General features: G+C 44.4%; 8 protein-coding genes and 1 long non-coding RNA gene across 13 annotated transcripts in view; 3 read left to right on the forward strand and 6 right to left on the reverse strand.

The window, feature by feature from the left end:
• Positions 1-8,957: 8,957 nt before the first annotated feature.
• On the reverse strand, positions 8,958-11,983 carry LOC121270093 (gastrula zinc finger protein XlCGF26.1-like). Of its 3 annotated transcripts, none has more exons than XM_041175404.1 (2): positions 11,925-11,983; positions 8,958-11,227 (listed from the first exon to the last, which is right to left on the reverse strand). In XM_041175404.1, the coding sequence occupies exon 2, from the start codon at positions 10,878-10,880 to the stop codon at positions 9,786-9,788; it is 1,095 nt and encodes a 364-aa protein (XP_041031338.1). In that variant the 5' UTR covers positions 10,881-11,227; positions 11,925-11,983; the 3' UTR covers positions 8,958-9,785. The 3 variants fall into 3 exon arrangements, with proteins under 3 accessions (XP_041031338.1, XP_041031337.1, XP_041031336.1); XM_041175403.1 differs by lacking the exon at positions 11,925-11,983 and adding an exon at positions 11,786-11,918; XM_041175402.1 differs by lacking the exon at positions 11,925-11,983 and adding an exon at positions 11,757-11,918.
• Positions 11,984-18,926: 6,943 nt separating this feature from the next.
• Positions 18,927-22,787, forward strand: LOC121270096 (zinc finger protein 239-like). Its single transcript, XM_041175407.1, has 2 exons — positions 18,927-19,230; positions 20,502-22,787. Exon 2 carries the CDS (start codon positions 20,868-20,870, stop codon positions 21,774-21,776), a length of 909 nt encoding a protein of 302 aa, XP_041031341.1. The 5' UTR covers positions 18,927-19,230; positions 20,502-20,867; the 3' UTR covers positions 21,777-22,787.
• An 8,084-nt stretch (positions 22,788-30,871) lies between these two features.
• On the reverse strand, positions 30,872-37,901 carry LOC121270095 (zinc finger protein 774-like). Of its 2 annotated transcripts, XM_041175405.1 has the most exons (3): positions 37,836-37,901; positions 37,031-37,136; positions 30,872-32,322 (listed from the first exon to the last, which is right to left on the reverse strand). In XM_041175405.1, exon 3 carries the CDS (start codon positions 32,211-32,213, stop codon positions 31,170-31,172), a length of 1,044 nt encoding a protein of 347 aa, XP_041031339.1. In that variant the 5' UTR covers positions 32,214-32,322; positions 37,031-37,136; positions 37,836-37,901; the 3' UTR covers positions 30,872-31,169. The 2 variants fall into 2 exon arrangements, with proteins under 2 accessions (XP_041031339.1, XP_041031340.1); XM_041175406.1 differs by lacking the exons at positions 37,031-37,136; positions 37,836-37,901 and adding an exon at positions 37,317-37,370.
• Positions 37,902-42,630: 4,729 nt separating this feature from the next.
• Positions 42,631-44,634, forward strand: LOC121270097 (zinc finger protein 239-like; the record flags this gene model as incomplete). Its single annotated transcript, XM_041175408.1, has 1 exon — positions 42,631-44,634. A coding segment is annotated over one exon (1,089 nt), but the record flags the coding sequence as incomplete, so codon positions are not given.
• A 3,180-nt stretch (positions 44,635-47,814) lies between these two features.
• On the reverse strand, positions 47,815-48,792 carry LOC121270098 (zinc finger protein 239-like). The gene has a single exon (XM_041175410.1). The coding sequence runs from the start codon at positions 48,462-48,464 to the stop codon at positions 47,934-47,936; it is 531 nt and encodes a 176-aa protein (XP_041031344.1). The 5' UTR covers positions 48,465-48,792; the 3' UTR covers positions 47,815-47,933.
• Positions 48,793-57,435: 8,643 nt separating this feature from the next.
• On the reverse strand, positions 57,436-66,152 carry LOC121270092 (gastrula zinc finger protein XlCGF57.1-like). 2 transcript variants are annotated; one of them, XM_041175401.1, is made up of 2 exons: positions 65,975-66,152; positions 57,436-59,027 (listed from the first exon to the last, which is right to left on the reverse strand). In XM_041175401.1, the coding sequence occupies exon 2, from the start codon at positions 58,916-58,918 to the stop codon at positions 57,608-57,610; it is 1,311 nt and encodes a 436-aa protein (XP_041031335.1). In that variant the 5' UTR covers positions 58,919-59,027; positions 65,975-66,152; the 3' UTR covers positions 57,436-57,607. The 2 variants fall into 2 exon arrangements, with proteins under 2 accessions (XP_041031335.1, XP_041031334.1); XM_041175400.1 differs by lacking the exon at positions 65,975-66,152 and adding an exon at positions 61,715-61,766.
• A 17,990-nt stretch (positions 66,153-84,142) lies between these two features.
• On the reverse strand, positions 84,143-88,505 carry LOC121270550 (gastrula zinc finger protein XlCGF7.1-like). Its single transcript, XM_041175912.1, has 2 exons — positions 88,416-88,505; positions 84,143-87,300 (listed from the first exon to the last, which is right to left on the reverse strand). Exon 2 carries the CDS (start codon positions 87,062-87,064, stop codon positions 86,216-86,218), a length of 849 nt encoding a protein of 282 aa, XP_041031846.1. The 5' UTR covers positions 87,065-87,300; positions 88,416-88,505; the 3' UTR covers positions 84,143-86,215.
• Positions 88,506-117,654: 29,149 nt separating this feature from the next.
• LOC121270553 lies at positions 117,655-123,559 on the forward strand. Its single transcript, XR_005941568.1, has 3 exons — positions 117,655-117,713; positions 118,112-118,310; positions 123,227-123,559. It is a non-coding gene; the product is annotated as an uncharacterized LOC121270553 (long non-coding RNA).
• Positions 123,560-141,989: 18,430 nt separating this feature from the next.
• The window catches only part of LOC121270168 (oocyte zinc finger protein XlCOF6-like), an 18,062-nt gene continuing 16,263 nt past the window's right edge, over positions 141,990-143,788 (reverse strand). Inside the window, exon 5 of the mRNA XM_041175471.1 lies at positions 141,990-142,819. Within this exon, the coding sequence (XP_041031405.1) occupies positions 142,088-142,819 (732 nt within the window). The 3' untranslated portion in view covers positions 141,990-142,087. The remainder of the gene's footprint in view (positions 142,820-143,788) is intronic.

Consider the following 143,788-nt stretch of genomic DNA (forward strand, 5'->3'; position numbering starts at 1 on the left):
TATACACATCATCACCAAGACCGCTTATTCCCACCTTGGTAACATCTCTTGACTCCACCCTAGTCTCAATTCATCTGCTGCAGAAACTGTCATCCATTCCCTTGTTATTTCTAGACTTAACTCTGGCTGGAGGTTCTGGAGCCAGGGGAGAGAGTGTCAGAATAAAGGGCAGGCCATTTGGGACTGAGACAAGAAGGAATTTTTTCACTCAGATGGTGGTGAATCTTTGGAATTCACTGCCCCACAGGGCTGTGGAGGATCAGTTATTGAATATGTTCAAGACTGAGATCGATAGATTTCTACATGTTAGAAACATAAAGGGATCCGGGGATAGTGCAGGAAAATGGTATTGAAGTAGAAATGATCTCATTGAATGGAGGAACAGGCTCGAAGAGCTGAATGGCCGACTCCTGCTCCTATTTCTTATGTTCTTAGGCTCTCTCCTAACTTTCAACCTCCCTGTAATCTTGAGGTGATCCAAAATTCTGCTGCCTGTGTGCTTACTCACACCAAGACGTGTTCACCCATTACCCCTGTGCTCACTGACCTACAAAGGTTACTTTTAAAAAGCAATAAAACTTTTAATTTCTCATCCTTGTTTTTAAACCCCTCCATGGTCTTGCCTCTATCTCTCTAATCTCCTCCAGTCTCACAACCCTCCAAGATCTCTGCACTCCTTTGTCTGTATTGTAACCATTCAATGATAAAGAACCGACACTGGAGACCAGGGACCAGCCTCTGGAAGCAATGCCCAACCTGATACAAACGAGTAACATCCCCAAAGTTCAAGAGAGTCAGGGGGCAGAGGTGAATATGGTGGCCATTAGCAAGGAGAAGGTGCTAGAAAAACTGAAAGGTCTGAAGGTGGATAAATCACCTGGACCAGATGGATTACATCCCGGAGCTCTAAAGGAGATAGCTGAAGAGAAAATGGAGGCGTTAGTGGTGATCTTTCATAAATCACTAGAGTCAGGGAGGGTCCCAGAGGACTGAAAAATTGCTAATGTAACCCCCCTGTTTAAGAAGGGAGTGAGACAAAAGATGGGAAATTACAGGCCGATTAGCCTGACCTCGGTCGTTAGTAAGATTTTAGAGTCCATTATTAAGGATGAGATTTCAGAATACTTGGAAGTGCATGGTAAAATAGGGCAAATTCAGCATGGTTTCATCAAGGGGAGGTCATGCCTGACAAATCTGTTAGAATTCTTTGAGGAGTTAACGAGTAGGTTAGACAAAAGAGAGCCAATGGATGTTATCTACTTGGTCTTCCAGAAAGCCTTTGACAAGGTGCTGCACAGGAGGCTGCTCAGTAAGATAAGAGCCCATGGTGTTAGAGGCAAGGTGGAGGGACAGGCAGTATTGAGGAGGCGGTGAGGCTGCAGAAGGATTTAGACAGGTTAGGAGAATGGGCAAAGAAGTGGCAGATGGAATACAATGTGGGGAAGTGTGAGGTCATGCACTTTGGTAGGAAGAATAGAGGCATAGACTATTTTCTAAATGGGGAGAGAATTCAGAAATCTGGAGTGCAAAGGGACTTGGGAGTCCTAGTCCAGGATTCTCTTAAGGTTAACTTGCAGGTTGAGTCGGTAGTTGGGAAGGCAAATGCAATGTTGGCATTTATTTCGAGAGGACTAGAATATAAAAGCAGGGATGTGCTGCTGAGGCTTTAAAAGGCTCTGGTCAGACCACATTTGGAATGTTGTGAGCAATTTTGGGCCCCGTATCTCAGGAAGGATGTTCTGGCCCTGGAGAGGGTCCAGAGGAGGTTCACGAGAATGATCCCAGGAATGAAAGGCTTAACATATGAGGAACGTTTAAGGACTCTGGGTCTCTACTCGATGGAGTTTAGAAGGATGAGCGGGGGATCTGATTGAAACTTACAGAATACTGAACGGCCTGGATAGTGTGGACGTGGGGAAGATGTTTCCATTAGTAGAAGAGACTAGGACCCGAGGGCATAGCCTCAGAGTAAAGGGAAGACCTTTTAGAACAGAGATGAGGAGAAACTTCTTTAGCCAGAGAGTGGTGAATCTATGGAATTCATTGCCACAGAAGGCTGTGGAGGCCAGGTCATTGAGTGTATTTAAGACCGAGATAGATAGGTTCTTGATTGGTAAGGGGATCAAAGGTTACGGGGAGAAGGCGGGAGAATGGGGTTGAGAAACTTATCAGCCATGATTGAATGGCGGAGGGGACTCGATGGGCCGATTGGCCTAATTTCTGCTCCTATGTCTTATGGTCTAAACCGGCTCCTCATTGTTCTGGGAGCTGTGGCCCCTCTCGGTGCAAACAGGGGAGGGGGACCGGTCAGTTTATTTCCGGGGTTTGCGGTTTACACAACATGTTTCCGGAGCCTCTCCGTCCACCCGCCGGATCCATCGCTCGCACCGCCCCACCATCTCCCCCTTTGCCCATTGTGGACCCGTCTCTCCATCGCCATTACCCGCACTGCGCATGCTTCAGTCACAGCCTGGCCCCGCCTCCTCATTCACTCCGATTGGTTGGAGGACCAGTCCTGCCGGCTGGGTCCTCCAGACCCGCCCTCTCTTCCTATTGGCCCGTAGCTGCCGTCAATCACCCGGGCATTGTGATGCTGTCAAACGCTGACAGTGGCCACAGACCCAGCCTGACTTGCTGATTCTTTGCAGCATTTTCTGTTTGGGAATTAGATCTAGAGATGGATGGTAAGTTCCCCTCTGTCCGGGGAGGATTCACACTCATTTCCCCAGTGCAGTGATTATCATGTTTACTTTACATGAGAAATACCAGCTGGAAACCTTGAGTTTAACATTGTTACTGATTACGAATTAACGGTGAGTTTAGTTTCATGTCGAACAGGGTGACTGACAGTTACTGTTGTCTCATTCCAGAGAAAACTGATCCTCTCTGACCCAAACGGAAAATACTGTAACACTCTAGGTGGAAATCCAACCTAGAACTGGGGGCTGGGGGTGTCACTGTTGAAAAATAAGGGGTGGCCCATTTAAGACAGAATCGAAGAGAATATTTTTCTCTCAGAGGGTCATGAGTCTTTGGAATTGTCTTCCTCAAAAGGCGGTGGAAGCAGAGTCTTTAAATATTTTTAAGGCAGAGCTCGGTAGATTCTTGATAAGCAAGGAGGTGAAAGGTTATCAGGGGTGCACAGGAATGTGGAGTTAAGCTTACAATTAGATCAGCTCAATTAGATCAGGCTCAAGGGGCCGAGTGGCCTACTCCTCCTCCTAATTCGTATATTTGTTTGACCTCAAAACAGAAAATATTGGAAACTCTGAGCAGGTCAAACAATATCTACAGAGAGGGAAACAGAGTGAATGCTTCAGGTCAGGAACCTTTGATCCAAACTGGAAAAAAATTAGAGATCGAACAGTTTACCACTAAGTACAAAGTCAGAGAAAGGAGAGTGGGGGAGGATGGTGGGGTCGAAGGATTTTCTTATGATGAGAGACAACAGTGGATTTAAGGGTGTTTAAGGGTGAGAAGGACAGTATGAAAATAGAGAGAACAGTTAAGGATATTGTCTAAAATGTGGAAGTTGGATGGTCAGCAGTTTAATGAGAATAGTGTCAAGGAAGCCGAAGGCAGGTCTCAGAGACAAGATGAGCTGAGGTAGATAGAAGTTAGGTGAGAAACTGGAGAATGATGCAAGTGCAGAGCTTGGACAAGATACAGTTTGGCCTGGTGGGCTAGTGGAAGGGAGGGAAGCAGCAGAGGCAGCTGATCAGATTGTCTCAATCTTAGTGACAAAGAAGTTCCATGAGCTCCTCACACTTGTTGTTTGAGGTGAGGAGGAGGATACGGGGAAAGGGAGAGCACTTCAAAAGGAACTAACTCCTGTTAGAGATACTAGAAGTTTCACCACACTGTGCGTTTAGAACAAAGTTGATTTATTTGACTTTTATCCAAAATATTAGCCATTATAACTAGGCTGGAGTTTATTAACATCAGCAGAAACAGACCCCAATGAACATGGTTCAGTCCGAGACATGATTAACAGCAAAATCCAATCACTGTAATTATGTGTGAACTCGCTGGTGACTCATCAGTGTGGATGACCGAGTGAATCTCTTCCCACACTCGGAGCAGAGGAATGGTCTCTCCCCAGTGTGAATTCGCTGGTGTACAGTGAGTTCAGATGTTCGCCTGAACCCACTTCCACAGTGAGAGCACCTGAACGGTCTCTCATCGGTGTGAATATGCTGATGGGACATAAGTTTATCTAAAGTTTGATAGCACTTCCCACAGTCCAGGCATTTAAAATGTCTCTTGTCAGTGTGAACTCGCTGGTGTCTCATCAAGTTGGATGAACAAGTGAATCCCTTCCCACACACAGAGCAGGTGAACGGTCTCTCCCCAGTGTGAACTCTTCAGTGTGTCAGCAGGTCAGATGAATTAATGAATCCCTTCCCACACTTGGAGCAGGTGAATGGTCTCTCCCCTGAGTGAACTTGCTGATGTTTCAGCAGATGGTTTGACTTTGTGAATCCCTTCCCACACTCGGAGCAGGTGAATGGCCTCTCCTCAGTGTGAACTCACTGGTGTGTCAGCAGGTTGGTTGAATCAATGAATTCTTTCCCACAATCAGAGTGGGAAAATATCTTCTCCCCAGTGTGACAGCGCCGATGAATTTCTCCCTTAGATGGGTAATTGAATCCCTTCCCACAGTTCCCACATTTCCCTGGTTTCTCCTCAGTGTTAATGGTGCTCTTTACTTCCATGTTCAAAGACTGATAATATGCAGGTCCTGATGAATCGAGAGACTCTGTCAGATCCTGGTGTGATGTTTGATTTCAATTTCCTGACTGCAATCCCTCTCCTTCTAATATCCTATGAAACTCATTTAAAACAGAAAAGAGGGAGTGAGAGAAACCGCAAAAAGACAAACCTAGGTTGTGAAATTGAGCTGAATGAATCTGATAATTTGTGGAACTGAACCCAACTGCATCACGATTATCCTTCAGGGAAGGGAATCAGGCTCCAGGTCTATTTGACTTTTCTGTCTGTAAATCCACCTCTTCTAACCTTCAGTAAAAGGAGTTTCCAAAATCCATCCCTGTCAGTCCAGGATATGAATTCACACCATTCTCTCCTTCTGCTCCAGGATCAGTAAAGTGAGTTAAAGATGATTTCTCATTAACAAACCCATTGCTGCATTTCCTTCATTAACCCACATTTGTCCACTCGGGCCTGGCACCGGGAGAAAGCCCGCAGCTGCTGTTCTGTTCGGTGCAAAGGCGGGCCCGGTACTTTCTTACGGGGGTGTTGAAGCCTCCACTGGGTAGTTGTGAAGCCTCCCCTCCCACCCACTGCCCCTAACGCTGCCTCCATTTATCCGCCTCCTTCCCGTCTGAAGATGAGACAAACAAACGTCTGTCCATGGACATCACCCGCACTGCGCATGCTCCAGATCACCACGCCCGGGGAATGATTGACAGAGATTATTCGACCCATCATACCCATGCCAGCTTTCTGAAAGAGCTACTCAGCCAGCCCCACTCCCTGGCCATTTCCTCATAGCCCTACAGACTTTTTCTCTTCAGATAATTATCCAATTCTACTTGAACCTTCCTCCACCGCAATCTCAGTCAGTGCACTCCAGATTCTAACCACTCACTGCATAAACAGGGTTTTCCTCATGTCACCATTGCTTCTTTTTCAAATCTCTTTTAACCCATGTTCTCTTGGTTCTCAACCCTTCTGCCAATAGGAACAATTTCTCCCGATCTACTCTGTCCAGATCCCTCATGATTCTGAGCATTTCTATTAAATCTCCTCTTAATCTTCTCTTCTCGAAAGGGATCAGCCCCAGCTTTGCCAATCTATCCTCATAACTGAAGTTTCTCATCCCTGGAACCATTTTCAATAATCTTTTCTGCCTCTTCTTCAGTACCTTCACATCCTTTCTAAAGTGTGGTGTCCAGAATTGGACACAATACTCCGGTTGAGGTTGAACCAGTGTTTTATTCTGGTTTCTCATAACTTCCTTGTTATTCTCGGGGAGCTGAACACCAGCCTTTCTCCTGTCGAGAGCTGCCTTATAGGGTTGTGGCCACCTTTGAAAGAGCTGCCAATCAGCCCCACTCCCCTGCCCTTTCCCTAGAGCCCGGCAAACTTTACCTTTTAACTGGAGATCCAATTCACTTTGGAAAGTTATTATTGGAACTGTTTCAATCATCTTTCAGGCAGAAAATCCCAGATCATAACTTATTGAGTAAAAAGTGGTTCCTCATCTTCCTGATGGATTTTTGCCAGTTATTTGATGTGATGTGTTTAATTGTTGGTTTCCTGTTAAATACATTTCCTGAGTGCATTTAAGGGAACAAGGTCATGACATCTTAGAGAAGTCAAACACACGACACACTGTATGTTTGAAACAAAGCTGATTTATTTGATGTATTAAAATGTTAAACTCCAACCACATTACAGGACTTTGCTGAAAAAAGAGACGTTGTCTTGCATTCATCAGGACACTTTGAAAGAATACCAATAACAACAATTTATACTGCATGTGAAGAGTAGATGATTGGTTGGCAAGTGGCATTGCCTTGGAGAATGCATGACTGATGGTGACTGACAGTTAACTGCCAAGTAGTGTTTGAAATTTGAATCATGCAGTTTGACCCTGGTTGGTTAAGGCATTGCCCTGAGAAACGAGTCAGCAAATGGCTGTCAGTTATATTGTTTAGCTGAGAAAGGCGCAATGTATGTTCAGCTAAACAAAATAGCTGACAGCCATTGGCTGATTCATTCCTCAGATAATGCCTTGACCAATCAGGGACAAGCTGCCTGGTTTAAATTTCAAACAATGCTTGGCAGTTAACTGCCAGTCACCATCAATGGTGCATTCTCCATGGCAATGCCACTTACCAACCAATCCGCACTCTCTTCACACACAGTAAAAATTGTTGTTATTGGTATTCTTTGGACAGATTTTTAATCAGTAAGGAAATCAAGGGGTATGGGGACAAGGCAAGAAAGTGAAGTTGAGGATTATCAGATGAGCCATGATCTCATTGAATGGTGGAGCAGATTCGATGGGCCGAATGGCCTACTTCTGCTCCTATGTCTTATGGATTTATTCTTGTGAAGTGTCCTGATGAGTGTAAGATGAAAAGCATAGACCAGTCTCTTTTATCAGCAAAACTCATGTCCTGTGCGACCAAATGACTATTACAGGAGTTATTAACATCATCAAAAACCAGAATTAATATGGTTCAATGTTGAATGAGACTAACAGCAGCAATAACAGCAGAATACAGCTCCTTCAGTGACTTGTGGACCCACTGGCATCTCAGCAGGATGGATAACTGAGTAAATCCCATCCCACACTCAGAGCAGGTGAATGGCCTCCCCTAGTGTGAATTCGCTGATGTCTCAGCAGGGTCAATAACTGAGTGAATCCCCTCTTGCACTCAGAGCAGGTGAATAGCCTCTCCCCAGTGTGAACTGGCTGGTGTCTCAGAAGGTGGGATGATTCAGTGAATCCATCCCATTCCCAGTCACTTGCTAATTTGTTTAAATCTAAGTCCTCTGGTCATTGACATCTCTGTTAATGGAAGTAGGTCCTTACTATCCACTCTATCTGGCCCCTCATAATTTTATACACCTCAGCTAAATCTCTGCTCAGCCTTCTCTGTTCCAAAGAAAACAACCCCAGCCAATGCAATCTTTCCTCACAGTTAAAATTCTCCAGTCCTTTCAACATCCTCGTAAATCTCCTCTGTACCCTCTGTTGTGAACACATCCTTCCTGTAATGCAGTGACCAGAACTTTACTCAGTAATCTAGCTGTGGTCTAACTAGTGTTTTGTACAGCTTTAGTATAACCTCCCTGAGTTTGGAATAAAAACAGAAAATGCTAGGAATACTCAGCAGCTCTGGCAGCATCTGTGGAGAGAAAGGGGTTTCAGATCTTGATCTTTCATCAACAGAAAATGCTGGAAATATTTCCTGCTCTTGTATTCTATGTCTCAGTTAATAACAAAAAGTTTTTAATCACCTCATCTGCGTCTCCTGTCACCTTCAGGGATCTGTGGATATGCACTCCAATGTCTCTCTGTTCCTCTACACTTCTCACAATAATACCAGTAATATTCTTTCCCTTTGCCTTGGTTTTCCTCCCCAAATGTATTTATTACCTCACACTTCTCCAGGCTGATCTCCATTTGCTACTTTTTTGCCCACCTGATCAGTCCATTGATATCTTTCTGCAGCCTATAGCTTTCTTCCTCACTGTTAACCACAAGGCTGCCAATATCTTAATCATGCCCCCTATGTTAAAGTCTAATTCAGTGATTTATACCATAAAAGCATGGAATCCTGCAGTAAGCCATCCAGAGCTCCACTGGAAACAGCCTTCTTGTCCCAAAAACACCTCTCAACCATTCCCCTTCATGATCGTCCAGCACATAGGATGCATCCTGGTTTTCCCACATGCAAGAGGATGTGCAATTCACAGGACTTGTATGCCCTGCCATCCCTTTGTTTATCCAATCATTAATTCACTTAAGCAAAATAAACTAATGATTAAAATAAATAAAGATTCATCGGCTACTCTCCAATCAGCTTCTTCCATTGTGTTGAAGTCACCTTATTTTTATCGGAAATTAACAGAAATGTTTGAGTCAATTAGGATTATATTCACTGGAGTTCAGAAGAATGAGGGGGGATCTCATAGAAACCTATAAAATTTTAACAGGACGAGACAGGGTAGATGCAAGATAAATGTTCCCAATGGTGGGCGAGTCCAGAACCAGGGGTCACAGTCTGAGCATATTGGGTAGACCATTTAGGACTGAGTTGAGGAGAAACTTCTTCACCCAGAGAGTGGTGAGCCTGTGGAATTCATTACCACAGAAAGTAGTTGAGACCAAAACATTGTATGTTTTCAAGAAGGAGTTAGATATAGCTCTTGGGGTGAAAGGGATCAAAGGGTATGGGGAGAAAGCGGGATCAGGCTATTGAGTTGGATGATCAGCCGTGATTATCATAATGAATGGCAGAGCAGGCTCGAAGGGCTGAATGGTCTCCTCCTGCTCCTAGTTTCTATGTTTTTCTTAACTCCGAATACCTAAACACCTCAGAGTTTAATTTCATGAAAAATTCAGACTTCTTCACTGTTTCAATCCCTGGTTAGTTAGCTTTATCATTATCCCCTAGATTTGATTAATTACTGACTCTAATTATATGATAAATTATCAATTTGTCCTTAGTTTTAGGCTAAATATTTACTTTATAGTTGATTAATGCAGTGACCAGAGCTGTACTCAGTGCTCTAGCTGTGCTCTAACTAGTGTTTCGCACAATTCTAACATAATCTCCCTGCTCTTACATTCTAGTCCTCAGACAAGAGTGTGTCCCAGGTGCCCTTTTGACCACCTGCTCTACCCATCCAGCCACATTCAGGGACCTGTGGATCTGCACTCCAATGTCTCTTTGTTCCACAAAACGGGATGATGCTGAGAAGTATATTGATCATTCCTTGTCCTGTTTACCCTCCCAAATTCATTATCTCACACTGCTCCAGATTGAATTCCATTTGCCATTTTTCTGCCCATCTGACCAGTCCTTTGATATCTTCCTGCAGTCCACAGCTTTCTTCCTCATTGTCAGCCACACCAGCAACTACTGTATCATCTGCAAACTTATTAAATGTAGGAGCAATGAGTAAGTCTAAATCATTGATATAAACCACAAACTGTGGAACCCCATTGGAAACAGGCGCCTAGACATGATTCAGTCCTGGATGTGATTAACAGCAGCAATAACAACAGAACCCAACCCCCGCTGTCACATGTGAACTTGCTGGTGTCTCAGCAGGTTGTTTGACTGAGTGAACCCCTTCCCACACTTCGAGCAGGTGAACGGCCTCTCCCCAGTGTGAACTCGCCGGTGTGTCAGCAGATTCCTTTTACTTTTAAATCTCTTCTCACAGTCAGAACACTTAAAAGGTCTCTGATCAGTGTGAACAAGTTGGTGTGCAGTGAGATGAGATGACTGAGTGAATCTCTTGCCGCACACAAGGCAGGCGTATGGTCTCTCCCCAGAGTGAACTCGCTGGTGTATCAGAAGGTCGGATGAATCAATGAATTCCTGTCCACATTCACTGCAGGTGAATGGCCTCTCCCCAGTGTGAACTCGATGGTGTCTCACCAGGTGGGCTAACCGAGTGAATCCCTTCCCACAGATAGAGCAGGTGAATGGCCTCTCCCCAGTGTGAGTGTGTTGGTGTTTCAGAAGATCCTTTTTGCTTTTAAATGTCTTCTCACAGTCAGAACAATGAAAAGGTCTCTGATCAGTGTGAACAAATTGGTGTGTCAGAAGGTGGGATGAACAAGTGAATCTCTTACTACACACGGAGCAGGTGAATGGCCTCTCCCCAGTGTGAGTGCGTTCGTGGTTCAGTAAATCCTTTTTGCTTTTAAATCGCTTCTCACAGTCACAACATTCAAAAGGTCTATTGTCAGTGTGAACAAGTTGGTGTGTCAGGAGGTGGGATGACTGAGTGAATCCCTTCCCACATACTGTGCAGGTGAATGGCCTCTCCCCAGTGTGAGTGCGTTGGTGTGTCAGTAGATCCTTTCTGCTTTTAAAGCTCTTCTCACAGTCAGAACATTTAAATGGTCTCTCATCAGAGTGAGCACGATGGTGAGTCCGGAGGTTTGATAAAGCATTAAATCCCTTCCCACATTCAAGGCAGGTGAATGGCCTCTCACCAGTATGAACATGCTGGTGTGTGTAGAGGATGGATGACTGAGTGAATCCCTTCCCACACACGGAGCAGGTGAACGGTCTCTCCCCAGTGTGACTGCGTCGATGAGTTTCCACCTCAGATGGGGAATTGAATCCCTTCCCACAGTCCTCACATTTCCACGGTTTCCCCATGGTGCGGGTGTCCTTGTGCTTCTCCAGGTTGCGTGGTCAGTTGAACCCAGGCCGCACACATACAATATATGTACAGTCTCTCCCCACTGTGATGTTTTTTCAGGCTGTGTAACTGGTTAAAACTTTCCACAGTCAATTCACTGCAACACTGTCACTCGGGTGTGTGTCTGTCTTCGTGCTTTTCCAGTCACATCGATGTTTGAAATATTTTCTCACAGACAAACATTCCTCCTTCCACATTCAAAGGCTGATGATATTCAGGTCCTGGTGAAGCAATTGTCTCTGTCAGATCTTGATGTGATGTTTGGTTTGAATTTCCCATCTGCAAATCAATCCCTCCAAATGCCCTGTAAAAGGAGTTTAATTTGAAATACTTAAAATATGCAATAAACAAACAGGCCATTCTGTCCAATTATTCTGCTAGTTTTATGCTTCTCCCATTCCATGCAAGTTATCTCAGCCTTTCAGTTTATCTTTCTAATCCCTTTTCTCTCACGCACTCATCTAGTTTCCTGTTGAAATTATCAGTTTTCTTCCCTCAGTAGTTTCCTGTGAGTTCCACGTTGTAACCACTCTCTGAGGAAAGAAATTTCAAGTGGAAACATTGTCTCCATATCTACCCCGTCCAACCCATTGATCATTGTAAAGGCCTCTATCAGCTCACTGCGAACTCCTTTTTCGAAAGAAAAAATGTCCCAATCCAAACTTTCCCAACACCTGTAATTTTTATGTTTGTTTACAAACATATCAGTCTAGGATAGAAATTGAAAAGAGACAAATATTTCTCTTGGTTTGAGTTTGCTGTATGTAAATCCCCTTCCCCAACCCCCTCTCCCCGCCCCAAAACCCTCTCAGTCCAGGATAGAAATTCACAACATTCTCTGCTCCTGCTCCGGGTTTGTCACCAGGACATTTCTTCTCGGGTCCACTCGGTGCAAACGGGGGGTCGGTAGCATCTCATTCGGGGTTCACGGTTTATACAACATGTTTCCGGAGCCTCTCCGCCCACCCGCCGGATCCATCGCTCCCTCCGCCCCGCTTTACCAATTGTGGATCCGGGAAACAAACATCCGTCCCTGGTCATGACTGACACTGCGCATGCTCCCAACACCGGGCGGCACGGCGCCTGCGTACTGCTCTCCTATAGCGTTGATAGGGGACACTCTTCACCGCGGGGCTTGCTGGGTAAAGGCGCCGCCATAGAGAATCCCAATTGTAAACAGATTTTTTGCTTTCTCAGTGGGGTCGGACGGCCAATAAATAAGTTTGAATTCATGCTGGGTTTTCCTTAATTCACCCATATTTGTCGATGTAAATATTAATTTTATCCTGAATCATTGTTTCTAGGAGTTTCCCCATAACTGAAGTTAAACTGACTGGCCTGTAGTTACTGGGCTTATCTTTACAACTTTTCAACAAAATTGTAATGTTTGCAATTCTTCAGTTCTCTGGAACCACCTCTCAGTATGAATATGATTGGAAAATTATGGCCAGTGCCACCACAACTTCCACTCTCACTTCCCTCATTATCCCTGGATGCAACTCATCCAGCCTTGGTGCTTTATCAACTTTAAGCATAGACAGCCTACCTAATATCTCCTTCTTATCAATTTTAAATACTCCTAGTGTTTTAATTACCTCCTATTTCACCGTAGCCTGGTAGCTTCTTCCTTGGTAAAGACAGGTGCAAAGTATTCTTTCTATGTGAAATATTATTCTCTCATTTATTTTCTCCCCAGGAAGAATGAGTCCATTGCCCTTTGTTGTTTCATTGACTTTATTGCCTTTCATCGTCCTTATTTGGCCTTTAATGTGAGGGGATTGGAGTACAAGAATGAAGTTGTCTTGCTACAATTGTACAGGGCTTTGCTGAGACCACAGTTGCAATCCTGTGTGCAGTTTTGATTTCCAGATTTAAGAATACATTAGAGGTAGTACAGTGATGATTCACCACCTAGGTCCCTGTGATGAAATGGTTGTCCTATAATCAGTGGCTGAGTAAATTGGGTCTACAATCTCAGGAGTTTAAAAGATGAGAGGTGATCTCACTGAAACATTTAAGATTCTAAGGAGCTTGACAAGGCAGACATGGAGGCGTTGTCTCCCCAGATGAAGAATCAAAAACATGGGGCACAATCTCAGAATAAGGCGCAGATCATTTAGGACTGGGATGAGGAGAAATTTCTTCACTCATGCTGTTGTGAGGCTTTGGAATTCTGTACTCCAGAGGATTGTGGATGGTCCATTGTTGAATACATTAAAGGCTGAGATAGACACGTTTTTGGTCTCTCAGCGAATCTACAGAAATGGGGAACAGGTGGAAAAGTGGTGTTGAAGCCAAAGATCAGCCATGATCATATTCAATGATGGAGCAGGCTCGATGGGCCCTATGGCCTGTTCTGCTGCTATTTCTCATGAACTTATGTCCAGAAAATCCTTTTAACTTGTGAAACTGATTCGATTTCTGATTCCCAGCTGTTTGTGTTTTAATCTTGTCCTCTTGAGTGATGTTAACGTGACTGAATATGGTTTTACTGATCAATGGACATTTAGCTGTCAGTGACTGCACTGCAGAAACAATTCGTTTAACTGTTCTGCGTGGAAGTGAGAAACTGAGCAGAAAATGGTTAACGGGTAGACTTCTCTCAAATACTGAGACTAGAGAGGGGAAATGTGTTGTTGACAGCAAGCAGTCTCAGGCATTCCATTTCTGATTGATTGTTTTTATTAATTGTAAGAAAATAGGGAAGTGTAACTTAGAAATAAGAAGAGTTCATACACCAACCCTCACAGAGTTTACATCATTTTTTTGTTTAACACTCCAAGATTTAGTCTTTTAAATCCTATTTGTCTTCAATACTAGACTTTGCAAGAGCTTCTTTTAAACTCTTCAACACATCTGTGATGGTCACTCTCTGTGCCAAACCTGCCTTTTTAGGAAATAAATTGATCATTACTTCTCCCTGCCAGCCTAACTTTCTCTCTTTTTATGTATGTCTTTCTCACGCTGCATCATTCTCCTTCAATCCCACTCTCCACAGTATTTGGAAAATATACTGTTCTTCAATAGAAACAGGAGGAGGTCATTCAGCCATTGACGCTGCTCAGAATTCACTAAGAGATTTGGTGATCCGCCTATCAGCATCATTCCCTTACCTCCATATTCCTCGCTCAACAAAAACGGAAAAAACTCTGGCAAGCAAACCCCCAGGAGGAAGCTGGGCCAGGGTTGGGGGCGGGTGGCGTTGCGGGGGTGCTCAACTCCACCTGAGCATTTGTTTATTGAACCTAAATCCAACACCTTAAACACTCAACGACCCTGCTGCATTGGAACCATTTTCTGACCGCTCATTGATCCAGACAGGACACATTCCAATTGTCTTGATGAGTTTCTTTTTCTCAAATGTTTCTCAGTTCTATTTTCATTAGAATGATGAATATTATTTCCAGTTTGAAATGACTGACAATTTCCTCTCTGCATTATAACTGAGAATGTTTCTATTTGCTCAGCATTAACTGCACCTGGTAAGAGAGATACTTTGGGACTATTTTAACTTAGCTTCACCCCATGAACTCTATGGTTCATTGAGGGCTTGGTGATACACATGATACCGACATATTCACAGTGTGGGGAAGAGACTGTGAAGAGAATCTGTGCATCTATATATGTATCAATATTACATAGACAAGGAGATAGAAAGGAGGGAAACTGAAATGAATGGGTGTATGAAAGCAGACACAAAGACAGAAGAATGGATGTGCACGGTGTATAATGTACCTTTACTCTTCTGTGATTTCAGATATCCTGTAACATGATGGTTGTTAACTTGATGTTGTTTATCATATTTTGCTTCAAATTCAAACATCCACCTTCAAGTTTGACATGTGGAGAATCTTCTCCATTGTAGAGAACTAACTGCCTTTCCAGAGATTCATCAGAGGTTTCAATGATGATAATGGTGATGGCAATCATTACTATTATTTTATGTCTATATAACCAAGAAACAGTGGAAGGTGGAGGGGATCCTCTTGTGACATTTAATGCGGAAAATAATGCCACACTAACTTGCATCTTTAAATTAAGAAATCATAGACCTCATGTATGCCAACATAGCCAGAAGGTCAGTAAACCTACACAATGTCACAGAAGAAGGTCATTCCCCCTATAAGCAGACTGACTGTCGCCCAGCTCAAGGTGTTTCCATTCACTGACATAAGGAGGTGAGAACATCCCGAGACATGACAGCAGATTATTGAGGGAGGGATTTAGAATGGATATCTTCAAATATCCAACTCCCCTTTTACAGAGTGGACAGCGACAATGCGGCTACTCAGCATCTGGGTAGTGAGGGGAGCATTTCTGACAGGTAATTATGGATTAAACAAATTTAATCCTTTAATTAGTTTTATAAACATTATTTGAGCCAGGATTTTTAAAACCCACAGGACTGAACTTTTCCTGTTCGAACATTTTCTTCAGATCTGAGCCTTGGAGATTCTGTCACTCAACCCCTGTCCTCAGGAAGTTACATTAAAAGGAAAAGTGGTGACTTTGCACTGTCTCTATGAGAGGACACGGAGCATCAATTATTTATACTGGTCCCGGCATCCCCCAGACACACAGCCCGAGTTTATTCTGATGAAAAACAACAGCGGTTATGCAGATAAAGCAGATTTTACAACAACCCATTTCTCTTCAGAGCTCGAAATCGGGACTCAGTTCACCATGTTAACTATATGTGGGCTGCAACTGACAGACACTGCAGGGTATTGCTGCTCCCTGAGGCTCACAGTGACAGAAACCAGTGAAACTCTCAAACAGAAACTCCCCTCGCTCTGGATACCTGGACTCCAGCTGCTGACGCCTGATATAAGGGCGGTCAGATGCTGACATGGTGCTGAGTCACGCTGCTGTAAGCTGACACACACTGAGAAGGAGACAGGAAGCAGCTTCTTGTGTGAAGGGCTCACAACAGACTGATTCTGTGACACTGAGGAATGTTCTTGAGTGTCAGTAATTGTTGTCTCTGTGCTGATCTGAATATTGAGCCTTGATTTTAAGGAGATAAATATTTGATCAGAAGCGGGAAGGAAGGTTTAACCTGTACATTGATTCTCTGACTGGTCTGTCCATCTGATTGGATTCTTCAATTTGTTTTCTCGGCTGCTCCTGGAGACAGTTGTGTGATAGTTTGACCCGAGGTTAATTTGATTTCCTCTAGATCTGTGTCTGAGCGCCTGACAGCCGCATTATGGCTGTATCTGCCAAGATCCTATCTGACACACAACAGACAGGAGCACCCAGCCACAGTCCAAAGGTAGGTTTTGTACAGAGTTGAAACAGTTTTCCATCATTATGAGTCTGAGAGAGAGCGCAGCCCCGAAACAGTTAAACTGGTGAACTTAGTCGTGGCCTGGAGCTCAGATGAGAAACAAATTCCGAAGTCATCTCCTGTCTGTTGTTGTTCATCCCAAGACCATCTCCACACAACAAACTGGAGCTCCTTGTCTGGTTGTTGCCGGCACCAATATAAATAAGTTTTATGCAGTGCTATAGGTACATATTGAAGTGATTGTTCCACCTTCTCTCCCGCTCTCTGATGCCTGGGGCTGAGTAACTGAATCTCCAACACTCTGATCTGTAACATGTATTCAGGAAGAAGACAAGACCGAGTATTAAAAAGTGAAACAATATTAACACTTCAGGTTGAATACAGTTCTACTGGAGTCATCCTTATCGAAAATAAACATCCCAAGCAAAACCCAGATGCTCAATATCTCCCTGGCCGCTGCCAAGCCAGAACCTGTTGGTCCCTTTATGAGGTTAAACCCAGACCAGAACAGACTCCGTCAGAGGATGCTGTAGATTCATCATTACTTCCTACTCCCATTGTTCTCCTACAATGATGCAATGACCCCATATATTTAAATCAGATTGAAATGAGGGCCCTGGGTCACTTGCAGCCCTTTGGCGCACAGCATAAAGTCTCTGCTGATGGGGTCAGTCATTCAGTGAGTACAGTCTATGGTGTGAGGTTAACTGCAGCCTTACTGAGGTTTGGATATTTAGTTCCTGGGCTCGAATCGGTCAGATTGCTGATTGTTTAGTTCTGTCCGTGTATGATGACCTACAAAGAGCATAAACTTCATTGTCATGTCCATTCCATGTTTACACTCTGTGTGATAGATTTCCACTGATCACTTATATCACTGCCATGTGCCCGCTTTCCAGGTGACCTAGTGGTTAGAATTCAGTACTCTCTCCACTGTGACCTGTGTTCAATTCCCAGTTAATGCTGGGAATCTGAAGGAAAGAAAGAAAGTGCTGCAGATACTCAGCAAGCCTAGCATTTATGGAGAGAGAAAACGAGTTAACATTTCCAGTCATTACCTTATACAAAAAGAAATAAAACAAAATGGGAAATCAGAGATGACAGTCTGAAATTGTTGAGTCCAGGAGACAGTAAAGTGCTTAATGCAAAGATGAGGTGCTGTTGAGATTGTATTGAGCTTCATTGGAACATGACAGTAAACCATGGACAGAGATCTCAGCGTGAGAGGAAGGTGGAGAATTAAAATGGCAGGTTATCAGAAACTCGGGGTCATGATTGCAGACTGAGTAGAGATCTCTGCAAAGCAGTCACCCAACCAGTGTTTGGTTTCCTCAGTGTAGAGGAGGCAACATTGAGAACAGCAAATGTACTATATTAAACTGAAGGAAGTACTTATAAACTGCTGCTTCACCTGGGAGGAGAGTTTGGGGCCTTGAATGGTGAGGAGGGGATAAAAGGGTAGGTGATACATTGCCTTTGTTCACTTGGAAAGATGCTGTGAGCAGGGGATTGATTGTAGTGGGTGAGAGAGAAGTGGATCGTGGATCACAGAGGGAATGGTCCCTTTGAAATTTTGAAAGGAGAGGGGGAAGGGGAACATAAGTTTGCTGGCAGCATCACACTGGAAATGACCTGTTGAATATGGGGGCTGGTGGGGTGGAAAGTGAGGATAATGGGAACCCCATCAGGCTTCTGTAAGGGAGTGGAAGATGTGAGAGAATTGGTTTGAGCATGGTCGAAGGACATGTCAAACACAATATCTGGGGGTTGGGGGTGTGGATGGGAGATCTTCAGTTGAGGAAAAAGGAGGATATATCCGAGGTGCTGTTACAGAAGGTTGCAACATCAGAACAGATGTGATTTTAATGGCGAAGCTAAGGGAATGAAATTGAATCCTTACAGGGTCTATGGATTAAGGAACTGTAGTTGTGGTAGCTCTGGGAAACGCTGCCTTATGATGAATATTTGTTGATAGCCTGTCCCGAGTGAATCATTCATTCACTCGACTCGCTAAGACATGAGTGAGTTCACATGTAAATGCACGGGTTGGATTCTGCTGTTATTGTTGCTGTTTTAGGGACTGTTGATTGTTCATCAATTCCCAATTCTCTTCTTTCTCCTGGATAATGGAGAGTCCGTTCACTTCAGTTTCAGTCCAATTTATTTCCTAATTTTATCAATTTCCCCAAGTGTCCACTCCATTACAACAAAAAAACACTATGAACTAAATAGAACTTTCAATGGCGGATCAGTCACCCAACATTCCCCGCGGTGCAGAATACCCCCTATCCACACCACAGGAGACCATTGCGCAGACGCAGTATGGAACAGGGCTCGGCGCATGTCGACCGACACAGGTTTGTTTTTCACATCTGCAGCTGGGAAGCAGCGGCCACTCGGTGGGATCGATGAGCCCAGAGATGTGCGGGGAGGCTTCATAAAAATCAGGTGTAGGCCTGAAGGTCCGAACAAGGATCTATCGGTGCGTTTGCACCTAACGAGTCGACAGTTGTAGCGCTTCTGATTACAAGCATGTTAACTGCTATCTTTATTGGGGTCAATGTACAATAGGCCGCATGCGCAGCCTCCATCTTTATCGGGGGTCTATACACTCTAGGCCGCATGCGCCGTCGCGATCTTTATGACACTCTAGGCCGCATGCGCCGTCGCGATCTTTATGCAGGGAGCATTGTGTAGACGGCGCATGCGTGATCGTTCTGCGGCCTGGAGCTGGAGGAGAGATTTCTATCCTGGACTGGCAGTGATGGCTTTTGAAAATTCCTTTTAGAGGGGATTAGAAGCCGTGGGGCACGAGGTGGAATTATAGACAGCAAACTCTTTGTTACTTCTGAGTATTTATTCTGCACTGATATTGGTGGCCTTTGAAGCTGTTTTTCCAGGGTATTAGAAGAGAAAGGATTTACAGATGGGAAACTCAAAGTAAAGATCACAATAAGATCTGACAGAGTCAATCGATTCATCAGAACCTGAATATCGTCAGCATCTTAATGTGGAAGGTAAAAAGCTGCAAATGCAACTTGTCTTTTGCACTGACATGCTGGGCATCATCATTGAGGTTGGAGATGTTTGTGGAGCCTCCTCCTCCAGTGAGTTGTTTAATTGTCCACCACCATTCGCCACTGGATGTGGCAGGACAGCAAAGCTTAGATCTAACCTATTGGGATCACTTAGCTCTGTCTGTTGCATTCTGCTTCCGCTGTTTGACATGTCTGTAGTCCTGTGTCGTATCTTCACCAGGCGGAAGCCTCATTTCTCAATATGCCTGGCGCTGCCACACATTTTTTAAATTCATTCATGGGATGTGGGAATCACTGGCTAGGCCAACATTTATTGCCCATCCCTAATTGCCCTTGAGGAGATGGTGATGAGCTACCTTCATGAACCGCTGCAGTCCATCACTGCTTCTTGAACTGCTGCAGTCCGCTGCTCTCCTACACTCCCCGATGAGCCAGGGTTAATTCTTAAGCTTGATGGTAATGGCAGAAATGAGGGATAGGCCGGGCCATGAGGTTAGACTTTGTGGTTGAATACAATTCTGCTGCTGCTGATGGCCCACAGCGCCTCATGGATGTCCAATTTTGAGCTGCTGGATCCTCTCTGAATCTATTTCATTCAGCACAGCGGTAGTGCCACACAACATGATGGAGGGTATCCTTAGTGTGTGAAGACAGCACTTGGCCCACCTGACTAGTCCAGTGATATCTTTCTGCACTCTTACAGCTTTTATTTTTATTGTTAACCAGTACTGAGGCCTGCAGAACATCACTGGAAACAGCCTTCCATTCACAAAAACACACATTGACCAAGCAACACTGCTTCCTGCCATTAGTCAATTTTGCATCCAATTTGCCACTCCTTTTAGGGTGCCATGAGCTTTTACTTTCCTGCCCAGTCTGCCATGTGGGATCTTGGTCAATGTGGAGAAAATGTTTCCACGTATGAGAGAATCCAAAACTCGGGGCCAGAAATACAAGACAGTTACTAAGGAATCCAATAAGGAGAAATGTGTTCACTCTGAGATTGGTTAGAATGTGAAACTTGCTGCCACAGGAAGTGATTGAGGCAAAATGCTTAGATGTTTCAAAAGGAAACTAACTGATTACATGAGAGAAAAGGGAATAGAAAGATAAACTGAAAGGCTGAGTTGAGGCAGATGGAATAGATGGGGATGAGTTTGGAGCATAAATATGGGCACAAACTTGCTGGACTGAATGGTCTGTTTCTGTGCTCTATATTCTAAGTAATTCTGTGTGAACTCCTTTTACAGGGGATTAGAACGGGAGGATTTACAGACAGGAAACTCAAGTCAAATATCACATCAGGATCTGACAGAGTCACTCGATTCATCAGGACCTGAATATCATCGGTCTTTGATTGTGAAAGGAGAAATGTTTGTCTGTTTGGTCTGTGGGAAAAGATTTCAAACATCAGTGTGACTGGAAAAGCATTGAGACACACACACGCCTGAGTGAGAGTGTTCCAGTGAACTGACTGTGGAAAGATCTTTAACCAGTTACAGATCCTGAAAAAACATCACACCATTCACAGTGGGGAGAGACTGTACACGTGTTCTGTGTGTGGATGAGGCTTCAACTTATCATCCAACCTGGAGAGACACAAGGACACTCACACCATGGAGAAACCGTGGAAATGTGGGGACTGTGGGAAGGGATTCAATTACCCTTCTGAGCTGGACACTCATCAACGCAATCACACTGGAGAGAAACACTGTAAATGTGGGGACTGTGGGAAGAGATTCAATTACCCATCCCAGCTGGAGATTCATCAGCGCAGTCACACTGGGGAGAAACCATTCACCTGCTCCATGTGCAGGAAGGGATTCACAGAGTTATCCAAGCTGCACATGCACATGCGAGTTCACACCAGGGAGAGGCCATTTTCCTGCTTGGTGTGTGGGAAGGAATTTGCACAGTTATCCACCCTGCTGACAAACCGACGTGTTCACACTGATAAGACACCTTTTCAATGTTCAGAATGTGAGAAGAGTTTTAAAAGCAGAAGTGAGGTGGTGACACACCAATGCACTCACACTGGGGAGAGGCCATTCATCTGTTCTCTGTGTGGGAAGGGATTCACTCAGTCTTCCACATTGCAGAAGCATCAGAGAGTTCACACTGGGGAGAGGCCGTTCATTTGCTCCGTGTGTGAGAAGGGATTCACTCAGTCTTCCAGTCTCACGGAGCACCAGAGAGTTCACACTGGCGAGAGGCTATTCACCTGCTCTGAGTGCCGTAAGGGATTCACCCATTCATCCCACCCGCTGACACACCAGCGAGTTCATCCTGGAGAGAAGCCATTCACCTGTTCTGTGTGTGGGAAGGGATTCATTCAAAAATTCAGCCTGCTGGGACACCAGCGACTTCATACTGGGGAGAGACCATTCACCTGCTCTGAGTGTGGAAAGGGATTCACTTGGTCATCCAACCTGGTGACTCAAGCGAATTCACAAGTGACTGCAGAGGTTGGACTGCTGTTGTTGCTGCTGTTAATCACATCCAGGATTGAACAATGTTCATTCTGACAGCTGGTGTTTCTTTCTGCTGATGTTTATAATCCCTGTAACTGGGCTGGAGTTTAATATTCTGTGAAATAAATCAGGCCTCGCAGTATCTGTGGACAGAGAAACAGAGTTAATGTTTTGAGTCCATATAACTCTCGTCCTTCGAGGAAGAGTTACATTGGACTCAAAACATTCAATCTGTTTCTCTATCCATAGAAGTTGACAGACCTGCTGAGTTTTTCTGGCGTTTCCTGTTTATATTTCAGAATTCCAGCATCCGCAGTTTTAAAAACATTGTTAATTTTTGTACTGAGTGTTTAACATCAGCTGGCTGGAGCTCAGAAAGGACAATCTGTGGAAGGATCATACGGCAGGAACAGAACTTCAGCCTGGACACAGTCCTTCAAGGTCACACCGAGAGGGACAAATGGCACTTTGGTCTTTCTCATCTCTCTTCACTGACCAAAGTCCCCGTGTGGGTTAATCCTGAGGTGTGTAAGAAATATGTCCCAGCTGCTCATGGTTCAGGGCTCCTAGACACGGAATAGAAGGCTCCTTTACAACTGGGTTTAGAGTCAGGAAGAACAACAGTGAATGCTGGAAATGTGCTGTCAAATCGGAGATTGGTGTAAAACTGTGACCTGTTGCTGACAGAGAGTGAAACGGCAGGTTTAAGTTTCCAGTCTGGAAATAATTGTGGTAATTATTCTAGAATATTTAATGTGACTGTCCTGAATCTACCATTTTGAGGCAGGTGTTACTTTGTTTTCAAGAAACCTTTTGAAAGTAAATTGGTTAAAGTCTGCAATTAAATTAGGAGGAGTTCACATGAGCCTGTTAACTGTTGCTATAATTATACAACAGGCATTTGATCTTGATATAAAGAAGGGTACAGTAGCCTAATGGTTATCTTACTGGGTTAGTAACACAGAAGCTGACCTGATAATCTGGTAGGTGTCAGTTCAAATCCCACCACAGAAGTTGGGGAATTTAAATTCTATTAACTGAATAAAAAGCTGGTATCACATGAAACTACTGTGTGGTTGTAAAAGTCTAACTGGTTCACTGACATCCTTCAGGAAAGAAACCTGTACTCCTAACCTCACCTGGTGACTCCAGAATCAGAGTAACGTGACTGACTCTGAAATGCTCTCTGAGCCACTCAGTTATATCAAAAGCATGAGGAGAAACTACAATGCAAACAGACTGCAGTGGCTCTAAAAGGCATCTCAAGGACAATGATGGATGGGCAATAACTGATGGCCTTGCCAATGACATCTGCAAGAGCTTGTCCTTGTTGACTTGATCTAAACCCGTCATAACATCCCAGAAATAGCTGCAAATCAAGAAATGGAATGGAGGAAGTAACTCAAGAAAATTACAATCAGCCATGATCTCATTGAATGGCGGAGCGGAGCCGAGTGGCCTCCTCCTGCTCCTAATTTGTATTTTGGTATGTACATCAATCAATCTCCTCTCAACAAAAACAGAATTACCTGGAAAAACTCAGCAGGTCTGGCAGCATCGGCGGAGAAGAAAAGAGTTGACGTTTCAAGTCCTCATGACCCTTCGACAGAACTTGCGTTCGAGTCCAAGAAAGAGTTGAAATATAAGCTGGTTTAAGGTGTGTGTGTGGGGGGCGGAGAGATAGAGAGACAAAGAGGTGGAGGAGGGGGGGGTTGGGGGTGTGTGATTGTAGGGACAAACAAGCAGTGATAGAAGCAGATCATCAAAAGATGTCAACGACAATAGTACAATAGAACACATAGGTGTTAAAATTAAACTTGGTGATATTATCTAAACGAATGTGCTAATTAAGAATGGATGGTAGGGCACTCAAGGTATAGCTCTAGTGGGTTTTTTTATATATATAATGGAAATAGGTGGGAAAAGGAAAATCTTTATAATTTATTGGAAAAAAAAGGGGAAGGGGGAAACAGAAAGGGGGTGGGGATGGGGGAGGGAGCTTACGACCTAAAGTTGTTGAATTCAATATTCAGTCCAGAAGGCTGTAAAGTCCCTAGTCGGAAGATGAGGTGTTGTTCCTCCAGTTTGCGTTGGGCTTCACTGGAACAATGCAGCAAGCCAAGGACTGACATGTGGGCAAGAGAGCAGGGTGGAGTGTTGAAATGGCAAGCGACAGGGAGGTTTGGGTCATTCTTGCGGACAGACCGCAGGTGTTCTGCAAAGCGGTCGCCCAGTTTACGTTTGGTCTCTCCAATGTAGAGGAGACCACATTGGGAGCAACGAATGCAGTAGACTAAGTTGGGGGAAATATAAGTGAAATGCTGCTTCACTTGAAAGGAGTCTTTGGGTCCTTGGACGGTGAGGAGAGAGGAAGTGAAGGGGCAGGTATTGCATTTTTTGCGTGGGCATGGGGTGGTGCCATAGGAGGGGGTTGAGGAGTAGGGGGTGATGGAGGAGTGGACCAGGGTGTCCCGGAGGGAGCGATCCCTACGGAATGCCGATAAGGGGGGTGAAGGGAAGATGTGTTTGGTGGTGGCATCATGCTGGAGTTGGCGGAAATGGCGGAGGATGATCCTTTGAATGCGGTTATAAGTGGTGGGGTTATAAGTGAGGACAAGGGGGACCCTATCATGTTTCTGGGAGGGAGGAGAAGGCGTGAGGGCGGATGCGCGGGAGATGGGCCGGACACGGTTGAGGGCCCTGTCAACGACCGTGGGTGGAAAACCTCAGTTAAGGAAGAAGGAGGACATGTCAGAGGAACTGTTTTTGAATGTAGCATCATCGGAACAGATGCGACGGAGACCAGAGATTGAGAAATTTCTCGTTATCTTGACTCCCTTCTCTCTCCCCTTGTCCAGTCCCTTCCCACCTACATCCGTGATTCCTCTGACGCCTTACGTCACATCAACAATTTCCAGTTCCCTGGCCCCAACCGCTTACTCTTCACCATGGACGTCCAATCCCTCTACACCTCCATCCCCCACCAGGATGGTCTGAGGGCCCTTAGCTTCTTCCTCGAACAGAGGCCCGAACAATCCCCATCCACCACTACTCTCCTCCATCTGGCTGAACTTGTTCTCACACTGAACAATTTCTCCTTCAACTCCTCTCACTTCCTCCAAATAAAAGGTGTGGCTATGGGTACCCGCATGGGCCCCAGCTATGCCTGTCTCTTTATGGGGTATGTGGAACATTCCTTGTTGCAGTCCTACTCCGGCCCCCTTCCACAACTCTTTCTCCGGTACATCGATGATTACTTCGGTGCCGCTTCATGCTCTCGTCAGGACTTGGAAAAATTTATTAATTTTGCTTCCAATCTCCACCCCTCCATCATTTTCACGTGGTCCATCTCTGACACTTCCCTTCCCTTCCTTGACCTCTCTGTCTCAATCTCTGGTGATAGACTGTCCACCAATATCCATTACAAACCCACCGACTCCCACAGCTATCTCGACTACAGCTCCTCACACCCTGCTTCCTGTAAGGACTCCATCCCATTCTCTCAGTTCCTTCACCTCCGTCGCATCTGTTCCGATGATGCTACATTCAAAAACAGTTCCTCTGACATGTCCTCCTTCTTCCTTAACCGAGGTTTTCCACCCACGGTCGTTGACAGGGCCCTCAACCGTGTCCGGCCCATCTCCCGCGCATCCGCCCTCACGCCTTCTCCTCCCTCCCAGAAACATGATAGGGTCCCTCTTGTCCTCACTTATAACCCCACCACTTATAACCGCATTCAAAGGATCATCCTCCGCCATTTCCGCCAACTCCAGCATGATGCCACCACCAAACACATCTTCCCTTCACCCCCCTTATCGGCATTCCGTAGGGATCACTCCCTCCGGGACACCCTGGTCCACTCCTCCATCACCCCCTACTCCTCAACCCCCTCCTATGGCACCACCCCATGCCCACGCAAAAAATGCAATACCTGCCCCTTCACTTCCTCTCTCCTCACCGTCCAAGGACCCAAACACTCCTTTCAAGTGAAGCAGCATTTCACTTGCATTTCCCCCAAATTAGTCTACTGCATTCGTTGCTCCCAATGTGGTCTCCTCTACATTGGAGAGACCAAACGTAAACTGGGCGACCGCTTTGCAGAACACCTGTGATCTGTCCACAAGAATGACCCAAACCTCCCTGTCGCTTGCCATTTCAACACTCCACCCTGCTCTCTTGCCCACATGTCAGTCCTTGGCTTGCTGCATTGTTCCAGTGGAGCCCAACGCAAACTGGAGGAACAACACCTCATCTTCCGACTAGGGACTTTACAGCCTTCTGGACTGAATATTGAATTCAACAACTTTAGGTCGTAAGCTCCCGCCCCCATCCCCACCCCCTTTCTGTTTCCCCCTTCCCCTTTTTTTTTTCCAATAAATTATAAAGATTTTCCTTTTCCCACCTATTTCCATTATATAGAAAAAAACCACTAGAGCTATACCTTGAGTGCCCTACCATCCATTCTTAATTAGCACATTCGTTTAGATAATATCACCAACTTTAATTTTAACACCTATGTGTTCTATTGTACTATTGTCGTTGACATCTTTTGATGAACTGCTTCTATCACTGCTTGTTTGTCCCTACAATCATACCCCCCCAACCCCCCCCTCCACCTCTTTGTCTCTCTATCTCTCCGCCCCCCACACACACACCTTAAACCAGCTTATATTTCAACTCTTTCTTGGACTCGAACGCAAGTTCTGTCGAAGGGTCATGAGGACTCGAAACGTCAACTCTTCTCCGCCGATGCTGCCAGACCTGCTGAGTTTTTCTGTTTTTGTTTTGGATTTCCAGCATCCGCAGTTTTTTTGTTTTTAATCTCCTCTCAAACTCTTTTGCTCCAAGGAGAACAATCCCAGCCTTTTCAACCCAACTTTATAACTAAAACCCCAATTCCTGGAACCATTCTCATAAAACTCCTTTGCATCGTCTCAAGGACCTTGTCATCTTTCCTAAAGTGTGGTGACCAGAACTGGACCCTAATTGGGCCCGAACCAGATCTTTCCTGCTTTTGTGCTCAATATCTCTTATTGAAGTCCAGGCTCCCATCTGGTTTGCTAATCACTCTCTCAATATGAACTGCCTCCAAAGATCAGTGGACATGCACCCTCCCTTTGTCCCTCCACACTCTTTAGAATGGGCCATTAAGTCCATATTGCCTCTTCCAATCCCTTCGGCCAAAATGCATCACCTCACACTTCTCTGCATTCAACTCCATCTGCCACTTGCCTGCCCATTCTGCTAGCCTATCATGCCCTGTTGCAGGCAATTTGTATCATCGTCACTTTTTGCCACTCCTTCAAGTTTGGCATCATCGGCATATTTAGAAATTTTATTCTGCATTCCAAAATTCTAGTCATTTATATATAGTATACAAGGAGTGGTCCCAGCACTGACCCTTGGGGAATACCACTGTACCACCGTCAAATGAAAGAAGAATAGAGCAGGGATGGTGGTCATTTGACCCATTGTCCCTGTTCTGTCTCTGAAAATGTTACCATTCTATCCCACTCCCCTGCTCTACTGGTATTGACAAGGGGGATGTGGAAAGGATGTTTCCTCTTGTGGGTGAGTCCAGAACTAGGGGGCACTGTTTGAAAATTAGGTGTTGCCCTTTTAGGACAGGGATGAGGAGAAATGTTTTCTCTCAGAGGGTTGTGTGACTTTGGAACACTCCCTCTCCAAAGGAGGTAGAGGTGGGGTCACTGAATATTTTTAAGACAGAGGTAGATAGATTCTGGTTAGTTAAGGGAATCAAAGGCTATCGGGGATAGATGGGAAGGCGGAATTCAAATCACAAACAGATCAACCATGATCTTATTGAATGGCGGAGCAGGCTTTAGAGGCCGAGTAACCTACGTATGCTCCTATTTCATATGATCGTATAAATCTTTCCTTATTAAGTAAAAGCCGAAATCACTTTTGAAAGTTACTTTTGGATCTGCTTCCACCAGTCATTCAAACAATGTGTTCCAGATCATCAGAACTCACTGAGTAAAATGATCTCTCCTCATCTTCGCCCTGGATTTTTTGCCAATTATTTTATATCTGTGTTCTGCAGCTACCTACCATCCTGCCAATGAAAACAATTTCTCCTTTGTAGATGATAACTCCTCAAAATGTCCACACCTCTATTAAATCGCTTGGTAACCTCTGCTCTAAAGAGAACAATCTCAGGTTCTCCAGTCTCTCCTCAAAACTGAAACTGCTCATTCCCAGTTCCATTCTAGTAAATCTCCCATGCTACCTCTGCAAGGGCTTTACATCTTTCCTAAAGTGTGGTGCTCAGAACTGAACATCCGACTTAAAATTGAGGATGAATCAGTGACTTATAAAGATTCAGGATAAGTTCTTTTGTTTTCCATGTCTCCATTGATAAAGCCAAGGACCCCAAAGGGTTATCTGGAAAACAAAACAGCTGGATAAACCTTTCCTGCTCCCTTCAAAGATTTGTGTCTATACACTCCCAGGTCACTCTGTTCCTGCACTCTGTTTAAAATTGTACCATTTAGTTTATTCTGCCTCTCCTCATTCTTCCTCCCAAAATTCATCATTGACTGTGAATCACTTTGGGATGTTCTTGGGTGTGAAAGGTTCTAAAGGAGCACAAGAACTTTCTCTTTTACAGCTGATTAAAAATTGTAGATTTCGAATCAAAGATTAAATTTGAGATTGATATTCAAAGTTAACTATTTTACTGCAGAGACAAGTCCAACTGGGAATCAGTGAATTAAAAGGAAAGATCCCAGACAACGGCTCTTCAAGGTACACTGCAGGCCCAACAGCTCAATCAGTTCCACTCTCAGCTCAGGAGACCTCAACAACTCCACATACTGTCCACAGGGGAGTTCTCCTGGTGCAGTGGGACCAACATTTGTGTTTTAACTAACACCACCAAAAAAAACCTGGATTAATCGGCCACTGGTCTGATTGCTGCTTATAGAATCTAACTGTGCACAAACTGGCTGTTATGAAACAGTAACAACTTGTATTTATATAACACAATTAATGTGCTTCAGACAAGTTTCATAAAACAAAAATTGACACCGAGTCACAAAGGGGTTATTTTGCTAAATGGCCAGTTTGATTGGAGAGGCAGATTGTAACAAGAATCTTGAATAGGACAGAGGTTAAGAGGTTTAGGGAGGAAATTTCAGAGCTGCACACCTGGGCCTGGTGACCAATGGAGTAATTAAAATCAGGGGTGCTAAACAGGTCAGAATGTGAAGAGCGCAGATACTTCAGAGGGTGTGTGATTGGAGATTACAGAGATAGGGAGGGAAGAGGCCATGGAACAATTTGCAAACAAGGATGCAAATTTTAGAATCGAAGCATTGCTTCACCAGGAGCCAATCACACACTACATCAACATTATCATTGACCAGAAACTGAACTGAAACAGCCATATAAATACTGTGGCTACAAGAACAGGTCAGAAGCTAGGAATTATATGGCAAGAAACTCAGCTCCTGACATCCTAAAGCCTGTCCACCATCTACAAGGCACAAGTCAGGTGTGTGATGGAATACTGCCCACTTGCCTGAATGAGTTCAACTTCAACAACACTCAAGAATCTCGACACCATCCAGGCCAAAGCATCCTTTGGCACCTCACTTGCTTGGCACCCCATCCACTAGCTTAAACATTCACACCCTCCACCAATGATGCATAGTGACTGCAGTGTGTACCATCTACAAGATGCACTGTAGCAACTCACTAAGGTTCCTTCGACAGCACCTTCCAAACCTGCAACCTCTACCACCTAGAAGGTCAGCAGAAACATGGGACCACCACCACCTGCAAGTTCCTCTCCAAGAAACACTCCATCCTAACTTGGAACTTTGTGGTCATTCCTTCAATATCACTGGGTCAAAATCCTGGAACTCCCTTCCTAACAGCACTGTGGGTGTACCTACACCACATGGACTGCAGCAGTTCAAGAAGGCAGCTCACCACCACCTTCTCAAGGGCAACTAGGGATGGGCAACGGATGCTGGCCTACCCGGGATGTCCATATCCTGTCAAAGAATAAATCAAAAATGGTGAGGAATGGGTGAACGGGACTTGGTGTGAAAGAGCACAGGGGCAGAGTTTTGGATGATCACATGTTTCTGCGTGGGGGTGGGATGAATATGAGTCTGGCCTGGAATGTATTGGAATTGTCAAGTCTAAAGGTAACATGGGCATGGGTGAGGGTTTCAGCAGCAGATGAGCTGGGGTGGGGTGGAGACAGGCAAAGTTATGGAGGTTGAAATATCTGGTATTAGTGATGGTGTGGATATGTGGTCACAAACTCATCTTGGGGTTAAATCTGACACCATGATTGTGAAGAGTGTTGTTCAGCCTCAGACAGTTCCCAGGGAAAGGGATGGGCTCAGTAGTTAGGGAACGGAATTTGTTGTGATGACCGAAGACAATGGCTTTGGTCTTCCCAATTTTTAATTGGAGGAAATTTCTGCTCCAGCACTGGGTGTTGGATAAGCAGTTTGATAATTTAGTAACAGCGGAGGAATGGAGAGGGATAGTGGTGAGGTAGAGCTGGGCGTTGTCAGTGTACATGTGAAAACTAACACAGTGCTTTTGGATGATGTCACCTACTGGCAGCATGTAGATGAAAAGTAGGAGAGGCCAAGGACAGATCCTTGGGGGACACTAAGTTCAAGGGCTTTGGAGAGGAAAGGGAAATTGGAGATGGGGAGTAGGTTGCAACGACAGTGGAGTCAAGGGTTGTTTTAGGATGTGTGGTGATGGTGCGGTTAAAGATGAGAAGTACAATATCAAGAGGAGAGAAAACTGTTAACAATATCAGCTAACATGGGGAAGATGGATGGTCTGTAGTGTATTGAAAATAGGGTGAATGGAGCAGAAAGTGGGTCAGAGACAAGATGAGCACTGAGAGGGAGATAGAAGAGAAACTGGAGAAAGATGTGAGTTCAGGGCCCGGACAAACAGGAACTTTAGAGACAGTTTGGCCCAGTGGGCTAATGGAAGGGAGGGAAGCAGCAGAGTCAGCTGATCAGAGGGTCTGACACTTAGTGATAGAGAAGATCCATTAGGAGGTGAGGATGGAGGAGAGAGCACTTCAAAAGTAATAAACTTATGTTTGAGATATTAAAAAGATTCAATACCCTGTGTTTAGCACAAAACTGATTTATTTGCCTTTTATCCATAACCTTAACCCCTATAATTGGGCTGGAGTTTATTAACATCAGCAGAAACAGAATCCAATGAATATGGTTCAATCCTGAATGTGGTTAACAGCAAAATCCCATCACTGTGGAAACTTGTGAACTTGCTGGAGTTACAGCAGGGTGGATGACTGAGTAAACCTCTTCCCACACTGACAGGAGGTGAAAGGCCTCTCTTGTGTGGACTCACTCATGGACAGTGAGTTCAGATGATTGCATGAACCCAGTCCCATACTGAGAACACCTGAACGGTTTCTCATCCGTTTAAATGAACTTGTTGGTGTCTCAGCAGGTGGGATAACTGAGTGAATCCCTTCCCACACTTGGAGCAGGTGAACGGCCTCTCCCCTGTGTGGACTCGCTGGTGATTCAGCAGGTGGGATGTTTGAGTGAAGCTCTTCCCACACTCAGAGCAGGTGAACGGTCTCTCCCCAGTGTGAACTCGCTGGTGTACGGTGAGTTCAGATGATCGCCTGAACCCAGTCCCACAGTGAGAGCATCTGAATGGTCTCTCGTCAGTGTGAACACGTTGATGGGACATCAGTTCCCCAGAACTTTTATAGCACTTCCCACAGTCTGGGCATTTGAAAGGTCTCTCAGCAGTGTGAACTCGCTGGTGTGTAAGCAAGTGGGATGAATAAGCAAATCCCTTCCCACATTCAGAGCACATGAACTGTCTCTCCCCAGTGTGGATTCGCTGGTGTACAATGAGTTGCGATAATCGCCTGAACCCAGTCCCACAGTGGCAGCATTTAAATGGTCTCTCGTCAGTGTGAACACGTTGATGATGCATCAGGTCCAGGGAACTTTTATAGCACTTGCCGCAGTCTGAGCATTTAAAAAGTTTCTTGTCAATATGAACTCGCTGGTGTCTCATCAGGTTGGATGAATTAGTGAATCCTTTCCCACACTCAGAACAGGTGAGTGGTCTTTCCTTAGTGTGAACTCGCTGGTGTCTCAGCAGGTGGGATGACCAAGTGAATCCTTTCCCACACTTAGAGCACGTGAATGGCCTTTCCCCAGTGTGTATTTGCTGGTGAGTCAGCAGGTCAGATGACTGAGCGAATCCCTTCCCACACTCGGAGCAGGGGAATGGTTTCTCCCCAGTATGAACTCGCTGGTGTGTCAGCAGGTTGGATGACTTAGTGAATCCTTTACCACACTCGGAGCAGGTGAACGGCCTCTCCCCAGTATGAACTCGCTGATGAATTTCCAGCTCAGATGGGTAATTGAATCCCTTCCCACAGTCCCCACATTTCCATGGTTTCTCCTCGGAGTGAACAGTGCTTTTTGCTTCCATGTTCAAAGGCTGATAATATTCAGGTCAGGGTGAATTGAGTGACCCCGTGAGATCCAGATGAGATGTTTGGTTTCAGTTTTCTGACTGCAAATCCTCCCCTTCTAATAACCTGTGAAATTGATTTAAAACAGAAAAAAGGGAGTGAGAGAGAACCCACAAAAACACAAAGGCAGGTTGTGAGATTGAACTGAATGAATCTGGTAATCTGTGGGGCTGGCACTAGGGAAAAGTGACCATGAAAACTGCTGGATTGTCCTAAAAACGTGACTGGTTCACTAATGTCCTTCAGGGAAGGGAACCTGCTACCCAGTCTGGGTCTACACAAAACTCTGGTCTCTATGGGAAGAGAGGAGGAAGGCAGGGAGCAAAGGAGAGGGATTTTATATATATATATACAGCTTGACCATAACTCTGATAGAATCTCCAAAACCTTCAACCTACACACCACCTAGAACGACCAGCAGGTGTATGTGAACACCTTCACCTCCAAATTCCCCTCCAAGTCACACACCGTCCTGACTTGTCTGACATCCAGTACTGGATGAGCAGAAATTTCCTTCATTTAAATATTGTGAAGACTGAAGCCACTGTCTTCAGTCCCTGCGACAATGTCCACTCTCTAACCAATTCCATCGCTCTCCACAGCAACTGAACCAGACTGTTCACAATCAAAGTAAAATATTTCACCCCAAGATGAACTTCCAACCACATTTCTACATCATCACCAAAACCACCTATTTCCACCTCAATAACATTGGCTAACTCCGCCCAGTTTCAGTTCACCAGCTTCTGAAACCATCATCCATCCCTTTGTTACCTCTAGACTTAAAAACCCGAACGCATTCCCGGCCGGCCTCCCATATTCAACCTCTCTGTAATTTTGAGGTCATCCAAAACTCTGCTGCTTGTGTGCTACTCACACCAAGTGCAGAGTTTTGCCCTTGTCGGCTGGGCTCGGCAGGGGCGAGTGGGAGTGATTGGAAAGCTGACCACTACCCGTGATCGGGGCCCGAGCACAATTTCACGCTGGCAGGCCAATTAAGGCATGCCCAGCATGAATCGTGTGCTGCAGCACTGCCTGTGTGGAGAAGGGTGAATGGGCAAGTTCACTCATGCTTGCCTGTGCACGCAGAGCTGCCTGATGTCATCGTGCGTCATTTTCCGCTCATCCAGTCGGGCACACACCCACCTGACGAGCGGAAAATTCTGCCCAAGTCATTTTTTTAATCATTCACAGGATGTGGTCATCACTGGCTAGTCCAGCATTCATTGCCCATCCCTAATTGTCCTCGAGAAAGTGGTGCTGAGCTGCCTTCTTGAACCACTGCTGTCCATGTGGTGTAGGAACACCCACAGTGCTGTTAGGGAGGGAGATCCAGGATTTTGACCCACTGACAGTGAAGGAACAGTGATATATTTCCAAGTCAGGATGGTGAGTGACTTGGATGGGAGCTTACAGGTGGTGTATCTGCTGCCCTTGTCCTTCTAAATGGCAGAGTTCATGTGCTTGGAAGGTGCTCTTGAAGGAGGCTTGGTGAGTTGCTGCAGTGCATCTTGTAGGTGCTACACACTGCTGCCTACTGTGTGTCAGTGGTGGAGGGAGTGAATGATTAAGGTGATGGATGCGGTGTCAATCAAACAGGCTGCTTTGTCCTGGATGGTGTCGAGCTCCTTGAGTGTTGTTGGAGCTGAACTCATCCAGGCAGGTGGAGAGTATTCCATCACACTCCTGACCTGTGTCTTGTAGATGGTGGACAGGCTTTGGGGAGTCAGGAGGTGAGTTGTTCCTCACAGGATTCCTCACCTCTGACCTGCTCTTTTAGCCACAGTATTTTTTAGGCTAGTCCAGTTCAGTTTCCGGTCAATGAAAACCGTGTCTCCTCCCCCCAGGATGTTGACAGTGGGGGATTCAGCAATGGTAATGTCTTTGAGTGTCAAGTGGAGATGGTTAGATTCTCTCTTATTGGAGATGGTCATTGCTTGGCACTTGTGTGGTGCGAATGTTAACCGATCTTCCCTGTGCTCACTGGCCTACAAAAGCTCCAGGTATGAAATATCAAAAATTTAAAATTCTCACCCTTATTTTCAAATCCTTTTGCCCTCCCTATCGCTATAATCTCCTTCAGCCCAACCAACACCACCCTCGTCCATCCCCACACACAGATCTGCACTTCTCTCATTCCAACATCCTGAGCATTCCTGATTTTAATCGCTCTGTCTTTGGTGGCTGCACCTTCAGTTTCCAAGGCCATGAGCTGTGGAATTTCCTCCCTCACCCTCTCCATCTCTCTGCCTCACATTCCTTCTTTATGATATTTCTTCAAACTTGCCACTTTGACCAAACTATTGTCCATCTACCCTCAATCTCCTTATGTGGGTCAGTGTCAAATGTTATTTATAGCATTTCTGTGAAACACCTTGGAAATTTCTCTTCCATGAAAGGCGCTATATAAATGCAAATTGTTGTTGTTGATTTGGATATATATATCAGTTCCTTCATCATTGCTGGGTGAATAACCTGTAACTCCTTATCTAACAGCATTGTGGGAGCACCTTCACCACAGATTGCAGCAGTTCATGAAGGTCAAACATCATCTTCTCCACAGGTAACTGGGGATTGGTCATATCTGCTGCTGGTCTTGTGTTCGCGAAAGGGCAGGGGAGTGGGACTAGCTGATTTACTCTTGCAGACAGCCAGCACAGGCAGGACAGGTTGAATAGCCTCCGCCTGTATTGTAATCATTCAATGATTCTATGACGATGAAAAAGGACCCAGACTGGAGTCAAGGAATTAACATCTGCAACGAAAAGGGCACTGTCCTATAAACTGGCTCTTAACTGGTCTGTCGGTGATTCTAATCTCGGTTCTGTGAGCAACACCTGCAATAAAGTATGTCAGAAAGATATAATAATTCTCATTATATTGTTGGAATTTATTGTAAAATAGAGTATTAGTAGGATGTGTCTATATGTGGCTTTGTGTGTGTAGGACTTGATTGAATAAGAGGCAGCTAGTCTGGGTGCTTTGATGTAAGGAGGAGTTAGGTTTGAAATGTTAATTAGGTAAACATGGAGAAGTTTAGAAACATAGGTGTCAAGGGAACATTTGCATTTTTAAATAAACCAGGCTAGATTGTTTTCAAAAGAGGGAGTGAAATGTGTCACCTCCAGGTGTTTAGAAAGAGTGTTTATTTTTCCCAAAGATGCATAGTAAAACTTAGTGCTATGAGTGGTTTTTATTATCAGGGAGATAAAATCCAAAGACTTTGGGTATTTGCATTCAAAGTGGGAAATATGTATAAAGGAGAGAAGACTGTTTGTAAGGGAAGGCATTTTTAAGAGCTTACAAGTGTGAAAAAGCTTTCAGCATCTATGCCTCAAGTTGCTGTCTTCAAAGGACTGAAGTTAAGAAAATTCACTTTGAATTCGACTTGTTCAGGGTATTATTATTCTTTGCCTTGGTCTTTTAAAATCTATGTGTCTTACTGTTGCCTTAATGAGTTAGGTTGATTAGGGGATTTAGAAGTTACCATAGTAGTAATTTGCAGATCTATGTATGTATTTAAAATTATTTCTCTTATTAATAAATGTTTAATTTAGTTTTATAAAAACCTATAAGACTTGGTGGTCTTATTACTACTGAATTCAAGGCACACATCTCAAAATTTACACAAACTGCAAAACAAGTTGTGGCAGTTGTTTCAAGTTTCCCTTTAGGGTTTGAACAACTCAACATTTACCATCAACTGTGTCATAACAAATAATAGCAAAATACCACAGCTGATGGAAATCTGAAATAAAAGGAGAAAATGCTGGAAATACTCAGCAGATCAGGCAGTGTCTGTGAAGAATGAAAGAGTTAACATTTCAGGGTGTGTGGAATGAATTATGGAGAATAAAAATGGTGCAGAATTTGATGGTCAATATAAGCTCAGAAACAGAAGAGAAATGGCCTATAGTGCAGAAAAAACAATTCTTGACTATGAAAGGTACTGTGGAAAGATAAGCTGGGAAGCCAGCAGCACATGGTCGGGGGAATGGGCAGCGGTGGAAACCACATTTAGGCATGGTCGGCAGAAGTAATAATAAAATACTAAACATAGCTATGATATACCCAATATTAGAGACAGAGGAAGTTAGACAGTGGCAGAGAGGTGATCAGGAGGGCAGAGGTGAAAAAGAGCAATTGATGCACATGAATTCAGATCCACAATAAAGAAGCCACACCTGCCCCAGGGCCATGGAGCCACAGCACAGATAACAGAGCAGAGCAGTAAAAACTCTAAATTGTAGACGAATGTTCAAAAATACTCACCTCTGAAACAATTTTACACTTCTCAATTTTATAATCTCCTGCTGGAGCCTGTAGCTAAGAGATATCAGAAGCACTGAAGTCAGAGAAAAATCTCTCAATTGAGGAAATACCCGGGGAGCGGGGTGATGTCACCGCGCAATTGTCAGTGTGTGATGACATCACAGACAGGAACACAGAACATCTGGGTCTGTGCAAACCAGTGATCACCACACATTATGAAGGATGTGAGGGCTCTTGAGAGGGTGCAGAGGAGATTTACCAGAATGATTCCAGGGATGAGGGAAAGGTTAGGTTGGAGAAACTGGGGTTGAGAGAAGATTTGATAGAGGTGTACAAGTTTATGACAGGTTTAGAGAAAGTGGATAAAGAAAAGCTGTCGACATTAGCTGATTATAAAAGGATTTCAGGACACAGATTAAGATTTTGGACAGGATCTACAGGATGGATATGAGGAAGAACAGTCACATGCAGTGATGGTAATGATCTAGAACTCAATGCTTACACTCAAAAGACGATTATATCCAGGTTCTGATGAATTGAGTGCCGCTGTTAGATTTTGATGTGGTATTTGGTTTGAGTTTCCTTTCTGGAAGTCCTCTTCTAATACACTGTAAAATAAGTTTACAGGTCACCATTGACAGACCAGGATAGAACTTCAGAAGAGACAAATATTTCTCTTGGTTTGAGTTTGCTGTGTGTTAATCCTCCCCTTCCAACCCCCTGTAAAAGTTGTTTCCAAAATCCATCCCTGACAGCCCAGGATAGAAATTCACAGCATCCTCTCCTACCTGGCCTAGGATGACCACACATGCGCCCTGCTGCAGATTGCCCCTCTGTCATCAGCAGTCCCTCTGTTAGAGGATGGCGTCTACTCAGGGTCGTGAGTTTCTGCCGTGGATCTTCATGTGACTGGACAGACCCGCAGATCATTGGACACATGGGGCAGGACATCCCATGAGGTGGTGGGATCAGGAGAGCAGGATTTGCTTCCTTTTCTTTGCTGCTCTGCCTCAGTAATAAGACACTGGGACTCAAAGCGTGATGCAGCTTGATGGACAGGTTGTCCCCATTCTGAACTATTGGCCACAGGCTCACCCCAGTCATTGAAAACATTGCCCAAGGCGGCCGTTAACCCGCGCCAAGCCCTGGAACCTGCGGCCACGCTCGGTCTAAACGGGGACCGTTAAGTTCTTTTTCGGGGTTTGCGGTTTACACAACATCTTTACGAAGCCTCTCCGCCCACCCGCCGGGTCCACCGGTCCCTCCAAATGCGGACCCGAGAAAAAAAGTCTCTCCATCGCCATTACCTTCACTGCGCATGCTTCAGTCATTGTCCCGCCCCTCACTCACTCCGATTGGTTGGAGGACCAGCCACTCTAGGTCGGTCCACCAGTCCCGCCCTCTCTTCCTATTGGTCCGGAGCTTCTGTCAATCACCCGGGCATTGTGACGGTTTCCAAAACTGAGAGCGGCCACAGACTCAGCCTGACTTGCTGATTCTTGGAAGCATTTTCTGTTTGGGAATTAGAGCAAGAGATGGATGGTCAGTTCCCCTCTGTCCGGGGGGGATTCACACTCATTTCCCCAGTGCAGTGATTATCATGTTTACTTTACATGAGAAAGCATCCGGTTCAATCCTGGCTGGGAACTTTGTGTTTAACGTTGTTATTGATGATGAATAAACAGTGAGTTTAGTTTCATGTTGAACATAGTGGAAGTCTGGTGAGCTTCTGTTGCACTCCCTCTATGGAAAATTTATCCTTCCTTAGATAAGGAGAACAAACCTGTACACAATACTCCAGGTGTGGTCTCACCCAGGCTGTACAATTGCAGCAAGACATCTTTACTCCTATAATCAAATCCCATTGCAATGAACGTCAACATATCATTTGCCTTCTGAATTGTTGTTCCACCTGTATGATAGCTTTTAGTGACTCATAACAAGGACACGCAGGTTCCTTCAGACACCAACACTTCCCAATCTTTCATCATTTAAGAAATAATTGTCTTTCTGTTTTTTTTTCTACCAAAGTAGATAACTTCATAATTATTCACATTATATTCCATCAGCCATGTTCTTGCCCATTCACTTAACCTGTCCAAGTCTGCTTGAAGCCTCCTTATATCCTTCTCACAACTTACATTGACACCTAGCTGTGTGTCATCAGCAAATTTGGAAATATTACATTTGGTCCTGCATCCAAATCATTTATATAGATTGTGAACAATTGTGGCCCCAACACTGATCCTTCAGGTACCCCACTTGTAACAGCCTGCCACACTGAACATGAAATGTTTTTAATTGAATGAATTTAATTTATCTTTTAATCAGGAAAATGCACAAACAAGGAGCACACAAATTTCAAATCCACCATCTCACTGCTCAGCAATCATATTAATTTAGTCTATCCTAGTGTCACAATGCTGAAATCCAGCCATTCTCCAACATTGTTCTTCATGGCATAATTGATGAATTAAGAGTGAAAATGGACCTCTACTTCATTATAATCGTAACAGACAAATTTGTAGATGCTCCATAATGTCACAGAGTGGCTCATTGGATTTGTTCATTTAAACTGGTCTTATTTTCTGCTAATGCGAAAAATGGCTGAATAGGGGATGTTGAATCAAAGCTGGAAACCACAATCCTCTCTCCCATTGATCCTTCCAACAAACAGGCATTTGGGACAATGGTGAGTTGGATACTCAGATTAGCTCGGTCTCCATATTATATAATGGATCTAGGAACACTGAAGAAGGGGTAAGAAAAATCTACTGGAATGATGCCGAAAATGCAAAGTTGTTACAATCACAAAAACTGAGCATGTTAAATAGGTTTTCTCTAGAAAAGAAAGTGAGGAATGCCTGATCGAGGAATTTAAGATTATACAGGGATTTGACATGGTTGACAAGTGGAAGATGTTTCCACTTGCATATAGATGAGAATAAATATAAGTTAATCATGAATAAATGTAATGTCCAACTTCTTTAACCAGAGTTAAGAGCATAAAATGCCAGAAATACTCAGAATATCTGACACATCAGTGGATTGAGAAACAAAGTTAAATTTTCAGGTCTGTGCACTGACATAGTGCAGTTTTGAGAAAAGATCATAGATCCGAAATGTAAACATTGTTTCTCTCTCCATATGCACAACAAGGTTTTTTTTTTTGCAAAAATATACTTTATTCATAAATCTTCAAAAACATTTCAAACCATTTCAAATCACCATTACAAAATTACAAACAGGTTCAACTTTTACAACATGAATCACAAGGTGTATCAGAACAAACAATGAATATTTCAATCATTGGCAGACATTCATTTTAATCTGTACAGCCTGAGGGGCTCTTTACAGTTCCCAGCCCCCCAGTACACTGTGGCAGAAAGGTCTTAGGCAGCGACCCTTCCCCATTGCGCCTTTGCGGCGGCTGCCCCAAGCTTAACTGTGTCCCTCAGCACGTAGTCCTGGACCTTGGAATGTGCCAGTCTGCAACACTCGGTCAGGGACAACTTTTTGCACTGGAAAACCAACAAGTTTCAGGCAGACCAAAGAGCGTCTTTCACTGAGTTGATGATCCTCCAGCTGCAGTTGATGTTTGTCTCGGTGTGTGTCCCTGGGAACAGCCCGTAGAGCACAGAGTCCTCTGTCACAGAACTGCTCGGGATGAACCTCGACAGAATCCACTGCATCTCTCTCCAGACCTTCTTCGCAAAGACACAATCTACAAGGAGGTGAACAACGGTCTCTTCCCCACCACAGCCACCTCGAGGGCAACGTGCAGAGGGGGTGAGACTCCATATGCACAACAAGGTCTGCTGATAAACCCAGCATTTTCTGTTTTTGTTTCAGATTTACAGCACCTGCTTTTCTCTATCTGGAACTCCCTCCCTAACAGTACAGTGGATGTACCTACATGAAGTGGACTACAACGGTTCAATAAGGCAACTCACCACCACCTCAAAGTAATTAAGGGTGCGAAATAAATGCTGCCCTAGCTAGCGATGCCCACATCCCGTGAATGAATAATAAAGAAATGATTGAGAATGTAGAACTCATTTCTGCAATGGTTTGAGATCCCACTGTGAAAGTATCATTCAACAGGTGAAAGTGGAAATGGATTCACTTGATCATCACATTTGCTGACATTGCAGCACAGTTACACCTGAGGGAGATCATTCAGACACTGTGTGTTTAAAGGGATTCACTTAGTCTGCCCAGCTGTTAATAACCTTACTTTAAATGTTCAAAACATTTCATCCACAATAGAAACATTCTTACTGACAAGATTAAGTTGAAATGTTCTTTGTGTGGGGGGAGAAAAATCACTTGTTCACGCCAGCTACTGAGACTCCAGTGAGTTCAAATCCAATTGTACGGGATTGTTCTGCTGTTAATGGCATCCAGGATGGTACTGTGGGAGAGCCCGGGCATTTTGTTTGCCATACTTATGCCGGCTTTAATAATTTTATATCTTGACCCCATGGCTCCAATCGTAATTGGAGTAAAAAACATAATATTTTCTTCAAAAATTAAACCACTCAATGGCAATGTGCTTACCCAGCATTCGCAGCGCGGCTGAATGTGCCCTATATTCACTACAGGAGCGCCTTGCGCAGTCGCAGCACCGGGCTGTGGTTCGAGCATGCACCTTATGAGCTCTAACTAGAGCATGCGCAGTACGAACTGTACCAAGAGCTGAGACATGGCGAGTGAATGGAGCCGGTGGGCGGGTAGGTTTCATAAACACCCAATGGAGGTTTAAACCCCAGCAGATTATCACATTAAAAATTGAAATTGTTTCAGAGTTGAGTACTTTTGACCATTCGCCTGCAATTTAAAGCTTTTCGTGCTATGCTCAGTCATCTAACATTGGGTGTATTTTAATTGTGTTGAGTATTTTATTGTTATTTCTGCTGACTGTGTCTCAATGAGGTTCCCACCGCTGCCCATCCCCTGACCATGTGCTGCTGGCTTTCCAGCTTCATCTTCCCACAGCATCTTTCACAATCAGGAATTGTTTTCCCTGCACTATAGTCCATTTCTCTTCTGCTTCTGAGCTTATATTGACCATCAGATTCTGCATCATTTTTATTCCCCGTAATTCATTCAGCAACATTAATCCTGTTTCTCTCGCCACTGATGCTGCCAAACCGCCTGAGTTTTTCAAACGCTTCCTGTTTTATTTCAGACCTCCAGCATCTGCAGTATTTTGCTTTTATTGAAGTCAGGTTGGTGTGTGACTTGGAGGGGAACTTGGAGGTAATGGTGTTCACATACACCTTGTTCATCTAGGTGGTGGAAGTTGAGGGCTTGGAAGATCCTGTCAAAGTTCTGGCTGAGTTGTAGGTATTTGAAGTCCCTCACCTTCACCTCCCCCCACCTCTCCCATCTCTCTCTCTCTGTTCCAATGGAGGTCAGAGTCCTGTGTAGACCCATATCAAGTGGTCGGTTCCTTCCCTGAAGGACATTAGTGAACCAGTTGGGTTTTTACGACAATCCAGAAGCTTTCACAGTCATGTTTTCCTAGTGCCAGCCCCACAAATTACCAGATTAATTCAGTTCAATTTCACAACCTGTCTTTGTGTTTTCACTCCCTTAATTCTGTTTTAAATCAATTTCACAGGGTATTAGAAGGTGATGATTTGCAAACATCAAACTAAACATCACATCAGGATCTGACAGTCGCCCAATTTATCGTACCCTGAATATCATCGGATTTTGAACGTGGAAGGAGATAGCAGCTTTCACAGTGGGGAGACACCGTACACGTGTTCTGTCTGTGGACGGGGTTTCAGCCAATCATCTGGCCTGTCAGAACATAAATGCAGTCACAACAGGGAGAAACTGTGAAAATGTGGGGGCGATGGTAAAAGATTCAGTTACCCATTCAAGATGGAATTTTATCGGGGCACTCACACTGGGGAGAGGCCATTTACCTGCTCCGACTGTGGGAAGGGATTCACTACCTCGTCACACCTCCTCACACACCAGCGAATTCACACTGGGGAGAGGCCATTCACCTGCTCCAAGTGTGGGAAGGGATTTGCTCATTCATCCAACCTGTTAAGACACCAGCGAGTTCACACTGACGAGAGACCTTTTAAATGCCTGAACTGCTGGAAGTGCTATAAAAGTTCCCAGGAACTGGTGTCCCATCAACGTGTTCACACTGACGAGAGACCATTCGGCTGCTCTCACTGTGCGACTAGGTTCAAGCAATCATCTGACCTCACTAAACACCAGCGAGTTCACACTGGGGAGAGGTCGTTCACCTGCACCAGATGTGGGAAGGGATTTGTTCACTCCTCCAACCTGCGAAGACACCAGCGAGTTCACACAGGGGAGAGACCTTTTAAATGCTCGGATTGCGGGAAGTGCTATAAAAGTTCAGGAGAACTGATGTCCCATCAACGTGTTCACACTGATGAGAGACCGTTCAGGTGTTCTCACTGTGGGACTGGGTTCAGGCAATCATCTACCCTGCTGAGACACCAGCGAGTTCACACTGGGGAGAGGCCGTTCACCTGCTCCAGGTGTGGTAAGGGATTTTCTCACTCCTCCAACCTACTGATACACCAGCGAGTTCACACTGGGGAGAGACCTTTTATATGCCCAGATTGTGGGAAGTGCTATAAAAGTTCTGGGGAACTGATGTCCCATCAACGTGTTCACACTGAGGAGAGACCGTTCAGGTGCTCTCACTGCGGGACTGGGTTCAGGCGATCAGCTGACCTCACTGTACATCAGTGCACTCACACTGGGGAGAGGCCGTTCACCTGCTTTGAGTGTGGGAAGGGATTCACTACCTCATCCCACCTGCTAATACACCAGCAAATTCACACTGGGGAGAGGCCATTCACCTGCTCCGACTGTGGGAAGAGATTCACTCAGATATCCCACCTGCTGACACACCAGCGAGTTCATACTAGGGAGAGGCCATTTATCTGCTCCGAGTGTGGGAAAGGATTCACTACCTCATCAGAATTGCTGACACACCGGCGCACTCACACTGGGGAGAGGCCATTTACCTGCTCCGAGTGCAGGAAGGGATTTACTTGTTTATCCCACATGCTGACTCACCAGCGAATTCACACTGGGGAGAGGCCATTCATCTGCTCCAAGTGTGGGAAAGGATTTGCTCACTCATCCAACCTGCTGAGACACCAGCGAGTTCATACTGACAAGTAACTTTTTAAATGCCCAGACTGTGGGAAGTGCTATAAAAGATCAGAGGAACTGATGTCCCATCAATGTGTTCATACTGACTAGAGACCGTTCAGGAGCTCTCACTCTGAGACTGGGTTCAGGAGGTCATCAGATCTCATTACACACCAGTGAGTTCACACTTGGGAGTGATCGTTCACCTGTTCCAAGTGTGGGAATGTATTCTCTCAGTCATCCCAACTACTGAGACACCAGCGTGTTCACACTGGGGAACCTGTTCTGTGTGTGGGAAGAAATTCGGTCGTTTATTCACTCAGCTGAGTCACCAGCAAGTTTAGAAGTAACGATGGTGACTAAATTTTGCTGTTAATTGCATCCAGGACTGAATCATGTTCATTGGGTCTGTTTCTGCTGATATAAATAAACTCCAGCCCAGAAACAGGTGTTAATATTCTGGACAAAAGTCAAATAGATCAGCTTTGCTTTAAACATAGCGTGTTGACTCTTTTTAATATTGCTAACACAATTGAGTTCTTTTGTAGGGCTCTCGCTCTCCCCTGTCTCCTCCATCCTCAGCTCCAGCAAAAAGGTGTGAAGAGCTCATGCAGCTTCCTTGTACTAAGATTGAGACAATCTGATCAGCTGCCTCTGCTGCTTCCCTCTCTTCCACAAACCCATCAGGCCAAACTGCCTCTGAAGCTGCCCCTTCTCCAAGCCCTGAACCTGCATCTTTCTCCACCTTTTCACTATCTACCCTAATGCCCTCTCAGAGCTCATCTTGTCCATGAGACCCACCTCTTCCCTAAATCCTATTCCCATTAAACTGCTGAACACTCCACTTGCCCATGTTCACTGATGTTGTTCACAGTTCTCTTTTCTCGGACACGGGGAACAAAAGAACGTCAAAAACAGGAGCAGGAGGAGGCCATTTGGCCCATTGAGCCTGCCCTGTCATTCAGCAATACCTGATCTGATTGTGGCCTTAATTCCACTTTCCCACCTACCTACATAATAACCCTTAACTCCCTTGAAGATCAAATATCTCTCTAGCTCAGCCTTGAATCTATTCAATGACCCGGTCCCCACTGCTCTCTGTGGGAGAGAATTCCAAAACTAACAACTCTCTGAGAGGAGAAATTCCTCATATCCTCCTTGTATCTTCCTCTCATCAACAGGCAAATGCTGTTCACATGAACACACCTGTGATTGGACAAGAGCCACACGATTGTGTCGTGAAATGTACATGGACAGTTCTGATTGGTAGCCTCAGGGATTGAGTTAGGGGGGGTTTCCAGCATAAGAACAGCCCTCTCAAGGGGTTTGGTGCAGTGGAGAAAAGAACAAAGGGAAGATGACAAAGAAATAATAAAGAAGCAAGAAAGCTGGAAACTCCTCAAGAAAACCAGAAGCTACCGGGAAAGAAGTGCGCTCTGCTGTCCAGATACAACACGGGAAGTATAGAGTTCACATTGTTCTGTAAATCACTGTCTGAACCTTACCTTTAGTCTGGAAGTTTGTCCTGCCTTTCTCTTAATAAAGCTGCTCAGTAACTGAATTCTATTGTCATGTCCGATCCTGTTGTAAGTAAGGAGTTCAGTCCCAACAACCCGCGAGTTCACACCAGGAAGATGCTGTTCATCTGCTTCATATGTAGGAAAGGATTCACTTGTGTGTCCAGCCTCACTGCCCATCAAGTTGTTCACTCTGCTAAGAGACCTTTTAATTGTTCCCACTTGTGTGAAGAATTTTAAAAGCTCTAAAGATCTGATGAAATACCGACTCACTCACACTGGAGAGAAAGCTTTCACCTGTATTGTGTGGGGGAAGAGATTCACTCAGTCATTCAACCTTCTGACACACCAACCATCCTGCCAATGGAAACAATTTCTCCCTATGTAAATGAAAACTCCGAAAAATAAACATTCCCACACCTTTATTAAATCACTCCTTAACCTTCCTTGCTGTAAAGAGAACAATCCCAGCTTCCCCAGACTCTCCACAACTGAAACCCCTCATACCTGATAATATTCTGGTCAATTTTCCCTGTACCTCTCCAAGGCCTTGACATCTTTCCTGAAGTGTGGTGCTCAGAATTGAGCACAAGATTTCAGATGAGGATTAATCAGTGATTTATAAAGATTCAGTATAATTGCCTTGCTTTTCACTCCATACCTCCATTAGGAAATCGAGGGCTCAATTAGATTTTTACAAACAATTTGATCAACCTGTCTTGATGGATTCAAAGGTTTGTGTCTATACACTCCCAGGTCACTCTGTTCCTGCACTCTGTTTAAAATTGTACCATTTAGTTTATTCTGCCTCTCCTCATTCTTCCATCCAAAATGCATCATTGACTGTGAATCGCGTTGTAATGTTCTGAGGGTGTGGAAGGTGCTAAATGGACACAAGAATTTTCTTTCCCTTTGATGGATGATTTAAAATTGTAGATTTTGCTTCAATGAACATTAATCCAACTTAATCTACGTTAACTATTTTACTGCAGAAACAATTTCACCTGGAAGTCAGCAAATCTTACTTTGCACAAACTGCCTGTCATCAAACAGTAACATGGTGAATTTATAAAACACGATTAATGTAATAAAACATCCCAAGGTGCTTCAGAGCACTTTCAGGAAGAAAATGTTGATACCGAGTCACAGGGCGATATTTGAGTCGATGGCTGAAACCTTGATTGGAGAGGCAGATTTTAATAAGCATCTTTCATCAGGAAAGAGAGGTGAAGGGGTTCAGGGAGGGAATTTCAAAGCTTCATGACTGGGCACAGCCAAGAATGGTGAAGTGATTAAAATCAGGGATACTAAAGAGGCTAGAATGGGAGAAGTGCAGATATACCAGTGGGTGTGTGACTGGAGATGACAAACACAGGGAGGGACAAGACCATGGAAGGGTTTATAAACAGAATGTAAAATTTTAAGTCTTGGTATTGCTTGACCATGAGCCATTGTACTGAGCATAGGGGTGATGGGTGAACGGGACTTGGTGTGAGAAAACACACGGGCAGCAGAGTTTTGCACAATCTCACATTTCCAGGTGGGGTGAATGTGAGAGGCTCGTCAGGAATGTATTGGAATCGTCAAGTCTAAAGGTAACAGGAGCATGGATGAGGGTTTCAGCAGCAGATGAGCTGGGGTAGGGTAGAGACTGGCGACGTTATGGAGATTGAAATGTCTGGTATTAGTGATGGTGTGGATATGTGGTCAGAATCTCATCTTGGGGTGAAATCTGACACCAAAATTGTAAAGAGTGTGGTTCAGCCTCAGACAGTTCCCAGGGAGACAGATGGACTTGGTAGTTAGGGAATGGAATTTATTGTGGTGACTGAAGACAATGGCTTTAGTCTTTCCAATTTTTAATTGGAGGAAATTTCTGCTCATCCAGTACCGGGTGTTGGATAAGCAGTTTCATAATTTAGTAACAGTGGAGGAATGGAGAGGGATGTTGGGGAGGTAGAGCTGGGCGTTGTCAGTGTCCATGTTAAAACGAACACGGTGCTTTTGGATGATGTCACCTAGTGGCAGCTTGTAGATGGGAAATAGGAGGGACCAAGGATAGATCCTCGGGGGGCACCAAGTACAAGGACTTTGGGAGAGGAAAGGGAGGTTGGAGATGGGGCGGCAGTTTTCAAGGAAGGTGGGGTGAAGGGTGTTTTTTTTTCAGGAAGGATGAGGATGCTTTATTTAAAGGTAAGAGGGGAAAAACCAGAAGAGAGAGAGAACTGTTAACAATATCAGTAACATGGGTAAGATGGATGGTCAGCAGTTTAGTGGAAATGGCATCATGGACAAGATGAAGTCTGACAGGGATTGGCAGAGATAGAAGAGAAACTGGAGAAAGATGTGAGTTCAGGGTTCAGACAAAAGGGAACTTTAGACAGTTTGGTCCGATGGGTTAGTGAAAGGGAGGGAAGCAGCAGAGGCAGCTGATCCAATTCTCTCAATCTTAGTAACAAAGAAGCTCCATTGAGCTCCTCACACTTGTTGTTGGTGAGGATGGAGGAAACAGAGGAGAAGGAGAGCATTTCAAGAGGAACTAACTTACGTCAGGGATATTAACAAGATTCAACAGACTGTGTTTAATAAAAAGCTGATTTACTTTACTTTTATCCAGAATAATAACACTTGTAATCGGGCTGGAATTTGCTAACATCAACAGAAAAAGACACCAATGAACATGGCTGCATCCTGGATTTGATTAGCAGAAAAATCCAACTCCTGCAGTCACTTGTGAACTCGCTGGTGACTCAGCAGGTTGGAATTCTGAGTGAATCTCTTCTCACACTTGGAGCAGGTGAATGGCCTCTCCCCAGTGTGAATACGCTCATGTACAGTGAGTTGAGATGATCGTTTGAACCCAGTCCCGCAGTGAGAGCACCTGAACGGCCTCTCATCAGTGTGAACACGTTGATGGCACATCAAATTGCTGGAACTTTTGCAGCACTTCCCGCAGTCTGGGCATTTGAAAGGTCTCTCGTCAGTGTGAACTGGCTGGTGAGCCATGAGGTGGGATGACCGAGTAAATCCCTTCCCACACTCAGTGCAGGTGAATGGTCTCTCCCCAGTGTGAATTCGCTGGTGTTCAGTGAGCTGAGATGGCCACCTGAACCCAGTCCCGCAGTGAGAGCACCTGAACGGTCTGTCATCAGTGTGAACACGTTGATGAAACATCAGTTCCCTGGAACCTTTATAGCATTTCCCACAGTCTGGGCATTTAAAAGGTCTCTCCTCACTGTGAACACGTTGATGGAACATCAGTTCCTTTAAGCTTTTATAGTACTTCCTGCAGTCTGGACATTTAAAAGGTCTCTTCTCAGTGTGAACTCGCTGGTGTGTCTGCAGGGTGGATAACTGACTGAATCCCTTTCCACACTTGGAGCAGGTGAACGGTCTCTCCCCAGTGTGAACTCGCTGGTGTCTCAGCAGGTTGAAAGACTGAGTGAATCCTATCCCACATTTGGAGCAGGTGAAGGGCCTCTTCCCAGTATGAACTTGCTGATGTGTCAACAGGGTGGATAACTGAGTGAATCTCTTCCCACATACAGAGCAAACTAATGGCCTCTCCCTGCTGTGGCTGCATTGGTGTCCAGTTCAGATGGGTAGTTGAATCTTTCCTCACAGTCTCCCCATTTCCCTGGTTCTTCCCCACTGGATCTGCACTTGTATCTCGACAGGCCAGATGATTGGCTGAAGCCTCGTCCACACACAGAACACGTGTGCGGTTTCTCCCCACTGTGAATGGTGCTTTTTCCAACCATGTTCAAAATCCAATGACATTCAGGTTACAATAAATTAGGCAACTCTGTCAGATACTGATTTGTTGCTTCATTTTGCAAATGCTCCCCTTCTAATACCCTGTGAAACTGATTTAAAACAGACAAAAGTGAGTGAGAGAGAACCCACAAAAACACAAAGTCAGGTTGTGAAATTGAGCTGAATAAATCTGGTAATTTGTGAGGCCGGCACTAGGAAACAGTGACCATGAAAACTGCTGGATTGTCATAAAAACCCAACTGGTTCACTAATGTCCTTTGGGAAGGGAACCTGCCTCCTGGTCTGGGCCTACACAAGACTCTGGCCTCTGTATGCAGAGACAGAGAGAGAGATACAGAAAGAGAAAAACTCTCAACCTCCACCATCTCGAAGGACCAGAGTATCAGGTGTATGTGAACACCATCACCTCTGAATTCCCCTGCAACTCACAGACCATCCTAATTGTCTGACATCCAGTGCTGGATGAGGAGAAATTTCCTTTAATTAAAGATTGGGAATTTAAAAGTCATAGTCTTCAGTTTCCACAACAAATTTCACATCCTAGCCACCGACTCCATCTGTCTCCCTGGCAACTGTCTGGGGTTGAACCAGAGTATTCACAACCTCAGTAACATGCTTCGTCCCAAACTGAGCTTCCGACCACATATCCACATCATCACCAAGACCGTCCATTTCCACCTCAGTAATATCGTCCCACTTCACCCGTGTCTCAGCTCATCTGCTTCCGAAACTCTTGTCCATTCCTTTCATACCTCCAGGCTTAACTATCCAAACACACTCCTGACCAACCTCCGACATACAAGCTCTCTGTAATCTTGAGGTCATCCAAAACTCTGCTACCCGTGCGCTTGCCCACACCAAGTCTTGTTCACCCATCGCCCCTGTGCTCACTGACCTAAGAAGTTCCAATTTAAGAAGCACCAAATTTAAAAATTCTCCTCCTGGTTTTTAAATCCCTCCATGCCTCTTCTCTTCCCTATCCCTGTAATCTCCTCCAGCTACAACCCTCTGAGATCTTTGCACTCATCTACTTCCTGCCTCGTGAACATTCCTGATTTTAACTGCTCTGCCACTGGTGGCCGTTCTTTCAATTGCCTGAACTCCAGGCTCTGGAATTTCCTCCTTAAACCCTTCCATCTCTCTACCTCACTTTCCTCCTTCATGATACACCTTAAAACCCAGCCCTTTGGCCAAGCTTTTGGTCACCTGCCCTAATATCTCCTCATGTGGCTCAGTGTCAAATGTTGCTTTGTAACATGTGAAATGCCTTAGAACATTTTATTGATTTGGACATATATCACTGTTCCTTCATCATCACTGGGTGAATAACCTGTAACTCCTTATCTAACATCATTGTGGGAGCACCTTCACCACATGGACTGCAGCGGTTCAAGAAGGTCAAACATCATCTTCTCCACAGGGATCTGGGGATGGGTGATATCTGCTGCTGGTCTTGTTAGTGACGCCCAATTCCCAAGGATATTGTAAAAATATGTATAAGTAAAATAGATTAAAAATATCTGCAAGAACACCTAATCCTAAAACGATCCCTTTTTACATTGTACAGACAGTGTCCGTTTAACAACCTGATCTCCCCGAGAATCTACCTTCCTTGCTATTGGAAATTGCCGGGCCTGACTGGGTTCCACCATCTCGGGGTTAAACCCAGCAGCTTCTCCTCCATCTCCCCTCCAGCTCAAACTGATGCAACAAAGGCTTTCAAAGGAAATTGGACAAGACCCTGGAGAGATAAAAAAAATACTGCTGTGCTATGAGGAAAGGGCAGGGGAGTGGGACTCGCTGATTTTCTCTTGCAGAGAGCTAGCATGAGCAGAATGGGCAAAGTGGCCTCCGACCGCCGTGTAATCATTCTATGACTGCATGGAAACGGTGCTACACAGGAGGCTAGGGATCAACCTCTGCAACCATCCGACATAAACCGACTCTCAGTTGGTTCATCTCTGTTTCTAGACTCAATTCTGTGAGAACCGCCTGTAATAAAGCAAAAGCAAAATACTGCAGCTGCTGGAAATCTGAAATAAAAAGAGAAAATGCTGGAAACACTCAGCGTGTCAGGCAGTAACCGCGAAAAGAGAAAGTGAGTTAATGTTTCAGGTTGTGCAGGGTGAATTACGGAGAATAAAAATGGTGCAATAAAAATGGTCGATATAAGCACAGAAGCAGAAGAGAAATGGACTATAGTGCAGGAAAATCAATTCCTGACTATGGAAGATAAAGCTGGTAAATCAACAGTGAATAGGCCACAGAATGGACAGCAGTGGAAACCTCATTTAGACAGTTTGTGGAAATAACAGTAAAGTACCAAACATGGTTAAAACACACCCATGATTAGAGGCAGAGGAAGTTAAACAATGGCAGAGAGGTGATCAGGGAGGGCAGAGATGAAACAGAACAATGCACGGACATGAATTCAGATCTAGAGTAATGGATCCACAGAGCCATGGAACCGGAGCACAGCATGAAAAGCTCTAAATTGTAGATGGATGCTCAATAACACTCACCCCTGAAACAATTTTACTGCTTTTAAATTTAAAATCTCCTGCTGGAGTCTGCAACTGTAAAGTTACCAGAAGTGCTGGAGTCAGGGAAAGGTTTCACAGACTTCATATCTTCTAACTCCCTGTAAAATGAGATTACGAAAGTCGTAAGTGCCAGATGATGTTAGAAATTCAGAAGAGACAAACATTTCTCTTGATTTGAGACTACTGTGTGTAAATCCTCCACTTCTAATCCCTGTAAAAGGAGTTTCCAAAACCCAGGATAGAATTCACAACATTCTCTCCCCCTGCCTGCTGATCCAAGAGAACTTGAGCAGGGACATAATTGCATTGAAGCAGTTCAGAGAAGGTTCACTGATTCTTGGAATGAGGATGTTTGTATCATGAGGAAAGGTTGATTGGGCCCATACACATTGGAGTTCAAAAGAATGAGAGATGATCTTATTGAAACATGTAAGATTCTGATAATGCAGGAAAAACTCAGCTCTGAAGAAGGGTCAAACAGACTCGAAATGTTAACTCTGTTTCTCTCTCCACAGATGCTGTCAGACCTGCTGTGATTTTCCAGCATTTTCTGTCTTTGTTTCAGATTTCCAACATCAGCAGTATTTTGCTTTTAATTATGTAAGATTCTGAGGTAGCTTAACAGAGTAGATGCCAAGAGGATGGTTCCCCTCATAGAGGAATCTAGAACAAGGAGGCTCAGTTAAAAAATAAAGTGACTCTCATTTGGCACTGAGAGAAAGAGAAATTTCTTCTCTCTGAGGGTCATTAGTCTTTGGAATTCTCTTTTCCAGTGAGCAGTGGAGGCTGAGATATTAAATATATTCAAGGCTGAGTTCAACAGAATTTTGATCCATAGGGGAGTCAAAGGTTTGGGAGGGGTTGGTTGAAGGAAAGTGAAGGCCACAATCAGATCAGGCATGATCAATTAAGTGGGGAACCAAAATTGATGGGCCAAATGGCCTGCTCCTAATTCTGATGTTCTTGTTTTTATGTTCTTCAGAAGGCCACACATGTGCCCTACAGCACATTGTCCATCTGTTAACCTGGACCTGTCACCAGCTCCTGTGTGTGCAGTGAAAGTAAAACCAATGAGTCACTGATTTTCTCTCCTGGTCACTGGAACCCTGAAGTCACGCCCACTCCGTTACATCACCAGGATGGTCACACAAAAGAATTCTGAGGGACAGAATATATTTGCACTTGGAGAGACACGGATTAATCAGGGATAGTCAGCATAGATTTGTTAAAAAAAGGACATGTTTGACAAATTTGATCAAATTTTTTGAGGAGGTAACCAGGAATGTTGATGAGGGTAATGCATTTTATGTGGTCTGCAAGGGCCTAAGCAAGGCTATTGATAAGGTCCCTCATGGCAGATTGGTCAAGAAAGTAAGAACCCATGGGATCCAAGGCAATGTGGCATGTTGGATCCAAAATTGGCTGAGAGGCAGGAAGCAGAGGGTGATAGTTGAGGGATGTTTCTGTGTCTGTTTCCAGTGGGGTTCAAGAGGGCTCGGTGCTAGAACTCTTGCTGTCTGTGGTGTACATAAATGATTTGGACTTAAATGTAAGGGGTATGATCAAGAAATTCGCGGATGACACGAAAATTGGTAGGGTGGAAAATAGTGAGGATGATAGCTGTAAACTGCAGGAGGATATCAATGGACTGCTTAGGTGGGCGGAGTGGTGGCAAATGGAATTCAACCCGGAAAAGTGTGAGGTAATGCACTTGGGGAGGGCTAACAAGGCAAGGGATTATACTATGAATGGTATGACATGGAAAGTACGGAAGATCTGAGGGACCTTGGTGTGCATATCCACAGGTCCCTGAAGGTAGCAGGATGAGTAGGTAAGGTGGCTAAGAATGCATATGGGATACTTGCCGTTACTAGACAAGGAGTAGAATCCAAGAGCAGGGAGGTTATGCTGGAACTGTATAAAACGCTGGTTAGGCTACAACAGGAGTACTCTGGACAGTTCTGGTCACCACATTATAGGAAGGATGTGCTTGCACTGGAGAGGGTGGAGAGATTTACCAGGATGCTGCCTGGGCTGAAGGGTCTGAGTTATGAGGAAAGATTGGATAGGCTGGGGTTGTTTTCCTTGGAGCAGCAAAAGTTGAGAGGGGACCTGTAAGAGGTGCATAAGATTATGAGGGGCATAGATAGAGTGGATAGGAAGGCACTTTTTTCATTAGTAGAGGAGTCAATAACCAGGGGGGTCATAGATTTAAGGTAAGAGGTAGATGGCTAAGAGGGGAGTTGAGGAGAAATGTTTTTACCCAGAGGATGGTGGGAGTCTTGAACTTAGTGCCGGAAAGGATGATTGAGTTAGAAACTCTCGTAACATTTAAGTATTTTGATATTCACTTGCGTCGCCATAGCCTCCAGGGCTATGGGCCAAGAGCTGGAAAATGGGATGAAAGACGTCAGATCTTTGTTGACCATCACAGACGCGATGGGCCAAATGTGTTGGTAACGTCGATGAGCCTGAGGTCGCGCATGCGCATTGCTGCCTCTGAAACAAGATGGCAGCTGCTAACCTGGGCCTGTTGCCCGGAAATAAAGCCTCCGAGCTGCAAGCGCGGGACCTACAATGTCTTATTCGGGGCTTGAGGCCTCCACTGCCTTTTCATGAAGCTTCCCCTCCCTCCCCACTCTCACCTTTGGGCTCCATTCCTCCCTCCCCGCTCACTCTCAACCATTTCCAAAAACCCCAGCACTCGCACGGCCGCTCCGAACTAGGTGGCACTGCGCATGCTCTTGGTAGTTCAGCACCGCGCCTGCGCACTGAGTTCCTGTAGTGTTAATTGAGCACATTCACCGCCGCAGGGAATGTTGGGTATCAGCAACGCCATTGAAATATCAAATACTCGAAAATAATTTTGTTCCGCAATTAAGATTTCTAAAAGTGATTTAAACTGCTGCTCTCTGGTGGGAGCTTTTAAAACTTTTCCCACTCCCTCCTCCCCTGAAGGTGCTGACTCTAGCTGGGTTCAATGCCGCAGTCACTGGTTCCTCGCTCTTCCTCTCTTTATCCTGACACTGAATGTTCACTGTTTTGTAGATGACACAGCACAGATGGCTTTTTGGAATATCTATCCAATTAATTCCATATCCCTGCTGGCACTGTCAGAATAATGTCTGACTGCTGTAGAAATGAAAGAGGTGAATAGAAAAGGTTTTCCGGCTGGGTACCTCTGAGACTTGCTGAACCCTGTGGAAAGATCAATTGAGATCAGTGTACTGAGCAGATATTAAAAGTTCACTGAAATAAAAACGAAAGTGTGGAAAAACTCAGCAGGTCTGGCAACATCATTGGAGGGAGTAACAGAGTTAATGTTTCAAGTCCAATACGACTTTTCTTCAGAACAGAACTGGATAATCTTTTGTTCTTTATTCTGATTTTAAAACTGACTGTGCTTTATTTATTATAACCATAACCATTCTCTTTGCCTTTCGTTCAATCACACCATTGTTATTTAATTTCTCCCGGCTTCCTCGTCTTCTCTTATGTTCTACCTGACCCTCCCCACACGCTTTCAATGCCATAAAACCCATCCTATTTCTCCCTCTCTTCAGTTCTGAAGCAAATAATTTTGCACTCGAAACATTAGCTCCGTTTCTTTTTCCACATCAATACCTTTATTTCAGATCTCCAGCATCCGCAGCATATTGCTTTTATTTAAGGGTTCAGTGGTTAGTTAAGCATAGAGTACCTGGTAGAGTTTAATTCAATAATTCTACGTGCCCCCACATACCACAGTGACATTATTAATAAAGGGTCAAGTGAAGGGAGTATCCCCAGTGTGATAGAGTAGATGAATTATGGAGTTACAAATCAAGGGTATTAAAATGCTATAACCTCACAAATTCCAATTGTCTGGGATGACAATTATGATTACAGTATGAAAAAAACCCACATACTTGTCAGGTGAAAGAGGCCGTATTCCATGAATGTATTAAATCCACACCACTATCCAATTCCACTGGTGTTTATGTGGATGGGTCTTGGTTTTATGAACAAGGGCTGCATCAGACTGGTGCTGCATCCTTGCTTCCCCTTGACAATGAGGACAATATTTTTACCTCATTCTGGGATGTGGGTGTCACTGGCTAAACCAGCATTTATTTCCATCCCTGATTGCCCTTGAGAAGGCTGTGATGAGTTGCCTTCCTGAACAACAGCAGCCTATGTAGCGTGGGTACACCCACAGTGCTGTTGGGAGGCGGGGGGAGGGGGAGTTCAGCATTTTGACCCAGCGACAGTGAAGGAATGGTGATATATTTCCAAGTCAGGTTGGTGAGTAGCTTGGAGGGGAACTTCCAGGTGGTGGTGTTCCCATGTGTCTGCTGCCCTTCTCCTTCCAGATGATAGATGTTGCAGGTTTGGAAGGAGCTGTCAAAGGAGCCTTGGTGAGTTACTGCAGTGCATCTTATAAGATGATGTCACTGTGGGTCGTTTGAGGAGGAAATGAATGTTTAAGGTAGTGGATGGGGCACCAATCAAGCTCGCTGCTCTGTGATGGATGTTGTTGAGCTTCTTGCGTGTTATAAAACTGCACTCATCCAGGCAAGTGGAGAGTATTCCATCACACTCCTCACTTGTGCCTTGTAGATGATGGGGAGGCTTTGGGGAGTGTCATGACGTGGCAAGAGATGCTTGCCAGGTGCACCAAATCCACAAGGGAAACTTGGCGGTGCTATCACAATGGTTTTGCAATTTGTATTTATTTCGAAGAGCTTCATGCACTGTTCAGAAGTAATGAATTGACTAACACCTTTAGACACTTAAACTAAATTGAAACATTTATTAACAAAAGAAAAGATTTCAAGCACATACATAAGATTACAGTTACTTAATACTATAACAAATCTCAAAATTCCTAATTAACCTGACTCCCAACTACACACCCACTTTAAGGCAATCGTCCAAATAGATTTTAAATTTAAATAGCAAGCCAGCAAGTCTGCCACAGCACATACTCAACTGAATTCAAGTGAATTCCAAAGGTTTTTCTCCAAATTTAGTTACTGGACACAGCAGAGTTCTGCAAACATGACCGGAAACTTCTCCAAGGCTGTTTCACATACTCCTGTTAGATCTTACATGGCTCCACAACAAAGCTTTTCATTCGTCTTTACATATATTTCTCGCTCTTTAATCTGCAAATTCCACTGTTCTTTTTGTCTTTGGAAATTTAGCTTTCCCAGTATATAAAAATCTTTTTGTTGCCAATATGGTCAGTACGTTTTGGAAAAATAAATACACTGCTTGGCCTTGCTTATCTTGCTAGTTGTAAACATCCTATCATCGCTTTGAAACCCAACAACTCATTCATTTATCTAAAAATTCAAATTTCCTTCACATCTTATATGCTAAGCCCTCGTCCACGTTTACTCATTCGCATTTATAATACCGTTTGTACACCTAACTTATTTTGATAACTTCAACCTAACAGTCTACATGACTCTAATTAAATCTCACAGACAGAACCATGTACATTCATATCCATAAACCTACTTTACAATAAACCACAATAATATAGTGAAAATTATTATAGTTTTGTGACAGGAGACAGGTGCGAAAGACGTCACAGAATTCCCAGTGTCAACCTGTTCTTGTTGCCACACTATATATAAATATATATGGCCAGTCCAGTTTCTGGTCAATCGTGACCCCCACGATGTTGATGTTGATCGTGGGGGTTTCAGTGATGGTGATGCCATTGAATGTCAAGGGGAGATGATCATTGCCTGGCACTAGTGTGAAGCAAAAGTAACTTGCCACCTGTCAGCCCAAGCCTGAATAGTGTCCGGGTCTTGCTGCATATGGACACGGACTGCTTCAGTATCCGAGGAGCCATGAGTGGTGCTGAACATTGCACAATCATCAGTGAGCATCCTCACTTCTGACCTTATGATGAAGGGAAGGTCATTGATGAAGCAGCTGAAGATGGTTGGGCTGAGGACACTTCCCTGAGAAACTCCTGCAGCAATGACCTGGGGCTGAGATGACTGACCTCTGAAACCACAACCACCTTCCTTTGCAGAAGGGAAAAAACAGATCCCAATGAACATGATTCAGTCCTGGATGTGATTAAAAGCAAAATGAAACCACAGTAGTTACTTGTGAACTCACTGGTGTGTCAGAAGGTGGGATGATTGAGTGAATCCTTCCCAATCTTGGATCGGGGAAAGGCCTCGCCCCTGTGTGAACTCTCTGGTGTCTCAGCAGACTGGATGACAGTGTGAATCCCCTCCCACACTCAGAGCAGGTGAATGATCTCTCCCCAGTGTGAACTCGCTGGTGTATAAGCAAGGTGGATGACAGAGTGAATCTCCTTCCACAGTCAGAGCAGGTAAATGGTCTCTCCCCACTGTGAACTCGCTGGTGTGTCAGTAGGTGCGATGACTGAGTGAATCCCTTCCCACACTTGGAGCAGTGGAATGGTCTCTCCCCAGTGTGAATTCTCTGGTGTGTCACTAGGTGGCATGAGTGAGTGAATCTCCTCCCGCACTCTGAGCAGGTGAATGGTCTCTCCCCAGTGTGAATTCGCTGGTGTGTCAGTAACTGGGATGACGAAGTGAATCTCTTCCCACACTTGGAGCAGTGGAATGGTCTCTCCCCAGTGTGAATTCGCTGGTGTGTCACTAGGTGGCATGAGTGAGCAAATCGCCTCCCACATTCAGAGCAGGTGAATGGTCTCTCCCCAGTGTGAACTCGCTGGTGTGTCAGTAGGTGGGATGACTGAGTGAATCCCTTCCCACACTTGGAGCAGGTGAATAGCCTCTCCCCAGTGTGAGTGCGCTGATGTGCCAGTAGGTGGGATGACGAAGTGAATCTCTTCCCACACTCGGAGCAGGTGAATGGTTTCTCCCCAGTGTGAACTCGCTGATGTGTCAGCAAGAGAGATGACGCAGTGAATCCCTTCCCACAGTCAGAGCAGGTGAACGGCCTTTCTCCTGTATGAAGTTTCTGGTGTGTCAGCAGGCTGGATGACCAAGTGAATCCCTTACCACACTCAGGGCAGGTGAATGGTTTCTCCCCCATGTGAACTCGCTGGTGTGTCCGCAGGTGGGATGACGCAGTGAATCCCTTCCCACAGTCAGAGCAGGTGAACGGCCTCTCCCCTGTATGAACTTTCTGGTGTGTCAGCAGGTTGGATGCCTGAGTGAAACCCTTACCACACTCAGGGCAGGTGAATGATCTCTCCCCAGTGTGTACTCGCTGGTGTATCAGCAGGTAGGATGACTGAGTGAATCCCCTTCCACAGTCTCCACATTTCCATGGCTTCTCCATGTGACTGTGCTTGTGTCTCGACAGGCCAGATAATCGGCTGAAACCTCGTCCACACACAGAACACGTGTACGGTTTCTCCCCACTGTGAATGGTGCTTTTTCCTGCCATGTTCAAATTCCGATGATATTCAGGTGAAAATAAATTGAGCAACTCTGTCAGATTCTCATGTGAGATTTGGTTTTAGTTTTCTGACTGCAAATCCTCCACTTCTAATATCCTGTGAAATTGATTTAAAACAGATGAAAAGGGAATGAGAGAGACCCCACAAAAACACAGAGGCAGGTCGTATAATTGAGCTGAATGGATCTGGTAATTTGTGGGGCTGGCACAAGGAAAAAGTCACCACAAAAGCTGCTGGATTGTCATAAAAACCCAACTGATTCACTAACATCCTTCAGGGAAGGGAACCTGCCACCCAGTCTGGGTCTGGGTGTACACAACAGTCTGGAAACTAGGTGAGGAGAGAGGGAGACATAGGAGAGGGGGTGAAGGAGAGGGATTTTATATGTTTACGGCTTGACCAGAACTTTGACGGACTCTCCCAACCCCTCAAACTCAACCATCTAGAAGGACCAAGGTGGTATGTGCACATGAATATCATCACCTCTAAGTTCCCTTCCAAGTCACACACTCCTTATTTGTCTGACATCCAGTACTGGATGAGCAGCAATGTCTTTCATATAAATACTGCAAGAACTTTCCTTTCTTTCTTTCATTCATTCTTGCGATGTAGCCGTCTCTGGCTCAGCCATCGTTTATTGCTCATCCCTAATTGCTCTTGAGAAGGTGGTGGTGAGCTGCCTTCTTGAACTGCTGCAGTCCCTGTGGTGTGGGTACATCCACAGTGCTGTTCAGGAGGGAGTTCCAGGAGTTTGACCCAGCGACAGTGAAGGAACAACGATATATTTTCAAGTCAGGATGATGTGTGACGTGGAGAGGAACTTCCAGGTGGTGGTGTTCCCATCTATCTGCTGCCTTCTAGATTTGAAACATGCTGTCTAAAGAGCCTTAGTGAGTTCCAGCAGTGCATTTTGTAGATGGTACACACTGCTGCTACTCTGTGTCAGTGGTGGAGGGAGTGAATGTTTGTGTAGATGTGGTGCCAATCAAGCAGCTGCTTTGTCCTGGATGGCATCAAACCTCTTGAGTGTTGTTGGAGCTGCACTCATCCAGGCAAAGGGGGAGTATTCCAACACACTCCTGACTTGTGCCTTGTAGATGTTGGACTGGCTTTGGGAAGTCAGAAGGTGAGTTACTCGCTGGAGCATTCCTAGCCTCTGACCTGCTCTTGTAGCCACAGTATTTATATGGCTAGTCCAGTTCAGTTTCTAGTCACTGGTGACCCCCAGGATGTTGATAGAGGGGGATTCAGCAATGGTAATGCTATTGAATGTCAAAGGGAGATGGTTAGATTCTCTCTCGTTGAGATGGTCATTGCCTGACACTTGTGCGGCATGAATGTTACTTGCCACTTGTCAGCCTAAGCCTGGAAATCATCCAGATCTTAGAACCATAGAAAAGTTACAGCACAGAAGGAGATCATTCGACCCATCTTGTCCATGCCAGCCCAAGGACACCCAGGTGTCCTTTCTAATCCCACCTTCCTGCACCCAACCCGTAGCCCTGCAGCTTACAGCACTGAAGTTGCAGATCCAGGTACTTTTTAAAAGAGTTTAGAGTTCTGGCTCTACCACCAACTTGGGCAACGAATTCCAGACACCCACTACCCTCTGTGTAAAAAAGTTCTTCCTCATGTTCCCCCCTACACCTTCTGCCACTTATCTTGAATCTATGTCCTCTGGTTCTAGAATTCTCCACCAAGGGAAACAATTTTATCCTGTCCACTCTATCTATTCCCCTCATAATTTTGTACACCTCAATCAAGATTCCTCTCAGCCTTCTTTGTTCAGAGGAAAATAACCCCAACCTATCCAATCTCTCCTTGTAGCTACACTTTTCTAACCCTGGCAACATTCTTGTAAACCTCCACTGCACTCTCTCCAAAGCTATATGTCCTTCCTGTAATGTGGTGACGAGAACTGCACACAATACTCCAGTTGTGGCCTCACCAGTGTTTTATACAATTCCAACATTATATCCTTACTTTTATATTCTATACCTCTGCCAATGAAGGAGAGTATTCCATATGCCTTCTTTACAACCTTGTCCACTTGAACTGCTACCTTCAGGTACCTGTGTACTTGTACACCAAGATCTCTCACTTCATCTACCCCTCTTAGTATATTCCCATTTATTGTGTAATCCCTGTAACTGTTTGACCTCCCTAAATATATGACCTCACACTTCTCTATGTTACAATCCATCTGCCACTTTACCGCCCACTCCACCAACCCATCTATATCTTTGGAGATTTTGACTATCCTCTACACTATCCATGACTCGGCCAATCTTCATGTCATCTGCAAATTTCCCAATCATGCCCCCCACATTCACGTCCAAATCATTAATATATAACACAAATAGCAAGCGTCCCAACATTGAGCCCTGTGGAACACCACTTGAGACAACTTTCCATTTGCAAGGGCATCCATCGACCATTACCCTTTGTTTCCTGTTACAAAGCCAACCTTTTATCCAGTTTGCCACATTACCCTGAATCCCATGGGCTTTTCCTTTCCTGACCAATCTGCCATTTGAGACCTTGTCAAATGCCTTGCTAAAATCCATGTACACAACATCCACTGCACTTCCTTCATCAACCCTTCTTGTCACTTCCTCAAAGAATTCAATCAAATTTGAGAGGCAAGACCTTCCTTTAACAAATCCATGCTGACCATCCCTGACTAGTCTTGCTGCATTTGGACATGGACTGCTTCAGTAACTGAGGAATCGCGAATGGTGCTGAACATTGTGCAATCATCAGCGAAAATCCCCGCTTCTGACCTTATGATGGAAGGAAGGTCATTGATGAAGCAGCTGAAGATGGTTGGGCCTAGGACACTGTCCTGGGGAACTCCTGCAGTGATGCCCTGGAACTCAGATGATTGACCTCCAACAGCCATAATCTTCTTTTGTGCTAGCTATGACTCCAACCAGTAGAGAGTTCCCCCCGATTCCCATTAACTCCAGTTTTGCTGGGGCTCCTTGATGCCACACTCAGTCAAATGCTGCCTTGATGTCAAGGGCAGTCACTCTCACCCCACCTCTGGAGTTCAGTTCTTTTGTTCACGTTTGAACCAAAGCTTTAACGAGGTCAGGAGCTGAGTGGCCCTGGCGAAACACAGACTGAGTGTCATTGAGCAGGTTATTGTTCTGCAAGTGCTGCTTGATAGCACTGTTGATGAACCCTTCCCTCACTTTACTGATTATCAAGATTAGACTGATGGGTCTGCAATTGGCCAGGGTGGACTTGTCCTTTTTATGTACAGGACAAATCTAAGCAATTTTCCACATTGCCGTGTACATGCCAGTGTTGTAGCTGTACTGGAACAGCTTGGCCAGGGGTGTGGCAAGTTCTGGAGCACAAGTATTCAGTACGATCACCAGAATATTGTCAGGGCCCATTGCCTTTACATTATCCACTGCCTTCAGCCATTTCTTGACATCACATGGAGTGAATCGAATTGGCTGAAGACTAGCATCTGGAAGAGGCAGAGCTGGATCACCCACTCGGCACTTCTGGCTAAAGATTGTTGCCCATCATTGAGGATGGGGATATTTGTGGAGCATCCTCCTCCGGTGATGTTTAATTGTCTACCACCATTCACGACTGGATGTGGTAGGACTGAGAGCTTAGATATTATCCGTTGGTTGTGGAATGGCTTAGCTCTGTCTATCGCTTGCTGCTTATGCTATTTGGCACTCAAGTAGTCCTGTGTTGTAGCTTCATTTTTACGTTTACCTCGTGTTGCTCCTGGTATGCTACCTGCACTCTTGATTGAACCAGGCTTGGTGGTAATGGTAGAGTAGATGATATGCTGGGCCATGAGGTTACAGACTGTGGTTGAGTACAATTCTGGTTGTCCTGTCTTGAGTTGCTAGTGTTGTGCCACACAACACGATGGAGGATATCCTCAATGTGAAGGTGGGACTTAGTCTCCACGAGGGCCATGATTCCTTGAGTATGAGCATGTCAGGCTGTTGATTAACTCATCTGTGAGACAGCTCTCCCAATTTTGGCAACAGATGTTTGTCAGGAGGACTTTGCAAGGTCGACAGGGCTGAGTTTGCTGTTGCTGCTTCTGGCCTAGTTCAATGCCAGATTGTCGATCTGTTTTCATTCCTCATCCAATTTCTGGCAGTTGTTTGATAGAGTCAACCACATTGCTGTGGGTCAGGAGTCACATGTAGGCCAGTCCAGGTAAGGACAGCAGATTTCCATCCTGAAAGGGCATTAGTGAGCCAGATGGCTTTCTACAACAATCGACAATGGTTTTATGGTTATCATTAGACTTTTAGTTCCATCATCTGCCGTAGTGGGATTCGAACCTGAGTCCCTAGGGCATTACCCTGGGTCTCTGGATTACTTGTCCAATGACAATGCCGCTATGCCACCACCTCCCCTGTAACTGAAACCATTGTCTTCAGTCCCTTCTCCACTCGATAGCCACTGACTCCATCCCTCTCTCTAGCAACTGTCTGAGGCTGAACCAGACTGTTCACAACATCGGTGTCATGTTTCACCCCAAACTGACCTTCCAAACACATATCCGCATCATGCGAACATGCAAAGTAGGAGCATAAGTAGGCCATTCGGCTCCTCGAGCCTGCTTTGCCATTCAATATAATCATGACTGATCTAGTTGTATTTCAAATTCTACAGTCCTATCTATCCCCAATAATCCTTAATTCCCTTGCCTAACAAAAATCTATCTACAATAAAAGCAAAAAACTGCGGATGCTGGAAATCTAGAACATAAACAAAAATACCTGGAAAAACTCAGCAGGTCTGACAGCATCTGTGGAGAGGGATACAGTTGACGTTTCGAGTCCGTATGACCCTTCATCAGAACTAAGATATATAGAAATGAGATGAAATATAAGCTGGTAGAAGGTGGTGGGACAGGAGAGCTTGACAGGGGGCCAGTGATAGGTGGAGGCCAAGAGGAGACTGCCAAAGATGTCATAGACAAAAGGACAAAGCGGTGTTGATGGTGGTGACATTAGCTAAAGAATGTGCTAATGGGGACATTAAGAGAAGCAAGCAGGTAAAGCCAGTGGCAGATGGCCCTAATGCGGGTGGGGTGGGGGGAAGGAATCAAAATGGGCTAAAAGGTGGAGATGAAACAATAGATTGAAATAAATCTAAAAATAGGAGGGAAAAGAAAAAAAAATAGTTGTAAAAAAATTATAAATTATTGGAAAAAGGGGGATCGGAAAGGGGGTGGGGATGGAGGAGAGAGTTCATGATCTGAAGTTGTTGAGCTCAATATTAAGTCCGGAAGACTGTAAAGTGCCTAGTCAGAAGATGACGTGCTGTTCCTCCAGTTTACGTTGAGCTTCACTGGAACGTTGCAGCAGGCCAAGGATGGACATGTGGGCATTAGAGCAGGGTGGTGTGTTGAAATGGCAAGCGACAGGGATGTCTGGGTCATGCTTGCGGACAAGCCAAAGGTCTATCTACCTCTGCCTTAGAAGTATTTAATGAACCTGTTACTACCGGCTTCTGAGGCAGAGAGTTCCAGAGTCGCACAACCCTCAGAGAAAAAAATTCTCTTCATCTTTGTCCAAAAAGGTCGACCCCTAATTTTCAAACAATGTCCCGAGTTCTGGATTCACCAACAAGAGGAAATATCCTTTGCATGTCCACCTTGTCAAGACCATTCAGGATCATATATATTTCAATCAAGTCACCCCTCACTCTTCCAAACTCCAGTGGAATCAAGCCCAGCCTGACCAACCTTTCCTCATAAGACAACCCACTCATTCCAGGTATCAATTGAGTAAACCTCCTCTGAACCACCTCAAACACATTTATATCCTTCCTTAAATAAGACCAAAAATTGCGCACAGTATTTGACATGTGGTCACACCAATGCCTTGTATCACTGAAGCATAACATCCTTACTCTTATGTTCAATTCCTCTCATAATAAAGAAAAACATTTCATTAGCCTTCTAAATTACTTGCTGTACTTGCATAATAACTTTTTGTGACTCATGCACTAGAATACCTAGATCCCTCAGCACCTCAGAATTCTGCAGTCATTCTCCATTTAAGTAACACTCTGCTTTTTTATTCTTCCTTCAAAAGTGAACTTACATTTTCCCACATTATACTCCATTTGCCAGATCTTTGCCCGCCCACTCAACCTATCTATATGCATCTGCAATCTTCTCATGTCATCTTCACAACATACGTTCCTACCTATCTTTGTGTCATCAGCAAATTTAGCTCTCATGACTTCGCTGCCCTCATTTAAGTTATTGATATAAATTGTAAAATTTTCAGCACAGACCCCTGCAGGACTCCACTCACCACATCCTGACAATCAGAAAAACACCTATTTCTGCACACTCGCTGTTTTCTGCCATCCAGTCAATCTTCTGTCCATGCTAATATGTTACCCATTACACCATCAGCTTTTATTTTCCGCAATAACCTTTGATGTGGCACCTTATCAAATGCCTTCTGGAAATCCAAGTACAATATTGCTACAGGCTCCTCTTTATCATCACCATGACCACCCACTTCCACCTCAGTGACATCATCCAACTCCATTCTTGTCTCAGTTCATCTGCTGTTGAAACCCTCATCTATTCCTTTGTTACCTCTAGGCTTAACTATCCTAACAAAATCCTGGCTGGCACAATATAAATACACGTTGTTGTTGATTTAGACACATGTCACTGTTCCTTCATCATCACTGAGTGAAAATCCTGTAACTCCTTGTCTCACGGCATTGTGGGAGCACATTCACCACACGGACTGCAAAAATTCAAGATCAAACATCATCATCTCCACAGGTAACTGTGCTGTACAACTCTAGGACTCAACGATTCTTTACAGGCGTTCCCTGTTCATCAGCACGTTCACTTCCTTTTTAAGCACTCCATGCTCAGTCATCATTTCCTTCATTTGCAGACATTTCCTGATAATCACCATTTTTAGAGACGCTCCCAAACCTTTACCACTTTCTCTCCATTTACAGACGCTTCCTGAACAAGCTGACATTGCGCATGCGCTGGGCCTCGCCGGACTCACCCCAGAGTCAGAACCGAGTGGGAGAAACCGAAAACCGGGGAGTCGGGGATAATTTTCACGCTTTCTAGTCGCGTCCTACGTGGAAAATGTTGCTGCTTTTATTTTGGGATCTGGATCCACACTCGGTCATTGTAAAAACCTCCATTTTAAATCCGCTCGCTCGAGCTCTCATACCGTCCGTCGCCATCGCCTGCGCATGCTCAGATCACAATGCGCAGGTTGTGATTGACGGTAACTCGCGACCAATAGGAAGACGGGGCGGGGTGGAGGACCCAGCGGAAGTGGCTGGTCCTCCAACCAATCGGAGTGAATGATGGGCGGGGCTGAGTCCGGATCTCCTTCATTGGCTGAAACTCGCATCATTTTGGAAGCTGAATTGTCTCAAACTCCAGGAGACAACTTTTCTGTTTGTGGCTTTAAACAGATGAAACCCTGTGGTTGTGGAGCAAACATTTCAACATTTGTTAGTGAAATAGATTCACTCAGGACAGAGAGCAGGGATTATTTCGGGAAACTACACAGTGTAGCGATTTTTGAACTCATCCCTTGGAGAACAGTGTGAATTAGTGGAAGAATTCGCAGGCTGCTTAACCCTCCTTCCGTGTCTGGAACCGTTTAATTCCAGCCGATGTGTTGATCCGGCTTCAGCGGGAGAGTTTGATGAGCTCCCACAACTCAAAATGGGAGTGTTCAGCCAGACCCGCTGGACACACCTATCCTGATGTCAACCCAGAATGAGCTGGAAAGCTGTTTCCACTCGCTAGGACTGTCTGCAGAGGGGTTTTTGGTTCAGAGGCGGGAATGTTTCATTTTTATAAACAACCCTAAATCCCTCAAGTTCCATTGAACGGACAGGGCCTCTTCGTTTCTAAATCCACTTCATTGTTTAAATAAAGTCTAGATTTTATGTTTGCAGCCTAATGGTGACACTTACATCATCTAAACACTTCCTTCCTTGTGAAAGTGCACAACGACAGTAAGCTGCAGAAGCCACACCCTTGTGTATCCTCTACCAAACCTCTCCTCATCCCCTCAGAATCAAACTATTCCTATCTTTGTCCAGTATTTTCATTATCCTACAATGAAAGCTCTCTGTTTATTATTGCTTAGTTATTGTGAATCTAATAAAGCTGCTCCAATGGTCATTCTAATTCAGTTTGCATTATGTTTAATCTTGGGCTATCATGTCTGCTTCTGTTTCTGCCTCATCTTCATGTTCAATCTGGTTTCACTGGAATGAGCTTTCTGTGGTCAGAATTCAGTTAAACAACCTGTTCATCTGCACGTATTCTCTCAGTGCCCTGGTGCCTGTGTTAGTCATTCAGTCATTGTTTAATACTTCGTCAGCAGCCTCTCAATTCAAGGATGACATCTATTCAGTGTGGTGAGTTTCTGCCATTGGTCTTCTTGTGACTGAACAGACTGATTCTTGGTCTGCAGATCTTTGGACTCATGGGGCAGGACATCCATGAAGTATTGGGATCTGGAGCGCAGCATTTGCTTCCACTTATTTCCTTCTCTGCTGCTGTGCCTCATCATGAAGACACTGTGACTCAAAGTGTGATGCAGCTTGATGGTTAAGTTGTCGCCATTCTGAACAATTGGGAGAAAGCTCCTCCAGGTCATTAAGGTCAATGCTGCTGCACTACAAGGTGAACAGACTGCAGAAAATTGGTTTATATTTCATTAAATATTGAAGTTTCAAGGTTGATATGATGCTGGTTTTTAAAATGATCAATGTGCTTTTGAGAGTAGATACAGGGAAACTATTTACTCTGCTGGGGAATTGAAAACATGGAGGCAGAATCAAAACAATCTGGAGTGAAATCAGGAGTGAAACAACGTGTTCAGACAAAGGTGATGGAAATCAGGACCAACCTCCCCAAAAAGCTGTGGATGCTGGGGAGTGAACTGAATTTTTCAAGACATGAATCGATCGAATTTTGTTAATTACAGATAGCAAAGTAATTTGATCAAAGATAGGAATAGGGAGCTGTGGTTGTCACACGGCTGTAAGACATAATATTTAACAACACAAGTGAATTATCGAACTTCTCTTCACATTTAAATGTAAACGTTTTGATAATGTTTCTGCTCAATTTCAAACCGGGGCCCTTTTGCGTGTTTAGTGATAACCACTACAGCACAGAAACACTGCGCTGCCGAAACCCAATGGACCTGTCCACAATGTTAACCTGCACCGTCATGAAGCAGCACTTTGGGTCTTTGATTGGAAGAAAGAAATTCAGCTGCTATAATCAGTAATGCTGGAATCAGAATTTAGCAATGTCATCATAAAATGACACATTCGACCCATCGTGTCTATGTCAGTTTTTTACAAAAAGCTTTCCAATCAGTCCCAATTTCCTTCTCTTTTTCCATAACCCTGATTTTTCTCCCTTTCAAGTCATTGTCCAGTTCCCTTTTGAAAACTCTGAGTGAAGAGAAACAATATTGAAAGAGGTGCAGGAGTTTCTGCAGTGTCCATGCGCACTGTGTGATCATTAACAAAGTCTCCCTGACTCAGTGACATGAAGAGTTGGACTCGAGATCCTTCTATAGTTTTTGAACAAAAAAAAGTATTTATGCAGCTGATTTCATACCGAACTTTCCAAAGAAGTTTAATCAGACCAAACATGTCCTCCTTTTTCTCAGTCACTCTGTACAATCCAATTCTCCTTTCTGTATAACCTTGAACAGATGCTGTTATAGGAAAGGGGTAGTGTGGCAGAGTGGTCTAAGGCTCCAGTCTCTATGGAGACATGGGTTGGAATCCCACCGTTGCCAGCGTTTCGGACGGTTCATCTTTTCAGTCAATTTAGCCAAATCCTTCCATGTGTGTCCAGGACATGTGCAGTGCTCCATTCTGGTGGAAAGATCGAGGAGAGGCAGCAGAAATTGCAGGGCAGCCAGGAATAGGTGGGGCTGCATGTCTTCATTCGCTGCTGTAACCATTGTATGCTCTTAGGTACAGAACATTAAAAGGTACATGGCACTTGTGTACAGAGCTGAGCGATTAAAGTAATTGGGTTTGAAATCCTTCAGAGTTTTCTGATTCACATCCTGGCAGACTACATTTCTCACTGCTTCTGATTTAAGAATGATTTATTAAATTAATTATCTAGTAAATGGACGAAAAGATTTTCCAAATGCTCCTGTGTATTTTTCATTTCCGTTCTGTTCATCTGCAAGCATTCACTAAAGTTGCAGGTGGAAATGGAACAAAAATGGAGCCAATTTGATGACATCCATGCTTTCTGGATGTTTGTCTCCCCTGACACCTCTGTCACTCTCGGTGTCTATGTCTGTGTGTGTTCCTCACTGTGTGTCAATGTGGTTCAGTTCCCTGAGCGGGTAAACGCATTTTTACCATCACAACCTTGACTCACTTTCGTTATGTATCTTCATGGAAATGGCACAGAGAATAACAGTCGGTTTAAAAGTTGCAAGAGGAGATTGACCTTGCTGTATTCTTTCAGCAGTTGGTTCCGTAGCTCATTGATTAGCGCACTGGCCTTGTAAACCAGGGATCATGAGTTTAATCCTTGCTGGACCTCCAGTTGAATTTAGCTTCTGCTGAGGTTAGCTGTGGGGAAGAATACAGATTGGCTTTAAGAAAGTTTGGGCAACAAAGATAGCAGATAAAGCATAATTTCATAATAGATGAAGTTTTTGATTTAAAAATTGGTAAAGTGAGTAGTTATGTGACGAACTGAAAAAGCAGGGAGGTTATGCTTCAGTTGTACTGCGCACTGGTGAGACCACGTATGCAGTAGTGGTCTCCTTCTTTAAAGAAATATGCAAAGTTAGAAGTAGTTCAGAGAAGGTTTACGAGACTAATACCAGGAATGGGTGGGTTGCCCAATTAGATTCTTTCTATTCCTACATATATTACCGACATAGTTATGCATTGTAGGTTGGACAAATTAGGCTTGTATCGTGGAGTAAACTGGAGTTTTGAACAGTAAGAGGTGACTTGATCAAAACCTTTAAGATCCTGAGGGGTCTTGACAGGGGGGTGTGGAGAGGAAGTTTCCTCTTGCGGGAGAATATAGAACTGGGGGTCACTGTTTAAAAATAAGGGGTCGCTCATTTAAGACAAGAACTAGGAGGATTTTTTTCTCTCTCAGAGAGCCGGGAGTGTTTGTAACTCCTTTCCTCCAAAGGCATTGGAAGCAGAGTCCTTGAATATTTTAAAGGCAGAGCTAGATTTTTGGTTAAGAAGAGGGTGAAAGGTTATTGGGGGTAGGAAGGAAGTTACCATCAGATCAGCCATGATCTTATTGAATGGTGGAACAGGCTTGATGGGTCGAGTGGCCTACTCCTGCTCCTAGTTTGTATTTTTACATGTTCTTTGAGTCCAGGCTGTTCACCAACTCAGTGCCTGTATGTCACAAAGTCGAGAATGTTTGAAATTTTCACTGAGCAACATGTAAACAGACAATGGATTCACTCGGTGCAATGGTGTGTTCCAGTTCTATATGTGCAATCATAGAATCATTTTATATTTGTTGCTTTGAACCCAATATTTCTAATGGGTTGGATGTGATGCACATGTTTGATCTAACTTATCTTATTTTCTTTGAAATAAATATTCATAAAACTATTTGCCTGGGAACGTACTGGATAACAGCAGGTAAAGTTTGGACAACACTTCCTTGTAGCCAAAGGACACAAAGCAGAACTGTGTCAATAATATAAGTAGAAGCAGGAATAGAGAGAACCTACTTGGCCCTAGATGGTGTCAAACCACCAATGTTTGGGTTAACAGCTGAATTCGCTAAACAAGATGTTACACAAACACCCTGTGACCCAATGGTTAGGATTCGGTGCTCTCATCGCCCAGGTTTGATTCCCAGTCTCGCTGTTGTGCAAAATATCACAACCAGAAACTAATTACTGATTCAAAAAAGTCTATCATCCCCAACACCTCATCCCCTTCCCACGGCACCTTCCCATACAATTGCAGGAAGTGTAACACCTGCCCCTTTACCTCCACCTTCCTCACTGTTCAAGGGCCCAAACACTCCTTCCAGGTGAAGCAGAGATTTATTTGCCTTTCTTTCAATTCTGTCTACTGTATTCGCTGCTCCCAATGTGGTCTCCTCTACATTGAGGAGACTAAATGCAGACAGGCTGCCTGCTTTGTGGAACACCTTCACACAGTCCTCAAGCATGACCCAGACCGGCCTGTCATTTGCCATTTCAATTCACCATCTTGCTTTCACGTTCACATTTCTGTCTTTGGCCCTCTACAATGTTCCTGTGAAGCCCAATGCAAGCTGGAGGAACAGCACCTGATCTTCTTTACAGCCTTGTGGGCTCAGCATTAAGTTCAACAAATTCACGCCATGAACTCTGTCCTCCATGTTGTATTTTTCCACCCACCACCATCCCCTCACCCAAGAGTCAGTCTGTATCTTGTTCTCAGACAGAGCTGACCCTTTAGGTGGGATTTTCCAGCCCCGCCTGCCGCCAGGATCATCTGGTCCCACCGAAAGTCAATAGACTTTTGGCTGGGCCGCGAATCTCCCGCAGCGGGTCCCACCATGACGGGGCCACAAATTCCCGAACTTTCTCTGCAATTAGCACATTCAGCTACTTTGCTTTCAGACAGTGCTGACATTTATTCTGCGATCAACACCTGCTCTAGTCGTGAATACTATCATTATCATTCCCTTTGTCTTCTGTTCCATGACATCTTTGTCATTTATTCTCTCCTGGCCTCCAACATATGCCTGACCTTTCATTTTGCTCCACCTGCTCCCTCCCCCACCCATGAAACAGCATTAAAACCATCACATTCCGAGTTCTAAGAAGAGTCACATGGACTCGAAACTTTAACCATGTCTCTGTCTCCACAGGTGCTGCCAAACCTTCTGAGTTTTTCCAGCATTTTCTGTTTCTTTTGTCAGACTTCCAGTATCTGCAGTATTTTGCTTCTATTATTTAAAAAAAAAATCACATTTGACTTAAACATTAACTCTGGTTCTGTCTCTACAGATGCAAACAGACCTGTCGAGAACTTTATACCCTCTGTTTTTATTAGAGCATGAATTATTGGCTTTATCATAATATAAAATACATAGCAAGTTGGCAAAAGCAGTGGAATGATGGGCAGAGTTAAAGTTCCATTTGGATGATATTAGACAGAACTGGAAATGTCTGACATGGAGAGTGGGAGTTAAAAGGTGTAACATGAAAGTGGAAGAATTTGATGTCAGTCAAATCCTTTTCATGGTGAAAGTCTGCCATGCATTACCTAGTAAGTTTCACAGGAGCTGCAATGATTAGGTTGGTGGGTTTTGGATGTGGAAATTTGCATTTCTACAGCTTCTGGTACTATTTCGCCATGCTGTCAATTTCATATTCCAGCAAATAGCAATGGTTGTTTTAATTGTCTGAACAAGTAATTTGTGTTCTATTTGAACATGTCATTTTGTAGGAGGTCTCTGTTGAAAGTGGTCTGGAATGAAAAAACAATGGCAGAAGTAACCTCAATAAATTCTATTTCAGGGCATTTTCCATGATGCTCTAGTGGTTAGGGTTCTCCACTCTCAGCACCATAACCTAGGCTCGATTGCCAGTCAGGATATAAAAATTTATTACTCCTACTAAAAAGATATGCTTTAATTCCTGATTTAAAACAAAAAACGCAACAGCTTTTTCAGAATCAGTGGAGTGAATTGAAGTTTCGCATCAGAAATGGAAATGTCACACCTGCTCCAGGTCAAGAACAAATACAGATGCTGAGCTGGGAAGTAAAAGAAAAAAAAGGAGTGCTGTGATAGGTTGCAAAGCATTGGCTGTGGAGATGTTGGTGCAAGGCAGAATATGAGTGGGAATGGGGCAGATTTTACTGAAGCATTGTGCGTAGTTCTGAGAATGGCACCTTAGAAAGGATCAACATTGATCATGGAAACAGCGCTGTGCTGATCCACCAGGACATCAGTTCCGGGATGTAAGTGGACATTTTACCCTCCATAAGATTGAGGTCATTCGAAACTGCTGCCCGTATCGAAATTCGCAACAAGTCCCATTTCCCTATCATCTCTGTGCTTGCTAACATACACTAGCTCCTGGTCAAGCAGTATCTTTAGTTAAAATTCTCCTCCTTGTTTTCAAATCCCTCCATAAACTTGCTCATCCCTATCTCTAATCGCCCAGAATCTCAAAACCCTCTGAGATATCTGTGCTGCACTAATTCTAGCCTCATTCCGAATCAGAATTGCACCACTATTAGTGACTGTGGTTTCAGTTGCCCAGGCTCCAAGCTCTGGAATTCCCTCCCTTCATCTCTCCGCCTCTTTACCTCACTCTCTACCTCACTCTTCTCCTTTTAGACACTCCATAAAACTTACCTCTTTGACCAAGCTTTTGGTCATCTGATCCAATATCTTCTAATGCGGATCAGTGTCATACGTTGTTACATAATGCTCCTGTGGGACGTTTCGCTGTGTTAATGGTGCTATATAAATAAAAGTTGTTGTGGCTGTATTGGTTAAGGAGAGCATTGCAGTGCTGGAGAAAGAGGATGTCCCAGAGGGTTCAAGAGCAGAATCAATTTAGCTAGAGCTAAGGAACAAAAAGGGTGCAATTACATTGCTGGTTGTAGTCTATATGCCACCAACTAGTGGAACGGAGTAGAGGAACAGATCTGCAGGGATATTACAGGGAGGTACAAACGTCATAGAGTAATTATTATGGGGACTTTAATTACCTCAATATTGACTGGGATAGTGTAAACAGCGGAGAGGGGAAAGAGTTCTTAGTGTATTTTCAGGAGAACTTTCTACAGCAGCGTGTGTCCAATCCAACAAGCAAGGAGGCACTTCCAGAACTCGTTCTTGGAAATGAGGTGGGCCAAGTATATCAAATGTCACTGGGGGAACATTTAGGAGACAGTGATCATTGTATTATAAGGTTCAGGATGACTGTAGAAAAGGACAATGGGCATAAAAGCAAAATACTGTGGGTGCTGGAAATCTGAAATAAAAAACATGAAATGCTGGAAAACCTCAGCAGGTCTGACAGCATCTGTGGAGAGAGAAACAGAGTTAACATTTCAAGTCCATATGGCTCTTCTTCAGGGCTAAAGAGAAAGTAGGAAGTTATACCGTTTAAGGGGATGGAGCAGGTGAAGCTGAATAGAAGGTCAGCGATAGGTAGGGGCAAAGGAAAGACTGACAAAGATGTTAGGGACAATAGGCAATCCAGAGTAAGAATAATTAACTGGGGAGAGCCGACTTCAATGGGACAAGAATGGAGCTGAGCCGGATAGACAGGAACCAAAGGTTGGCAGGAAAAACTGTAACAGAATAATAGGCTACCTTCAAAGTAGAATTGGTCTGGGCAGTCAAGCTATATTCCCTCAAAAGAGAAAGGTAGGGCAAACAAATACAGAGCTCCCTGGATGAAAAATGAGATAGAAATTAAGATTAAAAAGGAAAAACTGTGATTATCACAGGTGTCAGGTAGAAAATACAATTGAGAACCAAGCAGAATACAGGGGGGTCAGAGGAGAGGTGAAGAAGCAAATAAGAGAAGCGAAGCGGGATTATGAGACAAGACTCTCAGTCAGGGAATGAAGTTTACAGCAACATTCAGTTAATGTTGGGAATCTGAATTAAAACTGAATATGCTGCAAATACTCAGCAGGCCTAGCATATATGGAGAGAGAAATTGATTTATATTATGATCCCTGCTGATGTTACTACTGGACAAATCATATATTAGGGTGGAACACAGCTTGATAGATCCTAATTTTTATTTTTTGTTTAGAAACGTGGAGGGCAGCTACTGAACAGTCACAGAAGTCAGCTGATGAACTTTTAACAAAAGAATAAAGCATTTATTAAACAAGAAAATATTAACTATATTACAATACTCCTTCACCCACAATTATATCTTTTCAGATATATGCAGATTTGTAAGGATAACACAAGTTACAAAGGCTATCTTATACTCTAATGTTCACAGTTAGTACACACTCTATGTAAACCAATAGGAGACTTGTGGTCAGGCACACCACACTCTGAAACCAAGTGACAGATGCCACCCCAAACAGATGCAATGGATCTTTCATCAAATCCCCCTTCCCCAGACACTTATCACACCATGAGCCAACCGGTCTCAATGAACTTGATCTTTGCCACTCTCAAAGAACCTGCATGGAATCTTCTCCCAAATGACATGTTTTCTCAGATGCCTTCCACAAGATTCCACCTCCAGGGTTTCAAACTCTCCATCTGATGTCCCTATCCTCTGGATCGCCACATTCATTCAAGCCTTCTTCCACACACCCTTCCTCTTGTTCAGCCATGCCAACAGAACACCACTGCTTCACATATTATAGTAAAGAGTTACAGAACTTCACCTGTCTTCTTGGATCATCTGGCTTCTTGCAAACCTATTTTGCCTTAAGTCTGCTTCCTGCAGCTTTCTCCCCTTTAAGCTTGGAGCTTTCCTTTCTGCTCCTTGCTTTCATTTGCACTGGACAGGATCCTTTCCAGCTTCAAAAACAGAATTACCTGGAAAAACTCAGCAGGTCTGGCAGCATCGGCGGAGAAGAAAAGAGTTGACGTTTCGAGTCCTCATGACCCTTCGACCGAACCAGTTTGGTCGAAGGGTCATGAGGACTCGAAATGTCAACTCTTTTCTTCTCCGCCAATGCTGCCAGACCTGCTGAGTTTTTCCAGGTAATTCTGTTTTTGTTTTGGATTTCCAGCATCCGCAGTTTTTTTGTTTTTATCTTTTCCAGCTTCCTGTCCTTGTCTTTAAACTTAACTGTCCTCTAGGGACCTTTCCTGTTCCACTCCCTGGTTTTGGGGACTTTCTTCTTTAGTTTTTGGAACCTGCTCCTGAGTGTTCCATCTCCTGTGTCTAGCTTCTCCTGGCACCTGACTTCAACTGAACTCAAACTGATTTCTCTGTGTCTCTTTGTCTGGGCCCCCTGTTGCTAGGCAACAGCACAGTTTTATCTACCTTGTGTTTGTTTAACTCCCCTTCAAGAGCCATAAAACCAAATTAAAATGCAGGCATCTTTTAAAGTGAATCTGAAACTCAAGCTCCACCCTTCCTTAACACACAAATACAGAAATACAAATCAAACTTAAGCTTAAAGGTAAAACTAATTCCTAACACCCACAAATACAAACACAGCTTACTTAAACTTCCTATAGTTCATAACAATTTATCCCTTGAAAGAAAGAAAGCTTCACAACAGTGATTGTGTCTTTACAATGGCCTTACATCGCCAAACACAAACTTAACATCATAAACCTCTAACAATAACTTATTACATATTCCTTTAATAAATCTATCATCTGTTTTCACAACTACAGGTGTTTTATTGTACAATTACAAAAATTTAATTGAAACAAAGTCCATAAATGTAACAAAACTGGCAGAATTTGTCCATTGTGGCATTATCATAACTCAACCCCTGTGTTTCTTATTTCTCTTATTCCCAGTCTTTAACTCAGCAAAGAATGTTTCATTTAAGGCTACAACCCAATAGTCCTTTTCATCAGCTGTAGGAGTAATTCCATCCTCAAGCTCATTTCCTGAACTCACATGCGATAAAATTTCATTTTGATTTATCAAAGTCAAAATGCCATTTTTGCACATTAACATCTCATTTCTTCTTTAATCAAAATCTCTTTTCATCATTTCATGGATGGTGTTGAGATGCCTTTTATGTTTACACAAATGGGTTTCATGATCCTGCTTGGTTTGATCATTAATTTTTTTTATGATCTTGTTTCTCCCAATCCCACTTTAAACAGGTCTTTTCCACTTCTCTTTCAGCAGCATTAATTGTTTTCTCCCTTTGGAATTTTATTGTTTTTTCTAACTCTTAAATTAGCATAGGCAAGCATTTGTAAATCAGTGTCTCTAGTGAATGAACTGAAAAGTCATTTTGCGCTTTAAGTCCTTTTTGTTGATGCTTCTTAGTTTCCAATTCTGCAGACACTTCAGTTTTTTCTGTCCAGCCCATTACTGAAGTTGATAAACCAGTAGTGTTACTTGGATCAGTTTTTTGCTCAATTGGACCACAGTTCAGCAAGAAATGTTTACTCACAGAACAACTTCAGAACGGTGACACCCCATACCACACACTTTCTCCTTCATTTCCTCCAGTTTGCATTGAAGTTCGAGAATCTCATTATTCTTTTCCTGATGAAGCCCTAACCATTCGTTAGTTTTGGTTTTTAATTCTGCATTCAACCAATTATTCTGATTTACCAACAATTCCTTTTCTCGTTGAAGGCATTTTCCATGATACTTCATAAGGACTTCTGATGCTTGAAGCTCATCAAGTTTTGACTGAAGATTGACCTTTGTTAAATGTGCTTCTACAAATAAATCATTCAGACATTTCAAGTCCTCTGCCAAGTGCCTTACTCTCCATGGCTGATTCTCAATTGTTCTCACTAATTCTCGTTTTTCATTAGAAAACACCTCTTTTGTACGTGAAAGTTGGTTTTCTACATTAATAAGGGTTTCCTTCAATAATTGCTTCATTTCTGGCCACAGTAATTTTCTGAAGTTTGTTAAGGTCAGCTTGATCAACTACCTGCTGCAATACAGTTATCACCACATTATTGTCTCCGCTGGCCAAATCATTACCTAGAACAAAACCTACCCCCTCGATAGCTGATTTAGGAATAATTCCCACTGTAACAATTCCATTTACAAAGTGACTTTACAAGTTGACTTTACACAAAGAAACAGGTTAATAAATTCCATTAATATCTCGTATTGATACTTCTTCCTTCATAAAACTGCCTGGAACACAAATTGTATCATCAGCCACCATCAATGGCTGATCTGCTCCAGTATCCCTAAAATTTTGGATCTATTTACTTATTTTCCTTGGGGAATAAGGGAACCCTTCTCCCTTCCAGGCTAAACATCCAGAACCTCTAATAGTCTGCCTTCCTTCACCAGTAATTAAATAAGAATTCTCTGGACTATCCTGAACCATACCCCCCTTTCCTTTGGGTTCTAACGGCACACGTTTCACCTGGACCACTGCTACAGTTTTAACAACCATTTCCTTTTCTGATGCAACCTTTCCTGAGGATTCCTTAGTCCTTAGACTGCTTAAATGCCTATCGTGAAGAGTTACAAACCTTCAGTTGTCTACTTGGATTTTCTTACTTCTCACAAGGCTATTTTTCTTTATATCTACTTCCTGCAGCTTTCTCCCTTTTAAGCTCAGAGCCCTCCTCGCTGCTCCTTGCTTTCAATTCCGCCTGAACAGGATCTTTTTCAGATCCCTGTCCTTGTCCTTGACTTAACTGCCCTCTAGTACCTTTCCTGTTCCGCTGCTTGGTTTTGCAGATTTTCTTCTTTAGTTTTTGGAACCTGCTCCTGCAGTTTGCACTCTTGTGTCCAGCTGCTCCTGGCACCTGGCTTCAAATGAACTCAAACTGCTTTCCATTTCTCTGTGTGAGCCTCCCCTTGGCAGACAACAGAAGATTTTTTCTACCTTGTGTTTAGCTCCTCTTCAAGAGCTGTGAAACCTAATTGAAATGCAGGCATCTTTTAAAGTGAAACTGAAACTCAAGCTCCCCCCTTTCTTAACACACAAATACAAATCAAATTTAAATATAAACTCATTCCTAACACCCACAAGTACAAATATATCTCACTTAAACTATCTCTACTTCCTAACAGATGCAATAGCAAGTAAATGGGGTGGGGTGAAGACAGGTGACGTTATGGAGATTTAAATATCTGGTATTAGTGATGATGTGGATTTCTGGTCAAAGCTAACATCAAGATTGTGAACAGTGTGGTTCAGCATCAGACAGCTCCCAGGAAGAGGGATGGACTCAATACTTAAGGAACAGTATTTGTAGTGGTGACCAAAGACAATGGCTTTGGTTTTCCCAATTTAAAATTGCAAGAAATTTCTGCTCATCCAGTACTGGATGTCGGATAAGCAGTTTGATAATTTAGTAATGGTGGAGGAATGGAGAGGGATGTTGATGATGTAGAGCTGGGCGTTGTCAATGTACATGTGAAAACTAACACGGTGTTTTTGGATGATGTCACCTAGTGGCAGCTTGGAGATGAGAAATAGGATGGACCAAGGATAGATCCTTGGGGGACACCAAGAGCATGAACATTGGAGAGGAAAGGGAGGTTGGAGATGGAGTGGTAGTTTGCAAAGATGATGGGGTCAAAGGTTGATTTTTAGGATTTAAAGGTGAGAGAAACAGTACCAAAAGACAGAGAGAACTGCTAACAATATCAGCTAATCTGGGTAATATGAATGATCAGCAGCTTAGTGAGAATAGGGCCAAAGAAGTAAAAGGTCAAGGAGAAGATGAGCTGTGAGAGGCCATAACAGGAGACAGGAGCAAAACTGGAAAAATATGTGAGCTCAGGGCTCAGATATGAGGGAACTTTAGAGACAGTTTGTCCCGGTGTGTTTGTGAAAGGGAAGGAAGCAGCAGAGGCAGCTGATCCAATTGTCTCAATCTTAGTGACAAAGAAGCTCCATGAGCTCCTCACACTGGTTGTTGGAGATGAAGATAGAGGAGACGGGGAGAGGGAGAGCATTTCACAAGTAACTAACTTACGTTTGAGATATTAAGAAGACTCAACACACTGTATTTAACACAAAGATGATTTATCTTACATTTATCTTTAATATCAGCAGACACAGACCACAATGAACATGGTTCAGTCCTGAATGTGATTAGCAGCAAAACCCAATCACTTGTGAACTCGCTGGTGTTTCAGAATCTGAGTGAATCTCTTCCCACACTTGGAGCAAATGAATGGTTTCTCCCCAGTGTGAAGTCGCTGGTGCATCAACAGGTGGGATGACAGAGTGAATCCCTTCCCACACTCAGAGCAAGTGAATGGCCTCTCCCCAGTGTGAACTTGCTGGTGCGTCAGCAGGTTGGATGACTGAGTGAATCCCTTCCCACACTCGAAGCAGGAGAATGGTCTCTCCCTAGTGTCTCAGCAGTGTGGATGACTGACTGAATCCTTTCCCACACTCAGAGCAGGTGAACAGTCTTTCCCCTGTATGAGCGCGCTGGTGTACATTGAGTTGAGTTGATTGCCTGAACCTAGTTCCACAGTGAAAGCACCTGAACGGTCTCTCATCAGTGTGAACACGTTGATAGAACATCGGCTCTTGGGCGCTTTTATAGCACTTCCCACAGTCTAAGCATTTAAAAGGTCTCTTGTCGGTGTGAACCTTTTGATATGCCATCAGGTTGGATGAATTAATGAATCCCTTTCCACACACAAGGCAGGTGAACGGCCTCTCCCCAGTGTGAACTCGTTGGTGTGTCAGCAGGTGGGATGAACAAGTCAATCCCTTCCCATACTCAGAGCAGATAAATGGCTTCTCCCCAGTGTGAGTTTGCTGGTGTACAGTGAGGTCAAATAAATGCCTGAAACCAGTCCCACAGTGAGAGCACCTGAATAGTCTCCCATCAGTGAGAATTCTTTGGTATGGCAACAGGTTACATGAATGAGTGTCTCCTTTCCCACATTCGGAGCAGATGAATGGCCTCTCCCCGGTGTGACTGTGCAGAAGAGTTTTCAGTTCAGATGGGTGATTGAATCCCTTCCCACAGTCCCCACATTTCCACATTTTCTCCCCATTCTGGCTGCATTTATGTCTCAGGTCAGATGATGGGCTGAAGCCTCGTCCACACACACAACACGTGTACGGTTTCTCTCCACTGCAAACTGAGCTTTTTCCTTCTATGTTCAAAATCCAACAATATTCGGGTTACAATAAATTGGGCGACTCCATCAGATTCTGAAGTGATATTTGGTTTCAGTTTCCTGACTGAATCCTCGCCTTCTAACACCCTGTGAATTTAATTTAAAACAGAGAAAAGGGAGTGAGAGAGAACCCACTAAAACACAAAGGCAGGTTGTGAAATTGAGCTGAATGAATCTGGTAATTTGAGGGGCTGGCGCTAGGAAAAAGTGACCATGAAAACTGCTGGATTTTCATAAAATCTAACTGGTTCATTGATGTCCTTCAGGGAAGTGAACCTTCCAACCAGACTGGGCCTATGCAAGACTCTGGCCTCCACGGTAGGAGAGACAGAGAGAGGTGATAAAGGCAGTGGGTGAAGGAGAGGGATTTTATATACCTACAGTTTGACCATAACTCTAACAAAATCTCCCAAACCACTAACCTCCCACCACCTAGAAGGACCAGGGAAGCATGTGTATGTGCACACCATCACCTCCATAGAAGAAGAAGAGAAATGATCTCTAATGTAGGAAAAAACAATTCCTGACCATGGGAAGATAAAACTGGTAAATCAGCAGTGAATAGCCAGGGGATAAGCAGCAGTGGAAACCTCATTTAGACACAGCTGGTAGGAATAGAAGTAAAGCACCAAACATGGTTAAAAGATACCCATTGCTAAAGGCAGAGGAAGTTACACAATGGCAGGGATCGAGGACAGCAGAGGTGAAACAGAAGGATAGATGGGACATGGATTCAGGTCCACAGAAAAGTAGCCACACCAGCCCCAGAGCAATGTAACCACAGCACAGCACTAAAAGCTCTAAATTGTCACTGAATGTTCAATAATACTCACCTCTGAAATAATTTCAGTTTTCAATATTAAAATCTCCTGCTGGAGCCTGCAGCTGGAAAGATATCAGAAGCACCAGAGTCAGAGAAAAATCTGATGGTTTTCAAATTTTCTAACTCCCTGTAAAGAGAGATTACAAAATATATAAACATCAGTCGAGGTTAGAAAATCAGAAGAGACAAACATTTCTCTTGGTTTGAGCTTGCTGTGTGTAAATCCTCACCTTCTAAACTCCTGTAAAAGGAGTTTCCAAAATCCATCACTGTCAGTCCAGGATAGAAATTCACAACAATTCAAGAGACCCTTCTCTTGCCCAGGATTACTTAAACAAGGGCATAGGTGCATTGGAAGCAATTCTGAGAAGTCTTGCTTGGCTGTTCCCTGGAATGAGGGTATTTATCTTCTAAGGGAAAGTTGAGTAGGTTGGGCTGATACTCATTGGTGTTTAGACAATGAGAGGTGATCTTATTGAAACATGAAAGATTCTGAGATAGATTGACAGGATAGACACTGCGAAGGTGTTTTGCCTCACAGAAGGATCTAGAATCAGGGGGCACAGTTTAAAAACAAAGGATCTCCCATTTAACACTGAGGACGACAAATTTCTTCCCTCTGAGGATTGTCAGTCTTTGGAATTCTCTTCCCCAGTGAGCAGTGGAGGCTCATCATTGAATATATTCAAGGCTGAGCAGCCATGACATTATTAAGAGGGGAAGCAAACTCAATGGGCCGGGAGGTGCTCCTAATTCTGATGCTCTTATTTTTATGTTCTTCAGACATCCACCCATGCACCCTGCAGCATATTGCCCATCCTCTAATCTGGGCCTATCATTAGCTCTTGTGCACAAAGTGGGTGTAAAATCAATGAGGGAATGATTTTCTCTCCTGATCACTGGGACCCTGTTACGTCACCAATATGATCCCACATGCGCACTGCTGCCGCTTGGTCTCTCCAATGTAAAGGAAACCAAAAGCAGACTGGGTGACCGCTTTGCAGAACACCTTCGGTCTGTCCGCAAGCATTACCCAGACCTCCCTGTCGCTTGCCATTTCAACACTCCACCCTGCTCTCATGCCCACATGTCCGTCCTTGGCCTGCTGTATTGTTCCAGTGAAGCACAACACAAACTGGAGGAACAGCACCTCATCTTCCCACTCGGCATTTTACAGCCGTCCAGATTGAATATTGAGTTCAACAATTTTAGATCATGAACTCTCTCCTCCATCCCCATCCCCTTTCCAATCGCCCCCTTTTTTCCCAATAACATATATAGATTTTTCTTTTCCCGTCTATTTCCATTATTTTTAAATGTACTTCCATCCATTGTTTTATCTCTACCTTTTAGCCTTTTTTGATTCCTTCACCCCACCCCACCCCCACTTGGCCTATCTGTACTTGCTTGTCCTACTTTCTACCCTTAATTAGCACATTCCTTAGATAATATCACCACCTTCAACATCGCTTTGTCCTTTTGTCTGTAACATCTTCTGGTTATCTCCACCTATCACTGGCTCTCTATCCAGCTCTACTTGTCCACCCCCCCCACCCCGCCCCGCCCCCCGACCCCCCTTAAACCAGCTTATACTTCACCTCTCTTGTATTTTTACTTAGTTCTGTTGAAGGGTCATTCGGAATCGAAACGTTAACTGTGTTCCTCTCCGCAGATGCTGCCAGACCTGCTGAGTTTTTCCGGGTATTTTTGCTTTTGTTTTGGATTTCCAGCATCCACAGTTTTTTGCTTTTATCTTAGTGATAACTACTGACTTTGATTCATCCTCCCCACTTGCAGATCATCTCACACAATTCGAAATTATTTGCATGTCGTAAATACATATGGTTCAATCAAAAGTTCATACATGGGACTTTAAAGATTCCCCAGTTCTTAGTTCACTTGCATCCACCTTGTGGATATTTTCTAAAACCAGATTGTAAATCCCTCTTCACTTTAATTTTACTCCTTCTGATAGATACCAGAGTGATTAATTCAATCCTGATTGTTTTAAAGTCAGTTTCCCCATAGAGTTTGTGTCAATACCTTGATGATTTAAAATGTTGTCTCATTCTCCTGCCCACATTACGCACTTCAATGTTTTTATGTTGACAAGTAGCTGAGCATGTCTGGGAACCATTCTTTAATGCAGCTTCACCCAGCATTTCTGCATTTTAGTTACTCCACAAATAGCAAATCACATCTGCACACTGCTACCAGTATCCCAAAATAGTGCTACATTTGCCACCTGATATAAGCCACTCTTGACTTTCAGATAACGTTACCAAAAGATTAGGGGAGTGTCAATCTGAAGATCTTTGCTTCTGTCCCCCTGCATGGTTCAATACCTTAAGTGATGGCCAGGTTATCAGAAGCAGTTGAGAGGCAAGGGTACAAACATCTCAAAGCAATCAATTTACTAGCTTGATTTACACTTTCCTGGCCTTCACTCGAATGTACCAGATACCAGATTAATGTATTCTATTGAACTATACCCAGGGTTAATCATTCCAATTCCCAGTTGGTGGTGTGATTTTTCTCTCTTATTCTAAGTGGGCTGTCACATTAATTGCCATTCTCTCTCATTCAGGAGCCTGGAGAACTTTATTGACCAATTCAATATTCTCATAATATGGTGTTTTTACATCAGTGACAGAAGTATTTGCAATCAGTTTGGAAATAACTCCCATATCTCCTGTTCTCAAGCACTTTGTCTTTGAAATATACCAAATGGGATAAAGTCAAATCTTTAAAAGGCAAAGTCTTTAGTTCAAATCATCACCATGTTGTCAGTGAAGAGGGTTAACTCCTCTGCTTGTTTGCAGAAGGGTTGGAGCTCAAATGTGTGCACAATTGTGTCAACTTTACATAACTTAATTTCAGATCAAAGACAAACCAAATACCATTTTTATCTTTGTTTTTCCAATTCTTTTGGTATTTTCTCAGCTTTGACCAAACATGAGTGGGTTTTTTTGTCCTTTCTTCAAACACCTTTCCAAATGATTGAAGAAAAATCAGACAAAAAAAATCAGCTTTCACAGGTAAACAAAAGCTTCAACCTTCTTTGATCGAAGAGTGAAAGAGTCTGGAGCTTCGCACAGCTGGTGAGCTCCGGGTCACAAGCTCAAGGCTGAAGCTTATCTTTACAGAATCAAAGATTTCAAAACCCTTCACAATTATACAAGTAACTTGTAATTCACACTTAAAGGTATACTTTCATTCAGTAATTATAATGTTTCACTTTTCTCAGCACAGAAGCTGGCAGCATATTAGCTTTAATACTAATTGTACACTTTGCTTATAGCTGGCGTATGGAGAAGATCATGTTCACTGTAGATCTGCCAGCACAAAAACCGCACTGTGCTTCTGGATACACTCAGTATGAAACTAGATGGAGTCTTTTAAATGTGACCCGAACAAAGGCCTTCCCCATGATGCTAAGGAGTGAGATGCCCCTGTAGTTCCAATCCCCTCTGTCACCTTTGTTTTTGTTTATTGCGATGATTTTTCCATCAAACGTCCTGTGTAATGGATCCTACCGTCTAACAGAGAAAGAGGAGGTCATGAAGGTGTGGCAGTAGGTGGGACTTTACGTGCTTGAACAGATCAGCTGGAATTCCATCCTTGCTGGTGCCTTCCCACTTGCTAAGCAATCAATGGAATTTTGCAGCTCAAGTGATAAGGATTCCTTGTCTAACTCAACCATGGGAGAGAGTCAAACAGAGACTTGGAGATGTCCGTTTCAGGGAGTACAGCTCACAATAAGGTTCAATCCAGTGGGAAATCTGTTTACTTCTGTCGGTGAGTACTTCATCATCTGACAAATTCAGGGGGAAAACTTTGGTGATGGTCAGACCAAGCGCCCTCTTGATCCCATCATGCATAGAACATAGATTTCTGTTGTCACAGGCAGTTTGGATCTTTTGATGTAGGCAGATCCAGTGTTTATTTGCACAGCATCGCCCACTCTTTTATACAACTGTCTTGGCTACTTCAAAGTTACGCAGTGCTATAGCTGTTGTGTTTATTTTTGCACCAGGTAGGCTTTGCTTTTTGCTTCAATGACAAGTGTCATCTCTGCTGAGTAGGTCTTAAACCAGTCTTTGTTGTGGGTTCCACCTTTACCAAATGTTGCTGCTGCTGTGTCAGAAATGATTGAACTCAGCGACTACCAAGCTTCATCAATATCAATGTTGATCGATGAAGCTTTTATTGATGTGCATGTAAAATGTTTTACTGTTTTTTTGATGTTCTTTATTAATTTAATTTCATAATGGAGGTTTCACTGTGAAGAAAGTGTAAGTCAGGAAGAATTGTCAGCAAGGATTAATCAGCACTTTCTAATTGGAGATGTTAACCAGTGAAATCTTTCAGATTGTAGATTTTGCATCAAAGATCAAGTTAGGATTGAAGTAAAAGTTCATAATTTTATTGTAAACAAGTTCCTGGTCAGAGTTCTTGGATTAAGAGGAAGGATCAGCGGTGGCATTTTTAAAATATGACATTGCAGCTCCAAATGTCAGTCACATCTCCAGAATATTAAACTCCTGCCAATTATAAGGATCGTTAACATCAGCAGAAATAAACCTGATATTGTCAGACAATTAATCCTGGACATGATTAACAGCAGTAATAACAACAGAATCCAACCCCTGTAATCATTTATGAATTTTCCGGTGTCTCAGCAGGCTGGAGGACCTTGTGAATGCTTTCCCACATGAGGAGCAGGTGAAAGGTCTCTCTCCAGTGTGAGTGCGTTGGTGAGTCAGAAGATTGGATGACTGCCTGAAACTTTTTCCACAGGTAGTGCAGCTGAAAGGACTCTCCTCAGTGTGAATTCGGTGGTGTCCCTGAAGGGTGAATAACCGAGCGAATCCCTTCCCACACACGGAGCAGGTGAACGGTCTCTCCCCAGTGTGAAGTCGCTGGTGTCTCACCAGGTCGAATGACTGAGAAAACTTCTTCCCACACACAGAGCAGATGAACGGTCTCTCCCCAGTGTGAGTGCGTTGGTGCGCAGTGAGGATGGACGACTGTCCGAAACTCTTTCCGCAGTGAGTGCAGCTGAATGGCTTCTCCTCAGTGTGAACTCGCCGGTGTGTCCAAAGGCCGGATGACCGAGTGAATCCCTCCCCACACACGGAGCAGGTGAACGGCTTCTCCCCAGTGTGAATTCGCTGGTGTGTTGCGAGAGTGGATGAACTGTTGAACCTCTTCCCACAGTAAGTGCAGCTGAAGGGCCTCTCCTCAGTGTGAATTCTCTGGTGTAACATCAGGTAGATTGTCTTCGTAAATCCCTTCCCACACATGGGACAGATGAACGGCCTCTCCCCAGTGTGAATGCGTCGATGGATTTCCAACAGGGATGAAGTATTGAATCCTTTACCACAATCCACACATTTCCATGGTTTCTCCATGATGCGGGTGTCTTTGTGCGTCTCCAGGTTTGACGCCTCGACCACAAACAGAACACGTGTATTATTTCTCCCTACTGTGAATGGTGACATTTCTTCAAACTGTGTGACTGGTTACAGCTCTTTCCACGGTCAGTTCACTCGAACACTCTCACTTGGGTGTGTGTGTCTTGGTGCTTTTCCAGTCACACTGATGCTTAAAATCTTTTCCACAGACAGAACAGACAACAATTTTTCTTTCCAAATTCAAAGGTTGATGAATAATCAAGTGACTCAAAGCAAGACATTCGTTTTGAGTTTTGTGTCTACAAATCCTTCCCTTCTAATACCTGTAAAAAGAGTTTACAAAATTAATCATTTTAAGTACAGGATATAAATTCAGAATAAACGATTCCAGCTTTGATGGAACATTTTTCCTCCCTTGTACCCCCAAAACTGTAAATCCCCATCCCACACGCGCTCTCTCCTCCCTGGGTTAAAATCTGAACCCATCGCACCATCTCCATCATTTTGTTTTTCCACTCCCAGTTTTCTCCCTCCCTCCACCATAGCTGGGTTCAGTTCTCCAGCCTCTCTGTGCAGAGTGAGAATAAAATCAAGAATCAATCACTTTCTCTCCTGATCACTGGGACCCTGAAGCCCACCCACTCTGTTGCTTCAATCAAAATGGGCTTTTCAAGCTCAAGTGATGAGGATTCCTTGTCCAACTTAACCAATACAGAAAGCTGTGGGAAAGAGTCAAACAGAGACTGGGAGATGTCCATCTCACAGTCATGTTCAACCCAGTGGGGCATCTGTTTACTTGTGTTGGTGAGTACTTCATCCCCTGCCGATTTCAGGGGGGCAACTTTGGTGATGGTCGGACCAAGCGCGCACATAGATATTCACTGTCACAGGAAATTTGGATTTCTTGATGTGGGCTGATCCTGCGTTTTTATTTTGTGCATGAGGTAGGCTTTGCTTTTTGCTTCAATGACAGATGTCATCTCTGCTGAGTGGTTCTCAAACCAGCCTTTGTTATGAGTTCCACCTTTACCAAATGTTGCAGCTGCTGTGGTAACCCAGGCCTGTCACCGAGGAGGAAGCCCCGCCTCCCTGATCCGCCCTGAACACCACATGCAAGATGGCGGCCAGTGAACCACCACACACTCCCCCCCGCCCCCCGCCCGGGTACTGTCACCAGCGAGGAAACCACGCCTACTCCCTCGCCAAGATGGCCGCCCATGCCGCCTCGCGCCATCAACAAGCCCAGCCTTCCTCACCCAACATGACGGCAAGTTGCCTGGGGAACCCGCGTTGTCACCGGGGAGGAAGCCCCGCCTCTCTGAACCGCCCTGAACACCGCACGCAAGATGGCGGCCAGTGAACACCCCCTTCCCCCAGGGCCTGTCACCGCGGGGTACACAGGGGGCCTGTGGCCTCTTATTCGGTGCCTGGGGCTTACCCAGAAGTTGATCCAGTTCCAAGTCCATTCCTACCCTGTGCTCACAATCTCTTCCCGCCTCCCGAACCGTCCGCTCCTCCTCACTCTGTCACAATGACTGACACTGAGCATGCTCAGAGCGCACACCCATGCTGCACCTGCGCACTGGACTCCTATAGTCATTGATAGGGGGCTTTCTGCAGAGCGGGGTGTTCTGGATATAGAAGCCGCCATAGGGACGAGTCAGTGATCAGGAAGCTTTTCCTGCAGTAAGCAAAATAGAAGAGCCACGGATAAGGAGGATACTGGACAGGAAGCACAATGAAGAGTTCTGACACTTTATAAATGCAGGAGCACATTACACTGAGAGGATATCAGTTAGACATGATGGTGTGGAGCCTCCTGAGAGTCTGCCCCCTTTACCTCGAGTATTTACAGGAGCTAGGACATGGAAAAACCATCTCACTTAAATCAGTGATATATTTGTTCACTGCTTATAATTGCCACTGGGGTCACATTCGAACTTCATTCAACCTGCAGCTCCCCGGTTTTATTAACCCACTTTCCCCAGACTTCTTTCACCCCCAAGAATCTTGTCAATGGCTTCAGTTTTTTTCTGTATGCTCAGGTCACACATGTAGCCGCTCCTGCACTGGAGCACAAGGAACAGTCAATCTGTCTTGCATTGGTGCACTGCATTTCTCTTATATCATAGTATCATACAATGGTTATGGCATAGAAGGAAGGCATTCAACAAATCATATCTGTGCCAGCTTTCTGCATGAATTGCTCACCAAGTCCCACCGCACAAGCTTTTTTCACTTCAGATAATTGTCCAATTCTCTTTGGAAGACCGCAATTGAATCTGCCTCCACCACATTCTCAGGCAGTGTATTCCAGATCCCACTTGCAACACAGAAACCTTTTCGTTGTTTCACAATTGCTTGTTTTTTCAATCACCTTCTATTGGTGTCCTCTGGTTCTAATCTTATCTTAAATATGACTTGCTAGAAACAGCCTTTTTTGCAGATCTTCAGTTTTAATGTGTGCAAGCGCATTTACTATACAGAAATGCTTAATACAGTTATTAGAATTATTTATGAACAGAGGACTTAGGAGCAGGAGGAGGCTATTCAGCCCTTCGAGCCTGCTCCGCCATTCAATAAGATCAGGGTTGATCTGGTTTTGTTTCAACTCCAATTTTCTATGTGTCCTCCATAACCTTTAACTCCCTTGTCTATCAAAAATCTGTCTAACTCTGCCGTAACCCAGCTTCTACTGCTTTCTGGGGAAGATAACTCTACATTCCAGCAACTCTTCAAGAGAAAAAAACGTTCTCCTCATCTCAGTCTTAAACAGAGGCCTCTAATTCTTAAACTGTGTCCCCTGGTTCTTGTCCCTCCTACAAATGGAAACATTGCCCCAGTATCTAGCTATTAAATTTGTGTCTTCCACATCTGGCTTCCCTCTGTCTACATTCCCCACATCGGGGCTGAAATGTATTATTCATTTTGTAGCTTCGAAGATTATTTCTTTGTCAGTGCAAACATTTCCATGATATTCTTTCTCCTTGTAACCTACCTAAGAATTATCTTCATCAAGGAGAACATCAATATAAGAACTAACTTCATCTGTAAAATCAGGAGGAAAATAATGGCTGAAATTATCCAAGGATGTTGTCCTGTATTGCAAAATATCTTTCACTGGGGCTGTTCACAAGGGTGGCAATATAACTCTCAATGTTGTTTTTTTTTTGTTGTTTCTCTGCCAGATGTTATTCAATATTCATTTAAGGTTCAGAGAAAGGGATGGAATTGGACAGCCAAAACTGCTTGCAGTCCCTGAAGGGTAATGTTCACTTGAATTTCTGGAACATTGTGGCTCTTATCCCAAGTATTGATCAGGTTGGTTGTTGTGAGGCAAAATGTTGTCCACCTGATCAGACAGGAAGCGTCCCCATGTGTGTCTGTGAGCATGTGTGTGTGTGTGTGTGTGTGTGTGTGTGTTTTTGTGTGTGCCTGTGTATGTAAGTGTTGTTTAAACCTGACATTTACACACGCAGACTCCACTTCTCCTGAAACAACATGAAGAGTCTCCTGCTTTCCAGATCCTTCCTTTCCCTTCACTATTATCCTCAAATAGTTCACAAATTCCTTTTGTACATCATCCACCAACTCGTCTATGTTCTCCATTTCAAATACTCCCATCGATCAAACCAACAGAGAGCAATGAGATTGCTGCTGTCACAGGATTCAGTTCTGAAATATTGTCAACTTGATTTTAAGGCTTCCTGGAGTACATACGAGTATATGAATTAGGAGCAGAAGTAGGCCACTCGGCCCCTCGAGCCTGCTCCGCCATTCAATAAGATCATGGCTGATCTGATTGTAACCTCAACTCCACAATCCTGCCTACCCCCGATAACTGTTCACCCCCTTGTTCGTCAAGAATCTATCTAGCTCTGCCTTAAAAATAGTCAAAGACTCTGCTTCCACCACCTTTTGAGGAAGAGAATTGCAAAACCCACAACGCTCTGAGAGAAAAACATTTCTCCTATCTCTGTCTTAAATGAGCGACCCCTTGTTTTTATACAGTAACACCTAGTTCTAGATTCTCCCACAAGAGGAAACATTCTCTCCACATCCACCCTGTCAAGACCCCTCAGGATTTTAAAGATTTCAATTAAGTTGCCTCCCACTCTTCTAAATTTCAATGGATGCAAGCCTGACCTGTCCAGCCTTTCCTCATAAGGCAAAGCGCCCATTCCTGGTATTCATCAAGTAAACCTTCCTTGAACTGCTTCTAATGCATTTACATCTTTCATAAATAAGGAGACCAGTACTGTACACAATACTCCAGATGTGGTCTCCCAATGCCCTGAACAACTGAAGCATAACATCCCTACTTATGTAATCAATTCCCCTCACAATAAATGGTAACTTTTTTAGCTTTCCTAATTATCTGCTGTACCTGTATACTAACCTTTTGTGATTCATGCACTAGGTCCCTCTGAATCTTAGAGCTGCTCAATCTCTCACCATTTAGATAATATGCTTCTTTTTATTCTTCCTGCCAAAATGAACGATTTCACATTTGCCCACGTCATACTCCATTTGCCAGATCTTTGCCCACTCACTTAACCCATCAATGGCACTTTGTAGCCTTCTTATGCCCTCTTCACAACTTCCTTTTCTACCTATCATAGTGTCATCAGCAAATTTAGCAACCATTCCTCGGTGCCTTTATCCAAGTCAGTTATATAACTGGTAAAATGCTGAGGCCCAAGTGCTGATCCCTGTGGCACACCAGCTGTCACATCCTGCCAACCAAAAAAAGACCCATTTATGCCAAATCTCTGCTTCCTGTTAGCTAGCCAATCTTCTATCCATGCCAATATGTTGCTCCCTACACCATGAGCTTTTATTTTCTGCAATAACTTTTGATGTGGCACTTTATCACTGATCCAAATCTGCCCACCTAATCACCATCTATGTTCCAGATTTTAATATTATTGTTCAGGGTAGAAAACGTACATCATTTAACCCCGTTAAACCTGATTCAGCACAATATACTACAAGAGATTGTCTTTGAGATCAGTTTTTTTTTTGTTTATGTGTAGTTCTGAATGATAACAGTATTAAACCTCTCCCTAACCTGTCCTAACCCTTCTGCCGGGTTCATTTATTGAAACAAGGCCTTGTTCTAATGGTGACATTCCCTGTCTGCCCAGTTATTCCTTTAAGTCAGACCTTGAATTGTTTTTTAAAAACAAAAAACTGTGGAATTGTTTGTGCCTTGTTTCATCATGTTCCCACATTTCACATAAATATGTTGAAATGTTTGCTCCACACCCACAGAGTTTCATCTGTTTAAAGCCACAAACAGCAAGGTCCAGTTTTCTCCTGGAGTTTGAGACAAATCAGCTTTCAAACTGATGCAGACTTTCAGCCAATGAGGGAGATCCGGGATCAGCCCCGCCCTCGTTCACTCCGATTGGTTAGAGGTGCAGCTGCTCCCTTTTGGACAGCCAAAGCTGCCCCTCTTCCTATTGGTCCGGACCTGCCGTCAATCAGCCGGACGTTATGAGCTGGAGCTTGCGCAGTGTGGCTGACGAAGTGGGACACCAGTACGCAGGCGTAGTGTCGGGAAGTCTGGAGCATGCGTAATGCGATTGACGCCCTTGCGGAAAGAGGCGCCTGTTTGTCCCGGAGAAGCGGAGTCAGAGCGAGGCGGTGGGTGGGAGGATTTGGAAACACTTTGTGGATCCGCAAACCCTGAGGAATAATTGTCAGCTCCTGGTTTGCAGCTGCGGGGCTTCTCCCTCCCGGGAACAGGCCCAGGTTAACGGCCGCCATCCTGGGTCAGCGAGTGGAGGATGGTTCACATCAGAGGATGGGGGATGGGGGAGGGGGGACGATAAATAAGAGGTTACACTTTGGGCTCAAATCAATGAGGATCTGATCTGTGGGAGGGAAGGAAACCCTGGGAGGTGGGCGGGGAGGATTCAGAAACACCCGCTGGAGGCCCCAAACCCCCAATAAGACTCATTGATTTTATTGTCAGTCTGCAGACAGGAGCTGGAGAACTGAACCCAGGCAGAGGAGAGGGAGGGAGAAAACTGGGAGTGGAGGAAAGAAATGGTGGAGATGGTGAGATGGGTTTGGATTTCAGCTCAGGGAGGAGGGAGTGTGTGCGGGACGGGAATTTACAGCTTTGGTGTGACAAGAGAGGAAGAAATGGTCCATAGAAACTCGAATTGTCTTAACTGAATTTCAATCCTCAACTTAAGGAGATGACTTTTGTGATCCCATTTTACAGGGTATTGGAAGAATGCAAAACTCAAACCAAACATCGCATTGAGATCTGGTTGAGTCCCTCAGCTAATCGGCAGTTGAATGTGAGAGGAGAAATGTTTGTTTGTTCTGTCTGCAGGAAAAGATTTCGAACATCAGTGTAACTGGAAAAGTACCGAGACACACACATACCTGAGTGAGAATGTTCCAGTGCACTGACTGTGGAGAGAGCTTTAACCAGTTACACAACGTGAAAAAAGAACACACCATTTACACCAAGTGGGAACCATACATGTCTCCTGCGTAAACAAGGCTTCAACTCATCATTCAACCTGGAGAGACACGAGGATACCCACACCACGGGGAAACCGTGGAAATGTGGAGACTGTGGGAAAGGATTCAATTACCCATCTGAATTGGATATTCATCGACGCAGTCACACTGGAGAGAGGCCATTCACCTGCTCTGAGTGTGGGAAGGGATTTGCTTACTCATCCAGTCTCTACACACACCAGCGTGTTCATACTGGTGAGAGGCCATTCACCTGCCTTGAATGTGGGAAGGGATGTAATGCTTTATCAAGCCTCCTGATTCACCAGCAGGTTCATTCTGAGCAGAGACATTTTCAATGTTCTGACTGTGAGAAGAGCTTTAAAAGCACAAAGGACCTGCAGAGACACCAACGCATTCACATGGATGTGAGGCCTTTCACTTGCTCAATGTGTGGAAAGGGATTCACTCAGTCATCTCACCTTCTGACACACCAACTTGTTCACTCTGATCAGAGACCTTTTCAGTGTTCTCACTGTGAGAAGACTTTTAAAAGTAAAAATGATTTACAAGCCCATCAACGCACTCACACTGGGGAGAGGCCATTCACCTGCTCCCTGTGTGAGAGACAATTCAGACTTTTATCCCAGCTGCTGACACACCAGCGAGTTCACTCTGATAAGAGACCATTCCAATGTTCTGACTGTGAGAAGAGCTTTAAAAGCAAACAGGATCTAGTGACACACCAGCGAGTTCACACTGGTGAGAAGCCATTCACCTGCTCTGTGTGTGGGATGGGATTCACCCGTTCATCCCACCGTCTGAGACACCAGCGTGTTCACACCGGGGAGAGACCATTCATTTGCTTTGTGTGTGGGAAGGGATTTCCTGACTCACCCCACCTTCTGATACACCAGCGAATTCACACTGGGGAGAGACCATTCACTTGCTCTACATGTGGCAAGAGATTCACTCAGCCATCCCAGCTCACTGAACATCAACTTGTTCACACTGATCAGAGACCTTTCAAATGTTCTGATTGTGAGAAGAGCTTTAAAAGCAAGAAGTATCTGCGAACACACCAGCAAATTCACACTGGGGAGAAACACTTCACCTGCTCCGAGTGTGGGAAGGGATTCACTCAGTCATCCCACCTTCTGAGACACCAGCAGGTTCACACTGGGGAGATGCCATTCACTTGCTCCATGTGTGGGAAGAGATTTGCTCGTTTATCCAACTTGCTGAGACACCAGCGAATTCATATGTGATTCCACAGGTTGGGTTCTGCTGTTGTTGCTGCTGTTAATCACATCTAGGACTGAACAATGTTCATTCTAACAGTTAGGATTTGTTTCTGCTGATGTTAACTTCCCTGATAACTGGGTTGGAGCTTAATATTCTGGACAGAAATCAAATAAATCTTGATGACAAGCTAATTGATCAGTCAGAGTCAATCTGAATGGTGGAGCAGGCTCGAAGGGCTGAATGACCTGCTCTAGTTCCTGTGTAGTTTCTGCCCAGACTTCTCTCACTTCTCTGCTCCAGTGCTGGTTTCTGGTGGGGTGTCTTCTCCCCAGTTCTCCCATGACTTTCCATTGATCAGCTGGTGTTTGAGTCCCAGTTTATTAGGGACAGGAGAGGATCATTTACCTGCTGGAGCCTGTTCTGTCATTCATTGTAGTCATGGCTGATCTGTGATCTAACTGCATTTACCCAGATATTATTTTAATCCTGGTTTCCCCAGTCTTTACAGTTTGATTGAAAAATAATTTTTATTTACATCTCACCATTAGGAGAATGTCCCAAGGTGAAGCAGAAAATGACATCCAAAAAAAAGTCAAAGAAGGAGATGTTAGAAGGGCTGTCTAAAGGCTTAGTGTAGCGTAAAGGGTTAATGTTAAATATTTAAATCTTCTACCTCATCAATGATGTAAGATCATGTGACAAGTGTGCTGAGAAATGGTTCTATGTGAAGCCTCCTGCTCAGCCTTGTACTGTACATAGAAGAATGTGCAATGAAAGGTTAAGTTTACCAGCAGCCTTGCCCCCTGCAGTCTCTATCGATCCTAACCAATTTCCTTGTCTGTTTGATCTAAACCTGTCCGAATGGTGTTCACCTATGTCACCTCTACATTAGCCTCCTTTTTTCCAAGGAGAACAACTCTAGCATCTCGAACCTGACCTTTTGGCTAAAATCCCTCATTGCTGAAACCATTCTGGTAAATCTCCTCTGCACCCTCTCAAGGACCATCACATCCTTCCTAAAGTGTGGTGACTATACATGGATACAGTCATCCCATTGTACTTTAAACAGAGCTTTATAACTTACCTACTTTTAACAAAATGGCTCTGTTGTAAGCCAACGTAAAATCTACCTTTTTAATGTACAATCACTTTTTCACTGTTTCTTTATTTCTTTTATATTAATCAATGTAGACCGGTTGTGGTGTAACCCTGTGTGTGGAATCTGTCTCATGGTGGTAACATGGAACATCGAGGTGAAAGAAGAACCCAAACTGAAGCTATTTGAAGAAATGTACTGAACCGCACTGTGGGTTCAAAACACAAAGCATGACGGTCAATTTAATCAAGTCACAGCCTTGCCAGAGTTAGCAATGTCTGCAAGATGAATTAAATTTTTCAGGAGAACTGGCCTCGAACTGTGAGAAAGATAGGCCCCTTTGGTGCTCGTTAGAGGTGATAAAGATGTCTGTCTATACCAGCCTGGGGATTGATAACAGTGTAGGAGGTAACAAGGTAGAGTCAGGCTGGTTCTATTCCTTCAAGCATGACAAGGCCCAGGACATAAGGACAAGGCAATAATGTAATTGAAAATGAATTTTTTTTTAATTATTCATCTGTGGGATGCAGATATTGCTGTGAGAATTTATTGCCCACCCCCCATATTGCTGTGGGACTGGAGTCACATGTAGGCCAGACCAGGACAACAGAGTTTCTTCCCTTATGGGCATTTTGTTTGAGCTCTCACTGGATTCACCACATCTGCTGTTGGTCAGTGATTCATGGAGAGTAACTCTTGAGTACAAACACATTTCCATCTGTTCCTATTCAGATGAAGTTACATTGTTTCATAGTTTGCCATTGTGAGATTTGAACTCTTGATACTCTTTTTGAGTAAACCTGTTTCCATCTGTTTCAGATGAAGTTACATTGTTTCATAGTTTGCCATTGTGAGATTTGAACTCTTGATCTTGGGATTATAAGTCTAGTACCATAACCACTTGGCTATTTAGGCCAAGCTTCCCTTATGGCCATTAGTGAACCAGATAGGTTTTTATGACAATTGACAATGGTTGTTAGGAAAGGAAACAGTTAAAGAAGTTCAATTGCTAATTATTAGGTTGTTTAACTAAGTACCCATTTGGTTGTATAAAAGGGTTAACAGCTGAGACTAGTCCTATCTGTGGGGAGTTTTATGACAAACAATAAAACTCTGAAGGAGTCTGTCTTGGTTTTGGTCTTCATTTCTAAGCAGCTATTGGAGCTTAACAGTGTTGGAAGAGGATAGTTCCTGCTTGTAAGCAAGAAGATTGGAAACTAAGCTTTCTTTGGACAAAAGACCGTATTTGGAGTTAACCTTTTGAGCAAAGTGGTTTTGAGTCACTCAAAAAACAAAAAAAAAATAGATGAATGAAAATGTAGATTGTCAGGGTTTGATTACTCACTGATGTTTTCTGAGCATCAACCATGTCACCAATGGAATAATGAAGGAACCATGTGGACACAGGTTACATCCTTGCCAAAGGTAAAACGGGATGGCTTTGGCATTTTCACTACCATGTGAAAGCAAAATAAGATGCAAAGTATTTTCGGAGTTGGAGCCTGAGCATTTGGACACAGATGAAGGTTTTGAAACTTTATTAGATTTTATGGATAAGATCTATCAAAAATATGATTTATTAAGTGCTTACGAAGCATGGTCCAATTTTGACAAATTTAGAAAGTTGGAAGAAAATTCCATGGAAGATTAAATAATGGAATTCAGTGGACTATTTAACTGTACATGTGTGAGTGAGTGTACATATGTAAGTGAGTGTGCATGTGTGAGTGTTCATGTGTGACTGTGTGGGGAATATTCCCTAACTGCATGTGTGAGTGAGCGTGCATGTGTGGGGAATATTCCCTAACTGCATGTGAGTGTGTGAGTGAGTGTGATTGTGTGGGTGGTGGGGGGGATCTCAGATACAAAGTGAGACCTGATTCATTTGATTGAATCTGTAACTGCTCATGAATCTTGCTCTGTGATCAACCTGTTTCTAAGCTGTCAATGATTGACTTGTACCTCACCCCTGTTCTGTCTTCAACACTTCCCAGTCAAGAGCCCAGTGTGGTGGGCTCAGGTCCCTCTGTCCCATTAACCATGGCCTTGCATCTCCCTGAATTGGCTGAGACAAGAACTGAATTGAATTGTGTTTGAATCAAGGCTGATCTTTTGAGGGGCATTAAAGAGAAATGCATTGTTTACAGCTGGGTCAAATATAACCTTTGGAATTCCTCTGGGCTGTGTGCAGAGCTGTTAGCCCACTTAATTTAAAAGGGCGAGAGAGTTGGTGGGGGGGAGCGCTACTGTTGATCAGATGGCAGGACCTGAAATGTGATTTAGAGGGGGAATTAGCCAGTGTCACTCTTATTGTGTTTAATAATAGTGCTCTGGTATCACTAGCACTGCCTCTGTACGTGTCCTACTGGAGTCTGGCATTTACACCATACGAGCACTGGGACTAGCCCATTATGCAAATGCAGTAACTTCCTTCTTATTTAAAAACTTGGTTAAAAATCTCCCATTCTGTGATGATAGCCACTGAAGGTCCCCTAATAATTATGACAGAGAGAGAAAAGCAAAGGAATTATTTGGAGCAAGACTTTTCACACATTCCAGTAAAATCATGGGGGAGAAGATGAAATAATACCCAGCTTCATAAATTTAAGAGTCTGATATTATCATTTGGCCCATCTGTACACACCGAGTGTCTCCTCCAATTTGCTAAATCATTCCAGATTCTTGTCCTCACTGCTGCATCTCTTATTGGCCTGTCTCCCTTACTCATTCAGCAGGTACGATAGTGCTGTTTAAGAGGCAGCTTGAAAAATACATGAATAGGATGGGAATAGAGGGATACGGACCCCAGAAGTGCAAAACATTTTAGTTGATGGGCAATATGATCGGCGCAGCCTTGGAGGGCCGAAGGGCCTGTTCCTGTGCTGTACTTTTCTTTGTTCGAAATGCAACAATGCAAAAGTTCCGTCCAGAAATTCCCCAATTGGTGCTGGTGTTCAAGTTACTCGACTGTGCCAAAGTATTGAATATGGACAGGCTTCTAGTTCTAATGGGAGTTAAGTTTGCAGAGAGACACACACTGTTGGAACAGATGTCAGAAGCTCTAAAAAAAACATTCCAACAGTGTTCATGGCACAAATGAGCCATTTGGTGGTAAGACAGAGAATGGAAGGAACAGTGTTAACGGAATGGTGAGGTAGTTTAGAGATAGGACGCATGTGTCAGTCAGAAAGGAGATTTGTAACTAGAAACAATGGGGACAGAAACACCTTTGACAATTATGGCAGGAGATAAGAATTAACGTCAAAAAAGTGAATCCCAGAAATGCCCAGGTCTGGTGTTTTAGATGTAATTCAAAATACCATTATGCATTGAACTGTCCTAAACGATATAATAAGGTGTTTGAAATTAAACATGAGACAGAAGAAGAAGATGGAGACATTGACCGAAGAGACAGCATCGTATCAGTTACAAGAAGTTTCAGCCTGGTGATGAATGTCTTGATGGCAGAGTCCTTCAACTGTGCGGTGCTAGATAGCAGAAGCATGTCCACAGTCTATGAAATAGACTGGTTAAAATGCTACCTGCAGTCTTTAAATGACAAGAACCGGAATAAGATTAAAGAATTTGAGAGTTCCTCCAGTTTTAGATTTAGAGATGATAATACCCGAAAATCTTTAAAAAGGATAGCGATTCCCTGTAAGATAGCTGGAGTCAATCATTTCATCAGCACGGATGTAGTGTCTAGTGAAATACCATTACTGTTGAGCAGACCCTTGATGAAGAAAGCACAAATGAAGCTGGACATGGAAAATGACAAGGCCATTGTATTTGGAAAACCTGTGGATTTACAATTTATGCAATCTGGACACTATTATATTCCTTTAGTGAAACCTAACTTTTCTACTAAGGAGATTGAAGGAGTGTTATTAGCATCAGGGATAGGAATTTGGAAGACAAAAAGCAAATTGTATTAAAATTGCTTCAGTGGTTTTCCCACCCTTTGCGAAGATTAAAAATTTTGTGAAGGGATGCAGGAATAAGGGTTGGAGAGTACGTTAAACTTATAGAGGAGATAAGCGATAGATGTGATACCTGTAAGAAATACAGAAGGACACCATCACGGCCGATAGTGAGTCTACCTTTAGGGAGGGATATCAATGAAGTTGTGGCGATGGAATTAAAGGTGTGGGATAAAGAAAAGAACATTTTTATTTCACATTTTGTAGATTTGGCAATAAGGTTTAGCCAATCGACAATCATATACAGTAAAGAAGTGAAAATAATTGTGGATCAGATTATGGAGAAGTGAATAGGGACCGAATTGGCACCACCAGGGAAATCCCTCACAGATAATGGAGGGGGGAACTTGCTAATGACGAGTTTCAGGATATATGCAAAAACATGAATATAATAGCTATGAATACTGAGCTGAAAGCCCCTTTAGTAATGGAGTGCGTGAAAGGAATCATGCAGTTATAAATGAGATGCTTCATAAAATATTGGCAGATAGACCAAGCTGTAAATTAACATCAGCTTTAGCATGAACTGTCCATGCCAAGAATTCAGTGCAGATGTTTGGGGGCTGTAGTCCATATCAGTTGGTTTTTGATAGAAACCCAAAAATTCCTTCAGTCCTGAGTGATCGTCCCCCAGCTTGGGAGGGAACTACGATTAGCTCTACCTTATCTGAGCATCTAAATGTACTACATGCAAGGGGAAGCGCGTTCCTTAAAGCCAAAGTTTCAGAAAGAATCTGGTGAGCTCTAAGTCACAATGTATGACCATCGGAAACTATTTTCAATCTGGGAGAATTGGTAAAAGAGAGAAGGACTTAATGAGTGGAAAGGCCCGAGAAAGATTATAGGTAAAGATGGTGAAACAATCATTTTACAACATGGGAACTAGTCTTTTCGAGTGCATTCATCAAGGTTATTTGGCGCAGACTACAAATTTGCAAGTTTGGAAAGTGTAGAAAGGGACGAGGAACCATTTATTTCTAACCCGTATGTTGCATGATTCTGAAGACCAGGTAGCTGAAGTTGACAGGGTATCTGAAGATGGAAACAGTAATTTGGACAAAGAAGATGAAGTGATTTGTCCCAGAGGATGACTGTCGAAAGCTGGCACTAAAGTTACATACTTGCCAGAAGGGGCTAGTCAATGGTGAATGTGACAATTGTAGGTAAAGCAGGGAAGGCCACTGGAAAATATAAAAACTGGTTAAATGTATGGGATAAAGGGCATGTGGTTAGGCCTATGGATTGGAAACATGAAGTACAAAAATGGAAAGCACGGAAACGCAGTATCAGTCCAGACAGTGAGTCTGGGAATCAACATGCCTCTAGGAAGAAATCGCCAACTGTTGAAAGAACATCCATAAATGTGAGGGGGAGATCAAACAGTAACAGTCCAGAGCATTATAGAAGGCAGGATAGAGGGCATAGCTTAACAAGATCAAGGAGTATGGCACAGACTGGTAACAAGGAGCAGATGCCCATGTGATCGAGAAGTCTTAGTAGCTTCAAACAAATTAGACAATAAATTAATAAAGGATGCCAAACAGCAAGAACTGCACAGTTGGAAAGAATTTGGGGTATACACAGAGGTGTCAGATAGGGGACAACCAGCTCTGTCTCATAGATGGATATGCATGGAAAAGGTGCGTCTTAAAGGACTTATAAAGCTAAAGCCAGGCTAACGGCGTGAATGCTTGAATATAAACTGGGTGACCGGGATATGACAGTAGGTTCACCTAGGGCAGGGAAAGTTATGTTGAAGATCTTTTTAGCTCTATTAGCTACAAATGCTTGGGAATATAAGTCCATTGATATTAAAGCTGCTTTATTGTAGGGACACCAACTTCTAAGGGAAGTTTTCCTCCATCCACTAAAAGAGGCACCAAACGCAGAAGGGACTCTCTGGAAGAGAAATGAAAGCGTATACAGTCTTAATGTCACCTTCAGAGTTTGGCATTTCTCAGTGAGGTCAGTTTTGTTAAAGTTGGCATGTCTTCAGTTGGAAGTAGATCCGGCAATGTTTTATTGGCATCATGGAGGGAACTTGCAGGCATCTTGATGATGAATCTAGATTATTTTTTTGTGGGGTGGTAGCAACGAATTTGAAACCGTTGTCATTAATGGGCTCAGAACGGAGTTCAAAATTAGAAGTTAGACTTTTGTTGCATTTAAGTACATTGGATTGGAAATCAGGCAGAGAGGATCACACATCCTTTTACATCAGCAATCCTACTTAGAGAACATCAATCCCATTGCAATTAGTCATGGTAGGGTCTCCCAGAAAGATACAGCAGCTTCTGAAATGGAAAAAAAGGAACTCAGAAGTCTAATTGGGAAACTCAATTGGCTAGGCAAACAAACAAGGCTGGATGTCAGTTTTGACGTTTTGGAATTGAGCACTAAACTGAACAATCCGAAGGTTGAAGAAATCATTTGGGAAAACAAAGCATTGGCAAAATTAAAAATGGAGCAGTGTGTTTTGAAATTCCTATCTTTGGATGATGTTAGAAAAATGAAACTGATTGTGTTCAGTGATGCATGTTACGCAAATCTGTGTGATGGATTTTCGAGTGCGGGAGGATTTATGATATTTCTCATGGAGAAAAAGGCAGGTGCTGCCCTTTGGCATGGGAATCTTAAAAGATACGAAGAGTTGTTAAAAGTACGTTAGCAGCGGAGACTCTCGCCTTTGTTGAGGCAGTAGATATGGCATCCTTTATATCAAAGATACTAGCAGAAGTTTTAAATGGAAAAGGGTATTCAGTAACAGTACCTATCGAATGTCTTATAGATAATAAGTCACTTTGGGAAAATGTTCACTCTACGAAGTATATTAATGAGAAGAGATTGCGAATTGACATTGCAAGCTTAAAACAGGTGTTCAAGAATAAGGAGATTGCCAAGTTCAAATGGATTGATAGCAGCTACCAATTATCTGACTGCTTCACCAAAAGAGGAGCGAGCTCCAAGAAGTTACTGGAGGTCCTCAAAGAGGGACGTCTTTTTCTTTAAGAAAAACATACTCCTTTTCTGTGGACATATCTAAACGTGTTTTTTTTAAGGAAGGGAATAAGGTCAATTTATTGAATGAAAAGATATATATTGATGTTTGTTAGTACTTTTTTTTGTGATTTTCCGAGCTTCTCCAACCTCCCCTCATAGCTAATAACCTCCAGACCAGGCAGCATCCTGGTAAACCTCCTCTGCGCCCTCTCCAATGCCGCCACATCCTTCTGGTAATGTGCTGACCAGAATTGCACGCAATATTCCAAGTGTGGCCTAACCAAGGTTCTATACAGCTGCAGCATGACTTCCCAGCTTTTGTACTCAATACCCCTGTCAATGAAGGTAAGCATGCCATATGCCTTCCTGACTACATTATCCACCTGCGTTGCCACTTTCAGTGACCTGTGGACCTGTACACCCAGGTCCCTCTGCCCATCGATGCACTTAAGGGTTCTGCTATTTACTGTATAATTCCTACCGTATTAGACCTTCCAAAATGCATTACCTTGCATTTGTCCGGATTAAACTCCATCTGCCATTTCTCTGCCCAAGTCTCCAACCAATCTATATCCCATTGTATCCTTTGACAATCCTCTTCATTATCTGCAACTCCTCCAACCTTAGTGTCATCTGCAAACTTACTAATTAGCCCAGTTATATTTTCCTCCAAATCATTTATGTATACTACAAACAGCAAAGGTCCCAGCACTGATCCCTGCAGAACACCACCAGTAACAGCTCTCCATTCAGAAAAGCACCCTTCTTCTGCTACACTCTGTCTTCTATGACCAAACCAATTCTGTATCTATCTTGCCAGCTCACCTCTGATCCCCTATAACTTTACCTTCTGTACCAATCTGCCACTAGGGACCTTGTCAAAGGCCTTACTGAAATCCATGTAGATAACATTCACTGCCCTTCCATCATCAATCATCTTTGTCACTTCCTTGAAAAATTCGATCAAGTTAATGAGACATGACTCCCCTTCACAAAACCATGCTGCCTTTCATTAATACGCCTATTTGCTTCCAAATGGAAGTAAATCCTGTCACAAAGAATCTTCTCCAATAATTTCCCTACCACTGACGTAAGGCTTACTGGCCTGTAATTTCCTGGATTATCTCTGCTCCCCTTCCTAAACAATGGAACAACATTGTCCATTCTTCAGTCCTCTGGGACCTCCCCCGTAGCCAGTGAGGATGCAAAGATTTCTGTCAAGACCCCAGCAATCTTCTCCCTTGCCTCCCTCAGTACTCTGGGGTAAATCCCATCTGGCCCTGGGGACTTATCTACCTTAATATTCTTCAAGACGCCTAAAACCTCCTTTTTGATCCCAACATGATCTAGGCTATCTACACACTCTTCCCTAGACAAATCGACTGCCAAGTCCTTCTCTTTGGTGAATACTGATGAGAAGTACTCATTTAGTATCTCTCCCATTTCTTCTGGCTCCACACACAGATTCCCACATCTGTCCCTGATTGGGCCTAACCTTTCCCTGGCTACCCTCTTGCTTTTTCCATATGTTATTATATAAACTTAAGAGTTACTTTCTTTATAAGAGGGGAATCTGTTAGAGAAGTAAACAGTTAAAGAAGTTCAAATGCTAATTATTATTTGTTTAACTAAGTACCCATTTGGCTGTACAAAAGTGTTAACAGCTGAGACTAATGGGGGCTGGGGAGAGTTTTGACAAACAATAAAACTCTGTCTGAAGGAGTCTGATTTGGTTTCAGTCTTCATTTCTAAACAACTATTGGAGCTTAACAGAAATGATGTGTGACACAGAGAATTCTGAGGCTGAAGGTAATTAGAATGATCACTCTGAAGGAATTGTACTAGTCACAAGGAGCTTTGGTCCAGTCCAATGATGAATATCTTAGTCACAGACAAATTCAAGCTGTGCTGTGTTAGATAGTGACTGCACCTCAACAGTATGTGGATCAGATTGGTGAAAATGTTGTCCAGACTCACCTCATGGTGAAGGTAGACACAAAGTTAAGGAGAATGAAAGTTATCCTTGTTTTGATTTGGTAATGTCACACATTGTCCTGAATCTTAAATTGGACTCTGATTATTAATATAATAGGATTCCATTATTGATGCAGTGGGATTCTGATTGTTAACCTAACAGTATCCTGATTACTGATACATTATGATCCAGCTTATTAATATATTGTGATCCTGATTATAAATACATTATAATCCTGATTATTAATATATTAAAATCCTGATGATTAATATATTATTATCCTGATTGTTAATACATTGTGATCCTGATTATTGAAAAAAATCAGCTTTCCAGAAAAAATGAACACTGACCTTTTCATAAGCATTTTTTGCAGCAGCAACTGGGCCTCCATTGGGCCACACCCAACAACAAAAAACTGGGAAGATTTAAAGAGGCCTCACAGCTGTCAGGAAGCAGTTGGAGCTACACGGCAGCCATTGCTGTCACAGAGCTCGTAAGCCCGAAATCTCATTTCTGATCCCACCGGGTGTCACAGACCCTCAGTTTAGGAAGCCCTGAATTACACTGAGACTATAAAATGGGAACAATGCTTTTCGCAGAATCACAGTGCAGAAGAGGCCCTTTGGCCCATCAAGTCTGCACCGACATGTAAGCAACACCTGACCTACCTACCTAATCCCATTTACCTGCACATGGCCCATAACCTTGAATGTTATGACATGCCAAGTGCTCATCCAGGTACCCTTGTCACAGTCTAAGCGTTTAAACCGTCTCTCCCTCCAGTATGAACTCACTGGTGTGTTCGGAGGCTGGTTAACCGAGTGAATCCCTTCCCACACATGGAGGAGGTGAAAAGCCTCTCCCTGGTGTGCATGTGCTGATGACTTCCTAACTCAAATGATTAATTGAATCCTTTCCCACTGTCCCCACATTAACACGGTTTCTCCCTAATGTGACTGGGCTTGTGCCTTGACGGGCCAGATGATCGGCTGAAACCTCATCCAGGGATATGGGGAAAGAGTGGAGGAGTGGGATTAACCGGATTGCTCTTTGAAAGAGCCAGTGTAAATTCGATGAGCCGAGTGACCTCCTTCTGTGCTGCACTATGATGAGATCATGTGATTCAATAACAGGATAATGATTCATAATAAATACCATATAATCGAATCATAGAGCTCACAAGGTAGCCATTCAGCCCATTGTGTCTGTACTGTATGAAAATGTTACCATTCTGTCCCACTCCCCTGACCTTTCTCCTGAGCCCTGAAAATCTTTCCTTATTCAGTAAAAGTCCAAATCCCTTCTGGGAGTTACTATTGGATCTGCTTCCACCAGTCATTCAGACAATGTGTTCCAGATCATCAGAACTCACTGAGTAAAATAATCTCTCCTCATCTCCATTCTGGACTTTGGTAATTATTTTAATCTGTTTTCTGTGTTTACCATCCATCCTGCCAATGGAAACAATTTCACCTGACTTGATAAAAATTCTACAAAAATGTCCACACCTCTATTAAATCACTCCTTAACTTTCTCTGCTCGAAAGAGAACAATCCCAGCTTCTCCACATAAAGGAAAACCCTCATCCCTGATACTATTCTGGTCAATTTTCCGTGTACTCTCTCCAATGCCTTGACATCTTTCCTGAAGTGCGGCTCTCAGAACTAAACACAATATTTGAACTGAGGATTAAAAAGTGATTTATAAAGATTCAGTGTGACTTCCTTGCTTTTGTACGTCATGTCTCCATTAATAAATGGAGGACCCCATTCGTTTTTTTTTTAAACAGTTTGATCAACTTTTCCTGCTCCCTTCAAAGATTTTTCCCCACACACTCCCAGGTCACTCTGTTCCTGCACTCTGTTTAATATTGTACCATTTAATTGCTTGATTTCTTACCCTAAAGGACATAAGTGAAGCAGATGGGATTTTATAACAATCAATGATAATTTCATGGTATCATGACTGATACTAACTACCACACAAACAGAAGGCAAACATGTTCCGTCTGATTCAGGTCACTGTGTTTATGTATAAATACTGTTTGGAAATTTATTGCTGAAAATGTCTGCAGAATGTTTGGGTGGAATGTGGGAATTGAACCCACATTCCCAGGTCATAAGCCTCAGCCTCTGGAATACTAGTCCAGTGATGTTATCACTGTGACACCATTTCCCCTCCATTCAGAGTGAGAAAGCACACAGGCAGCAGAGTTTTGGATAGCCTAACGTTTCCAGGGGGTGGGCGTGGGGTGGGGTGGGGGGCAGAGTGAATGTGAGAGCCTGGCCAGGAATGTATTAGAATCATCAAGTCATGGGTATGAGGAGGATTTCAGCAGCAGATGAGCTGGGGTGGGGTGGAGACGGGTGATGTGGAAATATCTGAAATCTGGTATTAATGATGGTGTGGATATGCAGTCAGATATTCATCTTGGGGTCAAGTCTAACACCAGGATTGTGAAGAGTGTGGTTCAGCCTCAGACAGTTACCAGGGAGAGGGATGGACTTGGTAGTTAGCGAATGGAATTTGTCCTGGTGACCGAGGCAATGGCTTTAGTCTTCCCAATTTTTAATTGGAGGAAATTTTTGCTCATCCAGTACCGGATGTCAGATAAACAGTTTGATAATTTAGTAACAGTGGAGGAATGGAGAGGGATGGTGGTGAGGTAGAGCTGGGCGTTGTCAGTGTCCATGTGAAAACTAGCACAGAGATAAAAACCTTGGATTCACTCAAGTTCTGTCGAAGGGTCATGAGGACTCGAAAAGTCAACTCTTTTCTTCTCCGCCGATGCTGCCAGACCTGCTGAGTTTTTCCAGGTAATTCTGTTTTTGTTTTGAAAACTAGCATAGTGCTTTTGGATGATGTCACCTAGTAGCAGCATGTAGATGAGAAATAGGAGGGGCCAAGGATAGATCCTTGGGGAAAACCAAATTCAAGAACTTTGGAGAGGAAAGGGAAGTTGTAGTTGGGGCAGTAGTTTGCAAAGAAGGTGGGGTGAAGGTGTGTTTTTTTCAGGAAGGGTAAGGATATTGCATTTAAAAGCGAGAGGGGCAAAACCAGAAAAGAACCATTAACAATATCAGCAACATGGGGAAGATGGATGTTCAGCAGTTTAGTGGGAATAGAATCGAGGGACTAGGAGTTGGGTCTCCTGGACAAGATGAGCTCTGACAGGGCATGAGGGGAGATAGGAGAGAAACTGGAGAAAGATGTGAGTTCAGGGCTTGGACAAGAGGGAACTTTAGACACAGTTTGGTCTGGTGGGCTAGTGGAAAGAAGGGAAGCAGCAGAGGCAGCTGATCGGACTGTCTCAATCTTAGTGACAAAGAAGATCCATGAGCTCCTCACTCTTGTTGGGGGTGTGGATGGAGGAGACAGGGGAAAGGGAGAGCCCTTCAAAAGGAGCTAATGTGTTGGAGATAGGAAAGATGGTGGTGACGACGTAGTGGTATTGTTATTGGACTAAGAACCCAGAATCCCAGGCTAATGCTTTGGAGACTTGGGTTCAAATCCCACCACAGTGAATGGTGGAAATTAAATTCAGTAAAAAATTGGACTTAAAATCTAATGATGACCATGAAATCACTGTTGATTGTCGTAAAAACTCTTCTTGTTCACTGATGCCCTTTAGGGAAAGAAATCTGCCATCCTTTGCTGACCTGGGCTACATGTGACTCCAGACCCACAGAAATGGCCCAGCAAACCACTCAGTTGTACCAAACTACTGTGAAGTCTGTAAGGAATGAAACTGGACTGACACCACATGGGCAGCAGTGGTTCAAGAAGACAGCTCACCACTACCTTCTCAAGGGAAATTATGGATGGAGCAATAAATGCTGGCCTAGCCAGCAAGGCCCACATCCCATGAATTAAAAAAAAGATTCAACACACTGTGTGTTTAGCTGATTCATTTTTCTTTCATCAACAATATTTTCCCCTATGACTGGTCTGGAGTTTATTAACATGAACAGAAACAGACCCCAATGAACATGGTTCAGTCCTGGATATGATTAGCAGCAAAATCTAATCACTGTAGTTACTTGTGAACTCGCTGGTGTTTTAGCAGGTTGGATGAATGAGTGAATCTCTTCCCACACTCGGAACAGGTGAACGGTCTCTCCCCAGTGTGAACTCACTGGTGTTTCAGTAGGCTGGATGCAAGAGTGAATCCCTTCCCACATTCAGAGCAGGCGAGTGGCCTCAATGTGAATTCACTGTGTACAGTGAAGTCCGATGATATCCTGAACCCAGTCCCGCAGTGAGAGCATTGGAACGGTCTCTCATCAGTGTGAACACGTTGATGGTGGAACTTTTCTAGCATTTTCCGTAGTCTGGGTATCCAAAAGGTCTCTCGTCAGTGTGAACACGCTGGTGTCTCAGCAGGTTGGATGAGTTAGAAAATCCCTTCCCACATATGGAGCAGGTGAACAGCCTCTCTCCAGTGTGAATTCACTGGTGTGCCAGCAAATTCGACAATCGAGTGAATCCTTTCCCACATTTAGAGCAGGAAAACGGCCTCTCCCCCGTGTGAATTCTCTGGTGTACAATGAGTTGAGATGATCGCTTGAACCCAGTCCCACAGTGAGAGCACTTAAATGGTCTCTCATCAGTGTGAACCCGTCGATGGGACATCAGTTCCCAGGAACTTTTATAGCACTTCCCGTAGTCTGGGCATTTAAAAGATCTCTCGCAGTGTGAACTCGTTGATGGGACATCAGTTCCCCAGAACTTTTAAAGCATTTTCCCACAATCCAGACATTTAAAAGATCTCTCCCCAGTGTGAACTCACTGGTGTTTCAGCAGGGTGGAGGAATCAGTGAATCCTTTCCCACACATGGAGTAGGTGAACAGCCTCTCTCCAGTGTATGTGTTGATGAGTTTCCAGCTCAGATGGATAACTAAATGCCTCCTCACAGTCCCCACATTTCCACGGTTTCTCCCCCATGTGAATGCGCTTGTGTCTCGACAAGCCAGATGATTGGCTGAAGCCTCGTCCACACACACAACACATGTATGGTTTCTCCCCAGTATGAACGGTGCTTTTTCCTTCCATGTTCCATGATGATATTCAGGGTAGGATAAATTGGGCTACACTGTCAGATCCTGATGTGATGTTTGGTCTCAGTTTCCCTAATGTAAATCTTCTCCTTCTAACACCCTGTGAAATCGATTTAAGACAGAATAAAGAGAGTGAGAGAGAACCCACAAAAGCAGATTGTGAAATTGAGCTGAATGAATCTGGTAATTTGTAGGGCTAGCACTAGGAAAAAGTGACCATGAAAACTGCTGGATTGTTGTAAAAACCCAACTGGTTCACTAATGTCCTTCAGGGAAGGGAACCTGTCACCCAGTCAGGGCCTTTTTAAAATGTTTCTGTTTATTCATTCAAGGGATGTGGGCTTGCTGGGCCAGCACTTATTTCTAAGTGCTTACCCCTAAGTATCCTTGAGGAGGTGGTAGTGAGCTGCCTTTTTCAACTTCTGCAGTCCATGTGGTGTAGGTACACCCACAGTGCTGTTCAGGAGGGAGTTCCAGGAGTTTGACCCAGTGACAGTGGAGGAACGGTGATATATTTCCAAGTCAGGATTGTGAGTGACTTGGAGAGGAACTTCTATGTTCCCATCTATCTGCTGCATTTGTCCTTCTAGGTGGTAATGGTTATGGGTTTGGAAGGTGCTGTCTAAGGAGCCTTGGTGAGTTTCTGCAGTGCATCTTATAGGTGGTACACAATGCTGCCACTGTTCGTTGGTGTGAATGTTTGTGGATGGGGTGCCAATCAAGTGAGCTGCTTTGTCCTGGATAGTGTGGATTGAGTTTGTTGGAACTGCACTCATCCAGGCAAAGGGAGAGTATACAAAACTCTGCTCTCAATGGGGAAAGAAGAGTGAGAGAGAATTAGGAGCAGCAACAGAGGAGAGGGCTTTTATATATCTGCAACTCGACCAGAACTTTGACAGACTCTCCCAAATGCTCAACCACCACAACCTAGATGGACCAGGGTAACAGGTATATGAACACCATCATCTCCAAGTCACACACCGTTCTGACTTGTCTGACATCCAGTACTGGATGAGCAGACATTTCATCCATTTAAACATTGGGAAGGCTGAGGCCATTGTCTTCAGTCCCCACTACCAACCCCTAGATACTGACTTCAGTCCTCTCCCTGACAACAGTCTGAGTCTGAAATAGATTATTCAACATCAGTGTCATATTTGATCCCGAGACAAGCTCACAGCCACATATCTGCATCATCACCAAGACTGGATTCCACCTCAGTAACATCGCCAGACTCCATCCCAGTCTCAGCTCATCACAGCATCTTTATAGTGCAGAAGGAGGCCATTCAGCCCATTCAGTCTGCACTGGTTCTCTGAAAGGGCATTCCACGTAGTCCCACTCCCTGCCTTATCCCAGTACTCCTTTCAGATAGCAATCCAATTCCCTTTTGAATACCTCGATTGAACCTGCCTCCACCACCCTTTCAGGAAGTTTGTTCCAGAACCCAACCATCCTCTGGGTGAAAAAGCTTTTCCTCAAATTACATTTACTCCTTTTGCCCATTATTTTGAATCTGTGCCCTCTAGTTCTTGATGTTCTTTTGAGTGCGAACAGTTTCTCGCTATTTACCCTGTCCATACCCCTCAGGATCTTGAATACCTCTATCAAGTCTCCTCACAGCCTTCTTTCTCCAAGGAAAACAGATCCAATCTCTCCAATTTTACCTCATAGCTACAGTTCTTCACTCCAGGAAGCATTCTTGTGAATCTCCACTGTACTCTCTCCAATGCCTTCACATACTTCCTCAAGTATGGCGCCCAGAACTGGATGCAGTACTCCAGGTGAGGCCTAACTAGTGTCTTACACAAGTTCAACATGAACTCCTTGCTCTTGTACTCAATGCCCCTACTAATAAAGCCTAAGATAGTATATGCTTTATTAACTCAACATGCCCTGCCATCTTCAATGACATGTACGTATACACTGAGGTCCCACTGTTCATACACCTCCTTTAGAGGCTCTCCCTTTATTTTATACTGTCACGCCATACCTTCCCTGCCAAAACAAATCACCCCCGACTTCTCTGCATTGAACTTCATCTGCCACTTGTCTGCTCAATCCATCAACATGTCTATATCCTTTTGAAATTCAAGGCACATCACAGTTGACAACAATTCCAATCTTTGTAACATATGCAATTTTTGAAATCATGCCATGCAAACCACAATCTAGGTCATTAATGTATATCAGGAACAGCAAGGATCCCAACACTGACTCCTGAGGAACTCCACTACAAACCTTCCTCCAAATGAAAAACAACTATTTATCACTACTTTTGGTTACCTGTCACTCAATCAATTTCTTATCCAAGTGCCTACTTTCCCTTTTATTTCATGACCTAAAATTTTGCTCACATGTCTGTTGTGTGGCACTGTATCAAATGCCTTTTGAAAATCCATATACATCACATCAACAGCATTTCCTTTATCAATCTTCTCTGTTACCTCCTCAAAAAACAAAGTACTCATTCAACACCTCTGCTATTTCTCCAGCCTCCACATGCAAGTACCCTTTGTATCCTTAGTCGGCCCCACTCTTTCGTTTACCACCCTTTTATTATTTACATGCTTATAGAAGACCTTGGGATTCCCTTTTATGTTCACTGCCAGCCTCTTTTCATGCTTTCTTCTTGCTTTTCTTATTAGTTTCTTCACTTTCCCTCTTGTCCTTCTATATTCAGCCTGATTCTCCATTGTATTTTCTATCCGACATCTGCCGTATGCGCACTTCTTTCTTTTCATCTTTACCTCTATCTCTCTCATCATCCAGGGTGCTCTAGATTTATTTGTTCTACCTTACCTCTTCAAGAGAATATACCTTAACATTGTCTGCAATGCTTTTTCTTTGAAGGAGGCCCCATTGTTCAGCCACTGTCTTTTCTGCCGACGTTTGACTCCACTCACTCAGCTCAGATGCATTCTCATCCCATCAAAGTTGGCTTTCCCCCAATTAATTATCCCTGCTCTGGATTGTTCTCTGTCCTTTTCAATGATTAACCTAAACCTTCTGATCCAATGGGTCACTGTCCCCTCGAGGTTCTCCCAGTGATATTTGATCCACTTGGGCTAACTCATTCGACAGAACCAAGTCCAAAAGGGCATGTCCCTTTGTTGGACTGGAAAAATACTGTTGTAGAAAATTATCTCGAACATATTACAGGAACTCTCACCCCTCTTGTCCTTTTGTACTGTTCCTATCCCAGTCTATATTTGGATAACTGAAGTCCCCCATTATGATTACTCTATAACTCTTGCACTTCTCCGTAATTTCTTTGCAAATTTGTTTCTCCACATCTGTTCCACTAGTTGGTGGTCTATGTCCTAAACCAATCAATGTTATTGCACCTGTCCCATTCCTTACCTCTAGCCAGAGAGATTCTGTCCTTGACCAATCTGGAATTGCCTCTCTTTCCAGAACTATAATGCCATCTTTAACCAGTATTGTAACTCTCACCCCCTCCCGCCCAGCCACCACCCCCCCCACCCCGCTTTTCTTCCTTTCCTGTCACTCCTATTCCTAAACACCTTATACCCAGGAATATTTAATGCTCACTCCAGCCCTTCTTTGAGCCAGGTCTCCATTATAGCAAAAATATCATAATTCCATTTGTTAACTTGTGCCTGCAGTTCACCAATCTTACTAATCTCATTCCATGCACTCAGATGCATGCACATTAGCCCTGATTTGGCTTTTTTCTACTTTCCAATTTAATATGACCCCATCTAATGATCTTGTGTTGCCAACTCTAATTCTATCAAACTCTCCAAGTATTCTGTCTCCCTCGATGGAACTCTCTGATATACCCTCATTATCAGTAGATACTTCACAACTTCCCACTGCCAATTTTTCTCCTCTGCACTTTGAATTTCACTTCAGGTTCCCAACCCCCTGCCAATCTAGTTTAAACTCTCCCCAACAGCACCAGCAAACCTCCTCACAAGGACACTAGTCCCAGTCATGTTAAAGTGTAGCACATCCTTCTTGTACAGGTCCCACCTGCCCCAGAACTGGCCCCAATGCCTCAGAAATCTAAAGTCCTTCCTCCTACTCCATTTTTACAGCCATGTGTTGAACTACTCAATCTTCCTATTCTTATGTTCTTTAGCATTTGGCACTGGGAGTAATCTTGAGATCAATGCTCTTGAGGTCCTGCTTTTTAATTCCCTTCCTAACTCCCTAAAATCTATTTTCAGGACCTCATCCCTTTTCCTACCTATGTCATTGGTCCCAAAGTGCACCACGACCTCTACTGTCCCCCTGTCTCTCGGTCATCCAATTTATTGACACAACAGCTCAGTCACAACGGAGTAAGACCATTCAGATACTTCACTTGTGCGGAGGGATTTATTCAATTTTCCCACCTGCTGGCACTCGAGCTTTGAAAGTTCAAAGCATCTGTTGCGTAATCAGCACATTCTTATTGCCGAGGAGCAGTTTAATTGCTCTGTTGAAGGAAAACAAATAATTTGTTCACCCCACCTAATGAGACTCCAATAAGTTCGCATCCAGCAGTAGGGATTAGTTCTCTCGTTAGTCGCATCCAGAACAGAAAAGTAGTGGAAACAAAAACAGAATTACCTGGAAAAACTCAGCAGGTCTGGCAGCATCGGCGGAGAAGAAAAGAGTTGACGTTTCGAGTCCTCATGACCCTTCGACAGAACTTGAGTTCGAGTCCAAGAAAGAGTTGAAATATAAGCTGGTTTAAGGTGTGTGTGTGGGGGGTGGAGAGATAGAGAGAGAGAGAGGTGGAGGGGGGGGGGTGTGGTTGTAGGGACAAACAAGCAGTGATAGAAGCAGATCATCAAAAGATGTCAACGACAATAGTACAATAGAACACATAGGTGTTAAGGTTAAAGTTGGTGATATTATCTAAACGAATGTGCTAATTAAGAATGGATGGTAGGGCACTCAAAGTATAGCTCTAGTGGGGGTTTATTTTTTTAATAATGGAAATAGGTGGGAAAAGGAAAATCTTTATAATTTATTGGGAAAAAAAGGAAGGGGGAAACAGAAAGGGGGTGGGGATGGGGGAGGGAGCTCACGACCTAAAGTTGTTGAATTCAACATTCAGTCCGGAAGGCTGTAAAGTCCCTAGTCGGAAGATGAGGTGTTGTTCCTCCAGTTTGCGTTGGGCTTCACTGGAACAATGCAGCAAGCCAAGGACAGACATGTGGGCAAGAGAGCAGGGTGGAGTGTTAAAATGGCAAGCGACAGGGAGGTTTGGGTCATTCTTGCGGACAGACTGCAGGTGTTCTGTAAAGCGGTCGCCCAGTTTACGTTTGGTCTCTCCAATGTAGAGGAGACCACATTGGGAGCAACGAATGCAGTAGACTAAGTTGGGGGAAATGCAAGTGAAATGCTGCTTCACTGGAAAGGAGTGTTTGGGTCCTTGGACGGTGAGGAGAGAGGAAGTGAAGGGGCAGGTGTTGCATCTTTTGCGTGGGCATGGGGTGGTGCCATAGGAGGGGGTTGAGGAGTAGGGGGTGATGGAGGAGTGGACCAGGGTGTCCCGGAGGGAGCGATCCCTACGGAATGCCGATAAGTGGGGTGAAGGGAAGATGTGTTTGGTGGTGGCATCATGCTGGAGTTGGCGGAAATGGCGGAGGATGATCCTTTGAATGCGGAGGCTGGTGGGGTGATAAGTGAGGACAAGGGGGACCCTATCATGTTTCTGGGAGGGAGGAGAAGGCGTGAGGGCGGATGCACGGGAGATGGGCCGGACACGGTTGAGGGCCCTGTCAACGACCGTGGGTGGAAAACCTCGGTTAAGGAAGAAGGAGGACATGTCAGAGGAACTGTTTTTGAAGGTAGCATCATCGGAACAGATGCGACGGAGGCGAAGGAACTGAGAGATTGGGATGGAGTCCTTACAGGAAGCGGGGTGTGAGGAGCTGTAGTCGAGATAGCTGTGGGAGTCGGTGGGTTTGTAATGGATATTGGTGGACAGTCTATCACCAGAGATTGAGACAGAGAGGTCAAGGAAGGGAAGGGAAGTGTCAGAGATGGACCACGTGAAAATGATGGAGGGGTGGAGATTGGAAGCAAAATTAATACATTTTCCCAAGTCCCGACGAGAGCATGAAGCAGCACCGAAGTAATCATCGATGTACCGGAGAAAGAGTTGTGGAAGGGGGCCGGAGTAGGACTGCAACAAGGAATGTTCCACATACCCCATAAAGAAACAGGCGTAGCTGCGGCCCATGCGGGTACCCATAACCACACCTTTTATTTGGAGGAAGTGAGAGGAGTTGAAGGAGAAATTGTTCAGCATGAGAACAAGTTCAGCCAGACAGAGGAGAGTAGTGGTGGATGGGGATTGTTCGGGCCTCTGTTCGAGGAAGAAGCTAAGGGCCCTCAGACCATCCTGGTGGGGGATGGAGGTATAGAGGGATTGGACGTCCATGGTGAAGAGGAAGCGGTTGGGGCCAGGGAACTGGAAATTGTTGATGTGACGTAAGGTGTCAGAGGAATCACGGATGTAGGTGGGAAGGGACTGGACAAGGGGAGAGAGAAGGGAGTCAAGATAACGAGAAATGAGTTCTGTGGGGCAGGAGCAAGCTGAGACGATCGGTCTACCGGGGCAGTTCTGTTTGTGGATTTTGGGTAGGAGATAGAAGCGGGCCGTCCGAGGTTGGGCAACTATCAGGTTGGAAGTTGTGGGAGGGAGATCCCCAGAGGAGATGAGGTCAGTGACAGTCCTGGAAACAATGGCTTGATGTTCAGTGGTGGGGTCATGGTCCAGGGAGAGGTAGGAGGAAGTGTCTGCGAGTTGACGCTCAGCCTCCGCGAGGTAGAGGTCAGTGCGCCAGACAACAACAGCACCACCCTTGTCAGCAGGTTTGATGACAATGTCAGGGTTGGACCTGAGAGAATGGAGTGCAGTAAGTTCAGAGAGAGACAGGTTAGAATGGGTGAGAGGAGCAGAGAAATTGAGAAGACTAATGTCGCGCCGACAGTTCTCAATGAAAAGATCGAGAGAAGGTAAGAATCCAGAGGGAGGGGTCCAGGTGGAGGGAGAATATTGGAGATGGGTAAAAGGATCCGTTGAACTGGGAGAGGACTCCTGCCCAAAGAAGTGAGCCCAGAGACGAAGACCGTGGAAGAAGAGTTCAGTATCATGCCGAGCCCGAAATTCATTGAGGTGAGGGCGTAAGGGTATGAAACTAAGTCCTTTGCTGAGCACTGAACGTTCAGCATCAGAGAGGGGAAGGTCAGGGGGTATAGTGAATACACGGCTGGGGTTGGGATTGGAAGAAAGGGTGGGGATGGAGGGACAGGCAGGGGTGGAGGGTACTAGATGGGTGTTGGTGTCGATGAGTTGTTGGAGCTTGCGTTCCTTAGCACTTGAGAGAAAGAGAAAAAGTTTCTTGTTGAGGCGTCGGATGAGCCGAAGGATAAAATGAAACTGGGGGCACGCGCAGCTTTCCACAAGGGTACGGCGGTGCTGCTGGAGGGAGAGGTCGAGTGTGTTCATATGGCGGCACATGGCACTGAGTGTGGATTTCAGAATGTGACGGGAATAGCAGTCCGAGAAACGTTTTATGTCCCGGAGATACCTGTAATCCTGGGTGGGTTCGAAACATGAGGGGTGGAATAGTTTGGTTGCTGTATGAATTGATTTTAATAAGTTTATATCTTGGCCCTGATGACTCCAAACAAAATCGGATCACAAAGCAAAGCAGAATGATCGATTCAATGGTGGTGAATCTACCCAGCATTCTCCGCGGAGAAGAATGTGTCCTACCAGACCACGAGCTGCCTGCGCAGGCGCACTGCTGGGCTGTAACCGGAGCCTGCGCACTGCAGTCTCTGACAGGGGCATGCGCAGTGTAGGTTGTACCTGGAGTTAGACGGTGAAGCGAGAAACAGTGGAGCGCCGTTGAGTCCTGGAGCCGCTGGGTGGGTGGAGAGGATTAGAGCCAGTGGAGTGGGTGGGGCGGATTCATTAACACTAGGTGGAGGCCTCAAACCCCGAATAAAAAGTTGCCGATCTTGTTTTCACGGGACGGGGCGAGAGCTCGTGAACTCCTCTGGTTCACAGGCCCCAGGTTAACGGACGCTATCTTGAGCGGGGTCAATGTGCAGCATGGGGCATGCGAGGCCATCCCTGCCCCTGTCAGCAGGAAGAGAGAATATTGTGAATTTCTATCCTGGACTGACAGGGATGGATTTTGGAAACTCCTTTTACAGGGGTTTAGAAGGGGAGGATTTACACACAGCAAACTCAAACCAAGAGAAAGGTTTGTCTCTGCAATTTCTATCCTGGACTCACAGTAAAGGTTTCCATAAACTTACAGGTTACTGAAAGTGGAAGATTGACAGATGGGAAACTCAATCTAAACATCACATCAAGATCTGACAGAGTCACTCATTTCATGAGGACCTGAACATCATTGCCCTTTGAATGTGGAAAGGAAAAGGTTTGTCTGAACTGCCTGTGGGAGAAGATTTTAGGTATCAGTGTGACTGGAAAAGCACCAAGACACACAAACCCAGGTTAGAGCACATCTGGAGAACTTTTTGTTTTTATCTCTGTGTTTAATTGACTGCCACTGCTCTTCAAGAAATGCCTACCTCCTTGAAGAAGTTCTGTTCCTCTCTGCGCCTCTCACCCATTCTAACCTGTCTCTCTCTGAACTTACTGCACTCCATTCTCTCAGGTCCAACCCTGACATTGTCATCAAACCCGCTGATATTTCAACTCTTTCTTGGACTCGAACGCAAGTTCTGTCGAAGGGTCATGAGGATTCGAAACGTCAACTCTTTTCTTCTCCGCCGATGCTGCCAGACCTGCTGAGTTTTTCCAGGTAATTCTGTTTTTGTTTTGGATTTCCAGCATCCGCAGTTTTTTTGTTTTTATCTCTGTGTTTAATTGACTGCCACTGCTCTTCAAGAAATGCCTACCTCCTTGAAGAAGTTCTGTTCCTCTCTGCGCCTCTCACCCATTCTAACCTGTCTCTCTCTGAACTTACTGCACTCCATTCTCTCAGGTCCAACCCTGACATTGTCATCAAACCCGCTGATATTTCAACTCTTTCTTGGACTCGAACGCAAGTTCTGTCGAAGGGTCATGAGGACTCGAAACGTCAACTCTTCTTCTCCGCCGATGCTGCCAGACCTGCTGAGTTTTTCCAGGTAATTCTGTTTTTGTTCTGGAGAACTGTGTTCAGTTGTGGGCAACAAACATCAGGAAGGATAGAATTGCCTTGGAGGGAGTGTAACACAGATTTACCTGAGTGATCTGAGCTCCAAGGGTTAAACTACAGAACAAGATTACACAAAAGAGTCACAAGAGTCATAATGGCATGGAGGAAGCCATTTGGCCCATTGGGTCCATGCCAGCTATGTAGAGCAATCCAATCAGTCTCAGTTCCCTGTTCTATCCCTGTATCTTTGCAAGTTTATTTCCCTCAAATGTCTATCCAATATCCTTTCGAAATCGTTCATCATGTCCATTTCCACCCCCTCTAAGGCAGTAACCCCCAGGTCATTATCACTCACTGTGTAATAACATCCTCCCTCATATCTCCCGTAGCTTTTACCCAAAACCTTAAATCTCTGTCCTTGAGTCCTTGTACGATCAGCTGATGGGAACAGCTTTTATTTGTCTACCTTATCTAAACCTGTCATAATCTTGTGCACCTCTGTCAATCTTCCCTCAACCTCCTTTGCAGGAAGCAGTCCGGTAAATCTCCTCTGCACCTTCTCAAGGACCTTCACATCCTTCCTAAAGTGAGGTGACCAGAACTGGATGCAATTCTTGAATTGTGGCCGAACCAGAGCCTGATAAAGATTCAGCATAACTTACCTGTTTTTGTTCTCAATACCACTATTTATGTAGCTCAATGTCCAACCTGCTGTGCTAACTTCTCTCTTAATCATCCTGCCGCCTTCAGAGATCAAAGCACATGAAGCCCCAGGTCCCTCTGTCCATGCTCACTCTTTAGAGCTTTGCCATGAATTATATCTTCCCTTTCTCTATTTCTTCTGCTAAAAATCACCTATCTGTGAGGGTTGTAATCCCTGGAATTTAGAAGACGAAGAGGTGATTTGATCAAAGTTTTCAGGATATTAATTGGAACTACAGGGTACATAGAGAGAAACTATTTCCGTTGGTTGGGGAATCTATGTTGAGTGGGCGGAGTCTAAACAAAGAATCAGGTTCCAGACGCTTTTCTGGGAGAGAGTTCTGGATCCTGACAACTCTCTGTTGGTAAACATTCCTGTTTTTATACTCAGTGCCTCTATTTATGAAGCCCAAAATCCCATGTTTCTCTGACTACCCATCAATCTGTCCTACCATAAGAAATAGGTCCCACAAATGGTTTAATCATCACCCATACTCAGAAAGCCTATATATCGATACAAGATTTAAAATAGTTCCTGTACTATGTGACCTGAACACCATACACCTGTCCCCAATGTTATGTCATCTCATCTTCAAGGACCTCGATGTTCAGATGATAAGGGAATTATCCCGGAATTTCATAAGTCAGAACGCAGGGAGAGAGATAGGTGGACTATGACCCCGGTGTTAAGGCAGTTTTTGGAAAACACTGCGATTGTCCCTGTGATAGTGACACCAGTAAAAAGGGTGGAGGGAAGAGAGGGAAGTGACTGGGCTGGAATAGGGGCCATGGCTGGCACGGCCGCTGGGAAGCTCTTAGACATGGAGAATATGTGGGAACAGGACAAGGCTATGAGGCAGCAATGGACAGGAATCTTCAGTAAAAGAAATAAAAAGCAGAGAGATGAAATCCTGGAACAACAAGAAGGAGTGAAATCCAGAAAAGAGATGGTGGACGGACTGATCGAGAGAAAGGGAACAGTCAGTGATATCATTCAGCAGAATAAGATTGGGGTGAAAAGTCAGAACATGCCTAAAGCTGTTCCCTGTGTGATGTAAGGAGGGTTTTTATTGGATCGGGTACAAGGCCAGGAGGACATTGAGAAAAAATCGAGAGCCCAAAGGGTCTGGAGAGGGAGAGTTAATAATCCCAGGGAGTCCAGGCTGCACAAACTTTGAGTGTGAGCCCAGACCCATTGTAAAGCAGCGAACAAATAAATCCTGGATTTTACTGAGACTCTTTTCTGTGTCCCAGCTCCTGTAAATACTGACGGGAAAGGGACCGGAATCTCAGGAGGCTTCACACCGCTGGCAGCTCGTGTGGAAGTGATCTCCGATCAGATCAATATGCTTCTGCAGTGATTATTTAATAAAGCGTCTGAACCTTTCATTGTGCTTCCTGGTTGGAAGAGATTGTGGATGCCCAGGAGGAATTGGAGCCTGGGGTGGGCCAAAATTTGATGATCTCAGATAATCCTGGAGGGTTGTAGAGCTGGAAATCATCACAGTGTTGGTCAGCGAGCACAGGGGGTGGATGAAACAAGAGTTGGTGCGAGTAAGGACATAATTGAAAATTTGACTGAATTCTTTGAGGAGGTGACCAGGTGTGTAGATGAGAGTAGTGCAGTTCATGTAGTTTCTATGGATTGCAGCAAAGCCTTTGACAAGGTCCCACATGGGAGACTTATAAAGAAGGCGAATGCACATGGGATACAAGATAATTTGATAAGGTGGATTCAAAATTGGCTTAGTTGTAGGAGACAGAGGGTGATGACAGAAGGATGCTTTAGTGACTGGAAGCCATTGTCCAGTGACATACCACAGGGATCTGTGCTGGGTCCCCTATTATTCGTCATTTATATAAACAACATAGATGACTATGTGGGGGGTAGGATTAGTAAGTTTGCGGATGACACTAAGATTGGCCGGGTGGTTATCAGTGAGGTTGAATGTCTTGGGCTACAGGAAGATATAGACGGGATGGTCAAATGAGTAGATTTGCAGTTAAGTGGCAAATGGAATTTAACCCTGAAAAGTATGAGGTGATACACTTTGGAAGGAATAATTTGACAAGGAAGTATTCAATGAACAGCATGACACTAGGAAGTTCTGAGGATCAAAGGGACCTTGGCGTGTGTGTCCATTGATCTCTGAAGGCGGAGGGGCATTTTAGTGGGGTAGTGACGAAGGCATATAGGACACTTGCCTTTATCAATCGAGGCATAGATTACAAAAGTATCATCGTTGGTGAGGCCACAGCTGGAGTACTGTGTGCAGTTCTGGTCGCCACATTATAGGAAGGATGTGATTGCACTGGAGGGGGTGCTGGGGAGATTCACCAGGATGTTGCCTGGGATGAAACATTCAAGTTATGAAGAGAGGTTGGATAGACTTTGGTTGTTTTCATTGGAACAGAGAAGACTGGGGGGCGACCTGATCGAGGTGTACAAGGTTATGAGGGGCATGGACAGGGTAGATAGGGAGCAGCTGTTCCACTTAATTGAAGGGTCAGTCACGAGGGGACACAAGTTCAAGGTGAGGGGCAGGAGGTTTAGGGGGATGTGAGGAAAAACCTTTTTACCCAGAGGGTGGTGACGGTCTGGAATGCGCTGCCTGGGAGGGTGGTGGAGGCGGGTTGCCTCACATCCTTTAAAAAGTACCTGGATGAGCACTTGGCATGTCATAATATTCAAGGCTATGAGCCAAGTGCTGGTAAATGGGATTAGGTAGGTAGGTCAGGTTTTCTCACGTGTCGGTGCAGACTTGATGGGCCAAAGGGCACTGTGATTCTGTGATGCCCAGCTGAGTTTTGGGTGACCTCCAGTTTCTATGGAGTTGAATTGGGGAGGCCGCCAAGATGCACATTCAAATAGTCCGGTTTAGAGGGAACAAGGGAATGGTTTCAGCAACAGATGAACTGAGGCAGTGACACAGCTGGGCAATGTTACTGAGGTGGAAGTGGGTGGTTTTAGTGATTTGTAGTCAGAAGCTCAGCTTGGGCTGAAATATGACAACAAGATTGTGAACAGTCTGGTTCAGCCTCAGAGAGCTGCAAGGGGGATGGAGTCGGTGGATAGGGAGTAGAGTTTGTAGTGGGGACTCAAGACAATGGCTTTGCTCTTCCCATTATTTAAATGGGGGACATTTCTGCTCATCCTGCACTGGACGTCAGACTGGATAGTGTGTGAGTTGGAGGTGATGGTGTTCACTGACACCTGTTACCCTGGTCCTTCTAGGTGGTGGTGGTTGAGGCTCTGGGGATTCTGTGAAAATCCTGGATGAGTTGTAGATGTATAAAACATTTCTTCACCCCCTGCATCTTCCACCTCTCTCTCTCCTCCCATGGAGGCCAGTGTCTTGTGTAGGCCCAGTCTGGGTTTCCGGTTCCCTTTCCTGAAGGACATTAGTGAACCAGTTGGGTTTTTATGACAATCCAGCAGTTTTCATGGTCACTTTTTCCTCATGTCAATTCCACAAATAACCAGATTCATTCAGCTCAGTTTCACAACCTGCCTTTATGTTTTTGTGGATTCTCTCTCTTGCCCTTTTTTCTGTTTTAAATCAGCTTCACAGGGTATTAGAAGAGGAGGATTTGCAGTCAGGAAACTCAAACCAGACATCACATCAGAATCTGACAGAGTCATCCAATTGATCGGAACTTGAATATCATCGGATTTTGAACATGGAAGGACAAAGCACCGTTCACAGTGGGGAGAAACTGTACATGTGTTCGGTGTGTAGACGAGGCTTCAGGCAATCGTCTGGCCTGTGGAAACACAAGTTAAGAAGAAACTGCAGACACAATTGAGAAAAGAATAGAATGATATGCTGATAGAAGTGAGAGGCTCACGTGGAGCATAAACACTGGCATGGACCAGTTGGACAGAATGACCTGTTTCTGTACTGAATATTCTGTGTAATTCTATTTAAATTCCTTTTATAGTGTGACTGGAAAAGCACTGAGACAGACACTGAGAGTGTTCCAGTGCGCTGACTGTGGAAAGAGCTTTAACCAGTTACACAACCTGATAAAACATCACACCATTCACAGTGGGGAGAAACCGTACATGTGTTCTGTGTGTGGACAAGGCTTCAACTGATTGTCCAACCTGGAGAGACGCAAAGACGGCAGCACCATGGAGAAACCGTGGAAATGTGGGGACTGTGGGAAGGGATTCAATACTCCATCCCAGCTGGAATCTCATCGACGCAGTCACACTGGGGAGAGGCCATTCACCTGCTCTGTGTGTGGGAAGGGATTCGTTCAGTCAGCACATCTTACAAAACATCAACTTGTTCATACTGATAAGAGACCTTTCAACTGTTCTGACTGTGAGAAGAACTTCAAAAGCAAAATGGATCTGTTGAGACACCAGCGAGTTCACACTGGGGAGCGGCCGTTCACCTGCACTGAGTGTGGGAAAGGATTCACAGTCAGCCAACCTGCTGACACACCAGCAAGTTCACACTATGGAGAGGCCATTCCCCTGCTCTGTGTGCGGGGAGAGATTTAATAACGTATCCAACCTACAGAGACACCAGTGAGTTCACACTGGGGAGAGGCCATTCACCTGCTCCAAGTGTGGGAAGGGATTCCTTCACTTATTCAATCTCAATGAACATCAACTTGTTCACAGTGATTAGAGACCTTTTAAATGTTCTGACTGTGAGAAGAGCTATAAAAGCAAAAGTGACCTGTTGAAACACCAATGCACTCACACTGGGGAGAGGCCATTCACCTGCTCGATGTGTGGGAAGTGACTCACTTCGTCATCCCACCAGCTGAGACACCAACAACTTCACCAGTGACTGCAGGGTTTGGATTCTGCTGTTATTGCTGCTGTTCATCACGTCCAGGACTGAACCACGATCATTCTGATAGTTGGTGTTTGTTTCTGCTGATGTTAATAGCCCCTATAACTGACTGGAGTTCAATATTTTGATATTTGTCAAATGAATTCATGTTGTTTCAGACGCACACTTTATTGAGTCTTTAATTTCTCCAGGATAAGAGGAGATTACTTGATGTCCTGTTACTGACTGTTCCATTTTGGGTCTTTTCTCCTTTCTAATTCTAGATTATTTCAGTTCTCACACCTTCTGTTACTCTCATGGCCAAGTTCCAGCTCCCCGTACCTTCCAGAGTGACTTCCCTAGCTTTGGGATCCAGGGAAGGTGTCAGTAACACTCCTGGGATCACTGAGCACAAAACTCAGTCTGTTAATCACTTTCAGCTACTGGACTCAGTGTGTGTCCCATAGCATCTCTCTCACCTTCGATGTGTGAATACAGCATCACATCTGTAAACCTGGTTTAAATTTAAATCCACTCAGCAAATGTATTGGACAGGAGTCTGGATGTCGATGAGATTTTCTGAAGCTTTTAAAAATTCATCCAAGGGATATGGGCTTCACTGGCTGGGCCAGCATTTATGGCCCATCCCTAATTGCACTTGAGAAGGTGGTGGTGAGCTGCCTTCTTGAACTGCTGCAGTCCATGTGGTGTAGGTCCACCCACAGTGCTGTTAGCAATGGAGTTCCAGGATTTTGACCCAGCGACAGTGAAGGAATGGCGACTGACAGAGCTGAGATTTCCATTGCCGTTTCCGGTGCCGAGGCCAATATCGGGTGATCTGTCCACTTTCATTATTTTTTTGTCACTTTGTTGCAGTTTAATACAACTGAAGGGCATTTAAGAGTCAACCACATTGCTGTGGGTCTGGAGCCACATGTAGGCCAGGCCAGGTAAGGAAAGCAGATTTCCTTCCCTAAAGGATGTTACTGAACCAGATGGGTTTTTCACAACAATCGACAATGGTTTCATGATCAACATGAGACTTTTAATCCCAGATTTTTATTGAATTCAAATTCCACCATTTGCCGTGACAGATTCAGAGCATCTCTGGATTACTAGTCCAGCGACAATACCACGACACCATCGCCTCTTCCTAGGTGCCAAGAATCCAAACACACAGCTAATCCTGGAGGCAATTAATTCAAATAATTTCATTCCCAGGTTTGAAATTAAATTGGGAATTATATTGTGGCAAATTTTACATATCTGGAGAAATCAACATTGCTGCTGCGCACAAGTCAGCTGTTTCCCAACACTCAGAGTAAGGAGGTAGTGATATCACAGAAAGGGAAGATCAGCGGGGCTCTAAGTCAGTACCTGACTCATAGAGCACAGAAAAAGGCCCTTCAGCCCATCAAGTCTGCGCCGGTCAAACAAATGCCTAACTATTCTAATCCCATTTTCCAACACTAGGCCCATAGCCTTCTATGCCATGGAATCGCAAGTGCACATCCAAATACTTCTTAAATGTTATGAGGGTTTCTGCCTCAACCACCCTTTTAGGCAGTGAGTTCCAGATTCCCACCACTCTCTGGGTGAAAAAATTCTTCCTCACATCCCCTCTAAACCTCCTAGCCCTTGCCTTAAATCTGTGCCCCCTGGTTATTGACCCCTCCACCAAGGGGACAAATTCCTCCTGTCTACCCTATCTATGCCCCTCATAATTTTATACACCTCAATCATGTCCCCCCTCAATCTCCACTGCTCCAGGAAAAATAACCCCAGTCTATCCCATCTCTCCTTATAACTAAAACTCTCCAGTTCAGGCAACATCCTGGTAAATGTCCTCTGCTCACACCGGGATGAGTCTGATTTCCTTTCACTCTGGTTAAAGTTGTTCTTATTCACTGTCAGCTTCACTGACTTTGATTGGAAATGACTGGGAACATTGGTCCAATTGTGTTCAATGTGAGGTCACAGCTCTGGGCTCATCTCGGATGTTGTGTTCACCTTGGAGTGGCAGAGACTCTGTGTCTGAAATGGGGAATCAATGTCAGTGAGATAGAAAATGAGACAGAGAGTGAGAGATAGAGGGTGAGAGACAGACAGAGGATGAGAGGCATACAGAGAGTGAGAGACAGACAGAGGGTGAAAGGCAAACAAAGGGTGAGAGACAAGATGAAGGGTGAGAGACAGAGTGTGAGAGACAGACGGAGAATGAGAGACAGACGGAGAGCGAGAGACAGACGAAAAGCGAGAGTCAAACGAAGGGTGAGAGACAGACATGGAAGGAGAGACAGACATAGATTGAGACACAGAAAGAGGATCAGAGACATACAGAGGGTCAGAGACAGACAGGGGGTGAGAGACAGAGGGGTAGATACAGATGGAGTGAGAAAGACAGTCACAGAAAGAGAGCGAGAGACAGTGAAACAGAAAGATTGAATGACAGTGTGACAGAATGCAAGGGAGAAAGACAAATAGAAAGATTAATACAGTCAGAGAAAACGAGAGACAGAAATTGTTTCAAAGCAAAAGGCAGAAGGACCGGGAGAGAGAAGGAGACAGAGACACAAAGCGACCCAGGGAGAAAGATAGAAGGACAGAGAGAAAGAGACAAACAGAAAGAGAGGTTAACTCTGCATCTTCTGTCTGCAATAAATAGGAGAAATTCAGGGGGTTTGTGCAGTCTGAATCATTCACCCCATTATCAATTTGAGAAATATGAACTGATTAGAGAGAGACAGCATGGATTTGTAAAAGGCTAAATCATGTCTAACTAACTGTGCTGTATTTTTGAGGAGGTCACTAATGTGGTAGGTAAGGGAATGTCATTGGATGTTACTTATATTGACTTCCAGAAGGCATTTGATGAAGTTTCACACAAGAAACTAACAAAATGAAAGTGCCTGGAATTAGAGATAATCTATCACTGAAATAGAGAATTGGTTTGGAAATACTGGACAACAGCCTCCTCTTCCTAGACACATGATCCCGACTGTGAGGTGCTGGATAGTCCAGACAGATCCCTGGGTGGACACTGTACGTGTAGTCATTTTAATAATAATCTCACCTTCAAGAAACAAACCGCTCGCAGGCGTGAAATATGGAACTGGTGCCTAAATCCTGAAAGAAAAGGAGCTGGAATTCTACCTGAGGACTTTCAGAGTTTTGATGGAGTTTGTGGCTGAAATTGGTGCCATATCTGCTGGGTGGACTTCTGAAAAATGCAGATCTCCCTTAGTTGCATTTGCTATTTAACATGTAATTTTTAGTGAATAGCGACTGTGATGTGCCTATTAATTCATGTTTAATTTATGTTGATTTTGGTTTGATTGTTAAAGTAAAAGGTATCAAAAGTGAAATCTTGTTCAATGGTTTTCTTGTTGGGGTCGTTTGGTAAATTTGGTTCTTTTGGTTTGTTGATTTCATGACATGTTGGATACATTGGATTTGATCTTACAGAATTCCTTGGATTTTAGAACATTTCCCAAGGAATGGAAGGTAGCAAACATAACCTCGCTATTCAAAAAAGAGGAAGAGAGAAAATGGGGAACTACAGACCAATTAGTCTAACATCAGTGATAAAAACAAAAAACAAAAAAACTGCAGATGCTGGAAATCCAAAACAAAAACAGAATTACCTGGAAAAATTCAGCAGGTCTGGCAGCATCGGCGGAGAAGAAAAGAGTTGACGTTTCGAGTCCTCATGACCCTTCGACAGAACTTGATTTCGAGTCCAGGAAAGAGCTGAAATATAAGCTGGTTTAAGGTGTGTGTGTGGGGGGCTGAGAGATATAGAGACAGAGAGGTGGAGGGGGTTGGTGTGGTTGTAGGGACAAACAAGCAGTGATAGAAGCAGATCATCAAAAGATGTCAACGACAATAGTACAATAGAACACACAGGTGTTAAAGTTAAAGTTGGTGATATTATCTAAACGAATGTGCTAATTAAGAATGGATGGTAGGGCACTCAAGGTATAGCTCTAGTGGGTTTTTTTTTTATATAATGGAAATAGGTGGGAAAAGGAAAATCTTTATAATTTATTGGGAAAAAAAAAGGGGGAAACAGAAAGGGGGTGGGGATGGGGGAGGGAGCTCACGACCTAAAGTTGTTGAATTCAATATTCAGTCCGGAAGGCTGTAAAGTCCCTAGTCGGAAGATGAGGTGTTGTTCCTCCAGTTTGCGTTGGGCTTCACTGGAACAATGCAGCAAGCCAAGGACAGACATGTGGGCAAGAGAGCAGGGTGGAGTGTTAAAATGGCAAGCGACAGGGAGGTTTGGGTCATTCTTGCGGACAGACTGCAGGTGTTCTGCAAAGCGGTCGCCCAGTTTACGTTTGGTCTCTCCAATGTAGAGGAGACCACATTGGGAGCAACGAATGCAGTAGACTAAGTTGGGGGAAATGCAAGTGAAATGCTGCTTCACTTGAAAGGAGTGTTTGGGTCGTTGGACGGTGAGGAGAGAGGAAGTGAAGGGGCAGGTGTTGCATCTTTTGCGTGGGCATGGGGTTGTGCCATAGGAGGGGGGTTGAGGAGTAGGGGGTGATGGAGGAGTGGACCAGGGTGTCCCGGAGGGAGCGATCCCTACGGAATGCCGATAAGGGGGGTGAAGGGAAGATGTGTTTGGTAGTGGCATCATGCTGGAGTTGGCGGAAATGGCGGAGGATGATCCTTTGAATGCGGAGGCTGGTGGGGTGATAAGTGAGGACAAGGGGGACCCTATCATGTTTCTGGGAGGGAGGAGAAGGAGTGAGGGCGGATGCGCGGGAGATGGGCCGGACACGGTTGAGGGCCCTGTCAACGACCATGGGTGGAAAACCTCGGTTAAGGAAGAAGGAGGACGTGTCAGAGGAACTGTTTTTGAAGGTAGCATCATCGGAACAGATGCGACGGAGGCGAAGGAACTGAGAGAATGGGATGGAGTCCTTACAGGAAGTGGGGTGTGAGGAGCTGTAGTCGAGATAGCTGTGGGAGTTGGTGGGTTTGTAATGGATATTGGTGGACAGTCTATCACAAGAGATTGAGACAGAGAGGTCAAGGAAGGGAAGGGAAGTGTCAGAGATGGACCACGTGAAAATGATGGAGGGGTGGAGATTGGAAGCAAAATTAATAAATTTTTCCAAGTCCTGACGAGAGCATGAAGCGGCACCGAAGTAATCATCGATGTACCGGAGAAAGAGTTGTGGAAGGGGGCCGGAGTAGGACTGGAACAAGGAATATTCCACATACCCCATAAAGAGACAGGCATAGCTGGGGCCCATGCGGGTACCCATAGCCACACCTTTTATTTGGAGGAAGTGAGAGGAGTTGAAGGAGAAATTGTTCAGTGTGAGAACAAGTTCAGCCAGACGGAGGAGAGTAGTGGTGGATGGGGATTGTTCGGGCCTCTGTTCGAGGAAGAAGCTAAGGGCCCTCAGACCATCCTGGTGGGGGATGGAGGTGTAGAGGGATTGGATGTCCATGGTGAAGAGGAAGCGGTTGGGGCCAGGGAACTGGAAATTGTTGATGTGATGTAAGGTGTCAGAGGAATCACGGATGTAGGTGGGAAGGGACTGGACAAGGGGAGAGAGAAGGGAGTCAAGATAACAAGAAATGAGTTCTGTGGGGCAGGAGCAAGCTGAGACGATCGGTCTACCGGGGCAGTTCCGTTTGTGGATTTTGGGTAGGAGATAGAAGCGGGCCGTCCGAGGTTGGGTGACTATCAGGTTGGAAGCTGTGGGAGGGAGATCCCCAGAGGAGATGAGGTCAGTGACAGTCCTGGAAACAGTGGCTTGATGTTCAGTGGTGGGGTCATGGTCCAGGGAGAGGTAGGAGGAAGTGTCTGCGAGTTGACGCTCAGCCTCCGCGTGGTAGAGGTCAGTGCGCCAGACAACAACAGCACCACCCTTGTCAGCGGGTTTGATGACAATGTCAGGGTTGGACCTGAGAGAATGGAGTGCAGTAAGTTCAGAGAGAGACCCCCTCCACCTCTCTGTCTCTATAACTCTCAGCCCCCCACACACACACCTTAAACCAGCTTATATTTCAGCTCTTTCCTGGACTCGAAATCAAGTTCTGTCGAAGGGTCATGAGGACTTGAAACGTCAACTCTTTTCTTCTCCGCCGATGCTGCCAGACCTGCTGAGTTTTTCCAGGTAATTCTGTTTTTGTTTTGGATTTCCAGCATCCGCAGTTTTTTTGTTTTTTGTTTTTATCTCTGTGTTTAATTGACTGCCACTGCTCTTCAAGAAATGCCTACCTCCTTGAAGAAGTTCTGTTCCTCTCTGCGACAAGATTTCCGGATCTCTCTGTTGCCTTGTTCACCTTCATTGCTTTCCATTTCTCTCCTAGTGTTTGACAAGGTGTTTACTAAAACCCGCTTTCACAGCCATATCTCCTTTCTCAGTGACTGTCTCCGTCTCTGACTTACCCCACGTGGATTTCAACTGAAATTCCACCCCTCATGTTTCGAACCCACCCAGGACTACAGGTATCTCCGGGACATAAAACGTTTCTCGGACTGCTGTTCCCGTCACATTCTGAAATCCACTCTCAGTGCCATGCGCCGCCATATGAACACACTCGACCTCTCCCTCCAGCAGCACCGCCGTACCCTTTTTCAAAGCTGCGCGTGCCCCCAGTTTCATTTTATCCTTCGGCTCATCCGACGCCTCAACAAGAAACTTTTTCTCTTTCTCTCAAGTGCTAAGGAACGCAAGCTCCAACAACTCATCGACACCAACACCCATCTAGGACCCTCCACCCCTGCCTGTCCCTCCATCCCCACCCTTTCTTCCAATCCCAACCCCAGCCGTGTATTCACTATACCCCCTGACCTTCCCCTCTCCGATGCTGAACGTTCAGTGCTCAGCAAAGGACTTAGTTTCATACCCTTACGCCCTCACCTCAATGAATTTCGGGCTCGGCATGATACTGAACTCTTCTTCCGCCGTCTTTGTCTCCGGGCTCACTTCTTTGGGCAGGAGTCCTCTCCCAGTTCAACGGATCCTTTTACCCATCTTCAATATTCTCCCTCCACCTGGACCCCTCCCTCTGGATTCTTACCTTCTCTCGATCTTTTCATTGAGAACTGTCGGCGCGACATTAGTCGTCTCAATTTCTCTGCTCCTCTCACCCATTCTAACCTGTCTCTCTCTGAACTTACTGCACTCCATTCTCTCAGGTCCAACCCTGACATTGTCATCAAACCCGCTGACAAGGGTGGTGCTGTTGTTGTCTGGCGCACTGACCTCTACCACGCGGAGGCTGAGCGTCAACTCACAGACACTTCCTCCTACCTCTCCCTGGACCATGACCCCACCACTGAACATCAAGCCACTGTTTCCAGGACTGTCACTGACCTCATCTCCTCTGGGGATCTCCCTCCCACAGCTTCCAACCTGATAGTCGCCCAACCTCGGACGGCCCGCTTCTATCTCCTACCCAAAATCCACAAACAGAACTGCCCCGGTAGACCGATCGTCTCAGCTTGCTCCTGCCCCACAGATCTCATTTCTCGTTATCTTGACTCCCTTCTCTCTCCCCTTGTCCAGTCCCTTCCCACCTACATCCGTGATTCCTCTGACACCTTACGTCACATCAACAATTTCCAGTTCCCTGGCCCCAACCGCTTCCTCTTCACCATGGACGTCCAATCCCTCTACACCTCCATCCCCCACCAGGATGGTCTGAGGGCCCTTAGCTTCTTCCTCGAACAGAGGCCCGAACAATCCCCATCCACGACTACTCTCCTCCGTCTGGCTGAACTTGTTCTCACGCTGAACAATTTCTCCTTCAACTCCTCTCACTTCCTCCAAATAAAAGGTGTGGCTATGGGTACCCGCATGGGCCCCAGCTATGCCTGTCTCTTTATGGGGTATGTGGAATATTCCTTGTTCCAGTCCTACTCCGGCCCCCTTCCACAACTCTTTCTCCGGTACATCGATGATTACTTCGGTGCCGCTTCATGCTCTCGTCAGGACTTGGAAAAATTTATTAATTTTGCTTCCAATCTCCACCCCTCCATCATTTTCACGTGGTCCATCTCTGACACTTCCCTTCCCTTCCTTGACCTCTCTGTCTCAATCTCTGGTGATAGACTGTCCACCAATATCCATTACAAACCCACCGACTCCCACAGCTATCTCGACTACAGCTCCTCACACCCCACTTCCTGTAAGGACTCCATCCCATTCTCTCAGTTCCTTCGCCTCCGTCGCATCTGTTCCGATGATGCTACCTTCAAAAACAGTTCCTCTGACATGTCCTCCTTCTTCCTTAACCGAGGTTTTCCACCCACGGTCGTTGACAGGGCCCTCAACCGTGTCCGGCCCATCTCCCGCGCATCCGCCCTCACTCCTTCTCCTCCCTCCCAGAAACATGATAGGGTCCCCCTTGTCCTCACTTATCACCCCACCAGCCTCCGCATTCAAAGGATCATCCTCCGCCATTTCCGCCAACTCCAGCATGATGCCACTACCAAACACATCTTCCCTTCACCCCCCTTATCGGCATTCCGTAGGGATCGCTCCCTCCGGGACACCCTGGTCCACTCCTCCATCACCCCCTACTCCTCAACCCCCTCCTATGGCACAACCCCATGCCCACGCAAAAGATGCAACACCTGCCCCTTCACTTCCTCTCTCCTCACCGTCCAACGACCCAAACACTCCTTTCAAGTGAAGCAGCATTTCACTTGCATTTCCCCCAACTTAGTCTACTGCATTCGTTGCTTCCAATGTGGTCTCCTCTACATTGGAGAGACCAAACGTAAACTGGGCGACCGCTTTGCAGAACACCTGCAGTCTGTCCGCAAGAATGACCCAAACCTCCCTGTCGCTTGCCATTTTAACACTCCACCCTGCTCTCTTGCCCACATGTCTGTCCTTGGCTTGCTGCATTGTTCCAGTGAAGCCCAACGCAAACTGGAGGAACAACACCTCATCTTCCGACTAGGGACTTTACAGCCTTCCGGACTGAATATTGAATTCAACAACTTTAGGTCGTGAGCTCCCTCCCCCATCCCCACCCCCTTTCTGTTTCCCCCTTCTTTTTTTTTTCCCAATAAATTATAAAGATTTTCCTTTTCACACCTATTTCCATTATATAAAAAAAAAAACCCACTAGAGCTATACCTTGAGTGCCCTACCATCCATTCTTAATTAGCACATTCGTTTAGATAATATCACCAACTTTAACTTTAACACCTATGTGTTCTATTGTACTATTGTCGTTGACATCTTTTGATGATCTGCTTCTATCACTGCTTGTTTGTCCCTACAACCACACCAACCCCCTCCACCTCTCTGTCTCTATATCTCTCAGCCCCCCACACACACACCTTAAACCAGCTTATATTTCAGCTCTTTCCTGGACTCGAAATCAAGTTCTGTCGAAGGGTCATGAGGACTCGAAACGTCAACTCTTTTCTTCTCCGCCGATGCTGCCAGACCTGCTGAGTTTTTCCAGGTAATTCTGTTTTTGTTTTAGTCTAACATCAGTAATTGGCAAAATGCTAGAGCCTATTATTAGATGTGGTAACAGGACACGTAGAAAATCATTAACTGATTAAATAGTCAGTACAGATTTATGAAAGGGAAATCATGTTTATTTAGAGATTTTTGTGGGTGTAATGGACGAGGTGGATATCGAGGAAATCAGTGTGTGTCGTGTATTTGGATTTTCATAGAGCATTTGATAAGGTGCCACACAAGAGATCATTACACAAAATCAGGTCTCAGGTGATTGGAGTAATATTCTAGCACAGACTGAGAGTTAATTAATGGGCAGAAAACAGAGAATAGGAATAAACGGGACATTTTCAGATTGACAGGCTGTAAATTGTAGGTACCACAAGGATCAGTAGTTAAGCCTCAGCTATTCACAATCGATATCAATGATTTAGATGAGGACACTGAGTGTAATATATCCAAATTACTGTCGAGAAAAGCTAATTGAAAAAGTAAATGGTGACAAGGACACAAAGGGTCTGCAGAGGGATAGACAGATTGGGAGAGTGGGTAAGGACATGGAAGATGGAATACAATGTGGTGAAGCGTGAAGTTATCAATTTTGATAGAGAAATTATAAAAGCAGGATATTTTATTGAATGGAGAGAGACTGTGAAATATTTGCATTCAGAGGGACCTGGCTGTCCTTGTACATGAATCACAGAAAGTTAACACATAGATACAGCAAGCAAATGGTAAACGGTCTGTTAGATTTTATTGCAAAAGGATTGGAGCATAAGAGTAAATAAGTCTTACTACAATTATACAGAGCATTGGTGAAGCCTCATCTGGAGTACTGTGTGCAGATTTAGTCTCCTTACCTACTTGTCCTAGAGGGAGTGAAACAAATGTTCACCGGACTGGTTCCTGGGATGAGGAGATTGTCCCATGAGGAGACATCGAGCAGACTAGGCCTATATTAATGGAATTTAGAAGAATGAGCGGTGATCTAATTGAAATTTAAAATTCTTAAGGGGCCTGCCAGGGTAGATGTTGAGAAAATGTTTCCCCTGGCTGGGGAATCTAGAAGGTGGGGGGAGGGGGGTGGTGGGTGGGGGGCACAATCTCAGAATAAGGGGTTGACAATTTAAAATTGAGAAGAGGAGGAATCTTCTCACTCAGAGGGTTGTGAATCTTTGCAATTTTCCACCCCAGGGTGCAGTGGTTCTCAGTTATATTTACGACTGAGGTCGATAGAGTTTTGGATATGAAGAGAATTAAGGGATATTGGGGGAGTGGAACTGAGGTAGAAGATCAGTCATGATTATATTGAAAGCAGAGCAGGCTCAAATGGCCGAATGGCCTATTCCTGCTCCTATTTCTTATGTTTTTTAAGCCTCAGTCTGGTTGCCCTCAAGCAGCTGAGTGAATGAATTAAATCTTTCTTCACAAATCAGCCGGATACCAGACTACAAGTCAGGCCATAAACATTGTTTAATGTTTACAAATTACAGTAAAATGTGGGCACACAGACCCTTTCTAGACGTGTCTAAATGTACTCAGAGTTATCCAGCAGTTCAGCACTAATGGGGAGGGCTATTTCACAAAACAAGGAACAAAGACTCCACAGAATATTCAGTGATTCACTGTAAATCAGCACAAATGGATGCTGAGTATTAATTACAGCAGGGAGCAGGTTCTGAGGTTATAAATTGGTGAGTTTTCTTTCAGAGTAATTCCTTAAATATCTAACAAGTTAACAGCTTTGAACAGCCCGTCTCTCAAATGACACAAGCCTACTTGTGATTCACAGCTTACCAAATCTCATCCTCGAGTTACAGAAAAGACTTTCTCATGTCAGCATAGAGCTGCAGGATTGGACGGTGACCTTTTTGTTGTTCAGCTTTAGTTCAATACAGTTTATGAATGGATTTAAATTTTAAAAGAGGCTTGCAGACATAATGGTCTATTCACGCATGGATGAGAGATGGTATAGGGTACAGGCTAAGTCTAATGGGAAGGGTAAATGACCTCAGGAATAAATCACAGCTATCAGAATAAACACAGTACAGTCATGGACTTGATTAACAGCAGCAATAACAGCAGAATCTAACCCCTGCTGTCATTAATGAACTTGCCGATGTCTCACAAGGTTGGATAAACGAGTGAATCCCATTTCACACTCAGAGCAGATGAATGGTCTCTCCCCAGTGTAAGTGCGCTGGTGTACAATGAGGTCACCTGATTGCTTGAACCCAGTCCCACAGTGAGAGCATCTGAACGGTCTCTTGTCAGTGTGAATACGTTGATGGTACCGCAGTTCCTCAGGACTTTTAAAGCACTTCCCACAGTCCGGACATTTCAAAGGTCTCTCTTCAGTGTGAACTTGTTGGTGCCTTAGCCGATGGGAGAACTGAGTGAATCCCTTCCCACATTCAGAGCAGGTGAAAGGCTTCTCCCCAGTGTGAATGCCCTGGTGTCGAATAAGATCAGCTGATCGCCTGAACCAAGTCCCACATTGAGAACATTTGAACCGTCTCTCATCAGTGTGAACATGTTGATGGCACCGCAGTTCCTCCGACTTTTTATAGCACGTCTCACAGTCTACACATTTGAAAGGTGTCTCATCAGTATGAACTCACTGGTGCATCAACAGCTCAGATGATACCCTGAACCTCTTCCCACACTGTGAGCAGCTGGTGCATCCTTAGTACATTTAGGCTTTTAAAGCTCTTTCCACAGTCAGCGCATTTAAAAGGTCTCTCGTCAGTGTGAACCGGCTGGTGTTTCTGCAGGGAAGAAAAACTAGTGAATCCCTTCCCACACATTGAGCAGGTGAAAGGTCTCTCCCCAGTGTGACTGCGTCGATGAATTTCCAGCTCAGATGGGTAATTGAATCTCTTCCCACAGTCCTCACATTTACACTGTTTTGCCCCAGTCTGAACAGTGCTTTTTGCTTCCATGTTCAAAGGCCAATAGTCTTCAGGTCCTGATGAATTGAATGACTCTGATGCGATGTTTGGTTTCAGTTTCCCACCTGCAAATCCTCCCCTTCTGTAAAATTGATTTAAAACAGAGAAAAGGGAGTGAGAGAGAACCCACAAAAACACAAGGGCAGGTTGTGAAATTGAGCTGAATGAATCTGGTAATTTGTGGTGCCGGCACTAGGAAAAAGTGACCATGAAAACTGCTGGATTGTCATAAAAACCCAACAGGGAGGAGAGAGAAAAAGATACAGACAGAAATAGATAGGGAGCTGCTGGGAGAGTCAGCGGGTGATGACTTTTCTATTTCTACAATTCAATCAGTTGTTCCTCCCGCACTTTCTGTTTTAATTGCAAAGGGAGCTGAAGGACTGATGGGGTCATCTGGTCCTCCCAACAATCAGAGTGCGTGTTGCAGCTGGACTTGCAGCAGAGTGGGCGCCGATCAGCAGGAAGCTCATTGGCTGATTGACAGGATTGCCCCCTACAACGATGGCGGTTACGCATTGGTCCCTATAAAAATGGCGACAGTTAATCCAGGCCTTATTCCTGAAGAAGGACAAACGCGGGATTGGGATCTTCTTACTGGGGGTTTGGGGCTTACACCGGGTTTTGTGAAGCTCTCCTATCAAAACCAGCAGCCGGCTCCATCCCTCTCGGTCACCGCTGCGAATTTTCAGAGGACCTCCTGAAACCAGCTTCGTATCCGCATTGCGCATGCTTCACCTTACAATGCCCGGGGGGGGGGGGGGGGGGGGGTTGTAGTGATTGACGGAAGCACCGGACCAATAGGAAGAGAGAATGGCTATTCTTCCAACCAATCGGAGTGAATAAGGGACGGGGCTGAGCCCGGATCTCCCTCATTGGCTGAAACTGCATCATTTGGATTTGTCTCAAGCTCCAGGATAAAACTGGACCTTTCTGTTTGTGGCTTTAAACAGATGAAACCCTGTGGGTGTGGGGCAAATATTTCAACATTTATAAATGAAATATAGGTAAAAATGAACCAACGCACAATTCAAGGGCTGAGGTCAAGGAATAACTGGGCAGACAGAGAATGTTAAAAGCAAAGAACTGCGGATGCTGGAAATCCAAAACAAAAACAGAAATACCTGGAAAAACTAAGCAGGTCTGGTAGGATCGGTGGAGAAGAGCACAGTTGACGTTTCGAGTCCTCATGACCCTTCAACAGAATTAAGTAAAACTAAGAAAGTGGTGAAATATAAGCTGGTTTAAGAGGGGGAGGGTGTTGGGACAAGAAGAGCTAGGTAAAGAGCCAGTGATAGGTGGAGATAACCAAAAAATGTCACAGACAAAAGGACAAAGAGGTGTTGAAGGTGGCGATATTAACTAAAGGAATGTGCTAATTAAGGGTAGAAAGCAGGACAAACAAGGTACAGATAGCTCTAGTGGGGGTGGGGTGGGGTGAAGGAATACTAAAAAGAATGAAAGGTAGAGATAAAACAATGGACGGAAATACATTTAAAAATAATGGAAATAGGTGGGAAAAGAAAAATCTATATAAATTTTTGGAAAAAACAAAAAGGAGGGGGAAAAAACAGAAAGAGGGTGGGGATGGAGGAGAGAGTTCATGATCTAAAATTGTTGAACTCAATATTCCATCCGGAAGGCTGTAAAGTGCCTAGTCGGAAGATGAGGTGTTGTTCCTCCAGTTTGTGTTGGGCTTCACTGGAACAATGCAGCAAGCCAAGGACAGACATGTGGGCATGAGAGCAGGGTGGAGTGTTGAAATGGCAAGCGACAGTGACGTCTGGGTAATGCTTGCGGACAGACTGAAGATATTCTGCAAAGTGGTCACCCAGTATGCATTTGGTGTCTCCAATATAGAGGAAACTGCATTGGGAGCAACGAATGCAGAAGACTAAGTTGAGGGAAGTGCAAGTGAAATGCTGCTTCACTTGAAAACAGTGTTTGGGCCCTTGGATGGTGAGGAGAGGGGAAGTGAAGGGGCACGTGTTGTATCTTCTGTGGTTGCATGGGAAAGTGCCGTGAGAGGGGGTTGAGGAGTAGGGGGTGATGCAGGAGTGGACCAGGGTGTCACAGAGGGAACGACCCCTATGGAATGCCGCTGGGGGGAGGGGGAGGGGGGGGGGGTGGTGGTGGTGGTGGTGAAGGGAAGATGTGTTTGGTGGTGGCATCATGCTGGAAATGGCGGAGGATGATCCTTTGAATGCGGAGGCTGGTGGGGTGATTAGTGAGGACAAGGGGGACCCTATCATGTTTCTGGGAGGGAGGAGAAGGCATGAGGGCGGATGCACGAGAGATGAGCTGGACATGGTTGAGGGCCCTGTCAACCACTGTGGGTGGAAAACCTCGGTTAAGGAAGAACGACGACATGTCAGATGAACTGTTTTTGAAAGCGGCATCATCAGAACAGATGCGACGGAGGCGAAGGAACTGAGAGAATGGGATGGAGTCCTTACAGGAGGCGGGGTGTGAGGAGCTGTAGGCTTGTAATGGATATTGGTGGACAGTCTATCACCAGAAATTGAGACAGAGGTCAAGGAAGGGAAGTCCAGAGATGGACCACGTGAAAATGATGGAGGGGTGGAAATTAGAAGCAAAATTAATAAATTTTTCCAGGTCCTGACGAGAGCATGACGCAGCACTGAAGTAATCATCGATGTACCGGAGAAAGAGTTGTGGGAGTAGGACTGGAACAAGGAATGTTCCACATACCTCATAAAGACACAGGCATAGCTGGGGCTCATGCGGGTACCCATAGCCACTCCTTTTATTTGGAGGAAATGAGAGGAGTTAAAGGAGAAATTGTTCAGTGTGAGAACAAGTTCAGCCAGATGGAGGAGAGTAGTGGTGGACAGAGAATGTTCACTGTTTTATATTCGGCTCCGGGGGATAATGTTCACTGTTTTATATTCAGGTCTGGGGATAATGTTCAGTTTTATATACGGGTCTGGGGGATAACGTTCACTGTTTTATATTCGGGTCCGGGGGATAATGTTCACTGTTTTATATTCGGATCTGGGGGATAATGTTCACTGTTTTATATTCGGGTCTGGGGATAATATTCACTGTTTTATATTCTGGGGGAATGATCTGCCTGGTTTGAATTTAAACAAAAGCTTGGCAGTTAACTGTTTCTTTGTGCATTCTCCATGGGAACGCCTCTTCCAATCAGAGTCCACTTGCCAAACAATTAGCACCATTTTCTTATACAGTACAATTTTGTTCCTTTTACAATTGGTATTCTTGTGAAATGTCCTGATGTGTCCAAGGCATAAAGCTTTGACAGCATGTCTCTTTTTTCAGCAATATTCTCTGTCTTTTCATCTCAGTCATTAACATTGATTGTAAATAGCTGATACTTGTGAATGGTAAAAGTCTTGTATTTCTGTTCCACCGTTCACAACCTCAAAGTGTTTTACAGGCAATGAAGTACTTCTGAAGTGTTGACACTGTTGTAATGTAGGAATCGTGGTTCGCAAATTGCACACAGCAAGATCCCACAAACAACATTCTGATAATGAATAGATAATCTGTTTTTGATTGAGAATGGAAGAGAATGTGTGAAGAGCTGTTTTTTGCCTGGAGCTGTGAACCAAGGAAACGGTATCTGTTTGTGATAGTTACACAGCCTTGTGCTCAACTCAGAACAATACACAGATATCTTGTGGTTATGCTTTGAGCAGGGCCAGATCACGAATGTTGTGAACAAGTTAAATATAAATATCGCCAGTGTAGCTGCTGCTTGTTAGATAAGGCTGGACAGAAGAGGGCTCTGGATCCACTGTGTTATCTTCCCAATATTTAATTGGAGGAAATTTCTACTTATCCAGTACTAGATGTCAGATCAGCAGTCTGATAAATGGCCAACAGTGGGGGAGTCAAGAGAGGGGATGGTGAGATAGAGCTGGTGCCAGTGTAGATTTGGAAACTACAGATTATGTTACCTGGGGCAGCGTGTGGAGGAGAAATAGGAGGGACCAAGGATAGATCTAAGGAGACACCAGAGGTAATGGCCTGGGAAAGGGAAGAGAAGCTTTTGCAAATGGTTCACTGGCTGTGATTAGATTAGAACGAATCAGGTGATTGCAGTCCCACCCAGCTGGATGACAGTGGAGAGGTGATGGAGGAGGATGGTGTGATCAACTGTGTCAGAGGCTGCAGACAGGGCGAGAAGGACAAGGAGGGAATGTTTACCACAGCCAGTGACAGAAGATGTCATTTGTGACTTTGATAAGAGTTGTTTGTGTACCATAGCCGGAGCTCAAACCTGATTGGAGGAATTCAAACATGGAGTTCTGGGAAAGATGGGCAAGGTTTTGGGAGGTAACAAAACATTCAAGGACTTTGGAAAGGAAAGGGAGATGGGATGATAGTTTGCAAGGACATGGAGTCAAAGGTTTGTCTCTTGAGGGGACGGGGCGATGACAACAGATTTGAAGGAGAGAGGGAACAATTAACAATATCAGTGAACATGGAGAGGTTGTACAGTCAGTAGTTTAGTGGGAATAGGGTCGAGGGAACAGGAGGTGTGTCTCATGGATGGGATGGGATTTGAGAGGGCATGAGGAGAAGCGGGAGAGAAACTAGAGAAAGATGTGAGTTCAGGGCTCGGGCAAAGGGGAACTTTAGAGGATTTGGCCCTGTGAGTTAGGGGAAGGGAGGGAAGCAGCAAAGGTGACTGATTGGATTGTCTCAATCTTAGTGATCATGAACTCCTGCACCATGAGCACTTGTTGGAGGTGAGGATGGAAGAGACAGGGAAGAGGGAGAGCACTTCAAAAGGAACTAACTGGTGTTAGACATATTAAAAATACTTGAAATATTGTGTATTTAAAACATAGCTGATTGATTTAACTTTTATCCAGAATATTAATCCCTATAACAGGTCTAGAGTTTATTAACATCAGCAGAAATAGACAATGAACATAGATCAGTCCTAAAATGTGATTAACAGCAAAATCCAATCACTGCAGTTTTTAAAAATGTATTCATTCATGGGATGTGGGCATCACTGGCTAGAACAGCATTTATTGCCCATCCCTAATTGCCCCTGGAGCAGATGGTATTGAGCCGCCTTCTTGAACCGCTGCAGTCCGTGGGAACGTCCACAGTGCTGTTCGGGAGGGGGGGGTTTCAGGATTTCGACCCAGTGACAGTGAAGGAATGACAATATAGTCCCAAGTCAGGATGGTGTGTAGCTTGGAGGGGAACTTGAAGACAGTGGCGTTCTCATGCATCTTTGTGAACTCGCTGGTGTCTCAGGAGGGTGGATGAATGAGCAAATCCTTTCTGACACACGGTGCAGGTGAATGGCCTCTCCCCAGTGTGAACTCGCTGGTGCTCCAGCTGGTTGGATAATGTAGTGAATCCCTTTCCACACAAGGAGCAGGTGAACGGCCTCTCACCAGTGTGAATGCGCTGGTGTGTCAGCAGGTTGGCTAACTGAGTGAATCCCTTCCCACACTCGGAGCAGGTGAATGGCCTCTCTCCAGTGTGAACTCGCTGATGTACAGTGAGGTCAGATAATTGCCTGAACCCAGTATGGCACTGAGAGCACCTGAATGGTCTCTCATCAGTGTGAATACGTTGATGGCGCATCAGTTCCCCAGAACTTTTATAGCACTTCCCACAGTCTGGGCATTTAAAAGGTCTCTCATCAGTGTGAACACGCTGGTGAGCCAACAGGTTGCATGACAGAGTGAATCCCTTCCCACACTCGGAGCAGGTGAACGGCTTCTCCCCAGTGTGACTGCGCCGATGAGATTCCAGCTGAACTGGAAAATTGAATCCTTTCCCACAGTCCCCACATTTACACGGTTTCTCCTCAGTGTGACTGCGCTTGTGTCTTGACAGGTCAGATGATCGGTTGAAGCCTCGTCCACACACAGAACACGTGTACGGTTTCTCCCAACTGTGAACGGTGTTTTTTCCTTCCATGTTCAAAATCCGACAATATTCAGGTTACGATAAATTGGGCAACTCTGTTAGATCCTGAAGTGATGTCGGGTATGAATTTCCCGACTGCCTTCCTTCCCTCCTAATAACCTGTGAAATTGATTTAAAACAGAAAAATAGGAGTTTGTGAAAAGCCACAAAAACACAAAGGCAGGTTGTACAATTGAGCTGAATGAATCTGGTAATTTGTGGGGCCGGCACTAGGAAAAAGTGACCACGAAAACTGCTGGATTGTCAAAAAACCCAACTGGTTCACTGATGCATTCGGTCTGAAACTGGGCTCTGGCTTCTAAGAGAGAAGATAAAGAAAGTGAGATGTGGGAGCATTAGGGTCGAGGGAAAGGGATTTTATATATCCACAACTTGACCTAAACTTTGACAAAACCTTCCAAACCCTCAACCTGCACTATGTGGAAGGACCAGAGAAGTAGGTGTATGTGAACACCATCAACTGCATAAACGCAAAATACTGCACATACTGGAAATCTGAAATAAAAACAGAAAATGTGGGAAAAACTCAGCAGGTCTGGTAGCATCTGTGGAGAGAGAAACAAAGTTAATGTCTTGAGTCCAGAAGAATCATATGGATTTGAAATGTTAACTCTGTTTCTCTCTCCACAGATACTGCCAGACCTGCTGAATTTTGCCAGCATTTTCTGTCTTTATACCATCAACTGCATGTTCCCCTCCAAGTTGAAACTGTCCAACTTGTCCGTCACCCAGTCCTGGATGAAAAGAAATTTCCTCTAGTTAAATATGGGAAGACCGAAACCATTCTCGTCAGTCCCCAGGACAAACTCTATTCCATAGCCACTGACTCCCTGACAAATGTCTGAGGCTGGACAAGACTGGTGACCATCTTGGTGTCATATTTCACCCCAGCTCTGACCACAAAGACAGGCTGTGAAATTGAACTAAATGAATCTGGTAATTTCTGGGGTCAGCACTTGGATAAAGTGACCATGAAAATTGCTG

This window comes from Carcharodon carcharias, chromosome 27 (assembly GCF_017639515.1).
Source record: "Carcharodon carcharias isolate sCarCar2 chromosome 27, sCarCar2.pri, whole genome shotgun sequence".
Taxonomy (NCBI): domain Eukaryota; kingdom Metazoa; phylum Chordata; class Chondrichthyes; order Lamniformes; family Lamnidae; genus Carcharodon; species Carcharodon carcharias.

Excerpts from the sequence above, each read along its gene's own strand:
- LOC121270093 (XM_041175404.1), bottom strand. The coding sequence starts at position 10,880 with ATGGGGAAACCGTGGAAATGTGAGGACTGTGGGAAGGGATTCAATTCC.
- LOC121270096 (XM_041175407.1), top strand. The coding sequence starts at position 20,868 with ATGGAGAAACCGTGGAAATGTGGGGACTGTGGGAAGGGATTCAATTAC.
- LOC121270095 (XM_041175405.1), bottom strand. The coding sequence starts at position 32,213 with ATGGAAGCAAAAAGCACTGTTCACTCCGAGGAGAAACCATGGAAATGT.
- LOC121270098 (XM_041175410.1), bottom strand. The coding sequence starts at position 48,464 with ATGTTCCATCAACGTGTTCACAGTGAGGAGAGACCTTTTAAATGCCCA.
- LOC121270092 (XM_041175401.1), bottom strand. The coding sequence starts at position 58,918 with ATGGCAGGAAAAAGCACCATTCACAGTGGGGAGAAACCGTACACGTGT.
- LOC121270550 (XM_041175912.1), bottom strand. The coding sequence starts at position 87,064 with ATGTCACCATTCACAGTAGGGAGAAATAATACACGTGTTCTGTTTGTG.